The following is a 140,633-nucleotide window of genomic DNA, read 5'->3' as shown; positions in this document are numbered from 1 at the left end:
AATGGCGACTGTAACTAAAAAAAGGAAAGTTGACAGCGAGGGTCGCCACTTCCAGGACAAGTGGAAATTGGAGTATTTTCTCACTGAAATACGAAACAACTGTGTCTGCCTAATTTGCCAAGAGACTGTGGCTGTTTTCAAGGAATTCAATATCAAGAGGCACTACCAGACAAAACATGCTAACTACAACAAGCTAACTGGGAATGAACATGGCGAAAAATTGAAGGAACTGGAAGCTGCTTTAACGGCACAGCAGCGCTTTTTCACAAGAGCCCGTGAGTCAAATGAAAATGCCACAAAGGCGAGCTACGAGAAGGCAGTGCTGATTGCCAAGCACTGCAAACCTTTTACTGAGGGTGAATTTATTAAAGACTGCATGATGAAAATGGTGGAGAAAAATTGTCCTGAGAAGAAGCAAGAGTTTGCCAATGTTTGCCTGGCTCGTAACACTTCGGTACGGAGAATTGTAGATGTTTCATCTGATATTAAGAGACAGTTAGAGGCAAAAGGAGTGGAGTTTGACTTTTTTTCGTTAGCCTGCGACGAAAGCACGGATGCATCTGACACCGCTCAGTTATTGATTTTTTTGAGAGGAGTGGACAATGACATGAACATGAATGAAGAGCTACTTGACCTCCAGAGCCTTAAGGACCAAACAAGAGGAACAGATTTATTTGTTTCTGTTGTTCTGCTGTAGATGACATGAAACTACCGTGGAATAAAGTCACTGGGATTATTATGGATGGCGCACCTGCCATGGTTGGCGAGCGAAGTGGATTATCAACCCTAGTCTGTAACAAAGTCAGTGAAGAAGGAGGCAAAGCTATAAAACTCCACTGTATTATTCACCAACAAGTTCTCTGTGCAAACATCTGAAATATGATCATGTTATGAAACCGGTGATGAAGGCTATTAATTATATTCACTCCAAAGCCCTGTGCCACCACCAGTTTCAACAATTTCTACTCAACATCCAGGCTGAATACAGAGATGTTGTGTATCACAACGAGGTAAGATGGCTCAGTCGGGGGTCTGCACTGCAGCGCTTCTACTCTCTTAGGGAGGAAATCGGACAATTCTTAGCAAAAAAGGGACAGCCGATGCCAGAGCTATCTGATCCTGTTTGGCTGGCTGATTTTGGATTTTTAGTTGACATAGCACGACATCTGAACATGCTGAACACGAGCCTTCAGGGGCAAAATGCAGTGGTAAGCCAACTGTATTCACTTATCAAAGCTTTTGGGACCCAGCTGCTACTTTTCCAAAGGCACCTGTCACAAACGCAGCCCAGTACCACACATTCCCATCGCTGCAGGAAATAATGACCAGTTTTCCACAGAACAATATGAGTGCGCAAATAAGGAGGTATGAAGCAGGCATCTCATCTCTGGCTGAGGAGTTTCAACAGCGCTTTCAGGAGTTTGCAGCTATTGAAAAGGAGATCACGCTTTTTTCATCTCCTTTCTCTGTGGACCCTGATGACGCTCCAGACCACCTGCAGCTGGAGCTCATTGAGCTGCAGTGTGACGCCAAGTGTCGCAGTCGGCACCAAGAGCTCCCTCTTGTCAACTTTTACCACCAGCTGGATAAAGACAGGTTCCAAGAGATTCGAACATTTGCTAAGAAAATGCTGAACTTGTTTGGTTCGACATACTTGTGCGAGAAGACATTCTCAGTTATGAACATTAACAAGAACCGCATGAGGACGAGACTAAGTGACTTTCACCTGCGTGACTTCTTGCGCATCAAAACCACTGTTTTTGAGCCAGACCTGGCCTATATAATGCAGTCAAGATCTCAGTATCACCCTTCACATTAGTGCAGTTGAGTTATTTGTTTAGTCTTTCATAAAATAGTTCATTTGCATTTAATGTTAATGGTTCAAAGAATGTCAGGCTGAATGGTTGGCCCCCACACATTTTCACCTCAACAAATCTGGCCCTCCTTGCAAAAACTTTGGACACCCCTGCATTAAAACAACCTAAGCACCTGCATTATTCCCAGTAAGACTCCTTGGGATCACCCCCAGGATCAAAGGCAGCAGCCACTGTGGACAAAAGCCCAGAGCCAGAGACACAGTGCCCATCTGGCAGCTGGTCAGATAACCTTGAGTGCTACCTGGGAGGAAGAAACAACAGGGTCAGGACCTAAAGACTAGCCAAGAGGGAGTGGGCTGTCGTCATTCCCTATAAAGGCTTTCAGTTGGAGCAACATCTTTCTCATCGTGCTCTATCAGGCAGCTCCCCTGGCCTTCTTTGTCCTTGATGCACAGGACTCTTCCTGATGAAGCTGACAACTGACTTTCATAGCAGGGATGGCAAGAATAAGACAAGCAGCTAACAACCTCCATAAATAATACCATACACAAGCATGATTAAAATAATGATTCTAAAATCACAAATACATAATGTCATAAATACCTTATAATATTCTGCACATTTTAAGCTATATGAATTTAAAAATTCTTCTATTTAAACTCTTTTCATTGTGTTCCTAGATTTTTTTATCAACCTTTATAAATTTTGAACAGCACAGTTGATGCATCTGACTTCTCCTTTATTATACTGGTAGTGGACACTTGGAAAAGTCAGTACTGCTACATACTCAGTCCACATAAGAAGAGCTGTACTCTTCTTTAGATTTCCACTAAGTAGCGCTAAGAACAAGTCCCTTTCAGAAGTGGCCCCACTTTGTTTAATTCTCTTCCAAGATAAGTTGGTCAGGCCTTAACCACCAACGTGACCAACCAAATCATGGCTGCTCCAGAATGGTTTTAGGTTATTGCCATGCCCTTTCCCAGAGGAGATGGGTCCTGTAGCTGCTGCGACGCCCAGCTGCTCCATCAAGCATCATTTGAAGCCTGCATAGTTCCTGCCTCATGGTTCCCTTTGGTCGGCACAGGGACTCTGTAACTCCGTGCCAAGAGCTTTTCACGTACTGCACATAGCTGCTCTTTTCTTGCCATCAGCATAGAGGAGGCTAGCAGCCAATTTTTGCAGACCCCTTTCAGCCCACCCAGCCTTCCTAGCTGTGAAATACTGAACAAGGGTGCATAGGAAAGATATCCCACATAATTCTCTGTAAAAGGGGAAAAGGACAAGAATATTTATCCTCTTCCTTCAGAGCATTTGTAGAGAGGAAAGAGCAGGAAGGTCACATAGTCTGGGCCTAAACCCTTCAAGGTAGCCAAGGGGCAAGATTAGTTAACTTCGCCATCTTCTCTAGGCCTTGGTAGCCTCCATGCTTTTCTATCTGCTGTGGGATTGTGCTGATCCTTTTTGGATGAGCCAGCTCTCCTCTCTATCATACCCCTTCAGTAGCAGGTTTTAGCGGCAAACAACTCTCTTTCTTTCCTGCCATTCTCATCTCTTAGGCAGGTGGTTTCTTTCTTTGACAGCTTTCTTCTCTCCTGCAGGCTACCCATGTGTCTTCTATTTCTTCTCTCTGTTGTATTCCAGGTACTTCTCCTTTGTCCTTACCAGTAGCTAAGCCAAAATGGCTTTAGAAGGCAGGGATCACTTGGTCTTCTAGCTGGACAGTGGGGAGGATGCTGGGAGCAACAAAATACATGAATTGCAAAATGCACTGTTGCCTAAAGAGCACATAGCTCCTGAGTCACAGTGGGGCACTTTGACGGATTCCCCCAAACCAATTGATACTCCTCTATGGGATGTGAATGGTGGCAATTGAGTTGCATCTGGATTGGAATTCGGTTTAGTGTGCTATTAGTATATAGTATCATGCTTTTAAGTAAATTGTAGCAAGTATCCCCTTTTTAAAAAAAATCTTAATGGTAAAGAAATATTTTTTCTCAATATATTTTCCTAGTTTAAAAAAAGTATGAGTAAATCTGTTTCATTTCTGTGTAAGAAAAATGAAAGTGCAAATCTGCACATTTTCAAAGGGAGTATTGCGACCTTTTTTTTTTTTTTTTTTTTACACAAAGCTAGAAATGATTAAATCGGGCCAGAAATCCCATCTAATTGCACAATAAGCCAAGATTGGGCAAGGGAAGTCCTTGTGCAGATTACGTAGTTGCTCGCTATAGATAACAGAACTGATAGCAGACATTGTAATAGGCGGTGGTTTTTATCAGCTATCATATTCCTAGCTATATTTAGTATTAAAAGATGTGTACTATTTAAGATGTGTACTAATTTGATAACCCCAAGCACAGAGTATTCAGAGGATTAAAATGCATTAGCATTCTGCGAAGTATACCTTTGTACTATGTGGAGTAGAGGGACAGAAAGAGATTAGAAAACTGTCAGTCTCCATTGTCAAGCATAATTTTCTTTAAGTCTATTTTTGCAGTATTTATTGAGGAAGAGTTTGGCATTTTTTGTGTGCTGAGATTTTAAATTACAAATGCACCTACACAGAATAACAGTGAGGTCGGAGACACCCTCATATGTCATGACAGATAAGGTAGAAATTTTGTCACTGTTGGCAGGATGGGCTGAGGTAATTGAGGGTACAATCCAATAAACTAACAGACTCCCGTACAAGGAAAGCCAACTTCTAACTTTACTCCTGTATGCAAAGACAAATACCAACTCCCACTTCTTTTCTGGACGTGGAAAGGCAAATATATTGCCATCTGGTACATGTGTCAGAAAAGGCAGAGTAGATGTCAGGATGTGATGTAATTCGGTTACTGTGTTACAGTGCTAGGTTGGCTCAGTGGACTTGCTGTCACAGCTGCATCAGTGTGCATCGTGCTCACTCGACGCCATACTTTTCAGCATGTAAAATATTTTACCATTCTTGCCTGACCTGAGATTTAAGGTGAAAGATTTGATTTACCATTCTTACCTGCCCCGAATGTAAGACTAGCACAGTGGATCAGACCAAAGTCTGTCTAGTCCAGCATTCTGTTCACACCAGTGGCCAACCCACAGGACACCCACAATGGGGACATGGGTGCAACAGCACTCACTCACCCATGTTCCTCAGCAACTCTGATAATGGGGGAAGGATGTCATTAGAACCAGTAGTCATTCCTAGCCTTCTCCTCCACAAACTTGTTGACTCTTCCTTTAATGCCATTGAAAGTAATGGCCATTGCTACCTCTTGTAAAAGTAAATTCCGTAGTTTAACCATATGCTACATAAAACAGTGATCCTTTTTATTCGTTCCAGACCTCCTCCTGATCAGCTTTACGAGTTGAACGTGTAGGAGACTGAGTAACAGAAAGTGCCACAGCTTGAACACTTTCTGGAGTTCGAGCGCTTCGAGGTCTTCCAGGTGGCTCTCTTTTAAGTGCTGAACCTGTGGCTCTGAAACTTGCAACCCACAGCAGCATTGTTTTTCTATCCGGAACAGCACTCCGACCTAACATGTAATGAGTTCGAAAAGTTCTCTGTGTTGCAATTACAGATTCACCATTCTTCAAAAACGTTTCTACAGCAAAAGCACGCTGTGCACCAGTCCAAACCATAATTGCTAGATGTGGGCATATGAAAAAAAAGGGAAGTCATTAGCAAATGAAGACATCATTGGCACTTGCATAAGTTCATTAGCAACACATAGGTGAAAGTTTAAAATGTGGGAGGTATTTCTGCCGCACCCTGTATGATAACCCTGGGTTCTGGTGTTATGAGAGAGAGCGCATGAGAATGAAATTTCCCTGTTCACTTTCACCACTTCAGTAACATGTAGCTTGTTCTCAAACAAACGTTGGCCTACTTACCACTCCATAGTGATTTGCTGCTGGATTTGGTGACAAACTGATGTAGGAAGGCTCCAGTGGCAGTAAGAGTGTGGCCCCCAGTGGAGTTTGGGACGGGCAAAACTTTCCCTGGACCCCAAACCTTACCTACTCCTACTCTGAAAGGTGCCTTAGAAGTACTATAAATAAATAATCTAATTATGTAGCATGCCAATTACATATTCTGTATGCTTGCCCTCTGTCCAAAGCAAACTATAATCTTTCTTGCCCTTCAGTTTCCTGCATATTTCTCTGCTGCTCATTTATGCATATAGTCCATATGCCTTATGCCGAAGCCTGTGCACTTCATTGCAAGTAGGTCCATTTGTGGAGAGGTGCTCATGTTGACCTAGCCACTGTAAGCACTAAATGCATGTGTTTGCTTTCAGAACAAGCAACCCTGCAAGGCTAACATGGTTCAATGTATTTTACTATGATCTGTCTGCCAGAACTTCAAGTGGTTTCCATCTGTCCACACACAAACCTCCTGCTGTTGCTGCATATACCATTGGCCATCTTAACCTGCAATCCAGGCCCAAGGTCCATCACTTCCTACCTGCATCACCTGCCTTTTGGTGAATGAAGCACCCAGTTCCCTGGGCATGCTTTCTGTTCCTCCTCCCTCTTTCTCCCATGCCCCTCACCCAAAGCTGCAAAGCTGTCTTATAATGCAGGAGGTTTCCCATAAAAATCACCTCTTCCCACTGAAATTCTTCTCCATGTTAAAGCATCTTCACCCACATCCCTTTCAATCCTGCTACCCTTCCATAACAGAAGATCTGTCAAGACTTGGCTCTGTGCAGGAACCATGAACACATCAGTTATGTTTTTTCTTTATGTATCTATTCTCACAGAGAGCATTGTGTGGACATATTTTGCCCCCTGTCTCCCTGACCATGCCTGTAGCCTGCGTTTCCATTTCCTGCTCCACTACCTGGCAAAGCATCTTTCCCTGACCCTCCACTTTAATAACCAAGCATGGAAGTTTGTCTTTTTGTCAGCCCACCCAACACCTCCTTCTCTACACCCTTTGCTATCCCTTGACGTCATTCCCCCCATTCTCCACGAGTCACAATCCTACATGCAATTTCCTCTTATTCATCCCCTTCATGTAGGGCTGGGTGTCCTCCTATCCCTTTGGGTGCTCATGGAGGTCAGTCCTCCTTCCCCCGTCATTGCTAGAAAATACATCATATCTTCCCCAACACCGTCATGTTTGAGCCCCTGCACAGTTTTCTTCCACACTGCTGTGGGAACAGTTCTCACAATCCCCACTGAAATGCACTGCCTGCAGTCTTTATTCTAACATGGACAAACCTTCCAAAGCTCAGACCAAATCCATCCCACAAGAAGGACTAAAGCACTTCTTTACTCCAGCAGCATAAGAAAGGTTATTATTTTCTTTTAAAGATGTCTGTATATAGAAACCACTGCTTATTAACTCAAACTATCTGTTAAAATCTGCTAGTGTACAAGTGGTGCTGCCCCAAAGCTATGCCCATAATCTACTTGTCCCACTCATTATAGCATTCTCACTCATGCTCTCATGTATCTAAGTATCCAGATACTTTGAAAAGAAAAGAAAAGGCATGTCAACTCAGACCGGAATCTGAAAACTGCAGCAATCAGAGAGTGACACAGAGGCCAGCCAACTCCAGGGCCACTCTTTTGAAAAGCACTGCACTCTTCTCTGAAGCTAGTAAACAAGAGATGGGTATCTGCATGACGACAGAGAAGAATGAGGGAATGGAAACAGAGAGCAGCCTGTAGGAGCAAGGCAGGCAGGCTCCGACAGTGGCTGTCTTCCCCCAGGACTCTGGTGTACTCTAAAGTACAATGCTAGATTCCAGTTGCGAGAAACCATCATGGTAAGCAGAAACCATGGAACAAACCATTGTTTGTTTTCGTGGTTTCTAAAGACCAAACGTTCCATGCTGAAATATCACAACTGAGTCTGAATATCACAACAGACTCACAATGATAAAAAGAAAAAAAAATATCTGTGGCTTCTCAAATTGTGCAAATCTAGTTGATGGGAGCAAGATCCAGCTTGACATTCCCAGTGGGGATGTGTGAGGAACCTGACTGGTTGTGGGAATCCATCAGATCCCTGCCTGGGGCTCAGACTGCTTTGCGCTGACCCAGAGTTCAAGTTCCTGGCAAGCACAGGCATAGTTTGCTGGGCGCCCAACACGTGCTGTGCAAGCGGTGCCCTCTCTGGCAACAGGAACAGCCACTGTGTGAGCGCAAGAGGTTAGGCAGGAGAGCAGCTTCCCATATCAGCATCTCTCTCCAGTGCCAGGAAAAGCTGCTGTGCAAGCACTGAAGAAAGGACTGCCAGTGCCCCTCTTCCATACTAGCTGCTGCAGCTGTCCCAAAAGAAAGTTGCCGGTTGTGCAACTGGGGTTCCACAAGCATTCATGGACTTAATCTCAGCTCAGGTAATTTTGAAAGACTGGACCAATCACAGCAAGAAGCCTGAAAATGCTTGGAGGGATGGATTCCAAGAGGGTTCATCCCAAACTTAATTGCTAGGAATGCAAAGTGCATTACACAGGTATAAACAACCTCTAGTAACATTTGCTGATGCAACAGATTACCAGCAAATCTATACTAATGGTAGTGTTATATTGGGTACTGCCCTAAGCAAGACTAAGTTTGCAAAGGACAATTACAGTGTATGACGAAACATGGCAATCAAGACTGCCCGAAGTTAATAGCTAAGAGAATCAGTTTCACTATACCAAAACTGGAAGTGGAGCCATAAGTGGGGCTACCAGACAAGATGGAAGTGAAAGGACAGAGGTGTTCCACCACATTGAAGTGATGGCATTGCATGTGGCCCATCGTGCCTCCGTGGTGAGCAGACCTCCTGAGCTTTGTGCCCATGCTTTCACTGGGTGCTGCTGCTCACGGGGCGAAAGGACCTTCATGTCCTAGTCTGCATGTTGACTAATTGCCCAACATTCTAAAAAATTGAGCAGCACCAAATGGGCTTTAATTCCCTTTTTATTGTTGTTCAGCATTTGAAGGTTCCTCAGCTTATACAGAACAACTCCTTTTTTTCAAGTAGTTCATAGCAGAATACAACACCAATATATTTCATTCCTCATTCTTCTAACTTCTTTCCAGAACTACACATAGAAAAGTTAGTTTGTCCTACTTTTGATATCTAAACAGAGCCTTTTGTGTTTAAAATGGAAGTCAGTAATGTCAAGCTAATCAGTCCTTAGCAAAGAAATTTAATTCAATTAATTTTAAAAATAAACTTTATTCTTAGTACCAGGAATTCAGATCAAAAGTTCATCGTACAACAACAAACAGTGTTAACTGCTCGGTTATAAAGAATGCTGAGAAATAACCTGATAGCTGCAATAGAATTCTGCTTAAGAGTGTTATCTCTAGCAGGTGTTAACAACAGATCAGCTAAAAAACTAAGATTTGAAAATCTATTAAAAACCTTTAAGCCTTGTGAGTTTGGGAATGTGGCTCACTGATTTAGAAAAAACAAAGAAATTCTCTCTATAGATTCTGGGTTGTCTCCCAATTGTTTCCATTCACTAGTGGAAAGAATTCTCCCTCCCTCTCTGGAGAATTGGGAGGCGCATAGAAGCCTGAAGAGCCCTGCAGAGCAAATCTGAGGAGTCGCAAGGGGAGGAGAGGCAGAGAAAGGCCCCGCATGAGCGGAAGGCTCCTCACATGACATGGAGCGTGACCTTTTGTTGCTTTCTAAAGCAACTAGGCAAGCACAATTTTAATAACGTGTAATTACATCTTCTGTATGGAAATGGCATATTTAGTATTTAAAAAATTAAGGCCTATAAAAAGTTAGATTTTATTTCTCCAGTTTTCCAAAACTGAGCTTCTGTGCTTAATTCCTTTTTTCATTTCCTATTATCATTTCTATTCATAGATCAAGGGAACAACCTATTGGAGAGGAAAGGAACTTAATGTTATGGTTCTTAACATATTATGTTTAAATCTGTGCAGAGAACACTATAAAATGATAGAGAGGTTTCCATTTTCACTGACGGAAAGGGCTCACTGTGTAATGACAGTTGCCAGCCACATGGAATGCTTTTAATGCAGCGCTCACCCAGTGGCCCTCAGTTTCAGGGCCGTTTCACATGCTACCCAGTCACGATGGGGCAGGTTCCAATGGCTGCAGCCCCCATGGTACTTGCAGCAGGAAGAGAAATGTGAACAGAACTTTTGCCCATGGCCCCGTTGCACTTTTAGCCACTAGGAAACAGGAGAATTAGTGGCCATTCCAGTTGCCCAGGGCCTGTGATGGAGATGAAAGGGGAACTTGGCTAGTATTGCTCACCTGTCAGTTTCAGCCCCTCAGAACCACTATCATAACCACCAGGAAGCGCTTTTCAAAAGTGCCTCCTTTTGGAAGACCCTCGCCAGCACATGATGCAATCCTATGCATATTTTATATCTAAACATGCCTAAGATTGTACCTTAAAATGATACATAGAGCTATCTTGAGCACTGGCAGAAGGCCATGGTAGCCTATTTACAGCAGAAACCTTTTATTTGCATTATTTATTGTAGGCTTATTTGAAACTGAAAGGAATGTCCTAAATACATAAATAAAAATTACTACAGTGAAATGTGTTGTGCATGCTTTAATTTCTCAGAGGTTCCATGCATGTTTTTGAAGAACAGTCCCAAGGCAAATCTAAGCTACTAAAGAACTTGTATGTGAAGGTATGACCCAGTTCTTTCAAAGAAATGATGCTTTCATCATTTCATCAAAGGAATCAATGGCTATAGTAATATAATGTGCTTCACTTTATATTGTTCCTATGTCTAATTAGGACAATTGGGAGGAATAACTCTCTTGCAGGTTCCACATTCTCTGGCCTGGCTCCTGCTGTGTGTGCAGCAGTGCTTAGGGCTGCTTTCTTGAGTCAGCACGGCGGGGGGGGGGGTCAATCTTTGAACACTCAGGTGAGTGCAAGGAGTGGCTTACTGCTGCTCAGGAGCAGAAGATCGTATCCCTGACTGGCAGAATCCAGCATCCAGTCACTCGGTTCATCCGGGGCACTGCATTTTGAATTGCTTAACTAAAGTAGCGCTATGGCATTCACTCCCGCCCTGTTCAGAAAAAGATACTATCCCAGAACATTACTTTGGCAACAGGTGCAATCCTTGTGAAAACAAAGCTGTTAAGATGTAAATTAAACTTTGAAGTTCTGGAGGGAAAGAGGTGAGAAAGCGGTTGCAACTCAGAAGCGGAAAGTAAAAGGGTGGCGATACTGCTGAAGAAAGCCATATATTTTTATGGCCAGAGGACAGCGGGACAGAATGGTACGTTCCCTGATAAGGGCTACGAGAACGGCAAAGGCCGGCGGGGCGGGCGCGGGATGCCCGCCCGACGGCACCACGGTCCAGGCGCCCCGGCGCAGAAAGCGCGGCGGCTGCGCGGCTCGGCCGGAGCGGGTCGTTCGCCCCCGGAGCCGCCCCACTCCAGCCCATCCTCGCGAGCGGGGGGGAGGGAGGCGGGGGGGGGCCGGCCAGCCTCCCAGCAGGTGGCTCTGACCGGGCGGCCCGAGGCAGGGCGGCGCCAGCGCGGCCCCTCCTCCTCCTCCTCCTCGGCTGGCCGTCGGCGCGGGGCTATAAAGCGGGTCGGGGGCGGCTCGCTGCCCGAAAGTGCGCCGCAGGTGCCGCCGCCGCCGCCGCCTCCTCCTCCTCCTCCTCCGAGCAGCAAACTTCCCCGCACGTGCGCGCGGGCGGCGCCGGCATCATGCAGTCCTGCGCCCAGTGGTGGGGGCGGCTCGTCAGCCGGGGGGCCGGTCTGCACGGGGCCCCCGGCGGCGCCCTGCGGGGCAAGAAGCCGGCAGGCCGGCCGGCGCGCCGCGAGCAGCAGAGACCGGCCGGCGCGAGGCAGAGCAGCGGGAGCGCCGTCGCCGCAGGGAGCGCCGCCGCCGAGCGCACCTCGAGGCACATCGAGCGCCTCCTGCCCAGGCACGACGACTTCTCCGAGCGGCACATCGGCCCCGGGGACAAAGAGAAGCGCGAGATGCTGCAGACCGTGGGTCTGTCGGTGAGGCAACTCTGCGGGACCCCTCCCCCCCTCCCCCTTTGCCAGCTACCACTGCTCTCGGCTCCCCTTCCCCCTTGAAGACGCCAATCTGACACCCACCCGCCCCTGCATACGCCCGCTTTGTTTCCTCTTTGCCCCCATCTTCCCACCAATATCTTCTTGCCTCCGCGTGTCACGTCATTTGGCCTCATTTCACTTCAGGGTAATGAGCTTTTCTTTTAATTTTCTTGCATTCTTTAAAGTGGGGGAGGAGAGATCGAAATCGAGTTGCACGAAATCCTCTCGGTTTCCAAGGTCTTTAACAAAGATTCCTCAAAGCCGAGATTCCATGAGTTTTCCCCTCCAGTGCCTCCTCTTTGGTCCCTTTGTTTGAATATGTGCCCGTAGTGCAGTTTCTTAGGTGTAGAACTTTAAACCTGCAGCTGATTCATGTGATGCGTTGATATATCCCTTGTTTTTATAGAGCATTGATGAGTTGATCGATAAAACAATTCCTGCTAATATTCGCCTGCAACGGCCTCTGAAGATGGATGACCATATTTGTAAGTGTTCCTTTCACCCTAGATACAGCTGAGAGCCTGATGGGAAGCCACCGCCTCCGCGGCTTTTCTTTGCTGCTGTTCTGTTGACTCAGCATAGCCGTTTAGGGGTTGTATTTTCTCATCAGTAGTCAGTTAAGTAGAGCGAAATTGCCCGAACGGTTAAGCTCGCCCTTTAATTCACACACACGCTGTTAAAGAGTGGTGTAGCGTTTGAATAAACGTGCAACTGCAACCATGTTAATTTTTAATCCAGTCCCGATGTTAATATCTTATAATCTTGTATAAGATGTTATAATATCTTATTCTTCTAAATGTAGCATCACATATTGTGTGTATGCATGACATTGTTTTATGGTTTGTAAAATGGTAGCTGTTAGAGGTAGAAATCTTTTAAATAAGGAACATGAAAACTTTTAAAATTGCATTCTAACAGCTGCCATAGTCTTCCAGTGAGTTTTAAGTTAAACTAAATGCAAAACTACTGTGATGCTAAACAGTTGCTGCTCCATGATGCCACTAAAGCATCTTGGTACAAAGTTTGTTACACTCTTCTGCAGGCTAAAAGTGATTACTTTTTGTGCCATGATGAAGCAACTGCACAGCTTTACAGTTCTTACATTAATGAAATTCACACAAGTTTTGTCAGTGAGAATGTGATTCTTTTCTTGTGACATTCTGCATTTTACATGGTGCACAGAAAATGCTAGCTGATATATTGTGCAAAGAGAACATATTTCAATTCCTTGATTTAATTACTTTACAATGCCAATTAAATGCTTGATGTGATAATGCTGTGTCAGTAGCTATGCAAATACAAAGAATATTTTAATTATCAAATTGCTTCTGTCTGTGCAATTTCAATCTCAAAACTTTTAAAGGGTTGATTATAAGCAAGCAAAGTTTATTGTACCTTAGCAATTTGCCATCAGCTGAATATAATGGTTTGTATTAAACATATTTATATCTTAAATGGGCCTTAGCCTTATCTCTAGCCTTATAAAGAGCTCCATAGGACTCGGCATAAAAGTGCTTATCTAAACAAAATACTTGTTCTTGCCAGTGTCAGACTGTTTAACAAGGCTTGCTTGAACAGTTGCACTCACAGAATCCTGTAGTTTCTGGATTTCCTGGAGACTACTTCACCATTAATTTGTGGCAACACTTCAACAAATATAACAAATTATTTTGAATTGTCTTCCACTTTTGATGGGCTTTCCAGCAAATTGCAATTTGAGTGCATACTTTAGACCCAGCAGCCTTTGAAAGGTTCCTGGCCAGTTCAATCTGGTTAGTCTGTGATGACATCACAGAATAGAAGCAGTAGCAGCTGGGATGAAACAGCCATGAGAAAGGGAGCCTTGAAAAGGGAGATTCTAGTTAGAGATAAACTTTCCATTAAATGCTCTTATCTTGTCATTTTTTTATATCCATCTGTGGTTTTACTGAATTCCCTCCTCTCCTTTTTCTGTACCTTAAGGAACATTATCTGTTTCATTTTGTAACTGCAGAACTGTCTACAAATAAATCAGTCTCTAACTGAAAGAATATTTGTAACTTGTAATCTTCTAAAATAAGTAAATCTGAAGATTATTATTGAGGATGTATGACTAAAATCTGTTTAAGGAGATTTCACTGACACATGCTCAGCTTAAAGCACAGTCCTATGCATGTTTATACAAAAAGTCTGAAGTTCCAGCATTCTTCAGCCAGAGCTTTTTTCTGTTCAGACATACATGGGAGTGCACACTTAATTTATTCATGTAGTATCTGGGGCTTACCTAAGTATACTGGTGATTTGAGCAACTAAAGCAGTGGTTTCCTCCTGCTACTCCATGATTTTTGGATGTAATTTCCTAGCACAATATGTAAAGGAATATGTGTCAGATGAGAAATAGCATATCTATTTTGCTGTCAGTCCCTTTAAAAAGAAGCAAACTCCTTTCCCAGTTACACTTATATTTTAATAAATAGGCACCATTCAGCTAAAAGCAAAGGATCTAAACACAGGCTTCTGAAAAAGAATGTAAACATGAAACTACATAAAAGTGTCATCTGGTGCTTTTCCCTGGCTTGTGTGTGCTGGTTGTGGAGCACCTCATTTTCATAATTGCCCATACCAAGCACGGGTTGTTGTATTGCCCAAGCCAAACAAGGGCAGGCAGTGGGAGTGGCTTGCAAACCACTCTGGGACCCTAGAACAAGCCATGGGCTACAGGGTGATTTGGAAGCTATGCCCATCATCAGTTTCAGCAACATGACAGCCTGCATCCAGCATGAGTAAATTTATCAATGCGGTGGTTTGCAACCACATACACACAGTATGGCTTCTTTTCCTTTCCTGATTGTGCAAACTTGCCCATTGATAAAATATGGTTTCCTTCCTACCCTCCGCTAAGGTTTCCATTTTACTAGTAAGCACCGTTTGGGCAGTTGTGTGGGTATTGACGACTTCTACTGAGTTATCTTTGTGACATTCCTGATGATCAGACCCGCTCAGCTTTTCTTTTATTTTTAATGTTCAAGCTGTTCACAGCATGCAATTAAAAAAAACAAAACCTGAGCTCTACTTCCCCACCCCCAACAAGCATCTCTTCTCCCCACTCACTTCAGCCAGGGTTTCTTACTTGTCTTATCTATTTGCTTAGATCATCCTGCCCAAGCTAGTGCTTCCAGATGTTCTTCATTTCAATTCTTTGCAGTCCTGTAAGGCATGGAATCAGGATTTTGGGAAGTCCAAAGCATTTGGAGGGCATCAGCTTGAGGGATATTGCAGGATAATTCTGTAAAGTCAAAAATGCCAATGAGAGTTGATTAAACTGCATCTTAGTTTTTACAAGATCGCTGTAGTGAAAATCCTGTAGCAAAAGCTAACCAGTTAAATGAGTAATACTAAACTTTTCACAGTTCAGTGTCTTCTGTGGGATAGATAATGAATCTAATGTTGAGGTAACATATTATGGAACACCACACCTTTTGTGCTTGTGTGCTTCCCGGCTGACTCTGGAAGTACACGAGTTCCATCTGGGTCCACTGGTCACTAATATGAATTAGTAACAACCTGTAACAAACTCATCTACTCAGTGAACCTGTTGATGACATTGTGGAAACAGTTTGGAGCATTTCTGTTTTTGCATATAGCTAGCCTCTTTTGGTAATCTAAGGGTTTAGGTCATAAACGGCTGTTACAGAACATTAAACATCTCTAGTAAAACATCTTCTAAGGTTGATGAAATCTTGGTGCTTTGGATCTCAAGTCTGTAACCTGGATTTTTCTTGTAGTTCAAAAGTCTGAGGAGGAATACAAGATTATGCAACCTGGTAACCCATTCTAATTTGGTGCATGTTGATGCATTTACCATGTCAACATGTTTATGAATTAGTAAGTTCCTCTACTGGGTCCTGTTACTGAACACTTTGTACTTGCGGGTACTGTTGGACCTATCTGTTGAAAGATAACATAGAAGTGATTTTTGTAGGGACAATTACATGCTGATATTAAAGAGAATGGATGCAGTCAATGCGCATGTAAAACTCCACCTGTGCATCCAGCACGGCCCTTTAAAGGAAACTAGGATACCACGAGTCAGCAGCCTGGCAAAGAAAACTGGATCACCATCTTGCTTCCCACCCTGGACAGCCGATTGCAGTGCTCTTTAATGTGCACAACTTGTGGGAATTGTACATGCAGCACTTGCTTTCTTTTGTGATTTCTTTCCCTGTCTAAGTAAGTGCATTGGAAACATACTTTTGCAAATGATGAGCTCTCACTGAACCTGTTTGCCTATATGTGTCTCAGACCTGAAGCAGAATGCATATGGTTAATGTTAAATGCATTTGTTGTTTTTGGAAGCAATAGATATGCCACCTTCCTGAGTTTCCACGGGTCACAGTGTGTTTCAGATATCTCCAGCTGCAGCTAGGGCACAGCTGTTGTGGACTCAGTGCCCGTCAGGGTCACTGGAAATGGGAGGAGGTGGAAGCTGCATCTACTCTTCACCAGACCCTGAAGCAGCCTCCACTCACAAGCCCATTGCATGCGTATGCATATGCCCAAGTCCCCCACTGATATTTGTGGCCCCAAATGTTGTGCACTTCCTGACATAAAGGGAGAAATTCCCAGTCCATGTCATGAAGTGATGTGGCATGCTGCCAAAACTTGGGTTCCAGCTTTGTCTTAGCTTTTGGTTAATTGCCATTTTACTCTCTTTTAATTTTTTTTTAATAAAAGGTGAGAAGCTACATCTGTGATATATGGAAACTGAATTCTCAAAAACTGTAGGGCCCAGGTAGAAATGGGCAGTCTTCCAAGGGAAAAGTAACACTTGCTTCAGTAGGTCCATAAATGTTAACATGGAACTTCATGGACAATGCTCTCCTCCCACCCTCAGTTCCGAGATAACAGAACGATCAATGAACTTTATTCTTGGAACATTAAGATCATTGCCTCTGATCATGTTACGCAATACTCTTAGCTAGGAGAAATAAACAAGGTCAGCAGCAGGCATTTGTTCAGCAAAAAGAATTGCCAGCTAAAGTTCCTGAGGATTACTCAACTATTTCCAGTGTAGTGGGTTTGGAGTAATGCATTTCATCTCAGCTGCTGCCCTAGAAAACTGGAAGCAGGAGGCTGAGTAGGATGGCTCGTTTCCAAGTGTTTCTTAATGGGTGTTTGCTGTCCTCTCGTATTTCCAGCTCCCCCTCCATGGAGTACATTGCTTTATAGCTTTCTCCATTGCACAGTGAGGAAGGGACAGCCTCAAATACACCCAGGAGATTATAATCAAAGGCCAATGTCTGCTCTAGAATGCAAAGATAAATATTGTATTTTAAATGTGCTCATTGTGTTTTGTACCTTGGTCTAAGCTATTTGTCAGCTTGGGGAAAGTACTACTATAAAATATTGAGTTGTTTAATAGACATTTAAAGTGAAATATACAATTCAAATATTGCTGCTGTATTGTATGGATGCTTCCTAATGAGATTTTTATTGTGCATATCCTACCTAACTCATAAAATTTCATTCAGGCAACATCATCTTCTACTAGTAACCCTCCCATATTTCCTCACCACTACTTTTTTTCTTATGGAGGAAAAAAGCCCATTAAGGAGGGAAAAAGTGACTGACTAAACAATACCTTTTGAACTTTTGGAAGTACCATAAGCTCCAAATTGGTCATTTGCTGTTGAAAATGAGAGAAGCCAAATACAAGAAGCCAAAAGGAAGAAACTGGAAAAGTTAAGTTCTTAACTGAGGTAGCAGTCACTTATTAGAGGTGTGAAAGATGGCTTGATCATGATCTTAGGGGCACAAGTGATTGGAACTGGGCAAAGAAAGAGTTGTGTTAGAGCAGTATCACCAATCTGACAGTGGTACAGTGTGATATGCAGGAGTCTCATATTAGGCAAGTGCTTAGGAAGAGAATCCCAGAGTACGATGTGTCAAAACACTTAACAATCATGTTTGCAGTATAAACTGAATGACCTCTGCTTAATGTAGTAGGAATACTGCATACTGAATATATTAATGGGTCCATCTCTTCCTTGACATTGTTCCAATACTGGAATGTGTCTTGTGCTGACATGAAAATATTCAAGGCTGTCCCATTCCCTTGAGATACAGACCTGTGGAGTCTGGCATCTGTTGTTGTTTTACATCTTTCCCCGGTTCACTGTTTTCTTTCTTCAGAAGTTTTTATGGAAAACATTCTGTAAGTTTGTGCTCTAGCTGTGTTTTCTATTGATATAAAAAATGTTTTTGCTGTTTGACCAGCATTTGAAAGCTAAATGATATAACTTAATGACAGAAGGCATGCTTGAGTGAACATTAGAATGCAAATCTTTTGTTTCTAAGTCAGATTTGTATGAATAAAAACCCATTTCTAGAAAAAATTGAAATTCAGTTGAGGCAATGAAAACACAGTGTTTGTAAGCCTGATTCCATGTTGAGTCTATTTTTAATGAAAGCATTGTCTAAAAATGAAAAGTCTTGGAGACTGAAATGTCTGATATGGATTCTTTTGACAGAAGGTGTGATTACATTGAACTTAATAGAAGGTTACATTATTTCCTGATTCATTTGGGACAAGGTGGGGGTTCCTTCATGAAGAGATCAAATGTTTCATTTTAAATACTCTGTTTGCACTTTGATCACAAAGATCCTTGGCTGTTCTGCATGGTTTTACATACTGTTTTATTTTTTAGAACTTCCTCTAGGCATAAAGTAATATGCATCTAAGAAAGAGACCTATAATGACCAAGTGCAGCAAAATAAATGGTAGCACGATGAGCTGAATGAATTACCTCATGTAACTCAGTACTTGCCCTTTCCCCTTGCAAGTTCATGCAACTGGTTTCTAGCCACACAGGACTGATTTTACTCCTCCAAAATGCCTGTGTGAATCAGACCTGTGCATTCTGTGATTTCAGGCCCCCAAGCGGGGCCTTCTCCAGAAAATGTTGCAATATGAAGATGGCCTGTTCAGTTTTCCAAGCCAGCCATAGCATGCAACCCGAGAGCCAGCAGGGTGTAGTGCTGAGTGTTGGACTGGGGACCTGGGAGGTCTGGGTTCTGGCCCCCACTTGGCTCACTGGGTGACTTTGGGCCAGGCACTCACGCTCAGTCTGACTTACTTCACAGCAGTGTTGTGAGAATTAAATGGAATGGAGGAAGGCTGGCTATGGAAGCCACCTTACATAGGTGTTCTTTGCGAGACCAAAAAATGTGGTGCAATGCCCATTGTTGTCAGGGAGTGAGCATGCAGAACAGTTCTTTTGTGGTCGTGACTGGCTTCTGTGTTTCCCAAAGCCATCTGGTTGGCCCCTGGAGAAACAGGATGCTGGTTTGATCTGGCTGAGATCTTTTGACATGCTTGTAGCCACTGGGCCTGCTCAGTCCTCATTAGCCTGTATCTGGACTGTGCCCTCTGCTAGGATGTCAGGGGCGGGGGGGACAGTGGGGTTTTCTTAGGCCTGCTGATATCTCCTGCTTGTGTGTGAGTGGCACAAGGGGTATACTGTACTGGACATTAGAAATTAATAGAATTAATAAGATTCATTGTGGATTGTATATAAGCATTTATAGGATATTCTCTTCTAGCAGAAGCAACGGGATCATTTTTTTTCCGGCAGTACTTGCGTTATTACTCTTTTGCAAGCAGTAGTATTATACTCCATTTTCCTAGGAGAAACACAGAGCTTTTCTTACAATGTTTATCATGTGAGACTATATAAGGAAAGTAGTTATGAGAGAGGAGCAGCTTTTGGATATTCACACCCACTCATCGGAGTCAAAATATTTGCAAGCCACAAGTTGCCCACTCCTAGATTTAAAGAAAGACATTTGGCACATGTAAAAATGCCAAAAGGGCAGCTCCTTTACAAGTTCCAAATGTTTAAAAGCCGCTAAATAGACATGCTATTTTACCTTGTCTATCTTCACTTCAGCAAAGAAAATTAACTGTGAAAGTGACCAGTTGGATATTTCCTGTTGACCTCTGGGGTCACAGCCCACCTCTCACCATATGTCCTGTACATATAAATCAGAAACTCTCAGACAAAGTGGGTTGTTGTCCATGAAAGCTTGTGCTAGAATACAGCTGTCAGTGTAACATTCAGCGTGCATCCTACATAGTACAAACCTATTAAAATTAACTGGACTTCAGTTAGTCATTGCAAATTTAAGTACCCTTTCTTTCAATAGGCTACTCTAGGACTTAAGTGGGATTTAATGCTTAGCCTTTCAAGTGCCACAGGATTCTTTGTTGTTTCAATTGGATATATAAATTGTGAGTATTCTTTTTACCATAATTCAGCTTTATCAGTTTCAGTTCTGTGGATTTCAACACAGAACATAGGTAGGGCAAGCAGACAGATAACAGAGCAGAAAAGGAGGTGGGGAGAAGGTTAAATAGTATAGCAGACCTCAGCTAGTATTATGCCTTTAGTATAGCACATATAATTGCATCTTTGAAACCTTTTAATTGCATATTTGAAATCTTTTAATTGCATGTTTCAAATCTTGTTCGGTTCTTGCATATTTTGATTCTTATTTGTTTTCCCCCTTTTATTGTTCACTGTTCAGATATGCTGTTGGCTATAGAGTAATAAAGCTTGCAAATAAATAATTATGGGGCAACAGGCACAAGATTGTTGACATTATTAAGTCCTTTTATAACTTTATTTTCAACTAGGTGAAAATGAAATTCTTGAAACTTTGCACAACATTGCCAGCAAGAACAAGATCTGGAGGTCCTATATCGGCATGGGTTATTACAACTGTTCAGTCCCTCAGACCATTTTGAGGAATTTGCTGGAGAATGCAGGATGGTAATGTATCATGTTCTATCACTAAACATACAGAGCGTATATTTCATGTTATTAATGTGTTTGAATACATAGCCACAGCCACACTGTTGTGGTATTCCACAATGATACAAGATGTCAGTTGAAGAAACTACTGTCAAAATATTGATCAAAATTGAGTTTTTTCAATGTGACAGAAATGTTTCTTCTACATAACTATGGTTGTAGGACTGCATTGTTTGGTGGATGTCAACTTACTACTGGTGGCAAGAGGAAACAGAATTGTCTGCAAACATGACTTGGCTTGTTCAAAGTTTTGTTAACTTTGTGTTTGTGTGACATCTGTCCTACTGCTTGCAATGCATACATGTGAATGTATACACTTCAACTTAGTGTGAAATTGGGAATGCCTCTTACTATACGCAGGTGGAAAATTGATAGCACAACTGTCTGGAAGGTAAGAAAGCCTGGTGCTACCTCTGGCAGCAGCAGCCTCCCTGTGAAGCAGGCCATTGCCAGTAACAAAAATACAGGTCACATTCCCACCTGGTGCAAGGCTTAAGGAACATACATGAAGCTCCTTTAATGGCTCACAAGGGTGATCTGCACAGGCCAGCAGGGCCTCCCTACCCCCGTCCTCTCCTGACAGAGCTCCTCTATGCTTGCAGTTCTCCCGCCAAAAGAAGGAACACTGGTAGCTACTGTATGTTTGGAGGAAGGGAATTATTATTGTGAAATGCCAACAGGAATGGACAGATGTTAGGCTTGTGAGTTCCACAAATGATCCATCTGGGCTATCAGAAATATTTGTGGAAGTTATATATGTTTTTAAAATTTAAAAATTACCTGCATATGCATATGCATTACAGCAGAAGTTTTAAGCTGTACAGGTGCAGGAATGGTGGGCACTGTGCAGAGTGGTGCCTGCTGGCAGAGTCCAAACAGGTACACCCCCTCCCCTGGCAAAGCCCCACAGAGATAGAGGTAAGTTTCTGTTTCCCTTGGGTTAAAAACTGACAGCTGTCAAAAGGTGAGCTCTCCAATGTAACCAAAGGTGTGAGGATTGTAGTGTGTGAAAATGGTGGCATGTACTTTACCCCCTTTATGACAAGATCCTGCCAGGGGTGGGGGATGGATTCATGTGTCCCAAGGGTGCCCTTACATTTGCACTTGTTTCTGAGATACTACTACTTTGGGGATACATAGAAATAGAAGTCATCCTGAAGGTAAAGCTCCATTTTTCAAGTGGTATTTAGAAGGGTTAAATAGCAAAAATTGGCAAGAACATCTATCTGTATACTTTTCTGCCATTTAAAAAAAAAACTTTTCCTTGAAAAGTATGGAGCTTGAAATAGGGATTATGAAAGTCAGCTTGATGCCGGGCTTTCGTGGTGAAAGCTGAAAGCCATGGTGTGCCCAAAACAGTTTATACTCATGATGGGGAAAGGGAAGGCAACTTGGTCCTCATGTGGCATTCTCCTGGGATCCCCTAAAAATACCAAAGGAGTGAGCCTGACTGTCTTTCTGATGCAGCATGGGTTTTCAAGTGGCAACCCAAGTCTCCCATGGCTTATTGCCATGGTGCATTTGCCTGACTTGTGAACACGGCCATACTCTAGTGCTAAGTCTTGGACAGGATGGGTGAGAGAAGCAAGATGGAGAACTCCCATGGTCTGGAGGGAGTCAGTCCCTGAACAGTTGAAAATCAGAAACTGGTGGCAATCTCCTGAGAATCACCCAGAGATTGACGGGTACATCCCTGTCCGTTCTGCACCACCTTCTGATGTTTCCCAGATGCAACATTCGATTTGGTGCATGAGCTTTGTAAAGAAATTGATAAAAGTTACTATTCTAAAACAAATTTACTTGCCTGTCTACACTAATGCTGAAACATAGGGTCATCCAAGGAAAGTTTTGTGAAATTCCCCAGTCTTGTTTTCGGGAAGCACTTCTTACGAGGCCATGCATGCAGCCTATCTAGACAGTATACGAGAATGAGGGTGGTGGGGGTGCAAAGATAAAGGGGTGGGGAGCTCCCAGTAAATTAAGAAAACAAGCTCCAAGCCTGAGTCATTTACTTCTATGAGTTTTAGATGATTAGTTCATTTATTACATTTATAGTTTTGCATACAACTAAAGGTGATGGTGGTGAGGCATACAACATACTTTGATCATAAATGATGTCCTAACAGGAAAAATACCATACTATTTTGCACTTTTTACTCAGATTTGTTCAGAAGTGGTCTTTTTGCTGCTTCTGCCCAAAATATGTTACTTTTTATGAATCTAAATATTAAAAATGCATCTAGAAGATTTGGCCAAATTAATTGGGATACTTTTAGTTAGGAGAATTCTAAGGGATTAATAAATTGAATGCTGCAGCTCTGATGAACAGAGTTTATGCTGTTAAGGCTGTAAACTGACATATAGCCCAAATATAGCCTATGTCTGGGCCTGTAGATTACCAAAACTAAGTTCTATTATTAAGCTTTAGGTACGGTGTATGTAACAGCATTGAGCAAGTAGTGGCACATGTCTACTCAGATATAAGTGTCATTGAGTTCAGTGGAAAAAAACCTGCCACATAAGTGTGGATAAGATTACAGTCTACGCTTGTTACGAATATGCACTTTCACAATATCAGGCAGACTTCTTAATTGACAAGGCAATTTTTCTAAGTTCTGCAGTCATCTTACTATGCCTCACAGCTTCACAAACTATATATTGCAATCCAGAAGTCATTCAATAAACTGCTAGTTTCTACAGTTAATGTAAAAGAATAAAATATATCTTCTGAAAGCTTCTGAAATATTTCACAGCTTAAGTGTTTGAAAGAAGTGTAGAAAAGAACGTTTCCTCTAAATCTGTATATTCCAGTATTTGGTAGATATAAGAAATATATATAAGTGTTTCAGATTTGGCTGCAGAAAGATCAAGGGGTTTGTTTTACATGTTAATGTTTTGAAAAGTTATAAAAGCCTTACAGGAAAGAGCCTGTGAAGCAAGCAGTGTTCAAGCAAACCCTTAAATTATTCTAGCAAGAATGCAACACAGTTGGGGATCTTGGAAAAATAGATATCCTCTTTCTGGGCCTTTTGCACAGTCAGACACTCAAGATTGAGGAATGTATTTGTAAGTAATAATTAGCTGCGCTTAAGGGCAAATCTACATTAGCTATTTAATACAGTTAGATCTCAATTGCTCTCGACCTGCCCAGTCTACAGTTGTGGAATGCGGACATCCATTATTTGACAAGCAGTGTTCACATTTCTACCCAGGAGGAATTGGCAAAGTGTAGTGCTCTTTCAGATTCGGAGTGAAGACGAACAAAGTTCATGGGTTCAAATCCCGCTTTTTGGAAAACCATCTGCCACTGTGGCCATCAGAATCAAGGGAGTGTAAGGAAAATTTTGCTGGCCCCACTCAGCCGCTGCACTTTCTTGACCTGCACACAGAGAAAGTTAGCAGGACATGAGCAACTGGTAGTTGTTGCTCTTGCGATAGGAAAATTAGGGTAGAGGCTCCTTCATGGTAAGGAGCTTGCTGCCCAGGCCAGAAATGCCATCACTTGGTCATGTGTTCCTATTTTCTGCCCTTGTGCTTGGTGCATGGGATAAAATGCTGTAACCATTTTCCGTGAGTTTCTCAGGTTGGGTTCTTCGCTTGCTTGTGCTTTTTAAGAATTTGATTTGAGTAAAAGTATGATGTATATGGTTATTGTGAAAGATGAAGATGTACAATACTTGCCATAACAAACTTAGGAAAGGAAAAGACAATTTCCCTCAGAGTCATTTTGAATTAGGGTGGCCAACCATCCATCCTGAAAGAAAAGAGGACACCGATTTGCACATCTTTGCCATATGCTGATTTATATGCATATATGCACATTTAGAAATAATAACTGGTTGTTTAAATCAGGGGTATGGCACTTCTCTTAGCCTGAGGGAAAATTTAAGAAAGGCTCTTGGCCAGAGGGGGCAAAGCGAGTGGGACCAGAGACAAAACAGGCAAGGCTACAATGCCAAAAACATCAGCATATTTTAGGTTAAAACTCTTCTTGTAGGTAACTAAGGCTTCAGAGATGCAGGTCAAGCTTTTTAGAACAGAAGAAAACTGCACAAAGGCTACAAAAACACCAAATGTCTGGTGGGTGAGGGAAAGCAGATGAAACCAAGTGCAGGAATTGTGGCCTTCTGGGGAACCCCGGACTGAGACCTCCAGGTGGCCAGATCAGGCCCCAGGCCTGCGGTTCTTCACCCCTGATATAAACAGGGCTGCTTCAAGGCCCCTCTTTTACTACTTACTTACTTAAGACTTTTCTATACCATCATTTATTCTAGAGAATTTCATGGTGATTTACAACAATTAAATTAGCCAAACAGTTAAAAACAACAAAACACTTAAAATCTCCAAACTGCCAGTATTTGATATTAAAATAGTTAAAAATTCAATCTAACAACTAAAAACTGTGTAAATAAAGAGGCTTTGGCCTTGTGCCAGAATGAATAAAGCAACAAGGGTTTCCTTTTGAGGGCTTGTTATTTTTTCGTTGGATGGGCAGGAGAGGCCTTGAAATAGAGGACTGCCCTTTGTAAAGTAGGCTATACAGCCAGCCTAACCTGAATGTGTGAAAGCAGAGGCTGTGTCAGAGTTTGCAATGGTGGTTCAAAGCGGGAGACCCACACTGCTCCAGAACAGCCCTTTTTGTTTTGCCACATGTATGGCTGCGAACCCTTTTGTTTGCCTCTGAAATTTCCATGAAACCAAGAAGGAATATGTATGTCATGCAGCACACTTAAATTTTAGCCACTGCCCTGTGAAATTCTCATAAAATCAGGCTGTGCAAAGCTGGCTTATGGAAACAGAGTGGTTACAATGGAGCTTGCAGAAGGTTTGGGGCCACAGATTCTATTGCATTCTAGGTACATTTGCATGATTCTTTTCATAATGGCTGTCACAGAACAGCAGGAGGGTATAAAGTCACCTCCCATTTCCTTTTATGCCTTGCTTTCCTTTTATGCCTTAATTTTTTAAGGGACCTAGAAAATGGTAATGTATAGCCTTTTGGGTAGTATTGCACTGAGATCTAGGTGTCAAAATAAACAAGAATACCTTGTCAAATACACAGATTCTGGTTTTAAGCAACTGATTTTTCTGAAGGAGCAGAATTTGCCTTTGTGCTACCTTCCAAATTTTTCCTGCTGCACTGCAAAAACGGTTTGTAAAATGGTAGAGTTTTGTTCATTATTCCAGAGTTTTTGTTCCTTCCTTGTTTTTATTTGCCCCATGTACCAAGAATAGAATGGGATTTAAAAAAATGAATTGGCTGAATTGCATACTGTCAGCTATTAGTCAAAATACTGTTTGCCTCTGAGGCAGCCCAGATTTTTAAATTTTTTTTCTGCCTATGCTTCCTGACTGTCTTCACGCTATCTGTCTACTGTGGGGTTGCCCTAGAAACCAAGCTAATTAATTCAAGTAACGTGACATGAACACAAATGAATGGACAAGAACAGCAAGTATGTTTGGCTTCTTGAGTGAGTTGACAATAAGTCTAGACTTAACCCTAGAAATCTGCTTTGCTTTGGTAATCACTGCCGGCATTGATATTCACCTATTCATTTTATTTATGCAGCAGCAACATTATTCCAAAATATTTGTCATCTCTGTAGCTTGCAGCTGTGCCAGTGTTAGGACCGTAGTTCTTTCTGCATTATCTGAACAGGTAAAAGCTTTATGCCTGAACTACATTTCTTTTAACAGGGTTACTCAGTATACTCCATACCAGCCAGAAGTGTCGCAAGGCAGGCTGGAGAGTTTGTTAAATTATCAGACCATGGTGTGCGACATCACAGGAATGGATGTGGCCAACGCCTCTTTACTGGATGAAGGAACTGCTGCAGCAGAAGCCATGCAGTTGTGTCACAGGTAACAGACACAAATGCAGGTCCTTTTGGTCCTCCATTTCTTTATAAAGTGCCTCAAGTTTTAGGGGCTAAACAGTAAATATATTCAGAGGAATGGGCACTATTCCACCGCATGCATTCTAAAATAAAACGGAGTTCATCTAGAAGGGGGAAAGGATGCAAACAAGGAAAGGAAGGTATATTGGAGACGGATAAACGATAGCCAAGTGAATGTAGCATGGGGCATGGTGGATCAGGTCAAGGGTTCATCCTGTTTCTTCAGTGACCACCAGCATGACTGGGAAGTATACAAGCAGGACATGAGGGCAGTGCCTTGCTGTCCTGTTCCCAGCAAATGGTATTAAGAGGCATGGAAAGTCCTGCTCCGCTTGGTGAACATGACAAATAGTCACTGAGAGCTCTTCTACATGAATGTGCTGAGTTGTCCTTTGAGAACTTTGGTTCTTGCCTCTTTTCTGATACGAAGTCTGATAGATTGTGTACTTGAACTTTGCTTGTTTCCACACTGGATGGGTATTTTCCACTAACCTTCCTGGGAATGGGAATCTTACTCAGAGAATGGGGGATGTCCAAGCTTTTCAAAAGCAAGAATCATTTTTACTTGCATAGGACAATGTAGGCAATAGAAACTCAGCACAATGTGGTTAAAATGATATGAAATGTATTTGAAATAGCATTTCATGTTGTTTTTCTCCCTCTAACAGGCATAATAAACGGAGAAAGTTTTATGTAGACGTCAGATGCCATCCTCAGACGGTTGCGGTGGTGCAGACTAGAGCAAAGTAATGTTTATTTCAGATTTTCTTTAAAGAGCAATATAGGCAAAAATTCCCAAAACTGTTCTTGGCAAGAGGTCACCTATTAATTAGTTTGCATGAATATTAATTATGGCTCTTATTCACTTGTTAATTTTTCATCAAAATATGATGGACGGACGGACTGACATGTGTGACTAGATAGCATTGCATTCAGGCAAAACCCTGCTCTTAGAGAGATACAGCTATGATTAGAATATTTTTAACAAAACAAAAATAAATCAGTACTGTTTAATATCTTTCAAACATCTCAGCTTTCATGTTCATAATTTATTAAGACAGTAAGGGTTTTTCTTTAACATTGCAGCTACTGATGAGAGCTGAAGGTGAATGTTTAGCTCTAGGTATTCTTTGATAATAATGAAATTTTGCGAGAGATGTGGACAATAGCATTGATCTTGTCCCTTGTTTCAGACTGTCTTTATAGATATTTATATGTCTATACTTTTGGGAAAGATGTTTTTACAGGATAGGAATAGTTTACTTAATCACCGAATGTAATACTTACTTTCCAGTTACACTGGCATCTCTGTTGAGTTGAAGCTGCCTCATGAGATGGACTTCAGTGGTAAAAATGTCAGTGGAGTATTGTTCCAATACCCAGATACGGAAGGAAGCATAGAAGACTTCACTGGATTGGTTGAGCGAGCCCATCAGAATGGGGTAAAACAAGACAAGAATGCTGTTTCCCACACAGAACCCCTGACCCATTTGTACCAGAGCTCTGTGTATATTTTTTCAACAGGAGCAAACTGGTTGACTCTGTTCAAATAAATAGAAGATCTAAATGTAAGGCAGCTTCCTAATGCTGTCTGTGTGCCTGAGAGCAACATCATGGAATGCTTTATAATAAATGACCTATAGAGAACAAATCATTTACTTGCCCTTGCATTCACCAAACTCAACATTAGAGCACTGATGTTTTCTCTCGTCTTTTTCTCTGAGAATCACCAGTGTGACTTTTGTAAAACTGTAGGTAATTGTAACCCATCGTGTTGAGGCTCATTCACCTGTGGAGATTGGGGCTTGCAAAAAGGAAAAACTGACAAGGGTCTCTTCCCTCATTTCAGACCCTTGTCTGCTGTGCTACAGACCTGCTGGCTCTGTGCATCTTGAGACCTCCAGGAGAGTTCGGTGTCGACATTGCTCTGGGGAGCTCCCAGAGGTTCGGTGTGCCTCTTTGTTACGGGGGGCCACATGCCGCCTTTTTTGCTGTCAGGGAGAATCTGGTGCGAATGATGCCCGGAAGGATGGTGGGAGTCACACGGTAAGCTCACCGTCAGTTGAAAACTGGAATTGGAACCCTGCTCATCTTCATATTCTAGGGAATGGGTGATCTAGTAGAATTGCCTATTGAGCTTACTTCACCCCCAGTTAGTGCAGAGCCCAGGAAAGCTCCCAAACGGGAGTTCAGAGGGATTCTGACTTAATTTAAAACCTGTTACTGCTCGCCTGTGGCAGCTGTCCCACAATCCATTTCTAAACTCCTATTGGCAGTGGCAACATTGTGTCCCCATCACATTACTCTTTTGAATGCAGAGGTGACCAAAAAAAAAATTGGTTGCTGCACTTCATTTCAGATGGTACTGAAAGAAATGCAAATGTGCTTGGGATTTTTTTCTCCCGGTTTTTATTTTGCTCCAGCTTATTATTCTCACTTAACCTTTTAGCCCCAAATTAGTACTGGTTACTTTTTGTTGACAAAAGCTGAAAGTCTCTTTTGGCTTAGATTAATAAGAGGAAATCCTTTCTTTCATGGCTGAAGGGATGCTAATGGAAAAGAAGTCTATCGCCTCGCCTTACAAACGAGAGAACAGCATATCAGGAGGGATAAAGCTACAAGCAACATCTGCACTGCCCAGGTAAACTTTTTATTCATCGTTAACTGGGAGGATAATTTTGAAAAGGGGATAAAGTTTACTATGGTAGCTGACAGTCATAAAAAGTGATAAGTGATAAGCCTATGGCTAATTGCACAGCATATAAAGCAAATAAATAGCTATGGAAAGCTTTGGTAAGAAATGCCTTTTTCCTGCTATCTAAACAAGAGCCATTTCAGTAGGTAAATCCTTTCTGTGAGTTCAGTTTGGGGTATGTATGTATTTATTTCCTGCCCAAAAGCTGGAACATTCTGAGGAGTTTACAGCAATTCCTAAAACAGGACTATAATACAATAAGACACTGTATATTTTTTTCCAAAATACAAAATTTAAAAGCCGTTTAAAAACAAAATATTTAAATTGGACGTGTTTGCATCATCTGCACCACACTGGGTTGAACAGCCCAGGTTCAGGGCTGCTCCTGGGTCATGTGTCCATGCCAGAGGTTGGACTGAACCCATGTTGCAGGAAGGAGCCCACAGAGCTCTTGTCCGGAATGCCCACGTGATCAGGCCTCACTGTGGAGCTGATGAGGAGGAGAGTGCCGGCGCAACGCCTCCGGGTTCTAGCAACTCCATGGTGCTTATTGCTGGAGCGGCAAGGTCACTGTGTTGTCAGGCTCCCCTTGACTCACCCTTGTAGCTGGCCCTCTTGGATGGGTTTTGGTTGCTGCCTGAGCGCATGAAGGTGTGTGGGGCACTGGACCACTGGCTAGGAGGTGCCAGAGGCAGAGCAGAAAAGGGGAGCTCCAGTGTGTGCTGCTCTGAGATTGGCTTCCTCACATAATGATTCAGAACAGTTGTGTACAGAGGGTACCATATTGGTACCACCAGTGGAGTTTACGCCACGAACATGGTATGGCGTGTCTGGTCCCATAAGCAAACAGCCAGAGGACGTGCACTGCCGGCATCCCTGTGGGCAGCGCCATGGATTCCATTCCGTGCTCCATTCATAAACTCCCCTGAGACTGTTACACAACTATTTTGAATGTGGAGTTAATAAAATATTTGGACATTTCTGTTGGTAACAGTGATAGTCTTTTAAATTTGAACTCATGAGCTCTGCCTGGTTACTGTTTAATTACAGCCTTTAGCTGCGTGAGTTATTTAGAACTCTCCTAAAAATATAATTCTCAAAGTCTGCCTCCCATCTTGCTAAATAAGTTTCTGCTAACATGCTAGCAAGTGTGTTTAATTCTGTTCCCAATTTTTTGCCTTGTAGGCTCTTCTAGCTAACATGGCTGCCATGTTTGCGGTCTATCATGGTGCCAATGGATTAAAGCACATTGCCAGGAGGGTACATAATGCCACTCTCATCTTAGCTGAAGGTGAGTGACTAGTTAATTGCTGAAAAAGAAAGACTGGGTTCACACAACATGATAACCTACACTCAAGGCTGAAAACTGAGTATAGGTTGTTGCTGGTTATTGTGTTGTCTGAACCCAGCCACAAAAACAAAACATGGTTTGTTAACCATGAACAACTTATGATTCAAACACCAACCACCACCATAGGTTCTCCTTATGGGTTGTTCATGGTTAACAAACCATAATTTGTTAGCATGTCTAAGTTCAGAAAGCACAACAATCCCCAACTGAGCAACAAGAAATGGTTCAGTAACAATCCACACTGAGCCCATGCTCAGACTTGGGTGTTGGTTATCATGCTGTGTGAACCCACTCAGCAATTCTTCTTTTAAAAAACTGAATCTTCTCTGCCAAATCTGAAGCTCATGCTTGGATGGCAATACATTTGGGAACTTTGCACCAGAGGAGCTATTGTACCTCTTGGAGAATGTAGGAAAATTGGCAACCATGCTTCTTTCCCTGGAAGTGATTTGTAAGACTGATTTGGCCACTGGTTTTCTTCTCATCATGTTACTGTGGCTATCCCTAGACAAATTTATGACTGTTGTAACAGCAGTTATCCCAGGGCAGTTGCTGAGAAAGCTATAGAAAGCAAAAGAGAGCCACGTGGAGAACCTTGTGGAAATGTGAGCAGCCAGTGGAACAGAGTTCACGTGTCGTTTCTGCTAGGTCTGAAGAGAGCTGGTCATAAACTCCAACATGACCTATTTTTTGATACCTTGAAAATCCAGTGTGGGTGTGATGTCCAAGAAGTCTTGCAGAGGGCTGCTCAAAGGCAGATAAACCTGCGAATTTACAGTGATGGCACAGTAAGTGATGGCTAAGTATCCTGCAGAGCATGCTGACTGCTTTTGTCCAGGCTTCATTGTCAGGCACCATTATTAAGATGATGATGAAGATTGGGGATATACAAGGAAAAGTGAAATGTCTAACCTATTCGAGAAGCTCAGATATTACTTTATGTAGCACACTCCTAAAAGTCTCTTGAGTGTTTGTCTTGATGACGAGCAAACCAGCAATTTTCTCAGCAACTTTCCACATACTCTGAGTCACCGGTGTCTCTCACCCTAGTCTCTTTCTAGTACTTCCAGAATTTCCTCTAAAACAGCTACAGAGAAATCTTTAAGGTAGCTGATTGCTTTATTAATTTCCTTATACGCTGTTCTTCCTCAAAGTAGTTCAAACGCTTTACTGTGTATTAGATTCCAGATCTCCCATCCAGACAGCTTAGAGCACCAAACTGCTTAGCTCTAGCAGTGAAACTGCTTTGTGTGTTTTCAGATGCCTACCTGGGGCCAGGTGCTTCTTGTTATAAGCTAGTTATAGGGAAAGTCTCCTGCATGGAACATGTTTCACACACGATCCATAAGTAAAATTCTCAAAACTGTAGGATATAGGAGGCAAATCAGGGCCATTCTACCAATCTTACTAAAAACAATTTTTTCCTTTTCCCCTCCTCATCCCTTTTTCCTTGTGTGTCATGTCTTCTTAGATTGTAAGCCTACAAGTAGGGACTCTCTCTTCATGATTGACTGTAGGCTTCTCTGAGCTTTTTGGGAAAAGCTGAGAAGTGGCATAAATTATCATAATCAACAACAGTACTACTATTCCCAGTAGTGGGAATACATTAAATAAACGTAAAGAAAAATACACAGTTTTTTTGCATGGCTGAACATGGTGTTTCTGTGCTTCCTCTCTCTCTCTCTCTCGACTGTCAATAGCTTGGAGTATCTCTTGATGAAACTGTAACTGAGAAAGACCTAGATGACCTCTTATGGATCTTTGGTTGTGAATCTTCAGCAGTAAGTAATCATAACTCACAGTGCTTCATGTCTGTAAGGTGAACATTTCTCTGCCACTGTTATTTAGCTAGGATGCATGCAGAGTACGGTACAACATATCACAGGTGTCTGCCTGTAATTTCCCAGGGGTTCAGCAGAGCCCTTTTCTTCACCAGTAAGCATGTGCAGCCACAGGGCCCATGCCACAGTACTCCCAGCCAACTCTCCCTTTCTCCTTGATACAGATTGCCTTGTATTGTTGTATTATATTGTATTTGCACTTATCCTTTCTATGATAATTCAGTTGTTTTACTGGGCTGTGGTTTTCTATTGTTCATTATTTTCAACTGTTTCAGATAATTGTATGGTTTGGTTGTTCTTTATAAGTTACCTTCAGTTTTTTCCTACACAGACATTCAAGGAGTATATTTTTATAATTCTCATCTTCAAACTCAAGGTGGCTTACGAAATGAAAATATAAATTAGCAAAACTTGAAAATAAATAATTGTAAAAGCCAGCATTGTAAGATCTTCTCAAAAAAAATTGAAAACAGCAGAACTAGAAGTAAATCCATATTGAAGGCTTTGCTAAAAATTCTTAACAATATCAAAGAGGCTTCAGGGCCTGCTTAAAAGCAGGCAAACAGGGAACCCTAATTGACCCAGCCCTATCTTGGGAAGCTGTAGTTACCACTGTGGAAAAGTCCCTCTTTCTTGTCCCATCTTGCCTCACTGCAATTTGTAAAAGGACAATAGGGAGGGAGGGCCTCCGACTGCATTCAAAGCTCAAGCAGAATCATATGGGAAGACACTGAGAGCAGCACTGCCGTTTGGGGCATGAAGTGGAAGACTGGCACCTTGAATGAAGCCCACAAACAAACTGGAAGCCAGGGAGTTGGCACCAAAGTGGTCTAATTGATCTGTCCCACTTGCTTCACGCAAGTCTCACTGCTAGCTGAGCCAACTGGCATTTCTGGGCTGTGCTCAGGGTCAGCCTCCCCTGGAGCACATTGAAGCAATTCAGCCTACAGGTGGGAGAGGCATGAAGGACAGAGTCTCAGCCTAGTTTCTCCTGGAAATGATGTAGCTGGTGGTCCAAGCAGAGTTGGTTCAAGGCCACACCTGTGGTTATGCAGAATAAGTAGGACTAGATTCAGGAGCACCCCCAACTGCAAAGCCGTCGCCTAAGATAGAATAGATCCAGAGCACAGAATGACTTGGACCAAGTGAAGGAGGGTTGAAGATGACGGCTTTTTTTGGTTAGTTCAGGCTGGGACAAACCAGATTATTGGTATTCCTTGCCCTTTTGTAGCACAGAGTTTTAAGCAAAACTTTTTTCAGACTTGCTTTGTTGTAGTTCTCCACCTAGACCCACCCCACCTTTTAGGATAACCCCCTTGCAAGGCAGCCTCCAAAATTCGAATACAACAAAAACCTCATATAATCAGTAAAAGCAAATATCACCACAGCATAATGAAAAAAACTTTTAAAAATCTGCTCCATCAGACCAAGTTTCATAATGGTATCAGTTCCTTGCATAGTATTGCCATTAGGGCAGAAAAACCTAGCTGAGAACAGATCACAGGTAAGAACAGAAGGTATTAACTAAGGGGCAGTTGGCTGATGGAAGCAAAGGACAGGCCTCCATCAGACTCCAGCTGCACTGAACTCACCCCTCGTTCCAGCCACTTGCTAGATACTTTAAGACCCATTCCCGGAGAGCAACTGTAATATACTATGTAATTTTAATCCATTAATTCAAAGCTCTTAAATGGGCAGCTGACTTGATGATCAATACTCCAGTTTCCCTCCTCACTAAAAAGATTAGAGTATTACTTGAGGAGGATTAGGGATTGCCTTCAGGCATGTATTTTGTAATGGCTCCAGATCCTTAATTGAACTTGAACAGCAAAGTTCTGATTTCGCAAGATATGGAAGGAAAGCTTAGCATTCAGCAACATGAATGCTGCTTTAGTAAAGTAACTTGTTCTGCTTCCCCAACACATTAAAACTACCTGCATTGACTTTTTCACCTTTTTGCATAATAAATGTGCCTTATATGCCTTAAAAGACCAGAAGTTTATGTACCACTGCTATTTCTAATTTACACACCATGTATTTTCTTCAGACCAAGATAACTCTCTTGAAATATATATTTGCAGATAAAATGCTCATTTTCTTTCTTTTGTGAGTGATTTATCCCAGTTTACTTCTCCTGTGTCCAGTGGTTTATTGAAAGATAAATACCACCAAAATAGAAGTGCTCCACAGGGGCAAAATTCTTCCATTACTAGTTGGAATTAACTCTTTCTGAGACAGAAAAGAATCATGCCTAAGAGTTGGCCTGGCTTGTGTTTGACAGGAACTGGTTGCAGAGGGCATGGGTGAAGAAACAAGAGGCATTTTTGCTACTGCATTTAAGAGAACTTCAAAATTTCTAACACATCAAGTATTCAACAGGTTTGTGAAACTCAGTGTATCTTTCTGTCTTTTTGATATTTATTTCTTTGATGTTGCTGACAAGGCAGTAGATGGGATTACTAATTGGTGAATGTATGTAATGTTTAAATATGAAAGTTTCATCCCTTTGCAACTTTTAACAGATTAATGCTATTTTCCTTTCGCTACTGATTGCACAACAGGGACAAATACATTTCACCTTAGTCTGACCTTAGGAAAAGTCCAGAGGTTTGAGATTATTATTGTCTTAAAAGAGACCTTTTAGGACATGTGTATTGTCTGGTTTGTATGGTTAACTGGCTTGGTAACATAAGCTTTTGTGTCTCCAGTTATCACTCTGAAACGAATATTGTCCGGTATATGAAAAGATTAGAAAACAAAGATATTTCCCTCGTTCACAGCATGATTCCTTTGGTAAGAATTCATTTTGAAAGGAAAAAATAGTAGTTGCTTGTTTCCTTGGAATAAATCAACTGACTATATTTTCACCTTCTCAGGGATCCTGCACAATGAAGCTGAATAGTTCATCGGAACTTGCAGTAAGCTTTTTTGACAAATTCATTACCTTACCATTACATGCAGAACTAATTCCACCAAAAATGTCTTAATCTTCTTTCTTGTGTGTCTGTGTGTTTCCTTGTCCTGTAGCCAATTACGTGGAAGGAATTTGCCAACATCCACCCTTTTGTGCCTCTGGATCAAGCTCAGGGGTACCAGCGGCTTTTCAAGGAGCTTGAGAAGGATCTGTGTGAGATCACAGGCTATGACAAAATTTCATTTCAACCAAACAGGTAGGAGCAGTCTCAATGGGGTCATGGGTGTCTATTCCCTGGAGAGGCTGTAGAATCCCTTACGCTGGTTTTCTGAGGGCAGCATCATGCAACTGTTTTCCTCCCCAGATATTCCTTCAAATTGCTCAAAGATGAGCATAGTGTATAGTGGATCCCATGTGACAAATACCTATTTTTTTTCATATGTGCTAATAACTAAATGTATTTGCAACATATGATAGCATACATGCTGTTTGCATGCTTTTTCATCCATGCAAGGGATAACAGAGGAGGAAAATGGCTATGCTGAAGCATCTTAAACCTGCAGTGTGGATTTGTTTTATGGTTTAAGTATGAAAAGTTTGGGCTTAGGTAGTAGACATGGCTATGGGACCTTTCCCTTGCATGAACCAAGCTTCCGATTGCAGTGATTCCTCTGGGTGTGTGTGCTTTGTGGAATTGCTGTGAAATGGGGACAGTAGCTATGAGAGAGATGTTAGTATCCTAATCTAACACCTCACAATCCATGCAACATAAATTAAAATGAGACGAAGTCCCTCATCACATTTCACATTTACGTTCTCAGCCTGTGTGTTTCAACAGTGTGCAGAGTCCAAATATATACACATAGCTAACATTTGTCCTCTAAAGACCATGCAGAGTGCTTAATTAATTGAGTAGTTTTTAAAGTGTGGATGTCAAATTTGAGGTCCTCTGAAGCATGTGCGTGATTGTCTTGCAGTGGAGCTCAAGGCGAATACGCAGGACTGGCTGCAGTCAAGGCTTATTTAAATGCAAAAGGAGAATGCCAGCGAACTGTAAGTAGATGGTGCAGTTGCTCTCACTCCTGAACCATCATTCCTGCAGGCCACTGTCTGAATAGGGGGTGGGGCATGCCTTTCTGTGCATGCAGAATGCCTGCCTGGTGGGGGCCAAGCACCGCTCTTAATCCTCAGGGCCAGCTAAAAGGTGGGCTTCTGCCAACAGCACCCCATATAGCAACACGCTGTGCATCTAAGCAGAACCAGCTGTATGGAGAGCAGCAGCTCACCCCTTTTTTTGTTCCTCGGTAAATTTAAGTCAACCAAAATGCCTACACAGAAACTCGCTCTTGTATCTGGAGAACAGCAGTGCACACATTCTGAGGTTCAGTGCAGAAATCCAGGAACTAACCATTATCAGCATTAATTAAAGCAGATTTGGGATTAGAAGACCTGCCAAAGGCTGGCCCTGGTACAGTGATGTTCGTAAACCCCACTGGGGCAGTCAGAAAGCTTTTGAGTTGGGATTAGAGCCACATCGTGCATTGAAATTCATGGCTAGGTCACTTTGCAACACACAGAGGTGTCAGCTTCCAAATGCATGACTAGGGTATCATTTAAATATTCGTCCTTGTGCTTTTCCTCACATAGTCAAGTGAATTTGATTTTATAAAAAGCAGATTATCAGTCCTGTTTGCATTTAGATTTACAGTGGCTTAATATCAACATTTGCTTTTTCTGTCAATGAGATAGAGTGGGTAATATCTTCTTGGATTAATTATCTCAGAGTACACATATTTTTTGATATACTGACTCCTCAAAGAAGAAATATCTGTAATAAACGTATTTTTGTTACAATCTTTTTCTTGCAACAAATTTTTGTGGTCATTCTGTAAGATAATGAAACAACTTGGCAAGTCCTCTGCCATTAAGCATTGTAGATATAAAAGTGAGTATCAGTGGTTGAGCAAGACATCAAACAATTTTTTAAAATAATATTTTGCCATATGGCAGACCAGTCCACATTCCAGAATGAGCAGGATTCTTAGTGAAGTGCCTGATTTTGCCTAATCTTGGAAGCTAAGCAGGGTTGGGCCTGACTGAAACCTGGAAAGTGACTTAAAATATTGCAAACTGCCCAGAGAGTTTCAACTACAGGTGGTACAGAAATGTGAAGTAGTAGTAGTAATAGTAGTATCTTTACAAAATGTCTCATACTGCCCGGCAATAATGTGATGATTTTCAGCAGTTCCAGAGAAGGTCTGAGAGCTAGGAATACAACTAAAATAACATTTTTAATAGGTCTGTTCTAATGCCATTAGAACAGAACAGAATAAACATTATTTCCCAAATTAGAAGCACTTATACATAACTTTTTTATTTTTTTTAAATGTGAAATATTTTTATCCTGTCCTATACAAATTGTCCCAGGATGGCTTACAATATGAATAAGCAATAAATACGCAAACTTTAAACATCTCTGCATGCTTCCTCAGTACCGCCACACAAAAAGGTAACAAAGACACAAACAAAACTCATAGAAAAATTATCTAAAACCATTCATTTATTTTTCAAATGGCTTTCTCTGAGCAAGAACCTCAAAAAAGAAGTTTATCTGGGAGCAGAGTTTGGCTTTCACAATTTTGTATAACATGAGAATGCAGGGGTGACTGAAGGTAGAAATCTGTTTAAAGTAAGAGTTACACTTTAGCTAAGCAGCTCGGCTGCGATATTCAGCTGTGCCATTACATTAGTGCAGATGGCATGATGCTAGCAGAAACTAGGTTCGCATCTATGAACAAGAAAAGTTACTTTTGCAGAGGCATGGTTGTGCAAGCCATTGTGCAAAGCTCTTCTGCAACTGCTTGCACAAGCCTAATCGGCAAGTGCTTGCACAGTGGAAAGATCCGGTAGAGTCTGCGGAATGACGCCATCGGCTACTGGCCCCTAGCCCCAGAAGGGGCAAGAACCGGACTAGTCCATAACACAGTAGGCTCAGGCGTTTTATTTAAATCAATGTATTGCAACAGCTGCAGGGCTTACCTCGGTTAGGCGTTGAACGACGACTGTCTTTAGTTGGCTTGTGCTGGAACATTTCCCCTATGAGGAGGGATTGCAACCACTGGGAGTGTTCAGCTTAGGAAAAAAAAGGCACGGATGGTGAGACATGACAGTCGTGTGCACAAATGGAGAAAATGGGAAAAGAGTGATTTCCTCCCATCTTCTATAACATTTGAACCCAGGGACAACCCATGAAGCTGGTTGGGGGGAAGTTCAGGACGGGCAAGCAGGAGTACATCTTTACACAACATAGAGCTGAACTTTGAAATTTCCTGCTACAGGAAATAGTGATGTCTACCAGTCTGGATCGCTTTAAAAAGGGACTGGACAGATTCATGGAAAAAGAGGCTCTCCGTGGCTACTAGCCTTGCTGGCCATGTGCTACCACTCAGGGGTGGCTTGCCTGCGTACACCAGTTGCTGAGGAGCTTGGGCAGGTGAAGGTCTTGCGCCCATCCTGCTTGAGGGATCCTGTGGGCAGCTGGTCTGCCACTGTGTACACGGAGTGCTGGACTAGATGGCACAGCCGGTCCGGCACACCTTGTCTTATGTTTTTGTTACCATTTGGATTTGTTTCCCCCTTAAGGTTTGTCTCATCCCTAAGTCTGCACATGGTACCAACCCGGCAAGTGCTCAGATGGCAGGACTGAAGATTCAGCCAGTGGAAGTGGATAAAAACGGAAGCATTGATATTGCTCATCTTAAGGCAATGGTGAGGCTTGTTGCTCTTCCTCTGGGGTCAGACTAGATGGCCCGGGAGACCCATGTGACCCCTTCTGTTTCTGCGTTTCTAAAACGTTTGGATATGATATTGTCCCTCAGTTGTCACTTGCCTCATGATTCATTGAGCAGATCCACATTCAACCACAGGTGCCTGGCCAGGCGAAAGTAGACTTCTTGCCCGCTCCCTGCCACGTCAGCTGTCCAAGCCCTGCAAATGCCGCACAACAGAGGTGCAAGGCAGTCTGCTGGATGAGATAGGCTGTGGCCGATGTAGGTAGAAGGGGGGACTGGTAGAAGGCAGCAGCACCTTCTACAAGATGAAAATTACTCTTGGCAGAAGACTGCATTTTGTCTCTTAAAATGCATTTTGATTCTAAGCAGTTTAACTTTCTTGACTTCTTTATGTGTCCTTGCCCATTTTGAGAATCCATTTGTGTCCGCCTTTCATGTTTAACCGCCATTTCCCCCTTTTACTAACATAACATTTGAGCAATAATAAAGAAAACACTTTGAAAGAGCAAATGGGAAAGAACTGCAGCCTACTGAGTATTTGCTGCAGCAAGCAAACAGGGTGCTGCATTTCTCTGAACCAGCGCATTGTGCCCATTGCTCAGATGTGTGGGGAAGGCAACATCTGGAGCTTCCTGGCCTTTCTCATTTTTCTCTCCTCCTCCTCACCCATGCAGGTGGATAAGCACAAGGAAAAGCTAGCAGCTATCATGATCACATACCCATCCACTAACGGCGTTTTTGAAGAGGACATCAGTGATGTGTGTGACTTGATTCACAAACATGGAGGCCAGGTGTACCTAGATGGAGCAAATATGAACGCCCAGGTAGGAAATCACCCAGGGCTGCTCTTACTTTAGCTTCTTACTCCACTACAAATCTTGTCCTAAATAGTGGAAAGCTTTGCTGTTGATTTCTGAACATTTCACAAAATATAAAATTTGGTTGAAATTTTTTCATTTTCATATATTCATCTAGAATATATAATATGTGTTTGAGTCTGCAATTCACATTTGTGATTAGCTTAAGCTAAAACAATAGCTATTTAAGGGTGAGTGATGTCCATCGTGTGGTTCAGACTTTTAAGAAAGAGTAACAGTGGAAGCAAACTATGCTAAAATCCTTAGCTGACTTGATCAGTTGTGTTTCTAGCTTGGGGTCAGCTAATAGTCAGTGTCTCTCTAGACCAGGGATGGAGCGTCTGTTTCTGACAAAGGGCCAGCGGCCCATAGGCAGAGCCCACTGCTTTGTGTGCCATTCCATCCTTTCCCCTTTCTCTTGCAACTGTGCAAGGCAGAACTGGGAGGGGTTTCCCAGAGAAGCCACCCTGTCAGCAAGGGTGGGTCCGCCGTGCCGGGAGAGCCCAGAGTGGTGTGAGGGCGGCCGGCTGCTTCAGACAACCATTTCTCAACACAGCCCTGAGCCATTACTGCCTGTGTTTGACAGTTCACGATGTCCTTTCTCCAACAGGTTGGCCTGTGCCGCCCCGGAGACTATGGCTCAGATGTTTCCCATTTAAATCTTCACAAAACCTTCTGCATTCCTCATGGTGGAGGAGGACCTGGAATGGGACCAATTGGAGTGTCAGTATTAGCATCTTGTAATAAGTACAGCTCCTTTATATGTGTCTTTATTTTAAGGCTGCCACTGTAAGCAGGTTCACCAAGGAGTCAGCCCACATTTTCTCATTTCATGATTTTAATTATTGTGAACTGCCCAGAGAGTTGTGACTGTCAGACAGTATAGAAAGGAGTAAGTAACTTAGCACAATGAGACTTCTGAGTAACCATGCATAGGATTGTCGTGTAAGTGATCCAGCGTTATGGAACGGGATTAAGGCTGGGATGGAGTGGGCATTCCTGCTCCTTGGAAAATCTCCCATTAAGCTAGTTCAGTTCTGTCTCTCCCTGTCTGGCACCCTCCAGCTGGCAGCATGGTCATTAGTCAGGAATGCTCGGTCTTGTCCTCTAAAATAGTGGGAGGGCAGCAGCTTGGGCCAGGATGGCCTACTGGCAGTTTCCTAAAAGGCACCTGTATATGGAATTGTGGTCCACTCATGTTTATACTCCTCTTTATGTATAAACAGAATGCATCTTTCTCAGCCTATCACTTGTATTGGTCTTCTGCCAATCCTGTATTGGCAGGATAATTTCTTTTCCTGTCTTATGGATAGAAAGTGGGAAGCCAGATGCTGTTTGAGAGGATAAGTGCTTCAGTAAGGACTCTCTTGTCACTTTAAATGAACCTTTGTTCTGTTTTGGGGATGCTGTTGAATGGAAGATGCTTAAGTATAACTTGGTCTTTGTGTACTGGAGTATTGTGAGACTGAGAAGATTGTGAGACAAATATCTCAGAAGACCTCAGGGGTTTGAGGGTGATGGATGCGAATTCGGGAGGAGAGAGTTTTTAAAAATCGTTTGTTCCTTTTTAGGAAGAAGCATTTGGCCCCCTTCCTGCCTAACCATCCTGTCATTGCTCTGCAGCAGGATGAGGGCTCCAACCCATTAGGTACCATCAGTGCTGCCCCTTGGGGATCCAGTGCCATTTTGCCTATTTCCTGGGCTTACATCAAGGTATTTCATCTCTGCGATTTCTCCATCCCATTTTTCCTAATATACTGTAATAGTCCTGAGGCTGTTTCTGGTCTGAAAAACAAGGATGTGGGGATAGGGCAGATGCGAGTTGTAGGCCAACATGTCTGGAGAACCACCGGTTGCCCAGCCTGCTTGTATGATTAATATAAAGGCAAAGTTTCTCTTTATGGGTTTTCCAGAAGCCTGTGAAAGGCACGATCTTCCTTGAACGGAATTCTCCTGTGCGTACTGCTGCTCGCACAATGTTGGAAGCGATAAATGGATTTGTAGCACAACTTATTGTTTTCAGCCTTAAGATGAAGAGGTTTTGTGAATGAAATCTTGGGAGAATGCAGATATTCTCAGAACTGATTTACTACAGAGCTTATTACATTACATTACTAATGGAAAGTTACAACCAGCAGAATGGGACTTCAGTACTGTCTCTCTCTCCCCCCCCCCCCCGGTATTCTTCCACTGGTAGAGCAAAAATCCTGCAGCCAAGCCTTTCTCTCTCTCTACTATTCCCCTTGCAAAGAGCAGAGAGAACATTGCAGGTTTCCAGTATAATTTTCAATGATGCCCCTCCTTTAAAAGTGACCTTGACAGACATGAGGGACATTGGCAGTATTCTTCACCTCATCTTTTCACTATTATTGTTTGCTGTCTCTGCAGATGATGGGAGGAAAAGGCCTTAAGCATGCCTCTGAAATGGCAATATTAAATGCTAACTACATGGCAAAGAGGTTAGAGAAGCACTACAAAATCCTCTTTAGAGGAGCCAGAGGCAAGTATTCTCACCAAAATTACCTTCTGTGCCTTTGGGGTACATCGTAATGCACCAAGACCGAGGGAAGCCATTAACAGAGCATTGCTAACAGCATTGTGGGAGTAACTTTTCCCTTTGGGAAAATTCATCCACACAACTAAAATAAACCCGCCTAGCTTCTTGAATAGTTCTTTCCTGGTCCAGTATGCAGACTAACCCATGGGGAGCTACAGTGGTGCACTCTCCTCCCCTGCTTGAAAGTCAGTAATGTTGTCCTTCCGTGCCCCTTGAGGTCTGGGGACTCTGTCCAGCAGCAGCCCCATCAAGCTGCATGTGCTGCAGGAAGGAGGCTGCTGAGCTTCTGGCTTGTCCTTTGCAGGGATGCTGGACTGGCTCAGCTGGAGCCACGGTGGGGAGCTTGGAAGCTTTCCCTGCTGTTTTCTACTCAGTACGGTGAAACTTAATGGTTGAACCCAGATAAGCGGTGGGCAGTTGTCACGAAAAAATCAAACATGGTTTGAGCCTAACTTGATCCATAAACTCAAGTTAAGAGCAACCAGTTTAAGCTTCAGACAGAACCAGGCCTGACTGAAGCCTGAAGTGAGAATGTCTCTTCCTCCAACAAGCCTGAAGGAGATCAGAGAAGACTGGGAGGTGCACTGCCACACTGCTTGCTGTTCCACTTGAACGGGATCCCCTCAGCCCTCCTAGCCCACCTGCCTCCTGTTCCCTGCTACCCAGCAGAAAGCACGATCAGGACGAATGCCAGCCCAGTGGCAACCTAAATCGCACAGTTGAAAGGCATCTGTGGATGAACTTATCCGCCTAAGAGGATATTCTCAAAAGCTGTAGGAACAGCTGTGAGCATATCAGTTTTTCAGTGAAATCTGCGTGTCCCCCCCACCATGCCCTACAAATTATTCAAGCAGTTTTAATACTGTATGTGCATGTGGGCACACAGATATTTCTGTTTAAAGCAGGCATGCTGCACAGTTTTGCTAGACAAGCTAGGGAAAATAAAATGCTCTGGAGCCACACACAGAAGCCTGTTTAATCAAGTGTCTCAGAACAGAAGCAAATATACTGAGCACTTCACAAGGACCAGCTGAAGGTAAGGTGCAGACCAAAGGCCACCGTGTTAGAAATATCTGCTAAAAATAAAGCTAGCTTGAGCATGTATTTCATTCTTCCAGAGAGAGAAAACAGTATTTCTGTTTCTATACAGGGTACATAGCTCATGAATTCATTTTGGATACGCGGCCTTTCAAGAAAACGGCAAATATTGAAGCTGTGGATGTTGCAAAGCGGCTTCAGGATTATGGTGAGACCTCAGAGAGACCGGATGCTGTCCCCACCCCGGGACAACACACATGTGCCACTTTATTGCCGCCTTTTAGAAGCGCCCTGGCTGCTGGTGTGCTTGCTGCTGGCTGCTCAGGTCAGTGACGGGTGTTTGTGCTTGGTAGGTTTCCATGCTCCAACGATGTCCTGGCCAGTGGCAGGGACACTGATGATTGAACCGACCGAGTCTGAAGACAAGGCAGAACTGGACAGATTCTGTGATGCAATGATCAACATTCGACAAGAGATTGCTGATATCGAGGAAGGGAGAATGGATGCTAGAATCAACCCATTAAAGGTAAGCTGAGAGCAGATCGGCAAGTCACTTTCAAAGGCGTTGTCAAAGCAGCCGCTCCCTCTCTCTCGGGTGTCTCCAAACCAGCATTGAAGTAAATGGTCCCCTGTGGAAGAAGGGGATGACGGGGGAAGCTGCCAGCTGTACGATGGACCCCCTCTTGGTGCAGTTCAGCACAGAGAAAGGCGGAAGACCCTCGTATGACCTCTCTTGCTCTCCACTGGGCCATTTCCCCTTGTATGCCACACGCTCGAGCAGGGCTCTTCAGCCTTTGGGGCCCGTAGGCATGCTGGGAGGCCGAGTGTCACAGGCGTGCACAGAGTGGCCGCTGTGGTGGTGAGATTTGTTTGAAAAGACATGCGCCCATTTCCCAGGTGAACAGGTGAAGCTGCATTTCAAGGAACCTGCCCAGGAACTTGCCCAAAGGCAAGGCAGAAGTGGGAGTCCAAAACAGAAGGGCACTCTTGCAGCCCCCCTTATTTACTCCAACTCCAGTTTCCCAGAAGGCAGCCCAATGAAGCTCAGGGACAAGGACATTTTGCCAAGGAAATGGCTCCTGGGCAGAGGCCAAATGCCCCATCACATGTTTGCCCCAGATAGCCTCACAACAGGTCCACCTTGCAGAAGGCAAACACAACATCAGCTCACCCCAAAAGACCCCACTACACATACACACCGAGGACACCTCCTACCATCCCCCAGTTGTCTGGTACTTGGCAGATTCAAGGTTACTTTGTGAAGATGCTCAGGCAGAGCTTGAGAAGCGGCCTGCCCCAGAAAAGGAGGTGGCCTCCAGAACTGGCAGGGTGGGAGCAGCTCCTTGACCTGGTCAGGAGGCGACAGGCAAAGCAAGCAAGCCGACCCACTGCGAAGTGTCTGGCGTTCCCACCTTCTCTCCTCAGGCAGCAGGAGCCCCTGGGTAGGGGAGTAGGAAGCTTTTCTGAAAGGGAGAGGAGGGGATGTTTCCAACTCGATTCACTCTTCACATGGGCAGATGCTCCTCCCATGTCTTGAGGAGAATGCTCCATGGATGGACACTGTGCTGTATGCAGCCAAGCTCTAAGGAAAAGGTTGAATTTCTGAGTTCTCATCTATGTCTGCTGGAGAGGAAAAGGGGGAGGGAGAGACCTGCTCACATTAGAGGCACCTGGCTTCACTTTATTTTGAAAGGCTTCAATAAGAAGATTTCTTAGACAGTCTGGCGCCCAGCTGGAGGAAGTGTGTCAGCTCAGATTTCACTGGGATCAGTGGAACTGCGGCTGCCAGAAGCGCCCGGACCAGTGGCTTCCAGCAGGGCACGGCCCTTCTCTCCGCTGAGGCCATCGTCTGAGCAGCTGAGCAATGTTTGCTGTTTCAGCAATTGATGTATTTGGAATGGCTTTGAGAAAACAAGTGGAGTGATTTCCTGGGTCCTGATCCATTTGTGTCTTTCTTGACTTAGATGTCACCACACACCCTGACCTGCATTTCAGCTCCAAACTGGGATCGACCATACTCCAGAGAAGTTGCGGTATTTCCAATAGTAAGTAATGAATTAATATCAGAACTTTTTGTTAACTAGTGTTTGAGTAACCATGTTGTATTGAGAGAGAGATTGATGGGAGAGAGATGGTGGATATCCCAGACTGCTTCCTCTAAGAGGGAGTTAAAGACATGTCTCTTCCAACAGGCCTTTCTCAATGAGTTTCCAGACTAGTTTTATTAATATGACTGTTTTTAGTTGAAATTTTAACTTTTGTTGATTTTAATATCTGATAAACTGCCCAGAGCCTATGACAATGAGGTGGTATATAAAAATCTAAATAAATAAATGTTAACTAAGAAACGCTTCTGCTGGGAAGTGTTTTATTAGGAACATTCTGGCCAACCTTTCTCCTTTCTTATTATATTAAATCTATGTTAGATCTGCCAGAGGGTGAGTATATTTCTCATTATGGGTACGTTTGAAGGCCAGACTTGACGGGCAGCCCCTGGTGGCAAGAGGAGGCCTCTGCCCAAAGCCAGGACCCGCTGCTCAGGAGAGGTCCCTTCAAGACTGCAGCGAGGGACTTCTTCCCTCCAATTCTCACTGCCTCCAGCAATTGCAGGAAGATGCCTCGGTCTGCTCCGAGGCCTTGAGCGAAGCTGCACGTTCAGTGCAAAGACACATTACCCATCCTGTTTAGGTTGGCTCTGGATGACCCTCAGCTGAAGGGTGTCTGGGGGGCTTGAAAATGGGGACCCCCCCCCAGCAAGTGTTTGATGGGAACTGAATGTTTTATAATACAGAATATGAAAACTGGTGCTTCCTATGTGCGTGTACTTATGGGTAACTTCTCATTGGGCCAATTAGCATGATGAGCGATGGGCCTTTGAGGGTTATTTAAACTGTGGTATCTGACTTCCACAGTGACTGCTGGGACACAGCTTGCGACCTCTACAGTGAACACCAGTACCAGATCCTAAACACAGTACTTGCGTATCTTCACCTGCATCCAATTTGGTCATAGTTAGATTAGAGGCACTGAAATCTATAGGGTTTAACTTAGTAATGATTAACATAAGGCTCCCTTAATTTCCGTGGTCTAATACTAAGTTTGACCAGATGTGGATCAAACCCACCCACATTTAGAAGTGCCAAGGTCTGAGGAACTGGAAGATGAATTCTGTTCACGCATCAGGGCTTCCGGCTTATTTCTGAAAGAGTCGGCCTGTCACCAGTGCCACTGAAAAGCTGCTTTTGAAATGAGGAGAATTGAAGGCAATTTGTTACTGCATTGCTGCCAGCCAGCCATTCAAGGAAAGCAAAGACACTTGCCATGAGTTCCTTTAACGAATTTCATCTAGTTAAGAAAAAGTCTGGTTTTGATTTCTTTTCCAAAGTACCCCAGCTCTTGTATGTGTGGAATGAAACGGCCTGGTGCCTATTTCTCACCTCACAGCATACTTTCTAATGCACCCTATCTTTGTGTTACATACTGAGTATTTTCCCTACACATTTCTCCCTTTTGTTCTCTAGTCTTTTGTCAAACCTGAAAATAAATTCTGGCCGACCATTGCCAGAATTGACGACATCTACGGAGATCAGCACCTGGTTTGTACCTGCCCACCCATGGAAGTCTACGAGTCGCCTTTTGCTGAACAGAAGAGGGCTTCATCTTAGGACCAGCCTCTCCACAAATTATCTGCTTCTTTTGGGATGCCTGGGCTCCATCTCCCCAGCTATATTTAACTTCATGAAAATGGATGGGCATTTTTGGCCCAGGGAGCAAACTTTATATACAGTGTATATTTTTTGTAATCTTCACAATTAAATTCCTGTACAGCTACATGTAAATATACTTGCATTAGGTGGAAACAAACTGACAGTGCGGTGCCTCCATTTCCACTGCAGTCCATGCCGGAGGCCTTGATTTTGCACTCTTTTCTATCCTGAACCAAGGCTGCTTTTCTGTGATTATGGCTTGAGAGCGCCATCTGATCTGGCTGCCCATAATGCGCCCAACTCAGAGGACTCTGGGCATCCGGAGGAAGGGTGGGCAGAAGGACAGAAGCAAAACCGGCAGTGGGCTGATTTTGGCAGGCTTTTGCCCCTCTTTGCAAAGAGAGGCTGAGGCACTGCCTCACTCCCTCCACCCCTACCAGAGTACAGCTGGCGAGGAAAGAAGAGCACCAGCTGCAGGCAGAGGAAGGGTGCGCCGGAGTCCAGTGCCCAGCTCTGGCCCTGGCACACGCTCCCGAGGCTGGAGTGGGAGCTGTGGCCTGTGGCGGTGCTGCTGGTAGAACGGCCCCTGCAAAGATGCCGTTGCATGAAGTAAGCTATGCTCCTCGATGTGCTCTATGCTGCAGAGCGGCCTCCATGCACAGTCTTACTCCTGCTGAGGCTCAGGCTGCTGGGAGACTAAGCGTAGTTACGATTCACTTTGTATAAACTGGAGAGGCCACAATCAGCATAGCTGGGTAAGTTAAGTGAAATAAAGTCAAGCCGCTTCAGTATGCACCTCATCCCATATTGGATTGTGGCAGTAGACTTAACGTTTAGATTAATTCCGCTTATGTGTATTACCACAACTGCTAATCATATTATTAAGTATTTTCCCTTTTTTAAACTCCTAATGTTAGTATTCTAATAAAAAACTAGTAGACTTGGAAGGTTTTGAAGTATGATTTCAAACACTCAGGATTGTTGAGTGTGTGATATGTAGACTTGTACTTAAATTATTTGTAGAGGGTTGTGTCCTTTTCACTTTAGTTCTGAGTCTCTGGGAAGTCATTCCTAACACTCAGGAAAGGCCTGGGATGTGGGGCTGCTGGAGGTGAAGGTAAGGCATAATTTGTATGCCCCACCCCACATCTCAGCCATTTATGTGGGTCAGTGGTCAGTGTTCTGAATTTGTCTCAAATGAAGCTGCTTTCAGCTTAAATGCTCATCTCATATCAACTTGCTGCTCTTCTAGTGTTAACTCATTTGGCTGAAAACAAAAGCAATGGTAGGATCTTGCTCTGAAAACCTGCCAGATCATCAGAAGCCTGATTTATTTCTTTTAAAGCCACTACAGGAATCTTCATCCTGTAGGAAACGCCTCTAAAGTCTCATTACAGTGGCTTCTGTTGCCCATAAATGAAAGCACCCCATGGTAATATTCACCTACCAGTTGCATATGGGTCATATTCCCATTATGTGAAATAAGCACATGAAAAACAAGCAGAATTGTAGGCGTGGCAACTTCAGGGGGCTTGTAATCTGGAGATGAGCATTTGGCTCTCCCCCAGTGTACAACTCTGAATTAATTTAGGACACTATCCCATGGGGCTTCCTGCAGGCCTCTGGCCCAGAAGGCTATGGGCATTCAACCCAGCAGGGAGACACAGGCCGCCTAGTGCTCCCCTCACCCTCCAGCACAGTTCCAGGGCCCATTTCTGGCTATCTAAATTAGCCTTCCCCAACCTGGTGGCCTTCAGGGGCATTTGGACTGCAACTGCCAGAATCCCCATCTAGCAGGGCCATTGACGGAATTCTGGATGTTGCAGTCCAAACAGACCTGGAAGGCACAGGGTTGAGGAAGGCTGATCTGTTTCTCTCCTGCTCACAAGGCAGAAGGACCAAGGAGCTGCTTGGAGTTGTTAAGTGGCAGCACTTCATGCTTCTTCCCTGCCTCCCAGAATTACCCTCGCCAAGTACCTGTTCTGAAGATGGTCTTCCATCTCTGTACAAAGAACCACACTGGCTGCAAGACAGGAAGGAGTGCCCTCTGCCGACTTGGTACCCTTTATGGCATCAGAGGGCTTTTCCGCGGTTGCTGCAGGGACTTGAACTTTCCTTATGAGGAGCCAGCCAGGATTGTGTCCTTAATGCATTTGGGACCTAGTCCCCATGCCAATTTTGGAAGCACTCAGTATCCAAAAGGTTAACTGTACTTGAAACGCAGAAACAGTCTTTCTTTTTGTGTTGCTAATGATCAGCAAGGATCCTGTTTTCTCTGGCAGATTTAATTTAGATTGATGAAATGGGCACTTTGAATAAAAGAACAGCAAAAGATCAGCGCAAGCTACTTTGGGGGCAATTCTGTGGCCACCCAACACTGCCTGGGGTGGTATAAGGGTTATTCAGAGGCCCAGCTTGGAAGTCCTCATGGCCACGGCAGAAAGCATTGTGTCCACTCGATGAGGATGCAGCTGGGCATTGCAGAGGAGAGAGGAGACGTACCAGCAGGGGAGGGACAGAGCCTGCTCTGATGGCTTCCGCCGTTTACTCTCAGTGACTCCTTTCCCCTCCGTCCCTGGTGCTTCATTTAGAAGGCTGAGAACAGCCATCTAGAAAAAATGCGCAGCACAATGACCACAGCAGCAGAGCGCTTCATTGGTGTGTCTTGGTCTGGGCACAGCATGCCCATCAGCTTCCCGTTTGGAAACTTACGGGCATCTGCAAGAGCAGGCATTGGACTGTGCTCTTCCAGTACTAAGGCCATTCCTGATACTTAGTGATGAGTTGCCTCCACTTGTTATGGTTTAATTATCCTTTTTTCATGAAAGAAAGTGTTTCCTGCATTTGACAATTGTGTATAATAAACTATTAGAAATGGTAAACCAAATACAACAGTCTAGGCCTGCTCCAGTTATGTGGCATAGCTGTGGTATAGCTCCCTCAATGTGTTAGAATGAGTGGAGAATTGCTGCCAAATTTGGCTACAGAATGGCTTGGAAAATAAATCACTCATGGGAACTATTGACAGCATATATAGTGCAATTTGCAAGGGTAATTAATGCAAGTGCAACAAACAATCCGAATTTATTATTTGAAATATAAAGGATGGCAAGACATCCTTTACAGCACACATCAGAAAACAAATCACTTTTTAAAGCTGCCATCTTACAATAAACCAAGATACGTCAGCATTTACCAAAATGGAATTACACACTAAAGACACCGATGGCTGCCATGAGAACTGTTGTGTAGCTGCTGCACAAAAGGAACGGGTTGTTTTATCAAAGTTGTGCCTTACAGAAATAGGAACTATGTCTGACTGCCCAGCTCTGTACTCTGGGCCAACCAGCAGTTAAATATGATGCAAACAATGCTTCAGTCCTACAACATACAGAAGGAAGCTCACAGATGAGTGCTATCTCTTCTCCCTACATCCTCCCACATAACTTACTTGGAGGGCAGAGGGACCCTCCTGGACAGCATGAGAACAGACACTGGCAAAGTTGGCCAACATCAAGCAGGATTGATGTGAGCAAAGCCACCATGAAAGGTCCTTACCTCTGATTTTTTATTCCCCCTAACCCCAGTACAGAAGGGTCTCTCCACTGGAGGGAGAAGGGATGTTGAGTTTTTTCTTGCTGCGGTACAAATACTGCTCCAAATGAAACTGTGATCGCAATCCTATACCCATTTTCTTGGAAATAAGGTCCAATGAATTAAATGGTGCTTATTTCTGAATAGACAGCATCTACTACAATGGAAAATGGCCTCCCTCCTTGTATTTGACTCTAGCTTTTAGTTGTACGGTGGAGGCTGCTTTGGCACAAGATTGCCCAAACACAGTAACTTTTCAACATTTTGAACAGGTAATGACTCTTCTCTGTTTCCAAGAGGATGAAATGGGGCTGCATCACTAGACTCTTAAACATTTGAAAATACCACACACAAAGCTTTCCAAATCAGAGGATACTAAACATTTTACATGCCAATAACAGTAATACAATCAGTCCCCTGGCGAAATGAAGTGATGGCACGTTGGGTTGGTGTGTACATAGCCCTCAACCATACTTTAGTGTTATGTCCATGGTCTAGTGACTCGTGTATTTCCTCACCCCCTGCCCTTCTCTGTGGCAACTATGAAGTCAGGAGCTTCCACCATTTGCAACTAACTACAGCTACTATATGCCCAAACCAAAAACCTGCAACAGTTTGAGCATGCTTTAACCAGAGTAAGGCTGGATCATTAACTACAGTTTGAAATGGGTATGTTTCCCTACATCTGGGGTGGGCAACTCCACCCTCCCAGGTCATTGCCATCTTCCTACTTGCATAACCAATGCTCAGGGGTAAGTGGAATTGTACCCCATCTGTAGTTCCCCCTGACAACACTTTGTCCATTTTGTCCGTAACAAGCAGCTATGGTTAGCAAGGCAGAAATGAAAACTTCCAGCCTCACTCTTCCATCACAGAAGCAGTCCGGCAGAAAGACAGTATGACCTCAAGGGTCCACCCTGTTCATGCACATAAAGCAATTTATGGCTCAGCATTGGATGAACTGCAGCCACAACGTCCAAATCACTGCTGTGATCACCAGCTCTCTAGGTAACCATGAGGCAGGCAGTGGGCCTGTTCAGACATTACAGGAATAAGCCTACTTGAGCCTCAGACCCACGTACTCCCCTAGCCCCTTAATCAGTGCACCCTAGAGGATTCAAAGTTTTGACTTTCAATTTTTAACTAATTTAACTAATAAAAGATTCCTATTATGTTTTACTTAACTTGAATTAAAGTGTGAGTAGTTAAGAAAGAGCAAGGATCAAACTGTGGTCATGATCCTGGCTTGTTCACAAACTATATTAACCTAGAGACCATTTCAATTTTTTATCATCTTCTCTGCTGGTGCAGAGGGACTGAAAGCCCAAGCAGGTTTATTCACATAATGCTAAATTACGGTTTAACTTTCCATCTGGACTAGTCTAGCAGCTCAAAATCTGAGTCTCTAGTACATAATATAGGGATAATATTGGCCTGTCTTGCACCTTTACAGGAACAGCTAAGAAATATGCTTTGTACATATTTAAGCAGCATTATGTTATTTGCTGTCGGATCAGTATGTTTCTTGCTGAACTGCAATCTAAAGCAGATAAGAAAATGCAAATCTTTGAAACTAAGGTCTTTTAAAATACCATTTTTATAACATGGGCTTTCCAAGGTAAATGCCCCAAAGACTAACATAACATCCAGAATAATTTGTCCTGCTTATCAAAAATGGAATATTCCTGTCAAATATAAAAGCCCTTCTTTAGGCAATGCTTACAATGTTATGGCTGTAAAATATAAACAATTAACACTTTATGAATCATAAAATATTTAATAAGGTATATTCAGGGAAGGGGGATATACTGTATATAAAATTTCAGATCACAATATGAAGCGAGTCGAGCCCTCTCCAAGCTAGCACTGTTCTCAATGCTGTAGAAGATGTATTGCCACTGATACAAGACCTACTAAAAGCAAACAGTTTTACCTAATACAAAAGTGGCCTGTTTCATATGAAATAGTTTTTACACAACTAGAGTGTCTTAAATACCCTCTTTAAGTGCAAAAAACACAAATCACTTTACATTAACAGCGACAATGCATTCATATTGTTCTCAGTCATTAGTAGTCAACTTGCATAAGATACGAGAGCACAAGGACGCTCACAAAAATAGACTAAAAGCTTGTTCTTGCAAAAGAAGAAAGAAATACAGCATAATGGGAGGAAACACAAAAAAGGATGATGCACACCACAGAATTTGATGTTCGGTAATAAAAACTGGCTTAAGTGCTGTTTCCTTGGTGTAAAATCAAACCGCATGGCCCAGGCAAAACTAAGGTTCAGGAGGCAGCGTGTAGCTACACCTTATCTGACGTGCTCTTAAAATTCCCCACAATTGTTTTCCTCCATCTGAGGTAGTTACAAAAACAAACCGAAGCATTCGCTGCTACTCTGGCCCGAGCCAAGGCTTCTGTTTTGTTGTGCGCAAACTAGGTGTCATCTGTCCAAAACTACCGTCAGTGCTGAAAGACAGCTGAGAATTCAAAGTTGGTACTACACAAAAGACTGCTAAATGGGAACAAAAGATTGCGTTAACTGTTGCACAATGGGGCAGTAAAGTGAATTCCCTTAAGCCAGCTGGTCCGCCGTTGAGTTTTCCTAGTTCCTTGCTTTTTTAAAGTCTGTAAGTCCTTCGGAGAATGGCGTTGGGAACTGAACGCGTATCATCGTCCTTTGCTGTAACCAGGGAAGAACTGGTCAAGTAGTGTCTGCAGCACCTTGTTGGGAACCATGGTGTAACCCTTTCCAAGGTCATGCCGGCAAGCGGGGCAGGTGAAGACTTCAGCTCTGAAAGAGCGCTGTAAACAGCTCTAGAACAATAACGGGCAGAAGTGGGCATGACAGAACTTAAAACCTAGTTCACCAACACATTATACCTCAGTTAGGGAAGTAATAACCCTAGTTTCTTCAGAAAGCCATTTTGTGATTTTAAAAACTGGCAAGACTAATTAGCATACATCAACAGGACACTTGTATTTCAATTATAGTATGACAGACATTTTGCATAATTCATATTTTTCTGTATAAAGGTAGCCCAACATTTTTCTAAGTCTCTTCTGTCACATATTATATTACACTTGAATAGTTCAATTATACTGGATATCTACTGCATCAGTAACACAAGTATGCACTGAGACCTAGTCCAGATGCACCTGATCATAATGCAAATTTCACTGTTTTAATCAAAAGAAAACCAATAACCTATTATTTAAATACAGCCTCAATATTACAGTAGGGCAGGATACTTTCAGGCTGAAAATTGCATCTACTCACTGCCTCACAAAGGGACACATTTGGGTTCAAAAGAAGTTTAGATGCTTTCTTTACACGTCCTTCCACAGCATCAGGATCAAGATCACTCCTACTTACTTTACAGACATTGTGGAGGCACTCTGTGGTCACCGGTTGGTAAACCAGCTCCTGGCAGCAGACACACATAAAGGATTGTTCCAGTTTCTTTAAAAAATTCTAGAACAGGAAAATTGAAAAACACCTCAGATGATGAAACCTTTAACCTTTTTATTAAGAGACCTTTTTTAAAAAATCAAAGCGTGCCCACTTCCTTCTACAGACCTTGTAAAACATTTTATGGAGGATTAGGCTATCTCAGCAATGCCTCTTACTGAATATGTTACCTATTAACTCCTTTCATTCATTGTAAGAAAGGGTAAAAATGCAAAATGTAAGTAAAAACATACTGGTCCTTCTTTAAGAGAAACTAGAACTTCATCCCAGAGTTTCTGGTTCGGGGAGTCTTCTTGAATCAGCCACTGTTGTTGCTGAGTTAGCTGGAAAGATTCTCCTTTCCCTCCATCTCCCATCCTCATGGCTTTGGCTGTGTTTGCAGGTTCCACTATACCTTCTGAAAAATATTATCACCAATCCATTATTATAATCTTGCAATTCCTAAAACTCCCACAAGGGAAGGAATGTTCACCAAAGAGATGTTAAGAATTCATCCCATTAGGTTTTATTCTTGAGAATAATACAATAATATAATGACCGTGATGACAACTAAACTAATGAAGTTTTAGGTCATTTAATATTCTGTTTTCTGCCAGGTGGTGGGAACAAGATTGCAGTAGACTAGCTAAGGGTTTGACCATGTATAAGGAGCTTCTTATGTTCCTCCTTATCTTCCTTTCTATAAGGAAGAGCATCATTACTCTTCCTTGAGATCTGCGGGAGAGGCCCTTCTCCGGGAACCCTCCGTAAAAGAAATTAGGAGGGTAGGTACTCGGAGGAGGGCCTTCTCTGCGGTGGTGCCCCACCTATGGAATGTGCTCCCCAGAGAGGTCCGCCTGGCGCCGTCGTTATTTGTTTTTCGGCGCCAGGCGAAGACCTTTTTATTTAAGCGTCATTTTAATTGTTAATATTATTTGCTTATTTTATCTGGCCAGGGCGACTTATTTTATATTGTTATTTCTTGTATTTTATGTTGTGAGCTGCCCCGAGGCTTCGGCGAATGGGGCGGCATAGAAATGTTTTTAATTAATCAATTAATTAATTAAATACTGAGGGCTTGTGCCTGGTCCTGGGCAATCCGGACCAAGCAGAATTTGGCTGGTGTACGAAACACTCACTTGCCCAACAAATCCCCTCACTTGAGTTGACACCAGTTGCCTCAGGTGTGGTGTTGTGAGCATTTTGAGAATGATGCCGGGATTTCACTCTGACTTACTTGCTATGGTCAGATCACATCCTGGTATGGTTTGGGTTTCCTGTGACTCTTCTTCTCTGGGGGTGAGGAACCAATCGGAATAATCAGCCCTGGTGGCTAATACATGGGTATGGACTTCTAAAAGCTCGTGCAGCGTTTCTGCCAAGCATGGCTGGCTCTCCTCCTGACACCCTGGTCACTCTTTGAGATCCTGAGATGACCCGAGTGGCTGCCTTCTCTGTGCTCATTCAGCTCCTTGGTTCACTGACTAGCTGTGAGCAAAGAAGCAGATGGGCAGACAGAATGCTGGCAGAGAAAGACTTCCAAGTGAATCCAGGAGAGGGCAAGTGAGAGCAAATACGAAAAGGTAAACTCCTCGTAGCTGTGAAGAAAGAAATTTGCACAGGGCCCAGGAAAACCACGCTTGGGCACTGGCCTTAGACCTTTTAGCTCTGACCACGGACAGACCCCAGCAAGTGACCCCAGCAGCCATACCATAATCAAGTGGCCTTTTCTGATTTCCATTGCTCTGTTCTGTTGGCTCCTGTCTCACAGGTTGCTTTTTTACTTTATCCTTCTTTTCTTTACTAGCCATGGCTTCCAAATAGCCTTCTGGGTACTACAACAGAAAAGCCGTGCATGTGAGAAGTGTATTAACCAATATTCGTATACAAGTAAGCATGTTTTAAAATCAAACTAATCTATATATATATATAACCCACACATGAACACGGAACTTACTTCTAAAACAATGTATTAGGAAAACTGAGGATGTGATCTTTTACATGGGAGAGGGCTGTGGCCATGGAAGGGCTGCCTAAAGAGCAAGCATTCACCCAACTGGCCCACAGAACACCATCCTTGCCTGGAGACACAAGCTGAACCTTGCTCCTGTGTTTCTATCTTACAACAGGGAACAGACTGGCAGACCAGTGGGCAGTAGTCGACCCATTAACTTCTGAAACTGATCAGGGGGTCTGAGGGCTGTTTTAAGCAACCTGTCTAGGAACCCAAATGCTCAATGAAACAAGCATTCAACTGCTAAACAAGCACTTGATCACAAACAGTATGAAATAAGGTGTGCATCCATGCTGAGCTTCTAAGAAAAGCATAATTCTTCTTGTTTTACCTAATCATCTAACATCTTCAAAGCTGAACCCAAAGAACCTTACTACAAGACATTTTCAACTGAGCAGTGAGGTTTATCATACACTTTAGAAGGTTATATTTCAGTAAAACTTGCTAAAACTGGGGCAGTGAAGTTCTAACCTGTAAACTCAAGCCCAATTTCTTTGACCGTTCAATTCCTTCTGAAGTCCAAGGTGCAGGCTCAGCATCATCTCTTCTCAGAAGATAGCGCCAAACTAAAAATCCACACTTTCCAATTTCTGGCCAGTATTTCACCACCTAAATTACAAAAGTTCCCATTATTTATGTGTAATTTGTCACAGTCTGAAGGTTTGTTGAATTCTTTATATTTATTTCTAATATATATTTATTTCTAGCCCACTTTTAGCTAATCAAAGTTCATAGGAAACTTTGTTAAAAGCTTTACTGAGGTTAAAATATATTAAGTCAAAAGCATTCCCACAGTCCACAATGGAGGTCGCCTGACCAAAAAATGAGATGAGATTCATCTGGCAAGACTAGTTCTTGATTGATAAATCTGTGCTAGCTTTTAGTAATTATTCCATTGCCTTCCAGGTGCTTAAAGACTGACTTTTCTAATTTCGGCTGTAGAATTTTCCCAGGGACTGGTGTCAGCTAACTGGTCTGTAGTTCTCAGGATCACCCTTCTTGAAGATGGGGACAACATAGGCTCTCCTCCAGTCATCCAGCACTTTACCCATCCTCCATGATTTCTCAAAGATAATAAATAGTGGTTCTGATATTGCCTCTGCCAGTGCCTTTATTACTTTAGGATGGAGCTCATCAGGCCCTGGAGATCTGAACTCAAAGAAATTAGGTGTTCCTTGACTGTTTATTAATCTCAAACTTCAATCCTGACCCTTTGGTTTGTAGTTTATTTCTAGACCTGCTTTTGGAAAAATACTGAGCCAAAGTAGAAATTGAACACTTTGGCTTTTTCTTTGTCATCTGTCACCAATTTGCCCTTCTCATTAAGTAGCTGAACTACCATTTCCTTTCTTGGTCATTTACAGTGAACATCCTTGGGAAAAAAAACTTGCTGTTTCATTCTCAGCTTTAGCCTTCCTGATGTCACTCCTGCAGATCTGTGCCACCTGTGTGTATTCTTCTTTTGCCACCTGTGCCTTCCATTTCCTATACATGTCCTTTTTCGTTTTTAGCTCAATTTGGAAGTTTTTTGTGGAGCCACATTGGTTTCTTCCATCTTGGTTTTTTTTGTTTTTGTTGGAATTGTCTTTTAAAATCTCCTTTAAAAAAATTCCCACCCATCTTGGACACCCCTTTGTAGGGTCACTTGCCTAGGTTGTGTGAACAAAAAGCTGCTTTTGCAGTGGGGCTTTGTGGCCTCCTCCTCCCCACTGTGAACTTAACTCTGCCCGAAATGCCACTCCAAGTTCCAGAGGGTCTTGCAGTGTTGGGACACGGGGCAGTGCAATGGAAGCGTGGGCCCACCAAGCACGGTCCACAGGCACCTTTCTGCGAGCAGAGCTCTGCTCACAGGAGCTGCGGTGATGCTGTGCGACCTTCAACCATCCTCCCCTCCCCTGCCCCACAAGCCAGAAGGCCCCTCGAACCCTCGGGAGAGGCTTTGCAGGAAACTGCCCTGGAAAGGAGGTGCTGTGCCACAAGTGGCCTTCCACTCACACTGCTACTGACCCAGTGCCATTCCCAGCAGAACAAGACATGCGTTGCTATTAGCATTTTAAGTGCGAGTGGTGCAACGCAGAAGAACAAGCACCTTGTAAATGCCATCGTATCTGTTGCCTTCTTCAGGGGCGTATTTGCTGATTCTTCGACCCTTGGAGCTGCGAACCACTCGAACTGGCTTTCCGGCTCTCCAGTTTTTAGATTCAGCTCCATTTTTATCATCCAGCGGGGCATCACAATTTAGAGCCAGTGCCCTGAAAAATATTTTTTAGAAGTCTTAATAGGATGGAATGTTTCCTAAAGCTTTAACAGCACATCCTTCCAGCTCAGAAAGAAAAGAACCTCTGCCTGAATGAGGTGTGAAAAACATCCCACAGGAAGCATTGGTCACATGCCCCATGCTACAACTTGTGTCTGGCCCACAGCTACACAGAATGAAGGAAGAAAGGGCTTCGTTATGTCCTACAAGGATAAAGTGTGTTGTATATTTTCAATTAACACTAAATCATTTGCAATCCCAACTATCCCATCAGATTCTCTTCTATGAAATGACACAGTATTGTTTTTTTTAAAGAATCGATCCATTTCCAATATTGTATATCTACTGTGCAATTTGATTTACCATGAAATGGGTATAAAGAAAGCTGAAACACCTTGTCTTCCTAGTAAAATGTATCTGTTAGGCTATTTCATCTCTCCCAGAGAAAATTTTCCAATAAACAATTAGCACCTGGCAATATTCAGTTGATAATGACTGGAAGTTAAGTTTAAAGATTAATTTCTCTTGGTCCATTATAACAATGATATCTGTTACAGTGGTAACAGTGTTATTTGTTTTTACATGTCATCAAGTTGTCTCCAACTTATGGCAATCCTATGAATGAAACCCTCCAAAATGTACTATCCATGGCTCAGCTCTTCTGAATTCAAGGTTGTGGCTTCTTTATGGAGTCAAGCCATCCCATACATGGTTTTCCTTTTCCGCCTTCAGTTTTCCCTTGTATGACTGTCTTCTTCAGGGAGTCTTGATTTTTCATGATTTGTCATTTTTGCTGTTGGTAAAGCCCTGTCTTGATTTGATCTAAGACACACTTGTTCATCCTTCTGTTGGTCCAAAGTCTTTAGAAAGTTCTCCTCAAGAACCACGTTTCAAATGCATCAATGTTTTTCCTGTTGGCTTTCTTCACTGTTCAGCTCTCACACCCATATGCTATTTGGGAACACAATCATGTGGATGATCGTGGCTTCAGTCTCCAGTGAAACATCCCTACACTTGAGGATCTTTTTTAGTTCCTTCATTGCTGCCCTTCCAAGTCTCAGCATTCTTCTAATTTCTAGGCTACTGTCTCCATCTGAATTGATGACTGAGCCAAGGTATGCAAAATCTTCCAACATTTCAGTTTCTTCTGTAATCATGATTTTTGCTTTCTTAATATTCAGCTGCAGCCCTGCTTTTGAATTTTCTTCTTTCACTATCATCAGGAGTCATTTCAATTCATTAGTAGTACAGTATCATTGGAATATTCATCTATTGTTGTAAACCACTCAGAGAACTTCAGCTGTGGGGCAGTATAGAAATGAAGTATTAGTAATATTTTAAATTATTGCTGTATCTTCTGCCAATTTTCACTTGTTTCACTGATTGTAACACAGCTTTCCTTATATGTTCTGTGCACAGAACAGATAGGGAGATAGAATACACCTTTGCTGGACACCTTTGCCTATGGGAGACCATTCTGTTTATTCTGTCCTAACAGTTGTTCACGATACAGGTTACGTGTCAGAACAATCAAGTACTGAGGCACCCCCATTTCTTTTAGGACCATCTATAGCTTTTCAGGATGCACACACAGTCTTTGCTGTAATTGATAAAGCAAAGGCTATCTTCTTCTGAAAATCTTTGGTGTGCTTCAGTAGCCACTATATATTTGCAATATGATCTATAGTGCCTTTTCCTTTCTGGAACCCAGCTTGAATGTCAGGTATTTCTCACTTCATGTAGTGCAATATTCCTTGTTGCAATACTTCGAGCACCACTTCGTTTAAAGGTGAAATTAGCACAATGGTCCTATGTGTGCTACACTCTTTTGCGTCTCCTTTCTTGGGGGTAAGAAAGTATATTGAACATTTCCACTCTGTGGGACATTGTTCTGTTTTTCTTATTTGGTGGCATATTCTTGTAAGGATGTAAACCTATTTATTCTTTGCAGCTTGGAATAGTTCTACAGCTACCCTATCTACTCTGGGTGCTTTGCTTCTTCCAAGTACTTTTAGAACAGTTTTCATTTTGCTTTCTAATACTGCAGGCTCTTCTTCAGAGGGTTCCTCTTCAAAGAAGTCTGTCATCCTTTCATCTGTTCTGTATAGTTCTCCTGTATATGCTTTCCACCTTCTCTTTATTTTTTCTGGGTCAAATAGTGTGACCCCGCCCCCCATTTTGTCTTCTAGCATTCCCTATCTAGTACTGAATTTCCCTTTGAATTCCTGGATCCTGTAGAAGAGGTCTTTTGTTCTTTTCTTGTCCTGTTCTAGTTCTTTGCACTGGTCACTAATAGTTCTTTTGATGTCTTTGTGGTAATCACTGAAAAGTTGTATTCAGGATCTGACTCCATGTCTGTCACCTTTTTGCTTGTCACCTGTTCTTAGCAAGTGTGTCTCTTCTGTCATCCATCTATTCGCTACAGGAATTGTCCTTTGGCATTGTTCCCTAATGTCTCTGGCTTCAGTCCACAGTTCCCCTGACTCATGGTCAGTTAAACTAAATAATGCAAATTTGTTCTAGATAGACTTTAAATTCCTCAAGAATGTTACTTAAGTTGTATTTTGGCAATATGTGTTATTGATCAAGTTTGGCTTGGCATTTTGATTTTGGTATCTAAATTTTATGGTCACTGTGGCAATCTATTCCTGGTATTGTAGAATACAGCATTTCCATCTTCTGCTTTCAATTGCATAGTTTGATTTCTGTAGGGACCATCTCATGATGTCCATGCATACAGTAGTCTGGTTGGTTGCTTGAAGTATGTATTTGCAAGACACAATCCTATGAGTCATCCACTTGTTTCATTTCTTACCCCCATGCAAAATTTTCCTACAGCAGCTGATTCTGCTTTATTTCCTATTTTTACTTGCCAGTCATCCAGGATTTTCAGCATGTATTGTTTTGGTATGATACAATTTTTTTTCTTGAACACCTGTGTAAATGTTTTCAATTTCTTCTTCAGAATCTGTTTTTAGAGCCCAGTTGTTACCATTTGTACCATCAGAGTAAAAAGAAAACAGAAAAGCAGGTCAGTGGCCTTAGAAATTCACAATCTACATTTTATATAAACTTTTTCAAGGCATTCCCTATCTAGTTTCAAATTAAATCCTTATAAAGATTACAAGAATGATGTATCTAAATTGTAGTTTATAATTAAAAATAATGAATGGATAAAATCCTGACTCTGCTAAAAGTTTTCTCCTTTAAATAAAAGGAAATGGCAAATATCTTCAACATCTACCTGTTCATGTGTGTTAGCGTTTGATCAAACGAATGTTCTCCAATCCTTTTATTGCCGGAAAGATCTCTTCCACCACTCCCAGTGTAAGTAAATTCATCACCTCGATCCTATATGAGAAGATTAATTATTCTTTAAAATGAAAAAATACATGTTCAAATTCAGGATTGAAAACACTGAAATATTTTGTTAGAAAATTAACTGTGTCCTTTTAAATAACGGCTTTAAATGCCAACACTTGGTCTGCTGATGCCACAGTTATTTTGGTGTGTGTGTCTATCACACACACAAATGCACACATACATATATACACATATTACAACACATACAAATATTGGCTTCTATAAGGAATGTTTAAAAAAACAGACTATTTACAGAGTAATCCTAAATGGAGCCAAGGAGGAGAGGCATGGTGGATTTCACCACCAGGATTTTCAGCCCAGTGGATTCCTACATTCATAATTTCCCTTCTCCAAGGACAGCAACAGGTGGCAGGAAGAGCTACCCCACCCTCACAGCTGGGGCAGCTGATCACTCCATATCAGGAGCCCTACTAGGTCCACAATCTGGTGGACCCAACAGCAGCTTTCCACCCAGATTCAGCATGGGCCTTTCCCAAAGCAGAACACTTCTGTCCAGGGGTTTTCCTTTCCACAAGCAGAGTGGCACCAATCAGACATCAACATCAAGGGGCTAGGATGATGCCCCTAGTCCTTATACATCCGGAATTAAGATTAAGCAGGTATGCTGACAAGGAGGTGGCTCCCACATTAGCTTTGTCCCAACTTTTTATTTAGCAGGTGTTTCAATATCCCAAAAATATTCAGTTATGATACATGCATGCTTTATAGAGAGAGAGAGAGAGCGCGCGCATTTTTATGCCGCCCCCATTGCAGAAAGCCTAGGGGCGGCTTACAAAGAGGATAAACAAACATAGGATAGACATTAAAAATTCGGAGCATCTCAGCAATAGTTTAAAACCAATAAATAAAAACAATTAACAATTAAAGTATCGTTTAAATAAAAAGGTCTTGGCCTGGCGCCAAAAAACAAATAACAATGGTGCCAGGTGGACCTCTCTGGGGAGCGCATTCCATAGGTGGGGTGCCACCACAGAGAAGGTCCTCCTCCGTGTACTCACCCTAATATCCTTCACAGAGGGCTCCCGGAGAAGGGCCTCCTCCGGGTACTCACCCTCCTAATATCCTTCACAGAGGGCTCCCGGAGAAGGGCCTCCTCCGCCGATCTAATATGGTTTAGCCCATTCAACATTGTAATCTTAACACCACCTCTTCTCCAAAATATCAAGAAAAGAATCAGCATCTGTTGAGAGCTTACTTAGTTTCAATTCCCCCACTCAACTACTTCTTCAGTAATCCCATAGTTTGTCACTATTCCCGAGACATTTTAATCCCAACATCTAGGACATGGGTTACAAATCTTTTTTAGCCAGAATGCCACCTTTTCTCAAGGGTAACAGGCCAGGTGCTACATGCCAGCAAGGGGTGGAGCGACTGACCCTCTGTCTTCCATATACATACTCATACACATATGGCATTTCCTTTCGTACAGGAAAAAAGACTTAAAAATGGCCCCCATGGGCTCCAATAACAGGTTTCTTAAAAGTTTAATTGCTGCGCATGGAGTAATTTTTAGGGGTCACAGCATACCTATAGGAGTTAACTCTTCCCTCTCTGAAAAGCTCCCCAGCTCTGCCAAACTACAATTAGGCTTTAATCATGTGCCACGAGCACCAATGGGTTCTATTAAAAAACTTAACAGTGGGGTAGCGTGGGGTTAACAAGGCTGACTAGAGGTCCATTATAGCAATGAAAGTCAACACTACTACGACTGCAGCCTTCTCCCAAAATATGAAAGCAGCACTATTCAGTTGCACACATGTGGTATCAACTGTTCAGGGGGAAAATAGTACATTAGGAGCCATCTCACATAGTTCTGGAAACAACAGAAGATAGTGTGGCAACAAAATATGTAATATTGCTTTTACCACATTATGATAACAGTGCACGACACAAAGGAAATGGCACAAACTTACTACAACAAAATTGAGAGCACACTATTAAACACCACAAAACTGTTGGTAACAGCAGGCCAAATGGACTGGGGGAAGAGGTATAATGAGTTACTTATGCTTTTTTGTTTCTTGAATTTTTCAAAATGAGACCACAGGAAACAGAGTACAAATAAAAAGATGTATTAAACAAATGTTTAAGAATACCGTTTCAAATGTTACAGTAATCAGCAAATTAGTATAAAAGTTTGTCAACCGATTGACTTGCCTTGCAAACTAAAACGTGATAATGTACCAAGCCTATATGAATGATTCGCAGCTGTTTATGAAAGCATAAAGTGCTATTATTATGTCATGATATAAATTGATTTTATAGCCACATTATAAATATTCCTTTTATTTCTTTCCACTAAGGCTTAATGAAGACGCACTGAAACTAAAACAGTTCTCTAAACATTGACAAATTACCTAAGCTAAGAAATAAAGAAAATTCTAGAAGAGCAGCATTTAATGTTTTCCGTACTCCTAAAATACCATGAGGTCACATAACACAACCCACTGTGAGTTGCCAACCACAGCAAGATGCCATGTTGTCCAAATTCAGACTGCTTCCCATGGGGTGATTTATTTTTCAGCAACAAGTCACCCTTTGGGCAAGCGGCTTCTCTCCCAGCAAGCACACTTGGTTCCCGGAGGCTGCCTAGCAGCAGCTTGTAGTATGGGAGCCCTTCCTCCTTCCTTGGCACTTCCTCTCACACCTTTGCAAAGTACTTTTTCTTGCTCATGTGAGCCTGCAGTGTGCAATTTGCATAGTAACCCTGAAGGAGCTTGTTATTGTGTCAGCTTCAGCTGTGTGTTCAAGTTGTCCTTCCTCTAACCCCTTCTACAATGTTTGCCCAAAGAGTTTTCCCAATACAAAATCTTCCATTTTATTGAAAAAAGGCAATTTGTACAGTCATTTAACACTGTTTAGTGCAGTTCCCTTAACATGATGTTGCATGTAAAAGGAGTCACATCTGCGCAACAGATGGAGATCAACCAGCCTGTTTGGTAAAATGTTCCCCAAGAGCTGTTGCAGGTACTTTTGCAGCCTTCATCTCATGATTTATCTGGGGCTCTGGCTGAGTCAGAAGGGGAGAAACACTATGTGAGCATTTGGCACATTTCTGGAGTGAGGCTGAACTAGGCACCTTCAAAGATCTCTGGATAAGCCATGAAACCCAGGACAATCTGAGCAGCAACAGGCATGACGGATCACCTGTTCCCCAGATTTTCCATGCAGAGGTTACTAAGGGATGACTCTCACACTCCTGCACAGCTGCACGGCCTGAACAATCATAAGCAAATCACGATTCCCCACGAGTGCCACACCAGGCTATGAGTATCCCTGGAAGGGTGCGATGCCTCTGTATACGACTACCAGTGGGATTCCTTTACATCACTCACTTTAGGGCTGATGAAGGCCTGCCACTCTCCAACCCGTGATTCACCCTCTCCAACTCCAGGCCTATCAAAATGGGCTGAGCTCTCTACCACAAGCCATCATGTCTAGTATGCTAAGACATGGCCTTCCAGCTACTATTTCAAGACCCTCCTCTGTTTTGAGCCAACAGCAGGTCCCTCAAGTCCATTTCGGCTACCCCAGAAACAAGGCTCCCCACCTTCTGATATAAGTTTGTCAGTGATATAGTCCTGCAATACAAGCATCCCAGAAAGAAGCATCTTTCTGCTACAGGAAAAGAAAGCCATGACTGATCCAACATTAACCAAGAAATGCTCCCACTGTCACTGAGGAGTTGAGCGCTGCTGTTCAGGAAGCAGTCTGGAATATTTTCAATGGAAACACAGTTGGAGATGGACTTCCCCAGGAAAGGAATGGAGGTCTGCTTCCAAGACGTCTAACACTGGTAGTGCCTCAGCGCCTGCCTGCAGAGGTGGACAGTAATGCACAGCACACAGGGTTGTAGATCTAAACATGCTTATGATGCACCCCCTGGTTAATAAAGGAGGCCTTCTAGTATAGAACCACCAGTAACTGAGCTTGAGGTCCTCCATGAACCATCCCAGGTGAGGGCAGAAGCAGAGTCACCACTCCTTGCCATCAACTCGGTGCCTCTCTTCACAGAGCTCAGTAATCCCTTTTTTGCTGGCTCTCCAAGAGAGCAAGGTGTGTGTGGGGGGGGGGGGGCAGGGGAGGCGAGGCTGAACCCATGGATGCATCTAGAGAAGTACAGCTGAAGCAGCTACCACTACACCTGCAGCTGGTATCCAAAAGTTCAGGGGTAGAATCAGCAGAGGAGAAGCTCGCACTAACCAGCACTCAATAGGCAGTGTTTCCAAAACAAGTGTAAACCATTTGGGCAACTGGCAAAGGACTTCGTGAATGCCACTGAAACAAAAGTGGAGCACACATGTAACCTGCTCAATGCAATGAATGAAAGGGAGAGAGAGGAAGGGCCAGTGTGCGCCTGCTTTCTCTCTGGTCAACTCAAACCACCAGTTACAGCATCCACAAGCTGAGTGAGTTGGTGTGGGCAGGCACAGCTGCCTCAGACCTCATCTTGCAGCAAGCCACAAGAGGGCAGAAGGCCACTGACAGGCAAATGGATGTGCTTCAAGACAAGACAACAACGTCCCAAGAAGCAATGCAAGGCCACCATGAGCAACCACCATGCATGCCGCACCCCACTGTGCTTCCATAGCAGTTTCTTCCCCTGCTAAATCCTTCTGGTCCTCCCCTGTAGGGCACTGCACCACATCCACTGGTCTCCCCTAAAGCAGTTCCATACCAAGTGGCAGAGATCAAGCAAGCAAGAGCAACCCCCATGAACCCTAGAAAGATGAAGGGCCTCAGAGATATCTGCATAGCAGGCATCACTGACCATGATCTTTGATGGAGGCTCACATGGAATGGGAGGATCGGAATGCAGAACCCAGGGTGCTCAGAAACTCTCTTGGCTCACAGAACACAAGTACTTGATCTTCTTTCCCCAGCTGCTTAGCACTTCATTTCTTCCTTATCTCTTGGTGTATTAACACAGAAAAACATGCTTCTCAGCCCAGCCAGTATCTTTTTAATGTTACTTTACTCTCCTTCCTTTAACATCCTTGCTAATCTTCCTTACTAGCTCTAAGCTTCCTTGCATTACAAACCTTGTTCACTGTCTTCAGAGGCAATGCAAACTTCTCTACAGGTACATTTTACAGAATGAATGGCTGCCTTGGTCAAGTATCAACCAAGTCCTGCTTGCTACAACTGACAGAGACTGAAGCACATGGCTTCCAGCACAAGGATTCCCCGCTACTTGCAATGCTAATGGTGATGTCCCTCCCCCCTCCTTTGTGCCTTCTAATATACGATCAGCAAAATAGTAGAAGTGATTTCCTGTACCTCTTCATCTGTTCCCTTCTTTTTCCACTCCTTTCTTCGCATCAGATCCATTGCTATAAATGGTTCCTTTCATCTTGTACTGTACTTGGATGGGGTGGAAGAAGCAGCAATTATTCCTGCAGCAAGTGGCATAGCAGGAAAAGCCTTTACTGACCAGTGATGGCCACAAAGCATTTGAGCGCTGTCACGCAATGGCTGCCCTTGTCCACTTGCAGGGTACAGATGGAAGGGGTGTGCAGAGCAGATCTACCTGAGTCTTTCCCAGGCTGTGGGAAGGTTCTTCTGGCTGTAGCGGTTGCAAATCTCAGCCACCCCAGAAGGAGACCATAGGTCCCTGCTGGATTCTGTGCAACTCAGTGCAAACAGATGTGTCATCTGCTGGTGGACATTGCTGTGCATTGAAGCTGTCCAGACATAAATTCTGGACATGGATACATAGCGCTATGCCAGATTTCAGGGCTGTTTCACATGTGATGGGCCACTTTTGATATCATAGCCTCACAGATCAGGCATACAACCCAATGTTCAGACACTTTATTGGGGAAATTCATATCAATAAAAGAAAGGTTTAGGCCTATATGTACTTGCACTCCTTGATACCCAGCCACCCCCTTCGCTACCCTGTTTGCCCTGCCTTGTTACCTCACTGTGATGCCCGCTGATGTGTCTGTCTCGTGAGAGGGCTGAGCCTCTCCACAATGCCAGCCCGGGCTTGTGAGACCTTGCTGAGGTGTCTGCCTTGTGAAGCTGTCTTGAAAGATGGCTGCCTGGAGTAGGCCTCATGAGGCACGGCTGCCGTGGCAGAGGGGCCAGGTCACCTTGTGAAACAGGCACTTCAGCAACACCTGGGTGACAAGGCGGCATGGGAGCAGGACTGGGATTGAGGTGAGGCGGCAGCCAGGCACCGGGGAGTGAAACCAGGAGGGAAGACAGGAACCACAAAGGCAGCCAAGCATGCCCTGCTGCCAGCAATTCAGCAGTCGCTAGGCAGAACAGGGCAGCAGTAAATGGAGACTGGAACAGCCACGGTTGCTTTTGCCACCAAACTTGCAATCAGAAACAGGGAAGCTACCCATAACAAGCAAGCAGTGGTGCAGCACGAAATCTTGGGACCGCTGGTTCTCTGTGGGGATTCACCACAACCAAACAGACCACACTTCACTATGCTTTCCTCATTCACACATAACGACAAGCCATTCCTGCCATGGCTTGTCGTTATGTGTGAACACAGGCAATGCCTAAGAGTGTTTTCCAAAGGAAAAACGGTTTTAGTTGTTCTTTCACTGCAGTTGTCCTGAGGGAAAATCAGGTTAACAGTTATATGGAGGGCATAGTAGGAAGAGTGGAACGGGGAGGCTTTGGCAGGGAAAGTACACAGCAGGTAGTGAAATGGGGCAGGAAGGTGTGGGGTGCTCAGTGGCTGGAGGAGACTTGAAATGAGCTAAATGAAATTTTCTAACCAAAGCTGCAATAGTAGAAAGGATAGTGAGCAAAGGGACCTTCACTGAGCACTGCTTCTCCCAGAGACACTTTAGAAAGAGAAGTGGGATGGAGAGACCAGCCGAATGAAACAAGCAACCCAGGCAGGTGGAGAAAGCAGCATGCTAATAAAAAGCACAGAAGGGCATGGAAAGGTTCACAGGTGTTCTTAGAAAAAAGAAAATCAGCAGGTGTGGGTGGCCAATGGGCAATCCTTCCAAAGGAGGCCAGCAAATACTGAGCATACAAGAGGCTTGTTGTAAAAAGGCCACTGACAAAGTGAGGGAGTCAAGGATGCAGATCCTGCTCCAAAGACATCTGCAAAACCTGACACAGCTGGCGGGAAGACTGTGGGGGAAGAAGGGGAAGAACAACCCGTGGGGAGCCCAAACCACACAGCGTTGCTTATGCGCAGGCGGGCTTGTGTGTGCTGTGAAACCCCCACCCACTGAGAAGATATTTAGTTGACAGTAATGAGAACAAAAATAAATTTTAAATTAAGAAGACATATGATTAAATATTTAAGACCAATAAATCTATAACATATTACAAAATTAGCCCATTAACCTTCCTATTAAAAGGTAACAACTATAAATTACCAAGATCCCTATGTTAGACAATTTCAATTTGTGAATGCAAAAAGTTACAGATGTTAAAGCAAAATGGGTCCAGAACAGAAACAATGCTAGTCATGCAAGGATGGGGAATAGGAGGATGAATTAATGGGTCAGCACCTCCTCTTTCATACGCAAATTGGCCTTGGTTTGGGATTATAGGTAATTGCTTGGTTAACCAAGCCTTGTGATCTATAAATAAAAGCTTTAGAACTGAGTGGGTTGGGATAATTTGTAAGAAAAAGAAGAGGAGCAGTCTGACAGCTGCTTTCCACTCCTTTCAAATCTAGCACTATGCCTGTCCCAGCTCCAGGTGACAGAATGCTTGAAATCCTCATGAGCAACTCATTTTACAGTTAATCAACCTGGGATTTCTATAATCTTTTCCTGAGGCAACTCTGAGATTTTCTGTTCAACTAATTTAGATAGGCCACTTGTAAGAGACTGGAGGAAATGCTGTAACCAGATATGCATGCTTAGCCTTGCCAGAGAAGCTTCTGCATTGTAAGTAGTTTCAAACTTGACATGGGTTAAACATTGGGTTGTTTCTCCCTCAACAACTCAAGAGTGCTGATTTCAAGCGACTCAGCGCACAACCTGGACTGTTTACCGAAGCAGAAAGAAAGCCAAGGTGGGTGTGCAGTCAGGACATAGTCACTCACTGGCACTCATTCCTGCACAGCCCCAACCACCCAGTTTAAAAAGCATACTGGTGGCTGTTAGGTGTGAACTAGGTCTATATGGAAGTAAAGATGTTGGTGGTGGCTGAGAGTTTTTATAAGAAAATTTTATAGCAAGGAAACATTTAAGTGCACAAAAGTTTGATTTGCTTCTTTGGAATAACCTTTCACTAAGGAGCTGCCACTATGTAAATACTTTGCTTGCTAACCTCACATGAATGTCACTATCACCCGTCCCCAAGAACCCCCCAAAACACCACACACGCTAGATTCAAATGCCACTCTTTGTATTGGGCCATGGCTGTGCATCTTGATATTTTCAGTTCTTTCTAGCAGTATAGTAATATTTCAGCACCACAAGCTTTCCGATGGAATTTCTCCAACCAAAAGTCACCCATACCTTTAGAGAAAAACTCCCACAGTGGCAGCAGCTGAGTAAGTGTTGTTGGCAAAGAATATACAATATTCTGATGCTACTGGAATTGCTTAGTTCATTTTCTTTACTAATGGTTCTTAACAACAACTCTTAACACTTTGCTTACTGCTTTATCGTTCACCTGAAGCATGCTTCAGAATTCCTCCTGATGGTACAGAGCTGGAGAAAAGGGTGTAAACATTACTCTGATTGTCGAAAACAGCTTATGCCTAAACAAACCATGACCAGTTTCATGAAAGGGAAAAGAAACAAAGACAGATTCATCACATTGCAGAACAGCTTGCTGCTCTATTTATGAGTTGTAAATGTTTCCCAACACCTGCTTCTAGGTGCTACACCAGAAGAGCAGCCTGAGGTCCTGCCACAAATGGCAATGCTTATAGAAATAAGCTGCATATTCCATGATGTCATTTCTCAGTCTCTTAATCTGCATCCAAACTGAGACCCTATTTTTACTGATATGGTAAATCTGTTTCTGGTCTCGACCTCTATAGAGTACTGGAGGAATTTACAAGTGAATGTATGAAATCTTCTCCATACAGAAATCTCCACACATTAAAAAAAAAAAAGGATAGCAGGGAGTCTTCTCCAATTTGTTAGTTTTCTATTCACAAGGATTTCTTTCTTTCTTTATTGTACAGAAGAACGTTTGCTTATGCGATCCCCATGCTGGAGTAATACACCCAGATGTAGGCTGCCATGTTAGTGACCCTTTGCCTAATGTGAAAGGCACCCTGTATATTCTGAAGGCATATGATCCAGCCACTTTGCTAAAACTATCTAGGTTTGGTTCATCTGCCCAGGAACACAATGTACAAGACTTTCAGTTCCATCTTTGAAGGAAGGCAGGGTATAAGAATAATAAATGAATTTAATTATATTGGAAAGACAGGAGTATTGTAATACTGAACATGTATTAAGATGATAGTAAGTTGGACTAAAAGCAAAATAATATATTGAAAGTTGTACTCTGTGTCCCTTCCCCTAAAAGAAGGCTCTACGATCCAGTGGAAGCTTCCACAAGCAAAAAGAGGGGTGGAAGGAGAATTTATTTATTTATTTTGCTGATTCCTCCTTCCTTCACCAAATCTGCCTCAAAGGGAACAGTGCTAGGGGTGATAGACAGTGGGAAACTGCAAAATTAACCTATCTATCCACCTCACTTCCTGCTCATGGAAATTCCTGTTAGATCAAAGCCTTCCATCTACAGAAGGGACAACATTTGATACACTTTCCATATGCAAACTCTTTTCTAAGTGCATGTGACATGTACACTGTCACCAACATGATGTGCATGGGAATTGTGGGCCGGTATTAAAAATAATTCTACACCATGGTCAACCCTATTGTGAAGGCACTACAGAGTAGTTTTGCATTTCTGGCCTGAGGCACTGTGGGAAGAAACATGAATTGGATAAGCACATGCAGTTCTGATCTTCACACGTACAGATTTGTGAAGACACTACTTCCCAGAAGACTCTGACAACTTACTATGCAAAGAAACTCCAATTTCTGAAGATGCACAAAAAATACTATTAGCTTTAATGAGTATGTCTGATGCAAGTATGGGCCCCTCAGAAATTTGCAAGGCAGATAGTGTGATGAATTGTGGAGGTATAGGATGGGCGAAAAAGAACTAAGGTTGAGCTGTTTCTGCCACAATTCCCAAGTACCAATGCCTGCTTTGAGCCCCCACACCCAACACTAGGGGGAAGGATGTGGGCATCCCTCAGCCTCCCTTCACCCCACAACAACAGTTAGGGAAACAGCTTGTTCTTAGATACAGCACACCAACTGGCACACTGCCTCTGAGTCCAGTTCTTCCTCTCCTCGGACATCACCACAGTGCCTGTGAAGGGGAAAGTACAGTTTAATCTCCATTCACTCAAGGCAACTCTTCAGAGGAAGGGAATTGCAGCTCCTTGTGCTGACTGAACCACGTCAGTCAATGCAACTAAACCACCATCTTGCTCAGGGCTAGGGTCTGCACACTCCAACTACCAGGAGTATCCCCAAGTGAGAGGGAAGTATTCCTGTGGCTCTCATGGACAGTCAGTCTTAAGGTGGGGTGGGAAGAGTTATTTTGAGCCCGCCTCCCCATCTTTCCCTGCAAGTGTAGGAATCTCTATTCTTCTCTCCTCTCCCAGCATGAGACCCTACTGATATAGAGATAAATCAGTAATACACACATTTTAAAACATTTCTATCAATGGTATTAGTAATAATTTAAGTTATACTAATGTAAATTATTGGGTAACATGGATTATAGTAATTAAATCAATTCACAACACTCATAAAATGGTTAGGATATGAAACTTACTACTTCATCTTCAAATCCCCCAGCCAACACGAGGGAGTAGGCGCCATCATTACTACGTCCATGAATTCCACCGACATGAGGTCTATGGACACCTGCTTCACTCACCTTCAAAATAAAACAAAGTTATTTAAAACAAGTTTTTAAATGCACCTACCAGTACAAATCTGCATTCTCATAATACATTGCAAGCTGCTTTTGGAACCTGTCAGCTTCAAAAGTATTTTGTAACACAGAACAGGTCTTCAGTTCAAGAAATGTACATTCAAACCTGAGTGCACAGAACAAGTTATTGGCATATGTTACCAACCACCCAGTCAAGAAGAGGACCAAGATGCAATCTTTGAAAAACAACTTGCCAGTGTTTGCAAGAAGAATGATGTAGTCGTCACAGGGGACTTCAATTTCCCTGATACATGCTGGGAGACAATTTCTGTCAACCGTGGGCCCTTCAAGAGATTCCTGACATGCATCACCAGCAACTTCCTCCAGCAGAAGATAGAAGAAACAGGAGGATCAGCTATCCTTAATTTAATACTAACAGGGATGACCCGGTGGACAAAATAGCAGCCACGGGAACTCTGGGGGAAAGTGACCATGCAATACTTGGATTCTCAGTTATAAAGGAGACAGAGGTTAACTGCAGCTAAAATTGTACCCTGGATTTCAAGAAAGCCAACTTGAACGAACTCAGAAAAATGGTAAGTGAGGTGCCATGGCAACTCACTCTTAAAGGATAAGGAGTCCAAGAGGGATGGGAAATCTTGAAAAAGAAGCTTCTCCAAGCACAACTATGAACAATTCCATCAAGAAACAAGTGTAGAAGGCAACAGAAGAAGCCCACATGGTTCCACAAAAAGTTAACCTAAACCTGAAAGAAAAAAAGAACATGTACAGGAGATGGAAGCAGGGTCAGTCCACAAAGGAAGAATATAAACAAATAACAAAGAATTGCAGGGACAACATCATGAAGGTTAAAGCAGGAAATGAACTAAGAACAGCAAGGGATACTATGAACAACAAGAAGGACCTTTTCAGATACATCCAAACCAAAAGACACGTGAAAGAGAAATGTGACCAGCCATTTAAAGTGTGATAACAGACAACAAGGAAAAGGCGAAGGTGCAAAATTCCTGCTTCGCCTCAGTCTTCTCCCACAAGAAAATCTACAACAAAGAGGAAGTACAAGCTGAAAGTGAGAGATGGCAGTCCAAGATTGACAGACAAAAAGTCAAGGAATTCCTGGATGGAATAAACATGTTCAAATCTCCAGGGCCCAATGAACTCCAGCCCAGAGTCACAAAAGAGCTAGTGGAGGAGCTAGTGGAATAAATCTTGGAAGTGCAAGACCAACTGGGGAAGGGCTAACCTTGTCCCCATCTTGAAAAAGAGAAAGGAGATGAATCTGGAAACTACAGTCTAGTTAGTCCAACATCAATCCCTGAAAAAATTCTGGAGCAAATTATTTTAAAAATCAGTCAGCAAGCATCTTGAAGAAAATGCAGTGATTAATAAAAGTTAACATGGATTTATCAAAAATAAATCCTGTCAGACTAATTTAATCTCATTTCTTGACTGAGTAACCTCCCAAATGGAAAAAGGGAACACTGTGGACATAATCTACCTTGACTTTAGGAAAGCTTTGGACATAGTGCCTCATGATAACTTGATAAGCAAATTAGCAAAAAGTGGACTAGATGAAAAAACCATTAGGTGAATCCAAAATCGACTGCTAAATCAGAAACAAAGTGGCATCAATGGCATCCTTTCAAACTGGAGGGAGGTAACTAGTTGGGTGTTGCAGGGTTCAGTTGTAGGCCCAGTCCTCTTCAACATTTTTATCAAGGATTTAGATGAGAAAGTACAAGGAAGGATAATCAAATTTGCAGACAATACAAAATTGGGTAGAATAGCAAACACCCTAACACATGGGTCCTCAAACTACGGCCCAGGGGCTGGATCCGGCCCACCATGTCCATTTGGATCTGCCATGTGTGCCTGCCGCCGCCCACCTCGCCCCACGCGCAGATAGGCAGCAGTTTGCTCGCTTGGAGAAAACGATCTCCAAACGAGCAAGCTGCTGCCTTGTGGGCCCGCCTCGTGGCGTGTGCCTGCCCCTGCCTCCCCTCACCACGTGTGCGTGCCCGCCTGCACCTCGCTTCCCCTCTCTGCCCGTGTCTCGCCTCGTCCCTCCTTGCCACTTGCACCACCCCCCTCCGCTGGCACCATCTTTCTGGCCCACACCCAGCACCGGCACCTTTCAACTGGCCCCCTGGTGAAAAAAGTTTGAGGACCCCTGCCCTAGAAGATAGCCTAAGGATCCACGGCAATCTTGAAAAACGTGAATGCGGGGCTGAATGTAACAGAATGCTATTCAATAGGGACAAGTGTCAAGTTCTTCACCTAGGAAAAAGAAACCAAGCACATTGATACAAGATGGGGAATACGTGGCTCAACAGAATTGAAAAAGACCTTGGAGTTGTTGTGAACAAAAGGCTAAATATGAGGCTACAACGCGATGCAGTCGCCAAAAGTGCAAATGCTATTTGGCAATGCATTAACAGAAGTATTACTTCAAATCATGAGAAGTAGAAGTTCCCCTGTACTCCTCACTAGTCAGACCTCATCTGGAATATTGTGTCCAGTTCTAAGCACCAAGATTTAAGAAAGAGACAGAAAAATTAGAAAGGGTCCAGAGGAGGGCAACAAAAGTGATCCAGGGTTTGGAAACACTGCCCTGTGAGGAGAGACTGAGAGAACAGGGCACGTTCAGCCTTGAGAAGAGAAGACTGAGGAGGGACATGATATCCCTCTGTAAGTACCTCAAAAGTATTACAAAGAGGAAGGTCAAGATCTCTTCTCGCTGATACCAGAGTGTAGGACATGGAATAATCAATCCAAGTTGCGACAACCCAGATTCAGACAAGATATAAGGAGAAGTTTCCTCACTGTCAGAGCAATACAACAGTGGAACCAGTTGCCTGGAGAGGTGTGGGTTCTCCCACACTAGAGACATTCAAGGCAAAACTGGACAGTCATCTTAGTAGGATGGTTTAATTTGTTGTCATGTAACAGCAGGAAGTTGGACCCAATGCCCTTCATGGCCCCTTCCAACTGAACTACTCTTATGATTCTTTGAAGTGCAGGCTCTCCAGTGTGGTGCTATAGGCCCCAGTGTGTTTGCAGACAGTTCTCTTAAAAGCTGCCAGACTTCCCATCTCTCTTATCTTTCAATTTTTTTTCTTTGCTAATTAAAAGATCAACAACAAAAAATAACTAAGAGGTTAGCTGCAAAGTGAAGTGTTGCCCCCTCCCAGTGCCATTTTTTTGGCTTTAAGAGTAACTTTGTGCTCAGACCCCACTTCTGCCAGTTTGCTGTCTGAGCAACAATCATTTTATGACTGGCACTGTTCACTGAATCAGCTGTGAGAGTACCTACGACAGTCTCCACATTTTAAATATGCCCACCATCCTTAAAGGTTCTAGGAACCCCAAACTATTGATTTATTTAAGACATTTGTATGCCATCCTTTGTGACAGCCTCAAACTAAGACATATAATATCTGGATCCTGGTCTTTACTCGAGAATGAAAGGTGCAGTAAGCTTTTTTCTAAAAATCAGCTCAGGATCAAGAGTGCAGAGTTCTATTAATATGAGGATGGGCTTGCTAACAGACAAATGAGACCCAGTACATGAAAAAACAGAAAGAAAGAAATTGGCTCCAATACAGTACAGCCACTTGCCCACCGTTTGTTCAAATTTTTGGATCATGGCTTATATTATTACAAAATCTGACTGTTTCTGCACAGAAAATGAACTGGAATGGCTTTTGTGATATGCCACAAAATAATATGAGAAGGAAAAAGAAAAAAAAGTTTGGACTATGAACCAGGACTGGGTAACTTGTGGCCTCCAAACATTTTGGCCTACAATTCCCATTATCTCTCATCACTGGCTATGCAGGCTGATTTGAGTTGGAGGCCAAAACCTCTGCAAAGGTACAAGATACCTATCACCACTATATGCCATCAAAATTCTATGTATGTCATACCTGCACTCTGAATTTCCAAGATGCTCCAACAGGAACTCCAGGTATAGGTCCATAGTGGTTAGAAGGAACAATAGTGCACTCCTTAGTACGACCAACACAAGCCATGCCCTACAGAAACAGTGCAGACAAGTGATCAATTGAAAAGGTTATAAAACTTTATACAGTGCAGCATCTCTACAGTACTTCTTTCAACCCCATCACACACCACTCCGAGCATGAGCTCTTGTTGGAGAAAAATGTCACTGCTCTACAAATAGTGGCTTTCACTCACTCTGAAAATGGCTACTTAGAATGTACACAATGAGAGAACTTCACAGTAATACGTATATTACATATAAATAATAGGATGAAAAACACAGTGAATATTTCACATTGCAACTCAATGTACTTGTTTATTTTAAATATTTAGACAGATTTATTTGGATTACTTATAGCATGACTTTCAGAGGAGGTATTTCCCAGCCAGAACAGGATGGATAAAATCTCATAGGACACATGTACCTCCCACCAACAAAACTTATGACTTATGTGGATTACAGTTCATTTTATTAGCTCACTTGCAGCCTCTTACTGAATCATGCCACAGATGTCACTCAAACCTTCAAATGCTTTGCATTAGATGGTGTGTTTATGTGCTGCAATAGGTGTCTTCTTAAAAGAGGATTCACACCTATTCAAGTGAAGGGAGAATGTCTTTTCTGAGAATGTGTCTGCCATCTACAGTTTCTATAGAGTAACCGTATTTTTTTAAAGTATGCTTCCTGATGTATCAAGAAGGACTTTTTATCAGATTAAATTATTTTAAATCCTGTTCAACTAAGATTAAAAGAGACACAATCATGGCGGAGAATAAAGCAGTGAAAATAGAGGCAAGTGCTTGAGGACTCAGAAACAGATGTTTAGAAAAAATATAAGGTGAAATCAGGAACATTGAGAAGACAGTTGTCCTGGTCAAAGAAGGGAACTGGAAAAGAGAAGCTGCTGTCTCCAGGAAAAAGACCAAGATTCTTGGGCAAGCGATTCCTGCCTTGCCCCAAGCAGTAAGGACAAATAGTCCATCTTGACCTGGATGTTTTCTTGCACCAGGGAATTTTTCTGTATTTTTTTTCTCGCTTCTGAAATGATTTTAGTGGTATGAATACCTGTGCAGATTTCATCAATTAATCAAATAGACAAACTCAAGAAACTGATGAATAACATGTATGTAATTAGATCAGAGCACTCTCAAGGCACATATTCTGTGTTTTTTGTGCACATGCACATGCATAATATTCTAGTATGCAAGTCTAAACTGAACACAAGGAAATACCTGTTTCTAAATGTTTTTTTTACCTTGCCCCAATCTCGCTGGCTGTCTGTGCAAGCAGATGGCATCTTTGCTTTCTTTTTACTCTGCTTGAGCTTTTCCCCTGCTTTCACAACTTCATTAGAATCATTTTTACAAGAAGGACAGTACCTAAAAAGATTGGTATTTTTTTACAAATAATTACTACTGCATGAAAAATAAGCCAGAATAGAGCTGATGAATCGGTATGTATCGGCACTACAGCCCCGTTGCATTTTATTGCCTGATTTCTCCCTCACTGGTAAAGCTCACCTAACCAAACAGTTCACTGTAGTTGTTTAAGGCACAGTGAGCCATGGCGTATGCCAGCAGGCATTCTGCCTATTTGCCCCTGAATAGGTGTGGTGATCATGGCCAAGCTCAAGGGTTAAACACAACTCTTGTATAACTCTGCAATAGAGCACTCAGCAAGCATAGAAACAAGCTCCTCCTTTCTATGCTGAAGCTGGGAAGGGTAGGAGGCATGTCACATCGCCTTTGCACCTAAGCACAGGACAGGTTTACCCATCCAACAATGGGCTGGATTCATCCACCAAATGGACAGGTAGAATCTACTTGCAAGAGAGGGTACATCCCATTCTACCCACCAGCTTCCAGAGCAACCGAAAAGCACTCCCTTGAGCACAAGGTGTTACTGCCCTACTTTCTGCAGTCCTTATCTTTCCCTTTCCCTGTGACTCAGTCCATTCCATTCAGCAAGGTCCCCCCAACACCTGAAGGAACCTTTCTGTGGAACTCTGGAGTAGAATGGAACAGAAGAGTCTGAGCTTATCATTCTCTACAGGTAAAAAGGTGGATTGCAAGTGCTGCTTTAGTAGACACATCTACACCCCTTTGAAAATATTAAAGGATAAAACATAAAAGACATTGGACTGGCTGTTTCAAATGAAATGCTGGTATGTTTACTGGCATGTAGGTTTACTTAAAGGTAGTTGTGACTGTTATCAAATAGCTGAAGTTCTTTAGGTGGTAGGCAATTAGGCCAGCCAGCTGTTTCAAGAAGAATGGTGTGCTTACCTGTGATTAAATATACTTAGGTATAGCTAGTGATTAGACAGCCATTTCTAAACAGGCCAATGTTTCTCATGATGTAGACATAGAGAATCAACTTATACTCAGTTGAATCTGCGTAACTAAGGCTACAATCCTGTGCGCACTTACTTGGGAGTAACACCAATGGAATGCTGCTGGATTAAGTTCTCAGTAAACACACTGAAGATTTCACTATAAACTGAGCAACACATAGGTCCCTGAGATACATACTATTAAGCTTGGACTGCTGAGAGCAGTGCTTTTTACAGATGGTTCTAACACAGTCTTTCTAACACAGAGAGATTATTCACTTCTCAATTTCTTGCATGGCAAAGGCAGAAAATATAATACTTTGTTTACTGTGTCATACATTCATCAACTTGCAAGAATTCCTATGGTTCACAACTGCTAACATGGATTACAATCCTCATCTCATTTATAAGCATACTTTAAAAATGTGTGGGAGGAAATCTAACCTCTTTCCAATCTTTAAACACTAACAGGGTACTTAGGAGTGATTATTTGTATTAAATGACCTTAAGCTGTAGGGGAATACATCTGAGAATAAAATATTAACCATCTCAGAATTGCTTCAAAGAATATAAAAAAAAATTCTGATAGTCCATCTGTTCCTTTGATGCAAAGTCCATTTATCTGAAATAAACTTAGACTATATATCATTCATGTTAAGGATCAATTAGAATGGTTATATTTCTATAAAACTGAAATTCTCAATAATTCTCCCTACAATCTTACAAGGAAAGAATTATATCTTGCATTATTTACCAGTCTTCATCTTCTGGTATCTTGCTTAAAGGTGGATTCAGGCAGTATATGTGGTAGGCCATATTACACTCATCACAGAGAAGCTGCATATGGGCATCCTGTTTTCCCCCACACAAATAACAAGAACAAAATCGACATTCTTTATCTGGGTCAGCTCTGCAATGCTTGCATTCAGGACCACTCTTTCCTAAAAAGACAAAGAAGAAAAACATATATTCTCTATTACAAAGCAACTCAGATTTTAATCCATGTAAAGGTGAGATAATAAAACAAACCTACTATTAAGCCATACTTTACAAAATATTTATTCTGAAATATTATGAATTACAACAAGAGACTGATAGCCTGGAGAAAAATAAACAATCAAATGTTGAATACTTTTCTTGACTTTCCCCATGACAATTTTGTAGCTGTTCTTTGAAAAATTTGGAAAACTAAACAATTCAGAATAATGAAATATTTTTCTTTTAGAATGATGAACACCATGTTTAACACAAAGTGTTCATATATTTCTCCTCAGCTACTAATCTTCCAAATCAATTTCTTTAAAACATGGAACAAATGTAAAATTTCTGCAAATTTTGAAGCCATGGGGGATATCTTATACATAGCTGTCCCAGTATTTATTTCTTATTTTTTTATTAAAATTATCTATCTGATGGGTATTTTACTGACAGGCATGTGAAGTTCCAAGTCAGGTTTAGCTTCCCAACACAGAGTCACCAAAGCATAATACATGAAATAAATGTTTTTTTACAGTTTGGGATTTGTTCAACACTGTCCTGTGTTTCTGGACTTGTTCTAACTTGAAGGCTGTTGAGAGTCAGTGATTGAAGTCTTAAAACTTGCATGTGAGAGAAACACTGTTCATTATCCTACCACCATGTATAACATCATGAACATTGGGCTGGTAGTCTCACCCCTGTTCCTTTAAAATAAAACAATCTGAAGACTGTATCCATGGAACTGACTGCCAGTTTTTAATAAAGTTTGCTCCCAGGACCTCACTGTTAGGTAATGCTGTCTCAGACATAAAATCTTTTAACCCAGGGATCCTCAAACTTCGGCCAGATACGGCCCACCAAAGTCATTTACCTAGCCCGCCTCAGAGCTTTTGGACTTGTTCGGAGAAAACAATCTCTGAACAAGTCCAAAAGCTCTGAGCCAGCACAGGCATACTCTGAAACTCAGTTTTGGAGACTAGCAGAGCCAGCGCATGCACCAAATTGTAACAACTCTCTTCAACTGTGCATGTGCCAGCTCTTGCCCCTATTGCACTCATGCATTGGCTCTGAATACATAGCGGGAATACAGATCGGGAATACAGAAGAGAGGAGGGTGGTGGGAAGAGAAAGAGACAAAGACACTAAAAAAAGATAGAAAGCAAAAAATATATAATCAAATGTTAAATGTAATAAGGTTAATCCGTTTGGTTTTTTTTAACCACAAAAATATGATCCACATCCCCAGACTGCGGGCCAAGCCACAGCTGCCTTGCTAAGCCCGGGAGCAGATGGGCCGAGGCGGAGCGGGAACAGGGCCGTGGCTCCCGCGCCTCTGCCACGGCCTTCTCAGGGCAAGCCACTGCCACAACTGAGTGGCCACCACACTTCTTCCCCCTGCGGCAGGGAGAGGCAGGAGGTGCTCCACTCAGCCAGCTGCAGCCCCGTCCCTGGTTTCCCTTCGCCTTGGCCCGCAGAAAGCAGTCGTTACCTCCCTCCTTGCAACGCTCTCCTGACCGGCCTCTCCAGCCTCCCGCTCCTGCTCCCCCTCCCTGAGCCGGGTGAGCGCCTGTGAGGGGACCTTCTTCTGGCTTGAAAGCGGGGCGGCAGCGAGGAGTGGGGAAGGCCTCAACCAAGGTGAGCACACCCTCATGGCTCCCCCTCATGTCATGCTCTCCCTTTCGACGGGCAGCGTGGCATCATCTTGGGCTTCTGCTGCAGCCCGAGCGAACAGAGCAACATTTTTTAATTAAAAAGAAATATAACACAGGTTTTTAAAAAAGAGAAACTTACTGAATATTCACTAAGCCCTGCAACCCAAGTCCATCTTTACAAACTATATGCAGAGACATAATTTGTAGAGATAGACTTGGGTTGCAGGACCTAGTGGATATTCAGTGAGTTTCTCTTTTTTTAAGCTATTTTATATATATTTTTAATAAATCATAATTTTAGCAGATTCAGAAGTTGCTCTCCTCCACCTCTCCTGCTCATGTTTGCTCATGAAAAATAAATTGTAAAGCAAATTTTGATGTAGGATGCCACACGTCATGTATTTCTATGGGTGTGCACTGATGTGAGTGCAGATTTATTAGTATCATTTGGTTGCTATAGGAGATGGTGGTTAAAACAGGTGGTGTTGAGGCAACAGATCGCTTCATCACAACCTGTCCACTGCTTTCCAAAAGCGATCTCCTGTGGATCACACTACCACATATGTAAATGAGCTCTGTGCGCATGATGAACTCATGATAGTTCTTTGCAGAAATGGTCCTAATTGTATCATTTTTATACTCATTGTGTTGCTGTGGATGCTGGGGTGTCACCATCTCATTAGCCAAAAGCAGGCCCATACTTCCCACTGAAATACTAATAAGTTTATGTTGATTAAAATTGTTCTTCATTTTAAATATTGTATTGCTTTTTCCTATTTTTTGCACTACAAATAAGATATGTGCAGCGTGCATAGGAATTTGTTCATATTTTTTTCAAACTATAGTCCAGCCCCCCAAAAGTTTGAGGGACAGTGAACTGGCCCCCATTTAAAAAGTTTGAGGACCCCTGTTTAAACCACTCCCACCAAAATAAACCCTCTCTACCTCAAAACAAAATAAAACTCATATATTCCTATGACATTGGGTGATTGTGAAAGAACCTTTCAGAATGAACAAAAATAGGATACTTATTAGGAGGAAATTAATTAAAGAGGAATAAAATATCACTCTTCAAATAATTGGCTGGTATTTTTAAAAATTTCTTAAAATATGGTGGTTAGCATTCCTATATTGCTTCCATACAGTCTGAAGTGCCTGATCCTGGTTGAAATCTGGATAGGTGACTTAATGTTGTGAACTGCCCAAATAGTTTCAGTTATGGGCAATATAAAAATGCAGTAAATAACCATGAGGATGAGGATGAGGATAATGGTGGTATGAGATCTTCCCCAGCTAAATATATTCTCAACACCTTTTCCTTCACTCTAGATTTTGTTAAAGCATTATTCCATAAACAGGAATGGGTTTAAGGAAGTTCCTTGAACTTATAAATAGGAACAAATTCTGCACCAATCTTCTCCTGCTTTGAGGTATTCCTGCTTCTTCAGGTTTCTACAATTTCAGATTTTTCTGAAATCACAGAATTTCCTTCTGGTCAGGCATAAAATACAAACCTAAAACACATTATGTCTAACATGGTATTCTTATAAAATTTTCATGTTTGGTACATTAACTTTAAAAGCATAATTTGTTCAAATATTACAAATTTACTGACATTACTTTCAAATGTTTTTAATTTTAATGGTAATTTTCTACACAAATCAACTTCTGTATACATGCTATTTTCTCAAAGTAACAAAGAGTGCAGTCCAATGAGAGTAAGCCTTCAAACTTGGAGCCTAACATCCAACAGTGTTTTGAAGAAGGAGGTACTGAGGTTGAAGGAGCTTCAGGATATGTTAGCCATTCCAGTCTCCCTCCCTCCCCACTACCCTCAAATCACATCAAGAGTACTTTCTCTGCCCATGCCTGCCTGGCTACAGAACCACCAATATTGCTTGGTGATGACAGTGGTAAGAAGTCTACCTGCAGTGTCCCTCAGTGAGAGAAAATGCAGAGGAGTACCCAATGTGCAAGAGGTGGCATCTCCCTGCAGCTGGGTGGGCTACTGCTGTCATGCAACTTCTGGTACTCCCCACTGGGCTGGTATGGAAAGGGACGCGAAAGCCACCTCCTTGACCATGGTCTGGATTTTGTGGATAGCATTCAGCCTCTCGTCCGTCCAGGCACTGAAGAGGTCCTCCCCAACAAAGGGCATATCTTTGATTCTACAGCAAGCCTCCTGAGAGAAGCTTGCTGCCCAGAGTCAGGCATGGTGCTGGATTGCCTCAGTGCTGAGGGCCTGAATTCAGCCCTGTGCTGACTTGATGCTGACTCAGCCAGGGATGCTGCAGAAGGAACAGTAGATCCCACTCCTGGACCTAGTACAGGTCTCCAAGCAATGGGATGATGGCTGCAGCTGGACTGGTGCCTTCCACAAAGGAACACGATGGTGACCAGCACCATGCCCTCCATCTGGATGTCACCATAAACTGGATCCACTGTTGATTCAGTGAGTTGTTGTGTCTCCAGTCTGAGCAATGCCACCACCAACTGGAGAACTTTTCCAGGTCTGCAGAGGGAAAATTGCAGGAGCGCCTCCTAGATATACCAAGGTGAGGAAGGGCTCCTACTGGAATGAGTTTCGCTAGGAACATCTTCCTGACCACAGACCCCACACAGGCTTAGGTCCTATATGTGACACACAGAAACCACGAAGAACTACAGTGCTTCTTATATTCATTCAATTAAAGAATGATTATCCCATTCTTCAGCCAAAAAAGACTCCCAGAACAGTTGAGAGAACAATCAGAGCAAGGCACCACCTGCCTTGCATGATTCTAAAATAAATATACTACCCTTAAACCCCATCAGCTGCACAGTATATTTAATATTACTGAAAAAAAATTATTAATTCCTTAATTTGTCAAAGGTTTTTTTTTAACAAATTTCATTTACAAGAATGTAAAACTCTCTATATAATGTGAAAAGCTGCATACAAATGCAGAGTACCTACTTTTGAACTCTCCATCTGCAAATGTCAATGGATATGCTCCTGGCTTTTCAATCTTGTATATTTCTTCTATAAATAGGAGTCTGCAATCATTTATAACATCTTCTGGACCTCTGAAAATTAAAGCATAACATGTACAAGCTCAGTTTCTCTCAATCCAATTGCAATGTTGACCAACGGAACCTAAGTTTTTAATCTGGTAAATGCATTATATGCAACAACAAGTATGTATTCAGAACTAAACAATGAGCACATCATAGACTGCAATTCTGAAACTAGGTACAGTAGGACCCCCATATCCATGTGGAATAGGTTCAAAGCCACCAAGCAGGTGCCTGAAACTGTGGATAGTAGTGAACACTATATACAGTTGAATCTCGACTTTCACAGGCCTAACTTTTGCAGATTTGATTGTTCATGAGTTTGTCACGGATAATTAGATAAGATTTTTAAAAAAGTTAAAATCCTATTTAAATCCTAGTTTTGCAGCCTACTGTGATGTAGGAAAGAGGGAGGGGCAGTGAAAGGAGACCTGTGTGGGTATCACTGTCTCTCTTCACAGACAGTTGCGTGGGGAACACTTCTCTATCCAGTCAGCTCCAAGCCAGCCAGGAATGGTGTGCCACCCCCCAGGAAGGGCAGGGGAGGTGCCAGACTCAGGACTGGGCACGCCACTGTGCGCAAGGCTCACAATGCAATGCATGACAAGCTCCACTGGAGCAGGCCTCACTCCAGCACGTTGGCTGTTTTCAGACCATGGTTAAGTGAAACCACAGTAAATGAAAAGGATATGGAGATTTTACTGTATTATTATTTAATACTAAGTCAGAAATGTAACTATTACGCAAACTGTTATTCCAGAATAAAATAAATCATAAATTCATCAGTAAACACCACTTATATGTGCAATCACATTTAAAAAAAAATCTTATTTAAAAAGTCTATACTTCTTTTCTAACCACTTTGCTCAAGGAAACTTTCCCAAAGCCGGTACTATCAAGATGCCTTGGCCTTCAACTCCCAACAGCATGATTAATGGCTAGGAATGCTAGGAGTTGCAGTTCAAAACATCTGAAGGCACCAAGTTGGGATGACTGGCACAAGGTTATCAGCCACAAAATTAACGATATAAAATTAATTAAAACAACAAAGAAAAGCATTAGGACAAAAATGTAAGGAGTCTGTTTCAACAGATCCAAAAGAGGTCAAACATCCTAAGTACAAACTAAAATCCCAATGATACTGTATAAATTTTAACATATAACCAAACAGAACATTGTACATAAAAATAAACAAAACTAAAGTAAAGCACTTTATCATCCCCTGTAAAAGCAAGTTCAGGTGAGCCAAATCGGAGCCATTGAAAATCAAGAGGGGAATCTTCTTCAGCCCATTAGTCAAATTCTACTTTGCAAGAGGTCTCGAAGGCCAAAGGTAAAGTGAGCAGGGTGAAGCTGTGATTTTTACGAATTAAGCTTATTCGAAGGTAAGCAAGACAAGCTTCTGCACAACTACCCAGAAGCAAACAAGACTGAATTACTCAGCAGCATGTTTGAATCCTGACTTCAAGTCTAGGCTGATAAGATGTGAGCTAGCAAAGGCTGATCAAGAAAGGGATCAAGGGAACAATGCAATTAAAATATGAACCTGCTATCCAGCTGCTGTGAAAAAGGTAAACTCCATGCTAGGTATAATTAGGAAAGGAAAGGAAAGGTTTTTATAAAATTCTATTTGGTGCAACAACACTTAGAATATCATGGACAGTTCTGATTGCTACAACTGAAAAAGGACATGGAAAGAATGCAGAAAAGCCAACTAAAATGACAAAGGGACTGGAGCAACTCCTTTATGAGGAGTGGTTACAACACCTGGGTTTATATAGCTTTGAGGGGGGAAAAGGTAAGTGAAAGACATAACAGAGGTGTTTAAAATTGTGCATGGTGAGCAGAAAGTGGAAAGGGAGATATTTTTCTCCTCCCCCCATGATACCAGGGTCATTCCATGAGGCTGACTAGAGGGAGATTCTGGACAGATAAAAGGAAGAACATCTTCACACACTACACAGTTAATCTATGGAATTCACTGCCACAGAAAGCAGTGACGGCAACCAATTTTCAGTTTTAAAAAGAGAATGGACAAATTCAAATTCATAGTATCAATGGCTACAAGCCTTGTTGGCTATGTGCTACTCTTATTGGATGCAGTATACATATGTACACTGCTTGCTGAAGACATGGCCAGGTGGAACTCTTGTATCCATCCTGCTTAAGGAATCCAGCATACAGCTGGTTTGCTACCCTCTGAATGGAGTGCTAGATTGGATGGACCATTGGTCTGATCCAGCACAGCTTTTTTTCATGTGCTTATACTCAGTTCAAAGTTTTGCACACCAACCACTAAAATCTACCCTGTAAATGTTTAATGGCCATTTTATGTTGCCTTGAGCAGTGGAGCAAGCATGCACTGTCTGCAAGAATGTAACATGTTCTGGGGGTTCCATACAAAGGAACATATGCATAAGGATCTAATTTATGCAGCTGTTTCTCCTCAAAACTTGGCTATCTTGTGCTATTCAGGTCCCGGTTTTTTGCATGAAGTCCCCTCATCTGAAGCTATTCAATGGACATATTGTATTTCTCCACCATGCGGGCTGTAGTATCAACCTAGCAAGTGACTGAACCAAGCTTCAATTTTTTGACAGCAGCAAATCAGACAACCAACTATTTAAGGAGTATTCTCTATTGTAAGAAATCTAATGACACGATTGAGACTAAATATTTTTGATGAGTTAAAAGGTTAATCTGAATCTTTTCATATCTTCTCCTTCTTACTTAGAGCACCCTGAAAAACTTCCCCCAATAGTATGGGATATTGTGAGTGGTAATTCACAGAAATGGTATCATAACCACTCTGTATGAACATTGTTATCAGTATAGACAAGCAAACCCATTGTGTTTTCTTCAAAAAGCCTTTATTTTTCCTTACAGCTACAATAAACAGAAAGATGACCACACTGGGTATGCAAAAGTTACTAAAATTATGTATCATGGTTTACAAATGCCTAAAGCCTAGTTGACTTCACGGACACCTTCAGAGACAGAAAAAATTCCACTAAAGAATGCTGAAATAAGTTGTGAAGACCAACCTCTTCTCTATAATATTCAAAGAGATGCTTGTCAAATCAGTTGATAGGAGTTAAGGAGACAGTTTAAGATAATGTCATTGCTTTTCTGGGGTATTAGTTTTGGTAGATGTGCTCATCAATCTCACTCCTCCTTCTGGTTTTTTGCCAGGTTTCTTGATCTGCAGCTCACCCATATTCATCTAAGTTTCCTCTGACACCACAGTGAGAATGGGAAAACTGCCAAAATATTCATACCACAGGATTATGAGCACTGCTAAAATGAGCAGAGTAGGGAGTGGAAAGGAAGGAAAAGCAAGGAAGTGATCACTTGCTTCAGCTTTCTGGAATTTAGTCTTCTTGCTCAGACAATGAACCTTTCAAGCTTTAAGGAGGAAAGGAAGAGGGACACATGCTACTGTCTAATAGACTACCTATTCTAAACAACGCCTAATGTTCACCCAAGTTTTCTGTGATTGGCTAATTTCTCTTTTTCGGGCTGGAACCATGTGAAGCTCAATCTGGAATCCTAAGCCTTTTTCACACAAAATAAGAAGAAAATGGCTTCCATGAGAGGTGGGGTTAAAAGAGTGAAAAATACAAAACGTAACCTGTAGCTAATCAACACTGAAGAATGGAACAGAACTATACAACAATCCTATTTTTTACATATCAGCAACAGATGCCCTTCTCCGGGAACCCTCTGTGAATGATATTAGGAGGGTGAGTACCTGGAGGAGGGCTTTCTCTGCAGTGGCGCCCCACCTATGGAATGTGCTCCCCAGAGAGGTCCGCCTGGCGCCGTCATTATTTGTTTTTTGGCGCCAGGCTAAGACCTTTTTATTTAAAACTTATTTTAATTGTTAATTTATTATGTAGGTTTTTTAACAAAAAAACATTTTTTTAAGCCGAGAAGCACCGGGTTTTAATATTTTTATTGTATAATTTTTATATGCGTTCGTTTGTTTTTGTTGTGAGCCGCCCCGAGGCTTTGTTGCGATGGGGGCAGCATAGAAATGTTTTAAATAAATAAATAAAATAAATATATTTTCCCCTCATTTCGTAACATTTTCATTTTTAAAAACAAATGTAAGAGTAAACCTAATTTCTCCACAAAGAGAAAGAGAAGAAGCTTAAATTACTGCATCATAAGGGTAGTGCCACTAAATAAAACCAATCAAGACAACAATAGCCTGCAGTCCTATACTTGCCTGGACATATGCCCCACTGAACTCAATAAATCTTACTTCTGAGCAGACTTGTATAGAACTGTGCACTAAGTATTCTAAACAGAAGTTAGAAAGACTATTTTGACTCTCAGATAGCCAAAAGAATTACAGCTTTAAACTTCTGGCAGGAGATCCGTATTTAGACTAAATCTTCCTACAAGCAGCTAATTAATTTGGCAGTTACCATAGCTACTGTCAAAGATCCTCCTCAAGGTCAACATGGAAACCACAATGCTGAAGAATTAAGGACAAAAGTTTGAAAGACAGGAAATGCAGGATTAGTCCCCTATATAATGTTGACACAATTATGACAGTTAAGTATAAATAGTGTAGCTTAATAGTAAAAGGCAACACAATTTTAAGTGGGGGGGTATATTACCACCCCAAAATAATATGGGCAGGTGTTGGTAATTCAGCAAAATGACTGGAGGAGGACCATCTAATATTTTATACTTATTTTATCTGTATTTGCTAAATAATTACTACATTTCTCTATGTTTAATTAACCAAACATAACATGAAAAGATGATTCTCAGTTGTGAAGTTTCCTTAAACTTTCCTTACACACTAATACTTTACACAACTGTTCTTACTGACAACTTTAAGACAAAGCAATTACTATTTCTGACAGGTCATTATTTCAAACAAATTCACTAAATTTTAAAAATTCACAAAATTTAACAGTACAAAATCTGAATTCATTTATTTATTGGATTTATATGCCACTATAATAGCCCGCATCTGGACTCTCTTTGTGGCTCACAAAATAAATGATGGAGTATTTTTTCCTCTGGATGAGGTAGATGGATGGAATTAGAACCACAGTTCAGTATGTAAGTGCCACAAATTTCTTCACTCTTGGTGAATATATTAACATTTTGGGTCCACTGCATGTTATGGTTATTTGGTTTGTTCCAAACTTAGTTACCATGGTTACATGAAAACTATCTGGTTTAATTATGACATGCTGAGAAAAAGGAAGCAAGACTAAAAGGAGCATGTGTATCCCCATTAATTAAGCAGAGATATGATGATGCAAACTGGCTTTGTGAACTGTGGTATCTTTTAGCAAGGCAGTTACAAGTCCTCTTCCCTGTCCTGATGCTCTGATGCCCTGTTCTTGCACTCCTCCTTGGAGTTGCTCCTCTTCACCATTGTAACTTGTTTATCTACTTCTCGCTTGGGCCCAAACTTTGATGAAAGTGAAAAGGAGGAGCAATAGATACAATTGCCTACTTGCTCACTGTTCTGCCTATAAAGCAGAAATAAAAATGGTAGCAATGATGAGAGATGATAAACAAGATTGGCTAGTGACTGTGGAAATCTGAAGGCAAACCACATCGGGAAGAAGGCCCATTAAAGGTGTCTTACACAAGGGACCTCCGGAATCTGGAGAAGACCCTGTCTGACAGTTTCTATCTTGGCACGGAACTTCACACTTGCAATCTGATCTGCCAATCAATAAAATAAAATACAAATGACATCTCACTTTTGAAATTAATATTATAATGCCAGAAGTCCAAAGAATTTAGAAATGGAAAAAAAAGGTTTTGCAATCTGCTGAGATATTACAGCTGAAAATTGAATTCCTGGTTGCTTCTCTTTGTTGATGGATTGCAAAATCAATCATTAAAATCTTACCCAAGCATAATTTTGACATAAACTTCTTTGTTAGTCCTTGAAATTTCCCTCAAATTGGTAATCTCTGCATCAAACCAGAATCCTCTCTCCTCTGGACTCTCTACATTGTAGTTAACCATCACCACATCACCAACACGTAATTCATTCCATTTCAAAATAGTTCTTGCTCGTGGTCGTAGATTACGGACAGTCATTTCTACGATGCCACTCTCTGGGTATCTTGAAGAAACAAGCAAAACAAGTATTATGAGAACATGCAGCTTACTACAAAATGTAGTAGCAAATACTTTTACAACTTTCTTAAGCATATATGACTAATCTTTAAAATCACTATTTCTGATTGAGTATATCAAGCTTTTGTGAAATCCTGAGCTAATAATTTTGAAAATTACTAAAACTATCATGTAAGCTAGTTTATTCAGAAATTAGCAGTGCTAATTTCAACAGGATTTCCTCCCTAGTAAATATATTTAGGTTTGCAACCTGCGTAGCCAACAGCATTTCTCAGAAATCAATATGTTTCAAGGGCAAGTTGCAACATGGCATGGAGAGGACTATTGTCACGCAATCTCTTTGTGCCTGAATCCATTAAAAAGGTCTCTGAACAATGGTCATGCACAGATTAATCACTGAATATGCCTACAGTGTTTACTTATAATAGTGATTCAAGCCATTTGTCTCATCTGTGAGTTTTGGAATTTCTTGGTATGTCCCCAAACACCAGAAAGATAATTCTGATTAACTACCTTATTTCAAAATATAATCTCTCCAGTCCCAAATGTATTTACCTGTAACAAGCCCTAACAATTTCAATCAAACCTCAGTCTAAAGCTCTTACAATAATGGCCTCATAACCTCAATTCCCCATCTAAACCTAAATCTTAATGATACTGCAATTCAAAGGAGTAATACCAGTGGAAGCCCTCAAAACAATAAATTATAATTAAGATTATTAAGAACAGCAACAACATTTATGCAGTAGCTAGATCCAGAAACACACCAAGCTGAATCCAGATTCTATTCTGCACAAGCAAGAGGCAGAAGCAGAAAGTAATTTTTTTCTGATTGTACAATGTCATTCCACTAATACTGGAATACTGATCCAGATACTACATTCTGCAAGTGCCACATTTGCACCACTGCTACAATTCTTCTGCAGTCCTCCTGGACCCAACTGTTTAAAGTACACCCCAATCCTTGCATATGTCCAATAAGATCTGTTAGGTTTGAAACACTGAAGATATCACAGCTACCATTAAAATCTTCCCATACTTTGAAAAGCAGCTTGAAGGTAGAATGGAAGACTGCTGTTCCAAGTGACACAAGTCCCAAGTTCCCTTAGGTACTCAAATCTGGTTGTGTCGTTCTTCAAATTGTGCCCATAATTTTAATTTCAATTCACCTCTGGTTATGAAGAGTCATTTTGAAAATCCAGCTCCACATCAATAAAGACAAACAAATGAAAGGTGTGCTGATTAGTTACTGTGCAAATAGTTACATGGGCAAGGTACCGAAGTGGGACCAAGGGACCAAGGTGCAAAAAACAGAAATTTGTGAGTTAATCACACCAGAAATTTCAACAATACATGCCTGATATATTTGCAGCCTTTAAATATTTAACCTCGATTGATATGAAATCCAAACCCTGACCCTTTAAGTTAACTGTGCATTAAGCCTTCCTCATTTAACCTAAATACTAATGGAAGGTTAACTGTCAGTTGTTTAACTCACAATTAACATATAGCTCTCAGGGTTTGGCCATCATGTAGCAAACCCTGATCAAGGCTAAATATTAAAATAACTATAAAATAGCTATGACAAGTGCATGGAAATCATGGATTAATCAGCCCAAGTTTCACCAACTTTACATGAAAACTAGGTCACAGAATCTCTCTCCTTCCCACTGCATGCTGCAACTCCTATGGTTATTCCTTAGCAACCAATGGGTTGTCATGCAACTTTGGTCAAAATCTAAGACCAAAGAACTAGATCCAAAGTATGAAATTTCACCACTGAAGTTGACAGCTCTTATGAATTTAGCAGAGGCAAATTTCTTATGAGTGTCAGAAGGGAGTCCTGCATCTCAGTTATGGTTTTATATGGCACTGTTAATCATGGTCATCACAAAGATCAAGCGATATCAAAGTGAAAGAGGCTACTACAGCAGGGGAAAAGTATTTCACTTTTTTCTGCACCACAAGCAGAGAAAGGTACAGGACTTTATTTCCACAGCCATAAACTAAGGGACAATTGTTATTTATAAAGTAATTTACAGGACTAAGTCCATTTGGAAAACCACAGTATATTTGTAGAATATAGCAGCACCAACAGTAAACAATATTAATTTATAGAGGAAGAAACATCTGATACACAAAATGACAAAGATCTAGTTTGGAGTATACTATGCCACCACATGGACAGGCAGGAGGGTTCAAGAACATTACTATCTCATTTCTGAAGCAAGAGAACCTCTCTAAGGGGACGTAAAGTATTCACAGCTAAATTTCAATAAAGCCTAGATCATTCAGTCAGTTCCGTTTTTGCCTGGGATATCAAATGCTATGTTCAGGCCTATGGCCATTGGATTTTGCAAAATAATATGCTATTCATCCTTTCCACACAGTTTGGTAGCCCTGGGGACAAGATAAAGGCACTAAAAGGGTGAGGAGAAAAATATACTATCTCATTCACCACCACAAATTGGGGTAAAAGTTTTCACTAGAATCAAAGTATAGACCATTTGTATGGGGGGGGGGGGGCTGCCACAAGCAGTTCCTCTGAAACAAAAAGATGTTAAAATGACTACTAGTTAATGAGGTTAAGAACTTTATGGGAGAGAAAAAAACATATCTGAAGGCTCAAAAGTGGGAGAGCTGAGAAACATCTAGATAAAACGGCGCTAAGCACTATATGGCAAGTTGAAAGACTTCAACTTCACAGATGACATTTTAAATACAGGAGTGTCAGAAGAGAACACATATCCCATTGTGTTAAAGCTGTGCAAGTGGCTGTTTTACACATCAGCAGCCCTGGTTCAATGTCATTCTCAGCAAGCTACAAAGGAGATGCTTGTGCGGTGCTGATAGGCAAACTGCAGGCAACATGTTTGCTTACTCCCACTCATACAACAGCAGCCATGTCAGAAGAGCTGGCCTACTGTATAATGGATGGGCAATTTTCACACATAATAACAGCGGATTCTTTGTCCAGCTAGTACAAGTTCAACCTGTTCTGGGTGGGAATGCACTCCCCTTAAGGTTCATAGCCTGGAAATCCTCCAGTAGCCATATTTATCACTGGAGGCTCAGTGCCACAAAGTGCCTTCTACCAGCTTCAGCTGGTGGTCCAGTTACAACCCTATCTGGACAAGAGCCTGGTTTCAGAAAAACTGCACTCCAGCAATTTCTAAATTAGTTAACTACAATGAACTCTACATGGAGTGCCCTTGAATCTGTTCAAAACACGCAGCTTCTCCAACATGAGACAACCAAACTAATAACCTTGACCACCAGGTCTGAACACATATTACCAATCCTGATTCACTTGCACTGGCTGCCAATACAGTGCTGTTTTTACATAGCTTGAATCCATGATATCTGTTGGGAGTATTTCTTCCAATCTGTCTTTTCAGATACTACACTCAACCTCTTGGGCCTTCCTCCAGCTGCCGTTCTGAGAGAGGATCAGTTGGATACATCAAGGACAAGGCCCTTCTCAGTGGTTGCCCCAATTGTTGATTGATCTCCCAACTGATATGTATCTGGTGCCAACAACGTCATTTTAAAGACAAACCTTTGTGCTACAGTATATATAAAGATATATAGGGTTTGATGGGATGCCCATGTTGGGTGTTTTTAACAGGTCCATTCAATATTGAACTTGTTTTTCTAAAATGTTTTTACATTTCTTACACTGTTTTAAATTCTGTGCGGTAGACCAATTTGATGGCTGTTTTACTGTATGATGTCTATGCTTTAGACACTGCTGTATACAGTCCAGAAAGCTTCTTGTGGGCATTATACAAATGAATGAAACTAGAAGAACAAATGCTTTTTTGTCTACTCCAGGTCAGGAAAAATGGCACAAGAGGCTGTAAACATTAAGTTATAAGAAAATGTATTAGAGAGAAAAGAGATGGTCCAAATCTTATGGGAAGTATCCAACAGCATCATTCAACTAATGCAAATCACTTTGCGCAAGCAAAAACTAAAACTATGTGTTAAGGGAAGAACCCAAAGTTAGATGTGTACAAGCATTCTATGCAAGATATATAGGTGCCTACGAAATGGAAAGATTTGGCAAACCTCTGCTAGTGTTATTTGGCTGTGGTATGACAGTGCTGAGTTGCTGTCCAATGCTTCTAGTCATTCAAACCAGTTCAAAAAGCAAAGCCCTCCTTTCTCTGTAAACTTACTGTGTAACAACCTTGGTTTTGGCAAACCAGTTTGCTATAAGAGGTAAATTAATGTACTACAGTTTACATGATCCCTCCAAACCAGGATCATAAGAAGCTGACATTGCTGGCCTATATGCACCTACCTGGAAATATGATCAATTGAACTCAGTGAGACTTACTTCTGAGTGAACATGTACAGGACTGTAAAATGAAGCTTCAAGGATGGATCAACAAAAGGTTTACATGTGATTTGAAGGTAAGTATATTTAGTAATACGAATCAAGTAAAAGGGCACAAAATTATTATTACACTTATTTCATTCTATTTACAAATGTGGAGACTGTCTGGGGGGAAACATGCTGGAAATACTGTAGAAATGTACTGATAAGCCAGCAGAAAGAAAGACACAGAAAATTATATAGCAACAGACATGACAAGTTTAAGAAGATGGAAGTCATGGGGAAGGACACGGAATTGTGTAGAACATAAAAGTTCGAATGTTTCCAGCTACATCCTTTTTGGTTTCTAAGAGGAAAAATAATCTAGTATTATCAATCATCTATTGTTCAGTTCCCTGTATTTCTAAAGACAAGAACTGGTTTCTTTGTTCTCCAAGAAACTCAGATCCTGAAAATCTGGACTTCACTAGCACATTTTGATTACAAAGCTAGAATGAAAACTTCGTTACACACCTGCAATTAAGATGTGCATAACCTCTATCTATAAACACATACTTTAATAAATTAACTATATCTCTAAGTAACAGCAATGCAGCTTCCATAAAGCAGCAGAACATTAAATAATGTAAAATCAGACAAAGAAAAAAGGGAGGTTCTCATTTATTTTCAAAGACACAAAGACAAACCAATTTAGCTAAAAGTGAAAGCCCAAAAGCAAGCAAGCCCATTATTCTCTAATTCAGTATATTGAACTTAGTATGATCATTACAATCCTGGAATAATAGTAAACAATGTGCTTATCAGTTATATTCATACCATACTTCCACACACCAGCTCTACTAGTTAAGCTAAGGAACAGATGTTAAAAATGCAAATGTCCCATTTATTTTAATAGGCTGTGGTTGCAGCTTGAAACATTTCAAACAAGTTGATCAACAGCTTTTACGAAAAGATATTACAAGAATCAAGATTGTTTTAATATAAAGAAGTACCTAATAAAGGATTAAGTCTTAATCTATTCAATTTAAAGAACAAGTCTTGAAAAACTCAATATACTGTACAATAGATGCTTGACTCTGTGAAAGCTTAACCCTACCAAGCCTGCTTCTAATTTTAAATATTAATGCTAACATAGCAGAACTCTCACGTGATCTTCCATCTCTATGGAAACCTTTCTTAGCAATTGGTTGCCCATGAAGAAAGACTCCTACTTTTCCTTGACCACAGGCTGTATTTGTACATTCCTAGAATATGATTCAGACAAAACTGTTAACCCTACATGAGCATATAACAAAGTATCCTGAGTCTAAGGCTTTAAAAATACCTTTTTATCCTTTCTCCATTCACTTGTAATTAGAGCTTAAAAGATAAACACATTAAATCCACTCTACAGATCTGCAACATAAACAGTACCCATTTCAGATTTTTATTTTTGTTCCAGCAATCCAGACAGATCATTTAAATAAGTCCTTAACAGTAAACACAGTCAACCATAGTCTAGTCATAATCTAGAGAGAGATGTATATGCTTGGAAACAGGCATGCATATCCAAGCTATGATTCCAGATCGAGTGCTAAACAAAGCATGTGCAAAATCACATTTTGGAGAAATCCCACATCTATACAAGGTATATAAAAGCCCCATCATAAAGATGGATGATGCTGTCAGTTCTAACAATGAAGATAATCTGTCAGGACTGGGGCAAACTAATTCAAAGCAACCCCTCCCCAAACAGTTGATCAGCAGTGTCAAACTGAAAGCACCAACCATAAGATCATAAGAAAAATGTTTGTGTGTGGATTTTCATGGAGCCCACTGTGGCATGTGAGAATTTTTTTCTCCTAAAGTCAATTCTAAAATCCTACTAGATCACAAAAAAGGATACTACTACATTTATTTCAAATTGTCATTTAAATTGTCATGTCAAATTGTATAACTTGGCTACACAATAACCTTTTTAGAACCAGAAATTGCATTATGGATTCTTTGAATAAAATTCTACACATCTTTACATGAATGGCTCCATGACATAATGGCACTTGCATACACACAAGTAACATTTCCCCCTTTGGTTAGCAATATGACTACAGCATAACTGTGGTGTCTGGTCAATACTCTTATTAAGCAATCCACAATAGAAGATAGTAATCCCTCTACATGGAGGCTAAGCTACAATCATCATGCACAGAGTATAGTCTTAGCATGGCAGAAAGGAAAATGTCAGTGCTAAAAGAAAATCAGTTCTTTCAAACTGGGAAACTGTCCTATACTATGGGTGAATAGATATGCAAAAGTAGACATTTTTAGGGAAAGAGTATCTGCAAAAGTGACCATACACTATATCCCGAGTCTTAATGATGAAATTAACACCCAACGGTCAAAGATCTGATAAAGCATTCTATTGTTTTATGACATGATAAAGTAGTGCATGTAAGAGCCCTACTGAGACCTGATCAACTGTTCCTTTAATTTCTTCTGCATCAACTTTTCCCTAAAAAAGCAAGTAAGGTAAGTAATACAGACAAGCTTGTGCTGATGTTAGGATGATGACCAAAAGGTTCACAAGTCGGCGTAATGAAGAGAAAGAGAAGTCAGAGGCTTTGTTATGATGATCCCAGTTGTCTTCAGTCTAGCCAAGAATTTTGGCTTAGGCTATAACATTGCTAATTCTGGTACAGTGCATATATGCAGGAGTTCTTGGGTATGTATGGTCCACTGGGAGATCTGTAAGAGGATTTTGCTGGGGAAAGCAATACCACAGACAGTATTTAGACAAATGAGCAGACTGAGATGTCACCATGAGACAAAGCAGTAATTTTGGTCATCTTTGGTCTTTCTAAATCTCAACCTTTCTAAATTTGGTCTTTCAATTTGAACAGAAAGCAGCCTTCACTATATCAAAGGGCAAGCATTCTCCACTGATCCTGCTCTTTGGACACAATGAATGAAACCAGGCATATCAATGAAGACCAATGAAACTCATCATGCCTTTTTAAGCCAAAATCTGCATTAGGGTATGCAATTTATTTGTTGCTCAGCTAAATGAAGGGCTTCAGCCTGAAAACATGAGCCAGATGTTTCTTGTCACCAGGAAGGCAATGAAGATAAATTAGGAGGTTAACCCATAGAAAATACTGATACCTAGGCATGTAAACTTTAAAGACACAAATTCATAAAAATGGGACAAATGGGGAACAAACATTTCAATCCATAATATATAGTTTCCTTTCCTATCAGTTAGATAATGTGTTCAACCTAACATCCCTTCCCTTTGTATGTAAGGGTCCAATTTTCCTAACATAATACTGTTTTCTATGAGCTGTGAAATAAATGATAGTTTTTCTATGCATGCTTTGTCATTAAAAGGCTGGTAACAATTTGGAAACAGAAACACACAGACAGGAACTGATCACTGTACTTCAGGTTCCAGATAGTGGGCCACTTTGTGCCATGTCACAAATCTTCACAGAGAGGTAGTATTGAGATCCTCTAAACCAGGGATGTGCATCCTGAAGTTGAAACATCTTATTAACCCATTGCGATGTCTCTTGGAAGTGCTGCTCACAATGCCAAACATGCCTCATAAGATGTCCCCAAAGTACCTTTTGACTGAGCGAACTTGGCAGCAGAAATCTGGTCTGCCAAGGATGCAGTAAGTCCTTTTTTCTCAGTCACAGCCATGTTAGTGCTCTGTCACTATGCCCACACCAGGTATGTTCCAATAGACCCAACTTCTGCCTTTGGCAAGGAAAATTAGACACTGTCTCTATAGTTGCTCATGGAACCTGCCTGAAGGGATTCCAAGCAGGCAGCTCAATAGCTATGCATCAGCCAGTACAGTCACTTTCACTACATCCCAAGCTTATGACAGTATGCACTATCAGAGTCCCTATGCTAGTGGTCCAGCAGTACTTTCAATCATCTGTGTCTATTCCTGGCTGTACCACAGGGTCAACAGAAAACTGGTCCTAACCCATCCTCAAACACCAATCCAAATTCTGGTAATCTGAGCACAATCAAGGCTAGAACCAGTACTGAAGCTAATGAAGATGCAATTGATACAGACTGCTAGAAACAGATGCTTTGATCCATAACTATCAGAATGTCAGGTGATGACAGCAGCTCAGTATGGTGCTGATTTCTTTTGCCAGTCCCGGAAGATGAGCAGTTGAAAAGGTTCTTTGATTCATGTTTTGAAGTCCCTGGATGCCAACTTTTGAAGATCACTTTATGTGATCCTTTCAAAACATGGCACAAACTACAGGTGGAAGCTGAAGCCAAAATAAATCTGGAATTGTATTCCTTGGTCCTGCTGCTGAGCAAGGAACCTATGCTGAACATGAGTTTCCTGGTACTTCCCACCACAAAAGGCTGCCAGCACTTTTTCCCATAAGAATGCCTGAAGTCTCAAGGAACTCATGTGATACACTTGCCTAGTACAACTACAAGTAATGTAGATGCAGATCTATTTAAGTGTACCTCACAGAGGCATTTACATGTACCACACATTTCCCCCCAGCTGTGGTATTTTAAAAAGGCATATGCTGTGCTATGGGCACAAGCAAAAACCCAGTGCAACAGAACTTAGAGCAATGCCTACTAAGCACTAAAGCTAAGAAAAAAATGGAAGCAAATATGCACTGAAAAACAAAATTTTAAATACATTATGGATGAGAGCTATATTCCTGGACTTGCTATTAACATGGCAGTCAGAAGAAAATTGAGCAGGAAGGTACTCACACCATACATCAAGGCATGCACAGATGGGAAAAAAATATTTCAAGGACCTCTGACCTAGAGCTCTAGAACAATGCTATCTAAACACAGATATAGAATTCCTAAGAAAATTATGTAATAGACTCTTAAACACAGAAATGGCAAGAAAGGAGTAAGTAGGGGACCATATAATTAAAAAAAATACTGTAACACTACAGAAAGAATTGGGGAAAATGAGAACAACTGATTATTTCTCAGTATATACAAGAAGTCATCAGCTCCTTCTACTCATGAAGGTTACAGAGAGCAGGGACTTTCACCAATTTTTGTCAATTCTTTCTTTCTCCAGTAACCTCCTATACTACCTTCCATGTTGCTCCAGAGGATCTCACAAGCATAGAAGGTGGCACTAGGTGCTGCAAAAGGAAAGAGGAATTGATAAAAATTGTTGCCTCCTTCCTTCAGCAGGAACAGCCTTTGAGCAGAATTCTACTCATGGAAACTCTAGGTCCAAACTATTAGCACAAGGGTGAGGAACTGTCAGCTTTCCACATGTTGGTCTACTGTAACTCCCATCATCCCCAAGCACTGATAGTGCTGGCTGAGACAGATGAAAACTTGAATGCAACAACATCTGGAGGGTCACAGGTTCCCCACTTTTTCATTAGCATTTGAACCAGTTTTAGGTTTTTATTCCTACGGGCCTAAAAATGTAATAGCTGAATCAAATATTTTATGGAATCACAACTGGAATACAAATTTTTAAACATAATTAAGGAATCTGCTGTAGTGTGGTATATACTATTGTAGGAGAGTAAAATAGCTCCTTAGGCATGTCCCAGTGGATAATGTACTGATGGAAATCCCCCCCCCCGACTTTACTTTTACCTGCAGACTCTCATGCAATGTTATTCTTTCATCAATCATTCTCCCTATCCCTCACAAATAGTTTTTCAAACTCTTTTGAGATTCAAAACTGGATTGCTATATGACTTGGTGGTTTCAGAAAACATATCCAAAACCATTTTGGGTAGACAAGACTAGTTAAATGGTTCTTTGGATCCTGGTAAAAACAACCAATCAGTAATAACACATGAATACTGGACATAAAAGAACAATTCAGACCTAAACAAGTCTATGCAGTCTTTTCCTACAGTCCTACAGTCTTCATGTCTGCAAACCCCAGAACTAAAGACAGTACGTAAATCGATGTCCAAAAAGTATCACCTTTGCTTGAGAAATGGTTCTGAACATTTTCAGAGCAATCCTTACCATATATACTCAAAAGCAGATACCAACAGGACTTACCACTAAGCAAGCATACTTAGAATGACACACTTTAGTATTCAAGTGAATATACTTGTATAGAGTTCTTTAGCATCCTTCCCTATAAAAATATAATTCTGTAACACAAATTACATTTGGACTAGGAGATCAAGGATTTTGAAATATATTCCTAGGTTGTATAAAAGTTTTATTTAGTTAGAAACCAAAGTTTTAAAAATTGATATAGACTAATTAGTATGCATGTTGGTCAGGAAGCATGTGAATTTCAAGCTTAATTCAGGATTTGTCGATTTGGGCTGGTTTTTGTTTTTGCAGTTATTGAATCAATCCACCTGATTTCAGCTGGACACGTTCTTCTCTTACTTTCCCCGCCTAAATTGAATAAATGTTAGAACTTACACTTAGCTTTGGAATTCACAGCAATCACAACAGATCAGACCACACGACAAATGAAGAAAAAAAAGTAAAACACAGAGAGAGCCATCCTGTGTAGCTGCCCATACTCAAACAAATTAGTTTATAAGCCTAAAGTAGAAGAGAGAAGGACTATGGAAACCTTTGGTCCTCCCAAACATTTAGGTGGCCAATTTCATCCATCTAAATGTTTGTCTCCCACTTGCAAAAGAAAAGGCTGAGCACCACCAAAATTCTTCAGAAGGTATGGGTGCCTTACTCCCTTTTATACCCCCTGGAAATGCCCCCATACCAGCTCACACAGAGAAAACCATGCTGGCTGCAAGAGCTAGCATTCAATGTCAGGAGAACATTCAATTTTTCCCTTATAATGAAGTCCTGTGGTTACTTAATCTGAAGAAAGACTCACTGTATTCAATGTGGCTTACTCCTAAGTGTGCACTGGATTACAAGCTTAAAATATGAACAAAGCATAATTTTACAAGATACATTTATCAGAGCTTTGTATTTATTATCTGAAAAGATCTGACAAGAACAGATGTTGAAGAAGTAGTTTCTTAACCAGGATACCGAAGTAGCATCTGAATGTGCCCTTTCATTGCACAACTGGCCTTCTTAGATGCTACTTCATTAACTCCATGTCTGGCTGGGGGATGCTGGGAGTTGTAGAATGTTTTTGTTTCCAAACAAATTTAGGACTGTGCTCCCCCCACCATAAAAATGAACTAGACTCAAGTTCACAGCATAACTTGCAACTTAGCAAAGTACTAAGTTTCTCTAAGAACAACCCTAAACTGATTATTTACCAAATTGAAAGATGTTGGTATGTCAAATAGTTTTTAAAAATCACACTTTGATGTTTATACCTGATAGTATAAATATGGAAAAATGTGATTTCACAGGGTAGCCTAAATAATTTAGCAGTTAAACTACAAAAAACTGCTAGTGGTTTCATACTTTAAAGGCTACATTCCAAATCATTCAAGGGCACAATCATATGCATATTTAGACAGAAAGGAAATCATGTAATTCCTAGTGCTCCCTGGCCAACATGGCTATCTAATAATGTTGGGAATTGCAGTATTTTTTTTCTGTCCAAACATGAACAGAATTGTACCCTAAGTAGATTTATAATTGTTATAACTGCATTGTACTTTCAGAAGAATATCGAACAGCCACATATTGATTTTAAATATTATTTCCTCCCACTTGACACCACAGTCATGACATCAATTAACAGAGTTTGATTTCAAAATGATTGAGGAAATTACAACTATCATACAATAATATAAATGCATCCAAGGCATTTCAGCCCTCCAGGTGAATGATATCTGCCCTGTTCTGGATGGGATGTACTACCCCTAAAGGACTGGGTGCGCAGTTTGGGAGTGCTCCTCAATCCAGAGCTGTCCCTGGAATTTCAGGTGGCAGTGGTGGCAAGGTGGCTGGTCTACCAACTCTGCCCTCACCTGGTTGAGCACTGCCTTGCAACAGTGACCCATGCTATGATAACTTCACTACTGACTTACTTGTAACGCACTCTGCGTGGGGCTGCCCTTGAAGACGGTCTGGATACTTCAGTTGGTTCACAATACAGCTGCCAGGATATCAATGGGGACCAGCAGGTATCCACATATCACTTACACTGGCTACCAATTGAAGTCCAGGCCCAATTTCAGGTGCTGGTGATGACCTATAAAGCCCTAAATGGCTGGGGTCCTGGATACCTGAAGGAGCGCCTTCTTCCTCATGTGCCCTCCCACCCCTTGAAATCTGAGGCAGGTTTTTCTTCGGGAGCCCTCCTTAAGAGATTAAAAGGGTGGCTACCTGAAGCACGGCCTTCTCTGTGGTGGTGTCCCAACTGTGGAACATGCACCCCAGAGAGGTTCACCTGGTGCGAACACTTCTTTCCTTTCAGGGTCAGGTGCAACCCTTTTTATTTTCCCACTATTTTAATTGCTAACTGTCTTCATCTGTGTTTTTTATATTTACTGGATGCTGTGCTACTTTTATTTTTTATCTTATTTTATTGCTGTTATTGTGAACCATGCCGAGACATCAGTGATGGGACAGTATACACTGCAATCTTGCACTAGGCAGAATTAAATCTTCCTCTACCAAGGTATCAATTTAAAACAAACATCTCCAATTTACCAAGCAGGAACCACCAAGGTACATGTACACAAAGACTGGGTCCAGTCAAGCTGCAGTGGCTGTGGCCACCAAGTTGTACATCCAATCCTGGTTGGGGGATTCTGTGCTGTGCAAATCTGATGAATGTGGATTATGCAAAGCTTACATGACCCTCAAATAAACCTAAAACAAACTACAGATTGTTTAAACTTTATGTAACTTATGTTCATTGGGTTTCGACAACATGAACATGCCAAGTGAGTGCTACATATTCAGAATGGTAGCTGAAGGTAGCCTGGCTGCACCATGGCAGGTGGGTGATCCTGCCATGTGAACAGAACCACAGACCTGTGGATACTGTTTTCAGTGGTTATCGTACCATCTCCCCCTAGGTGTTGCTCACTATAAGATTAGTTAAATTCTGTATTACCTAGAATATTAACCTGTTTGAACTCAAGCCTTCTACATTCAAAAAAGTTACAGTGAACTCATCTGTTTCTCAAACATATCGGCTACAACAAAAATAGTACTGCCAGTCTTCTTTATGGTCTCACATCCTGTGAAAAGCTGAGTTTCTGAAAGGAAAGAACTTAAGTAAATATTTCATCTGAAATCCCAGAAGAGATTGTGTCACTCCTAGGAAATGCATTAGATCAAAGAAAAATGTTTTATGACTTTTTAAATGCTGTTTCCTTTAGACTTGAAATGTGAACTTGTTTTCTTAAGGATTCCAATTACTTGTGAAAATGCTTAGCTGGTACCAACCATATAACTCACATGGTGTCCTCATAATAATATCAGCAGCACTTACTCATCATACTTGATATGATAAATAATATCTTCATCAGTGTCCATATAATCTGAGTAAGATGTGGAAGGTGCATTGTCCAAATTATTTGTATTTTCTCTAGAGTGATCTTGGCTTATGTTCCCATTAGTCCTTTTGTAATTACTGCCACTCTTTCCTTGAGCTTTTCCGTTTTTATGTCCTTTTGTTGCACGTGTCACATTTTCTATATGAGCTTCAAACCAGGATCCAATAGTGACATCTCGGGCATCCACCAATTCATTTATCTAAAAATAAATTCAACATTTAGTGATTGTTAAGCTGAAAAAATTAACAACTAACTTAACAATGAGGACATTCTGACCCTTTGTACAATGCAACTGTGTCATATTAAACTTAACTTAGGTTCTACCTTCATATTCTTATCCTTAAAAGTAAACACAATACCATTCATAATCACCAAACTTCCTAATAACATTTCAATCTATCCTGATTTTACTAGCCTATTCACTACTTTCTTCATAATTATATTTTCCCTACATACTTTCTCCTCCACAGTTCACTTAAAGCCTGTTCTTTCCCCTTGAATTTATAAATCGTTTTCCAAGTCAAACATTTTGCATGGCTAGTGGAAACTGACATTCCTTTTTGCATATAATCTCTCTAAGAAAACAGTGCATTATCTAATCCTTGCAAGATAATCACTTTTTACACAATAAATGTAGTTTTTCATTTGTTGCATTCAATCCAGATGTCTTCCCCTCAGGAACACATATCCTCCAAATACTCATTTTTGCCACCTGTTTTTATTCCTCCTAGCATTCCTACTACCAACAGTTTGGAATCTGGTTGCAGAAAAAAGATCACAATGGATTAATTGGGCAGGGGCCATATCATCACTCGTGATGCATATAACAATGTCCTCCCTCCATGGTTATGCTATTCTGAGATTTTAAACAAAAAATTGAATTATCTGTATAAAAGAACTCGCCCCAATGGCCTTCTAGGCCCCTCCCAACTATTTGCTTCGCTTTGCTTCGCTTAAAAACACCCTTCTTTGGTAGCCGAGTGCTTCCCAAAAGCATACACTTCCTACTTAATAAAAACGAAGATGCTTTTTTAAGTTATGGGGGGACATATCTATACTTATTCTAATGAAGTTAATGGTCACAATCTTCTAGGTACACATTTATTTATCATGGATAACATCCAATGCTGTGCAAGAAGACTTCCATTCACACAAGACTTACCTTTCCCTTCCTCCCCATTGGCACCCCTCCACCAAATCTGTTCCAGAAGTTACCCACCTCACATGCTAGGGCAGATTTGGCCAATGCAGAGGGACCACAGGGAGGAAAGTGAATCTGCCCACCAGCACTATCTGGCAGATAACACAGTTAAATTCTACCCTATATTTATAAAACATTAACAATATTATTCTCTGGGAGGCTCACAGTAAGAGAGAGAGAGAGGATCGAGATCGTATGTGTGTGTATGAAAATATTTTGGAATACAACAATGCTAGGGTATAACAACATTTGGAACATAGCAATTTGGAACACAAAAATGCAGCAGTATAAATTTCCAGAGAATTAAAGTAGATAATTAACAAATATAAAGCCCTTAAATTTGCTTATATATTAAACTGTATGTTTACTCATAAAAATGTGTCTATTCCCCACAGTTAAGTAATTTAATAACAGAACATAAAATGGAATACTCTTTTTATGAATCTTAGCATCTCCTAGGTCAAATACTTTATTAAAACTGACATTAAATTGTCAGCCTATTCAGTAATATATTTAATACAGATCACCTCATATTCTTCTACAGTACTATCCACTGTGACTGCCTCTAACCCTCTGAACTTGGAGGATTTGAGGCATCTTGTCAAATGCGGAAGGAGCATGGAGGTGATTATCATTTCTACACTTTTCCCATCTCATAAACCAGTTTTCTGCCAAGTGTTGTACTCTCTAGCTTGCCATGAGGCTGAGGCCCTGCCCAGCTACAGCATCGCCCTGGCAGAACTTCATTTGTCGTTCCCCACCATCCTGCAGAACGCCTAGCCAACGGGCAGAGGAAAAGTACTCCAAGGTTGGAGTTCCAAACCTTGGAACCCATTGCTAAACTGGGAGAGCTGGAACTTCAACCCTCTCTAGCAGCCAATAGACTGCACCCTTAGCTGTCTAATGTATACCAATTCAATAGATATTTCAAGACAGATCATCCCAATTTTAAATTAATTACATGAAACAAAAACTTGCATACTTAATGTAAGGAAATTTACTCATTAAGACTTACAATATTATTGAAAATATGTGGCTTGTTTAATAATGGCTGAATATAAACACAGATACAACTTTGAAATATGAACCAAGATACAAATGTCCCTGTAAACATCTATTCGTGCTAATAAACATGTATACATTCATTCACTCTGTACTTTGAATAACGAAACATAGAGGTATAACATGGTAGATTCATATGAAGTATACACCACAAAAGAGGAACGTAAACTCTCATATTAACCTATGCTGGCATATTACAATCAACCATAATTCTGCATTTGTGCGAGGCATGATTCACCTGCTAACACTGAAGAAGACATTTTAAAATATATTCTTTAAAAATTCATGTTGCAGAAGGAGAGTCAACTGGCCTATTGAATAGTACTTTTCACATAAGCATGAATGCAGATAGTATTATCCTGTAGACAAATGCAAAAACTGAAGATATGTCCCTATCTAAAATTATAAGATGAATACACTTTAAATAAAGGTTTACAGAAACAGTCTTTAAAAATAAATTTTATATTTAAAAATCAAGAAAAGGCAGGAGTAGCACACTGGGGCTCATACACGAACACATGTACCATTTATCCAATACAACTCCCATGTATTATCATTATTATTATTATTATTATTATTATTATTATTATTATTATTATTATTTTGATTGCAATAAGGACAAATACATGTGTGAATGACTGGCCAGGAAGTTGCGGGACATCTGTCTAAGCATGAGAGAGGACTGCACCCTAGGTCCCTCAGAAACTTGTAATAGTCACTTGTATAGTCACCTTGTGATATGAAAGAATCTCTTGGGATTTAGATGTGTGCATGAAATTGATCCACCACCACACAGAAAACCACTGTTATATTGATGAGACCTTTGTTTCATTACCCATGGGGAACACTGGAAATTATGGTAATTTTTAACACGGATGTCTTTCTAATGCAGGAGTAGGCCACCTGGTGTCCCCCAGATGTTTTGGACTACAACATTTGTAAGTCGCAGCTAGCATAGCCAATGGTCAAGAACTGTGGGAGTCACAGCACAAAACATCTGGCAGGCAGCAGCTTACCTGATGTATGCTTTCACCCAGAAAAATGCTTAAGCAAAATGTTTTGACTACAATACCCACAATGCCAGGCCAGCATGATCAGTAGCCAGAGATTACAGAAGTTACATTCTGTAACATCTGGACAGCATCAGGTTGTCTAATCCTGGCCTATGCCACTGCAGTTTGCTTTCACTCAGGAGACTGGAGAGGCAAAATGTCAATGGAAGAAGTGTGAAGAAAAAATTTCACACATTAACAAAGAGACGTGTATTGCCAAAAAGAAGGGTGTTGCTAGTCCAGGGTACTGTGGGTTACTGAGTCAAGGGGACAGTCAGAACACAAAGGGATGAAGAATGAATTCATAAAATGATTTCAACGACTGCATGCAGTTAAACTCTTTTTTATAATTTACAATTATGTGTGTTCCTGTACCAGCCGTAACAGCACCAGCTCCCCCATTTCCATTTTGTGCACTCCTTTCTAATTTGTCCCTCAAACCATGTTTATGGATATTTCAGTGTCCTTTCTCCTACTCCCACTGAAGTAGAGAAGAGGAATGGGCAGAAGAACAGGCCAGATGAGATGGATCTGGCCTACAGGACACCCACTAGATCACAATAAATTAGATTTAAAAACTCAAAGAATTAAATTTTACTATTTTTACATAAGTAGACTGAGAGTTATGACCTTAGGTAAGTTATTACTAAACTCATGAGCTCTCATAATAGGCTTCTAAGAACTGAACCATTAACAATGCCTGAATTCCAGCTGCAGCAGTATGTAGTTCAGTATCAGCAAATTTCTATGGTAACTGAATATTAAATGAGGCATGAGAAAAGCTTTCTACATTTTCAGCCAAATCAAACTAACACACAGGCTCACTTGAAACACAGTCTGCAAAATCATTTAAGAAATCTGGATCTCCACAACTCTGGAAATGAATGAAAATATATCAAAATATTATAAAAATAATTTACAACCATATAGAAGAAAACATACGATACAGAAAAGCTTGTGTTGTATTTCACTTATTCCAGTCTATGGCACTAATAACATAAATTCTAAGTAAATTATTTTTCAGGTACGGTAAGCATTTAAAGACATACAGACTGGGCTTACATGATCAGGGAAGGAAAGAAGCCATGGCAGCTTCTTTTCCCCAGCCCATGCATGCCAGCTCTGTGCCATCTCATTTCCATAATTGTGTGTGCTGAATGTGGGTTTCCATATAATCTAAACCCAACGAAAGCAAACAGTGGAGGCAGGTTCTAAGCCACCCTGGAATGCCTCACTTGGTTCAGATGACATGGCAGCTTGAGCACAGTGCAGGTAATTATGGAAATGGCAAGGTGGATGACCAGCACACTACCCTGGGTTCTTTTACCTTCCTGATTGTGCAAATCAGGCCATTATGACCTCAATGAAGGCCATTTAGTATTAAAACATAAAATATTGACAATGAAGAATATCTGATTCTAGATCAAGCATATAGTGTCCAGTTACTAGTCATCCTTTCAAAGTCATTATTACAAATACAATTCTACCCTCCCTACCAATAAAGTTCTCAAAGTGGTCACAGCAAGGGCACAATTCTGTGCATGTTTAGGCAGGAGAAAAAACTATTTCCAGCAATCCCCAACAAGTCATATGCTATCTAAACACAGAGAAGATTGCACCATCAACCAGCTGAAATATTAAAAATTGTTAGGATTTAATAGGAGCATCAAGTTTAGAAAAATGTAAAAGGTCACATGAACATTTTTCTAGTACTAGATAAATGCTGACTATATTAGACATAATGAGCCCCTCAATATTGTGCACTCTTGTAATTAAAGTTTGGCATGTTAAACCTCATAGCTACATGTATACCTTACAACAGACTGTATCTTTTACCCTTCTAAAATGAGGCAGTGTAGCCTGACCCTTAAAGAAAATGCACACGCTAATGTCTCATTGCTGCTTTTCTGGAATCTCATGCTATAGTCTTACTACTTCTATCAAAATGATTCCTGGGAATGAGGAAAGAAACATAGATAAGTATGCTATAACCAGTTTTCTTATCCATGGCAAATATTTGAGAAGCATTAATTCTGATTCAAGAACTGCCTTCAACAAACTCTTTCGATATCACAGAACTCTGTCAGTACTGTTATCCATGCAATTGTCTCAACTATCTTGGACTAAATATCGTCAATGTCATTTTGCTTTTGTGCTGTTCTTTGACCACCGTTTATGATGTATGTGATGTTTTCAGTAATTGGTGTATACTACTTTCTAAATGGTCAGAGATTTCTTCTAGTAAATATTTCATCTATATCTTCTGCAAATGTCTTAGCTGATCTTACTTCAAAGGATTTAGAATTTATATTCATACTTTTTGATTCAGCTAGTACTATCTCCACACATTCACCTATATTCATTGTATGCTTTCATTTGAACTGATATTTTCCTCTTAATGTGCCTTGTTGTCATGGTTATTCACACACTAAAGCTAGCTTGCATTGTCCTTTTTTATAGTGAAAGACCAAAATAACAATTCTCATCTTGAATTAGAAATTAACCTAGTCATTGTCTTATTTATTCTGAATTACTTTTAGGCTGACTTTAAGGATAGCAATGTACAAAATAAAAACAATTCAAAAATGATAAATTCTGCTAAAAGTGCATTTTCACAATAATCAGTATTGTACAAAACCACTTGCTTAACACAACAAACATTCAATTTTATAATGACATGGCTAAACAATGGGTGAAAGCCAATGCCCTCCCTAAGCATGAATTGTACATGCAGCCTACCTGACCAGTGATGTTGTAAGCAAATTAAACCAAAGTAAGCTCTAAGTTATCAAGTATACTACTTAAACAATATTCTGAAAACACCTCCCAGACACGAGTTAGGCATAACTGCAGTTAGGGCCATGTTCATACACCAAACCACAACCTGTTTTAACCATGGTTTGCTGAGCCAACTAAGATTGGTCTCAGAGATGAGCAAAAGTCCTGCAGTTTGCTTTACCCAATCAGGGCTTGTTCCCCCCACCCCCCTCAAAAATCTGACAGACATTCTAAATGCCTTCATGGCACACCTATACTGGGCATGATCACACCATGCCTCCACAAGCCAAACAAACTTCTTCCCCATCTCTCATTCCCAGACAGATCCCATGGAGGCTTGATTCCCATATTTTTAACTTTTCCTACCATCTCAAAGCAAGAAAGGTTTTTTTTTCTTTCTGCAGGTTACCTTCCTGCAACTCAAAAAGAAGTCCATAAACATAATGTAAAATTATCTTTGCCATTTAATTAGTCAACAAGGCACTGAATACCACATCATGACTGAGACACCACCTCAGAGCTTGAGAACTGCAAGAGAATTTTAAATTTGAAACAGAACCTGTTTTAATTGCCTGTAGGTGTTAACAATTAAGGTAGCCTACTGGAGTACATTGTACTTTTTGTACTTGTAGCAAAGATCCTTTAAATTTTTTTTCTCTTTATAAAGCTGCTGTGAAGCTAGGTGGACTGGCTTGAGAGGGCTTGTCAGGGAACTTCGACAGGAAAAGGAACCCTGATACCATAACAGGATGAGGAAAAACAGAACATTTTGAAAAGAACTAGCAAGAGAGGCTTAGCTAGGCAAATGGGTTGATTTTCTAGTCCCTCTTGCTTTCCTCATCTGTAGCTGATGAAACAAATCAGGATGAAGGCAAAATCAGTTGGGGCATAAGGACTAGTTATTGCATGCCAAGGTTTCAAATCATACTTTGCTACTGTATTTAGTTGCCCTGGGAAAGGTTCACGTATACTAACAAGCTACTATTCAGTTAAACAAATTAGGACTTTAAATTATGTGCAAATGCAGTCAGCATTACTATCACTATAAATGGTAACTATAATTAGGATGAGAGGGGAAAACTGCAGACTCAAAGAAGGTGATAGTGGTGGCAGGAGGAATGAGGACCTATTGCATAACCAAGGTTAGGCAACTGATAACACTATGCCTATATCACTTTTTGTATGATATTAAGAGATCAGGGAAATAAGATCAGAGTTGTTCTTAGTTTCCACTCACAGAAGGTTCCCATGCTTAGTTTCCACTCACAGAAGGTTCTCATGCCTGATTCTTGGTGATCCATCCTTCTCACTCAGCTCCTCATATCACAGGCCACCCCATTCAAGAACACTCAACCCTCAGGGGAGATTGTAAGGAAGCCTGCTGGAGGGAGCAGCGAGTAAGAAAGTCACCTGCTACCCATGCTTCTTTGAATGTAAGCTACCAGATTTAGATATTTAAGATTTTCATAAAAATTAACCTCACAATAATCATAGGAATATAATTTACATAACCTATTATACTAAACAAGCAGATACAATTAACTATTACAAAAAAAATACAAATACCTTGTACTGCCCAATGCCAGGATCAATAAGAAACGAGCGGGCTGATGTAGATGGTAGATTAGATGATCCACTGTTTGCTCCTTGTTTGACTTTGTTCTTACAATTGGCAACTGTGCTGGGACTGGGCTTTCCATCTTTATTAGTCAATGGAGTAGTAGGTGCATCAGACTCTGAGCGTATCAAAAGCTGAACTATATCATTCAGTCCAACATTATAATCAAATAACGTATGTCCATCTTCAAGCTATCCAAAACAGAATCCAACAAAAAAGCAATCAGCAAAAGGTATCTGAAAATCCCATATCTTAAAAACATAAAGAACTATACCAAGGCATTGTTAAAATATTTTCAGACAAATTAAATTATTGTAAAAAATGCATCAATACAAACTGATACTAATGCTAAGTTACAATACAAACTACAATTCTCATTTGGCATTTTAAAAAGACTTTAAACTCATATATAAAAGGGGAAAGTTATTCTGAACAAAAAGCTATACTATGTCAACAAATGAAAAAACATAAATGGTTATAGTTCTTCTATGGTCAAATGACTCACCAATGATTGTGATGCAAGTGTCTGATCAGTTTTTATCATTCTAGTATTTTCTATTAGAATTCCATACAAGCATTTAAATTTTAAAATCTAAAGTAGCAGCATTTTTCAGTGATAAACATGACAACCTGTATACAGTTTCCCTTCCATTTACAGATGGGACACTGATTCACTGAAGGCCCCCAAAGGCATTAGAGTGAATAAGTTGCCACAATTTCTCCATTCTACTACAGAGCCCTGTGCCACCTATCACACTGTTCCAGAGGATCTCCTAAACCCCTAGAGTATTTTCAGGGGATTTAGGAGAAAGAACAAATTGACAGAAATTGCCTCCCACTCCTTCCTCCAACAAAAGCATCTAGTGAGCTCAATTCCACTCATAGAAACTCTGGATACATGTGACAGGTTAGTCTTTGGGGATTCAAGCTTTGTGTTGCCTTTGAATTTTGTATCACTTTTAAACTTTGGGTTTATATTTCTGCATATATATATACACACTAATTTAACTATAGCTTATTTTTATTTCTTGATATCCACAGTGTTTTGTTTGGGAGGGTTTATGTTTTGTAGAACCCTTACAATTGTACCATAGTCTAGTAAAACACAAAAGCTAGAATATGACACTGTGTTGATACTGTGCTTTTCCCATACAAAGATATCACCCAGGACTCAAACCAGCCCATGTTTGTTAGGCCTTTATTTTTCTTCTCTGATCAACTCTACTATGTAACATCAGAACTTGAGTAAGCCTTGATTCAACCCATTTTAACAGGCTTTTAAAAATATAAACATTTAATCATGTGAATTGGTTCTCAGCCAGCAAACACATAAAAGCCTGTATTTGAAACATATTTCTACCTTCTCACCAACTTCATTACCCTCCCTAGTAGTAAAGCCATAGATCCTAACAAGAATCACTGAAAATCAAGCCATGAGCTGTGTTCCTTTTCTGTAAATGAAGACTGGCAACACAAAAAATGAGAGTAACAAACTCTACTGGTGTATCTATAACAAAGGTTTTCATGGACAATGTCCACATCATCAGATACTTTCAACAAAGTCCCTCATCATGATTCCTAAACAAATTTGGCAAAGATGTCAAATTATGGGTAATTGCTAAAGAACAGAAAGTAAAGAATCAAAATAAACAGTTAATTCTCACAAAGTAAGGATGTGAAGTAATGGAGGCTCTGCATTGGGACAAGTGCTTTTAAATTTGTGCAAAAACAATCTGGAATTAGGGGGGAATAGTGAGATGCCTATGTTTGAAGGTAACACCAAATTATTTAGAGCTGTAAAAACAAAAGGTGATTCATAAATGCTTCAAAAGTTCTCCTCAAAACGGAAGTATGGCCATTTAAATGGGAAATGCAGTTCAATTTAACCAAATGTGGTACAATACTCATTGGGGCAAGAAAATCTCAACTTCATGTACACACAGATGCAATCAGTGAAATATATGTTGATAGGATATACTGATGGGCAGTGATTGACTAAGAAATATCTTGGGGTTGTGGTAGATATTATAACTATTTATTTCATTTCTATATCACCTCATAGCCGAAGCTCTCATTTTCATAGTTAATCAAAATATCTACCAGAATAAGAATAGTATGGAAAAGGTAAACTCCATGTTGAGCAAAATTTGAAAATGAACTGTAAATATCATACTAATGTCATACTTCCCCTGTACAAATTTATGATATAACCACATTTGGAATGCTGTGTACAGTTCTATTTAGCACACCTTTAAAAAGGATGTTGTTGCATGAGAAAAGGCACAGAAAAGAGCAACCAAAAAATTCAAGGTGCTAAAGAAACTTATTACCAAAAATTATTATGTCTGGGACTACTTAGCTTAAAGAAAAAGCAAGTGAGAGAAAATATGACAGGTACAGACAATTACACATGGTGTGGATAAAATGGATATAGGTAAACATTTCTCCCTCTCTTTCATACTATGCTGCTAGAACCCAGGATCATTCCATGAAGCAGCTCGATATAAAATTTAGAACAGATAAAGGGAAATATTTCTTCACATATGGCATAAATTATGTAATTCACTACAGCATGCAAAGAAAATCACTAACATGAACCTTTTTAGGGGATTATACAAGGAAATTACCAGTGTTGGGGACTCAAGTCAAGTGACTAGCTCCTACGCCCAATTCAAGTCAAGTCAGCAACTTGACCTGGAATTGACTCCAAAGCATGAGCAAGTGACTTGACTTGAGATTTCTGCTCTTTTTACCACTGAATCACTTCAGGGCTTACTGCCTGCATCCAATATGTTGCAAGATATCCTGGGATGAACTTGGCTGAAGACACCTGCAGTCTGATTAGCATGGTTCCTATGTCCTTATAGACATTTGTTACTAAGAGTTCTTTTATTCACAAAAGTCTATGCAATAATAGATTTGTTAGACTTTACAGTGCCACAAGACTTTGTTGCACTATTGTTTACAGTGCAACAGACAAACACAGAAATTCATCAACTATGTAATACTGACAAATAATGAACACCTTTACTTCATGTATAGTGTGCATACAGCCATGTACTCAGGCACTAATATGCTGTATGAAAATGGTGCTCTGCAGGTCACAAAAGTCTCAACTGAACAATACCAATTAGTACCAACAAATGATGTCTTTCTATTAAAATGTCTAAACAACAGAAGTTTGTCTTAGCTGTACCTAACATAATAAATTACGTTGTCAGAAACTGCTTTGTTACTGCAGGTGTGCAAATTTCCCCTCACCTGGCAAGAAAGAGGCTGCAGAAGACACAGGATACCTTTCTGGTCTCCTTCCAAAGATGATTTCCTAATCTCAGTGAGGCAGCTGGTGTGGTTCTTTGCACACCTGTTGCAAATGGGGTGGTGCAGGGGGAAATGGGACACAGATTCCCAGCTTCCAGGTCAGACCTATTTTGTCTTCAGATCCAGAAATTCAAAGCATCCTTTACCCTCCACCTCAAGATGTCTAAAGGACATCCCACTGATCTGAAAAGATTTAGGCAAACATCCATCTCTAAAATGCCAGGAAAAAACAGTATAGCTTTCTTTCTAGAAAGTTTCCAAGTAATAATTTTGTTTTTTCTCCTTACCTAGCTGTTTGGAAACCAGCTTATTTTAGCAAGGATGAGATGGAAAGAGCCAAAATAGCTACTGTGCTGGATAGGTGCATTCCTTTAAATCTTTCCTCAAGATATCTGTGTACTTCTGAATAAAGTCTCATGATGTTTTGCAAGGATCCACAGCAATCAAAAAACACCACTGTACCCCAAAAGCATGTCAATACTAACAATCCTCATGCATATTCCTTTTCAACATTAAGAAACCTGAACAGACTAAAAACTGTACAATATAGCAGCCTAGGGAAGTTTTGTTATATTAAAACAATTAGTTTGCTTTAGAATTAAAGCTACAATATGATTATATGTACTGTGCCCTTCATGGATAGAACTAGCATTAGTTTTTACTACAGTTCCATATAGGGCTGGGAACCATTTCGGAATATATTCCTCTAGCACCTTCAGACTTCCTCTCCTTTTTGCCCAGTCCTGAAAAGCAAGGCTAGCCAAGAGGAAGCCCACAATCACTCAGAGACCCCATCAGGAGTGGCAGCAGGATGCAGAAGAGCAGGAGTGCCAGAGGGCACAGCAGCCACCATTTTCAACAACTGTTTTTTTTCTCCCATTTTCTGCTGGAGGTGGCAGCAGTACTCATGCCGGGAAAGTGGACATTGCAAGTGAACATACCAGCCACCATTCCCAGTGAGCAAGCTTCTTTCCCTGCTCACTGTTGCTGGCAGCAGCAACACATGGGGAAAGGTGTGCTGTTTGCACAGTGAGTAGGACTAGATTTATTTATTTATTTATTTAGGAGACTTCTATGCTGCCCCATTCGTCGAAGCCTCGGGGCAGCTCACAAACATAAACAAACTTCCATAGAATAATATAAATTAACAGTATAAATTAAGTCACCCTGGCCAAAAAATAAAATGAATAAATACTATTAACAATTAAAATGACATTTGAATAAAAAGGTCTTTGCCTGGCGCCGAACAACAAATAACGACGGCGCCAGGCGGACCTCTCTGGGGAGCGCATTCCATAGATTGGGCGCCACCGCAGAGAAAGCCCTCCTCCAAGTACTCACCCTCCTAATTTCCTTCACGGAGGGCCTCTCCCGCAGATCTCAAGGGGCGGGCGGGCATATATGGACGTAAGCGCTCCTTCAGGTAACCAGGACCCAAGCCGTTTAGGGCTTTATAGGTCATCACCAACACCTTGAATTGCACCCAGACTTCAATGGGAAGCCAGTGAAGCTGACGGAGGACTGGAGTCATGTGAACATAACGCCAAGTCCCCATCAGCAGCCCAGCAGCTCTATTTTGAACCTACTGAAGTATCCGGACCGTCTTCAAGGGTAGCCCCACGTAGAGCACGTTACAGAAGTCAAGTCGGGAAGTCACCAACGCGTGTGTCACTGTCGCCAGGCAGTCGTACTCCAGGTAGGGGCGCAGCTGATGGATCAGCCGAAGCTGAAAGAAAGCGCTCCTCGCCACCGCTGTCACCTGAGCTTCCAGTGAAAACTCTGGGTCCCTAAGAGGGAGTGCAACCCCATTCAGGACTAGGTTCAATTCACCCTCCCTGAAGCCCGATCCGCCAACCAACAGGACCTCCATCTTGTCTGGATTGAGCTTCAGTTTATTGGTCCTCATCCAGCCCATTACCTTGTACAGGCACCGGTTCAGCACAGCCACTGCCTCACCTGGATTGGTGGAAAACGAGAGGTAGAGCTGGGTATCATCAGCGTACTGATGATTCCGCAGCCCACACCTCCTGATGACCTCTCCCAGCAGTTTCATGTAGACGTTAAACAGCAAAGGGGACAAAATGGACCCCTGTGGTACTCCATGGCATAGCTGCCATGGTGCAGAGCCATAGTCCCCCAGCACCACCTTCTGGAATCGGCCATTGAGATAGGAGCGGAACCACTGCAAAGCAGTGCCTCCGACCACCAATCCCGCTAGCCTATCCAGAAGGATACCATGGTCGATGGTATCGAAAGCTGCTGAGAGGTCCAGAAGAACCAACAGGGACGCATTCCCCCTGTCCTTCTCCCTGTACAGGTCATCGTACAGGGCGACCAAGGCAGATTCAGTACTGTACCCGGGTCTGAAGCCGGACTGAAATGAGTCCAGATAATCAGTTTCATCCAAGAGAGCTTGGAGTTGTCCCGCCACCACCCGCTCCAACACCTTGCCCAGAAACGGGATGTTGGCCACTGGTCTATAATTAGTGGCCATCTCTGGATCCAGTGACACCTTCTTCAGGACTGGTTGGACTACCGCCTCCTTTAAAGGGGCAGGCACCTGACCCTCCCTTAGAGAAGCGTTAACCACTTCCAAGATCCAGATCCCAATCCCATGCTTGGAGTTGTTTATTAACCAAGATGGGCAAGGGTCCAATAGGCAAGTGCTGGGACGTACTCGTCCAAGCACCTTGTCCACATCATCAGGCCTCAATAACTGAAATTCATCCATTCATTTTGGACCAGACGGCGACATTGATATCTCCCCAGAAGCCTCTGAATCACTAGTAGAATCTAGCTCGTGACGAATCTGAGCGATTTTCTCCCTGAAATGCTTGGCAAAGTCATCACAGCAGGCCTTCGAGGGTGGAACCAGATCTTTCTTAGGGCCAGGGTGGACCAAGCCTTGTACCACTCGAAAAAGCTCCGCTGGATGGCATTTTGAGGAGGCAATGGAAACGGAAAAGAATTTCTTTTTTGCCGTCCTCACCACCACAGCATAGGCCCGATAATGGGCTCTTAAGTGTGTTCGGTCAGATTCATCCCGTGATCTCCTCCACCTACACTCTAGCCATCTCCCAGCCTGCTTCATCGCCTGCAATTCAGGTGTATACCAAGGGGAAGAGTGGGCTCTGCCTGACGGGAGAGGACGCTTAGGAGTGATCGTATCAGCAGCCCTAGTCATCTCCCCGTTCCAGAGCCTCGACAGGAGCACCAGTCTTGTCAGCCGGAAACTCCCCCAGGGCCTTCAGGAATCCGTCTGGATCCATCCGGCTCTGTGGGCAGACCCACACAATCGGGTCTGCACCCTTACAGAGGGAGACACTGCTCTCGAGCACAAACCTCATGAGGAAGATTCTTAGCAAGCACTCCACAAATGCTAGGCATGCTAACCAATAACTCAGACCCTGCAAAATTGGCTACACTCTAGGGAACTTAATCCAGGGAACCCAAGGAATTCCCACCCACAAAGCAGAAATGCAGGCACACTTGGGATGGGGAAGAGAGAGACCCTGCCTCAAAACCCCAGCAGGCCAATCAGGAAAAGGCTGCTAAGGTACACAAAAAGCAATAGTAAGGAAGGGCATTTCACCCACAGGGCCTGCCAGAACACATGACAAGAGCAGGAAGATGGAACAGGAAGTAAAGAAGCAACAGTGCCACAGAAGCCACACAGCAATCTGACCAGGAAATTTGGGCAAAAATCTGTGCACTGTGCAAACTGCACAAGGCTGTTTGCCATGATGTGTGAACCCAGTCCATGATCACAAGGGATGTGCATCCAATTCATTCAAACTATTTCTAATACAGCCACCTGCCATCCGAAGTGACCTAAATCTACGTTGGACCCTACATGAGGTTTTCTTTCTGAATATACCTACCACCCTCCACAGTTCGTTCATACTTTCTTTTTTAGGCCAACTCACAACATCTACCCAGTGTTTGACTCTGATACACCATGCAACACCAGGATCCAATTTATGCATTCTATGTTAGAAACGAAACGAAACGAAACAAAAATAAAAGGAAACCTTGGCCAATGGATTAGCCTCATGAGGGAGCAATTATCTCAGACTATCCAAAATATACTTCTCTTACATCAGCCTTGTCCCATGCAGTGTCTTCTGGATGTTTTGGACAACAATTCCCATTAACCCATCTGCACAGCACTAATCAGGGATGATAGGAGTTAAAGTCCAAAAGATCTAGTGAGAACTGTGTCCCAGAGAGCTGTGTTTATATATTCGTCCACATTCCAACCAGGGACTAAACACACAAATATGCAATATTCAAGATGCTAGTATCAAAAGTTTCTTTAATGGCTTCAGGTCAGGTTACCAAAAAGAATGCCTTCACTGATATAATCCTGTGAATACAATAAGATGTACCTCAGAGGTACTTCTCAAATGCAGTGAGATTCATGTGCACTAGAAGAATGGCCTTCTTGACAGTGGTCCATAGTTCCGAGAACTCTCAACAAAATGCTATTGTCACTGTAGCTTATGTCAGCAGAGCAGCTTCACAAGTAATTCTGGACAACTGACATTATCACCTTTAAACTGTACCTTTTTATCTCACTTTTTTATACATTGCTTTGGGAAAAGGTAACCCTGAAAAGAACCTCAAAAATACTTGCTCACACTCATCTGTTGTTACCCCAAGTGCTTCTATTCTTGTCATTTCTTTCATTCAACAAGTTTCAAGTTCAGATGATAAGCTCTTTGGAGCTGGGAACTTTGCTATTCTCTAAAGCTCCATGTTAAGCATTTCTTTAGCTATTTGCAGGGCTGCTTCTGTAATTAAGCACTGTGCTACAGTATAGCCAGATGACCCAGGTGTTACCTTATCCATATATTAACTTATGTAGAGGATTCAGAGTACTTGAACCCTTTCTCAAGTGATTTTACATGAAAAGATTGTTTTCCTTCTCTGAAATAGCATGTGGACCCTTAAGAAATGAGGACTTTTCTCACCCATCTAGTATAATGACAATGTGGAAAAATACCTACAGTTTCATTCCTCAACTGTATGATAAAAGAAGCAAATACTCTATTACTCATCAATGTCATGGTATGATTTACATAAAGGAAAACTCAAGAATTATCCTCTGTACCAGACAAAGTTCAGGAATGTCAAGAACCATGTGAATGGAGGATATGTTTCATCCAAATAGCAGGGGAGGGTGGGAGGATGATAATTCATAATGACTCCCTTTCCATGAAGCAACCCAACCTTCCCTAATAATAGAGAAGGAGCTAGCGTGCACAAAGAGAAAAACATGCAGGCTCACAGCAGTGGGAGCACAGGCACAATTTTTCCTATCACAATTGAAAAGAAACAGTTTAGAAGGGGAGTGGAGTGACTGACTTGGAGATTATAGTAGACACTCACCAGATCCTAAGTGTTTTGTGGATGCAAAACACTGGGAAAGCCATGTTCCTATTCCCCAACAAAACAACAAGAACAGGTTTCTGTTCCCCTTACTTTTAGCCAATAGACACAGGGCAAGAAAAAGGATTTCAGGTTATTTGAGAAAGACTCACCTTTCTATCAGGCAAACCCAAACAACTTGTAATGAAGCATGGAACAGTCACACCACACCTGTACATATGTATATACAACCAGATGGGGTGAAGTTATTCTTTCACTACTCAGAGTGCTCTCTTGGAGTATATCCCGGGCAGAGGAATAAAAACTCTCCCTTACTTTGAAAATTCCCCCTCAACACCTCCCCTTAAACCATAAACATTAATATAAGCCTATCTGCATTAGTCATTCACAGGGATTTTACTACCATTTTACATGAAGAAGTTTAAATCCAATTGTGGAAGTGCACCTGCTAGGAAACGTGACACACAAGGTGGCTTACAGTCATATTCACAACTTGACTGAAACAATAATAAAACAAATGAATTAATCACAATTAAAAACACAAGGGGATAAAAATAGCATCCAACCCAACAGAACCACTTACTACCAAAGACATGCATGAATAAAAAGGTCTTTGCCTACTGGCAGGAGGACAATGAACAGGAAACAAACCTAACCACCTTCAGCAGTGGGTTCCCAGTCTGGGAGAAGTCACTGAGAAGGCCCTCTCTCACATCACCACCAAATGCCCCTCTGAAAGCAGCAGTATCAAAAGAAGGACCTTCACCAAAGATCTTAAGATTTGAGCTACTTGGTGCTATTCTCAGTTTGATTAGGCAGATTTCATGCAAGAGCTTCTAGGAACAAACAATACGTGTGTTCAGCAGTTGCTCTTAGCTTATGAGTACAAAACTGCAAAGGCATTTTGCACAGCAGCAATGCTATGACCCTAGAACATATGTCACAGTGTATTATATTCCACAAGTGTTATGTTATGCACAGTGGCTTAAAGGTCTCAGGTGCACTGAATGAGCATGCCCATGAGCCATAAAAAGACTTGCATGATGGTGTTTCAAATGCAGGACAGAAAAGATGCTTGAGTGACCTCAGTCATACAAAATTTCCATACTTGCCCAAATATCAGTAGCATTTTCATCAACAACTGTGATTCTTCTGGTTAAGAATTCCTACAATTCATATTTACAGCTATGTTTGGAGCCTTCTGCTGCAGCTTCGGTACAACTCTTTGCTCCCCTGGCTCCATCATCAGTGTTTATGATTCATTAAAAGACTGGCCAAAATTTTGCAGGGCAGAGACAGATTTAGATTCTACTTTGTTATTTATTAGATGTATATACTGCTTACCATTTTTAAAATAGTTTATGTAACTTCTGATCCACCAAATCCTAGTGGCTTATATATGCATGAAACCAGAAGAGCTAGCCCCCCAGAACCAGAAAATGGTGGCCAAAATGGCACAATGACTGAGCCACGTGACAGAGATATAATCCACTGAAGTAGGAATTGGGAAGGGGCACAAATCATCCTGCCCCATGCAGCCCATTGTGTACCCATAACATCCGTTCCAGAGAATTGAGCAACTCCCCAGAGCAGAATTTGGGGGGGATGGAAGCTGCAGGGTGAAAGAAAGGGAGAAAGCCTCATTGAGTGGACGGACTTCTACTCAGACATTGGATTAGATTTTGTGTCTTACGATAACCAGCTTGCATGAACATCTATGAACTTTTAAACAGTAGGAAACAGCTTCTTGGTGCCATTTGGGAAAGTACCTTAGTTAAGGGGGGACGCTGAGTGAGTGAGAGAGAGAGACTGATTCTAATGCTCGATAATGGCCCATATCCAAGGAAAGGAAGCACGATTTTCTGCGCGGGGCTGTGCGAAAAGCACTCTCTTCTGCCATTCTGCTACTGATGGGCCACACAAGGAAGACGGGAAGAAAGAAGCGAAAGCAGCGAGAGAGAGACCGACAAAGGGGAAAGGAAGAACTTTCCTTGACCAGCTGCCACTTCCCTGGGCAGGCGAGCTGGAGGGAGCGGGGCGAGTACCAAAAGTTTCTGGAGACCGTTGAACCACCGGAAACAGCGCGAGGCACCAGAGGCGCAGTCCGCGCAACCTGCCTCATCGCTCCCCTTCCGCCGCCCCGCGCCCCCCAAGCGCAGCCATTCCCCGGCCAGCAAGCCGCGGGAGAGGCCGACGCGCCCGGCAGCGCGAGCCGCGGCGATGGAAACGGGGTGGGGGTGGAGGGCGGCATGCAACGGCCGCCGCTGCCTCCCCTCCCCCCTCCCTCAGCACAAAGGCATCCTCGGGCTGCTTTCCCCACGGTGAGGAAGGACAGCAACCAATGCTTACGAAGAGGGGAAGGAGCATCGCAACCACAAGCGCAACTTAAGCACGAGCAACGCGGCCCGAGAGCCTGCGCAGGGGGGAGTGTCACGGTCGCCTCACCTGCTTGCCCCGGTAGAAGAGGCGCTGCCGGTCGGGGCTCACGCGGAAGCTCTCCTGGATCTTCTCGCGCAGACTCTCGATCTTGGTGAGGCGACTGAGGTCGTCGATGGTCTGGGTCTGAGCACCGTCGATCGTACGGACCTGGATCCACATGGCGCACTCCCGGGCAAGAGAATGGGAGGGAAAAGGCGATTCCCGCCTCTGGGTTTTGCGGCTCGCCAAGGCGGGGGGGGAGGGGAGGGGAGGCGCGGCGGGAGGGAAATCCCCTTCCTTACTCCCGAGGACCACCGCGAGTCTGTTCAACTGCCGGCTGGCCTTCTTCCCTGACCCGCCAGCCGCTTTGGTCCCTCCTCCCCCCGCCGCGACACGCCCGCGGCAACGGCCCGATCAAGCTCCCTTCCCTGCGGCGCCAAAGCCTGTCAGAGCTCCGCGCGGGGAGCTGCCCGGCAGCACGAAGCTAAGGGGCGCCAGCGGGAGCCATGTCCTAACCCCGAGGACTGTTTACCAGACGCCGCGGCTCTCACATGGAGGTCACGGCGCCAACGCTGCTCTCGCGAGACAAACGCCTACTAGCGCCGCCGCTGCCCTCCACGCCCCCTCCCCGCCACGACCTTAAAGAGATAGCGGCAGCCAGCGAGGCGGGGACGGGCCGCGCCAGGGCGGGCTGTGACGTGTTCGGTCCGGATTCGCGCCTCTCCAGCGCTGGGAGCCGAGGCCACGCCCAGTCCGTGCTGCCTCAAGGCGCCAGATCTGAGGCGCGTTACGGCTGGAGCTTGTGGTCGGGCGCTTCGGTGCTCCGGCGGGTCCGTGGGCTGCGGCCGGTCCCCAGCATCCTTCCAGAATCCCGAGGTTTTGCGTTGAGTTCCCGGGGTAGCGGTGGGGGAGTCGCTCCGATCCTACGCGTGTTTACTTGGGATTCCCCCGAACCGAGTTCAAACAGGACGCATTCCGTCCCAATTAAGTGTCCAGGCAATTGCGGTATTACGGGCGCTTCCGTGGGATTAATTCTCATGGAATCCAGTGGGACTGATCTCCGAAGGAAAAGTCGAAAATGGATCCTTCTGAATTCACGCTGTTGTTGTTCTTGTTTACCGAGGATATTCCCAAATCGCAATTAAAGCTGGAGCCATAGCCGTGTCCACAACCCAGACCTGATAAGCCAGCGCTGCCATGGTGCAAAAAGCATGGGCCTGGATTTTTACAGTGGATGGCACCAAAAACATCATTAACTTGCAGATCACGTCTGTGCCTACAGACTGCACCATAATAATCCAGCGCTTCACAGCACAAGATACATCTGAGGCACGGATCCTCCACTGCGACAACGCTATATGCATATCGATGGGCTGCACTATAAAAATCATGGATTTTTAATCATGGGGAAACCTCCCCCCTCCACTGCTAATTCACAGTTTGATTCCATCTCCACAGACAGCACCATAAAAATAACATTGATCCGTTCCTGGAGTTGCCATGGTGCAAAAACATGGATCCTGTGAATTTTTACATGAAGTCCCCATAAAACTGCCATCATATTGCAAAACATAATGCTTTCCACAAATTGTACCACAAAATTCTTGCATCCATCACTTCCTAGAGCCACTATAGTATGAAGCCAAAGAATGGTTCCTCTACACTTAAAAAGTCTGGTTACCACCAAATCATATATCACCTCTTTATCCACCCTATGTCCAATCAAAATTATGCACCCAGCACTTCCAGGTAGCACCATAGCACACAGCCTGAAATGCCCATATCCAGCAGAAATGCTACTGCAGGACCTAAGGCCATCTTCAAGGATTCATCTTTCAGTCTCAAGATGTGCCATCTTTTGCCATCTTTTCTGCATTCTGCACCAGACAAATGGGTCATTCTCTACAGATAATAGTAAGTCAAATTGACTGACATCAGAAATACTCAAAAACCAGGGGGAAAACTCTCCAGCCTTTCAGAACTCTCTCTGCTGATACTGTATTTCCTCTCCTGCTGTTTCTGTTTACATCATCCACAAGAGCAACCCTGTGGACCTTGGGTGAGCAACCCAAGGACCATAGGATTGCTTGGAGCACAGCCCCCCAGCTTGGAGGCAGCACTCCAATCTCAGAAGGTGGAGCTTGAGATCTGATCCCAGGTCCCTCCATCTTGCAGGGGGCACAGAGAGAACTCTTCTAGCTTCCTCTCTAAAACAGGAAAAGCAACCTCCGCAAAGGAGGAACGGGATGCTCCAGTTATCCTGAAGTCCTCAGTTTCATTTCTGTCCCCTGTGAAGCATCCATGCTACACAGGCAAAAAAGATTTCTTCCACCACTTCTCCTGTCCTGCCTACATCAGTCTGGATGGATATAGGAAATTTGTCACTTTGGAGTTGGGCAGCTTCAGAGCAACAAAGGCACAACTGATAGGACGGCACCCTTAATTGCTCTTGCTGCAACTTATTAACACACCCATCCCTCTGGAAACCTACTCGTAAAATCTGAGGCACTGCTCTGAATGACTGCTCTGAAATTTCACCATAGATTCTACAAAATCCAAGTCTGTCACCAGCTCACAAATTATATTAATGATGATAAAAAATTACAGATCTAATGCTACAAGCCATTGCCATGATGCAAAAACAGATCTGAGTCACAGGCCATCATGGATCCTCCGGATTTTTATGTGGGGCCTCTTCCAATCTACAATCAAATAATGGACCACAGCATTTATAGACTGCACCATCATCATCATCACTGCTACTATTCATTTCTGTGACCTGCCCTGTGGATGCATCTTAACTTCTTAATCAAACAGTCCTTGGACAGCATTGCTGGTGGTGTGATTGCTCTGTTCATGCATGCACTCAGTTCTGGTGACACCAATGGTGGTCTCAACCTGGGATTGACTTTTATATTCCTTCCTCCATTTGATGAAGTTGAGTTGGAAGTCACTGGTATTGTTAGAATCAACCAAATACAAACCCTGTTTCACATATCCATCCTTCAATACCATATAAGTACTGTATGCCATTGAAATAAGCAGGAGTTATTTTGTATGGTATTTTTTTAGGATTGGTGTTTAAGGCAGCCCTCCCCAATCTGGTGGCCTTCTGAGGCATTTGGACTGCATATCCCAGAATTCCCAGCCAGCAGGACCACTTACAAGGAATTCGGGGAGTTGCAGTCCAAAAGTATCTGGAAGGCTCAAGGTTGGGGAAGGCTATGTTAAGGAAAGGGTAAAGCAAGACCTTGAGCACAGGATTCATCCCTCTTCTTACTGAAGCCAGGTTTGGGATGTGTCAGCCTTCAAGACAGAGAACAATGCCTGCTAGACTCCAGAGCATCTTTCTCTTGGAGGCTGATGCAGTTAGGCTCAGTCAGGTGCCTCAGTAAGGGCATGTTGTCCCCACCAAAGGAGGTTCCTCAATTTTGAGCCACAGGATTACACTGCCCCAACAAGAAAAGATGCACATACAGAGCCTTGTATTCAACATGATGGCATTGACCATGGTTCCCCCCCGCCCCACTGCTGCACTCACAAAAGATGTATTTGTTCATTCATTTATTTATTACACTGTTGTACTAAATAGCTGAAGCTCTCTGGGTGGCTAATAACAACATAAAGCAAATGCAGAAATAGAGTTTCTGTGCATTTTAAAAGGCTATCACTGGTGAAGCACATCACAATGCAGATACTTTTTTTCTTGCTTCCAATGAAAACTCTTGAGTTCTTGAGGCAGTGGTGGCCAAAAACAAAATTGTCACCACTGCCATGATAGCATTGCTCAGCTTGCTCTCTTTTGGGAGGATCAGGGATGGGAAATAGCTTATGTAAGGTTGAAATGCTTTCTGAGCCAAATCCTTCATTAGTTTTGCTGGAACATTTTCACCAAATCCTAAATTAAGTTGAAGGTGATAAGAATCTTCCATTAGTTTCAACTGAGAATTAGTATTACATCTGTATCAAGATTTGGTAGAAAAGCTCATTTAAAATCAGTGGAGCATTTCCAAAGCATCCGACTTGACTAGGGATTTGATTTTTAAAAATCCTTCTTTGAAAGCAGTGGAGCATTTCTACTGAACCTTTATTTCTTGCAAATTTGCAGGCCGTCTCCTTTTGCTTCCACTAATTGCGCTCGCGCGCGCGCGCGCGCGCGCGCTCTCTCTCTCTCTCTCTCTCTCTCTCTCTCTCTCTCTCTCTCTCTCTCGGTGTCCTTTGCCCCAACGTTTTGCAGCTGGTTTCATTGTCGGGCATGTAACTTTTACAGAATTAATTTTCTTCTACATTTTAAAGATTTTATAATATTAACCTATTGTCTATCTTGTCATGTCACATTAATCCATAATTTAGGAGATAGAAAGGAACCACGTTTTGGCAGGACATTTTGCTCCCCCTCTGAAAAGGCTACAGCCTCATGGTTGAGGAGGGGTTCAGAAGCATTTGCTTCCATTTCTTTGCTTAGCCAAAGTTTGTCATGTCATTCAGACTAACAAACTGTAGTTTGTCATTAACTGTAGTTAAACCATAGTTTGTCATCTGACAAACTATGGTTCCATGGAAATGAAAAGTAAGAGTGGGAACAGCAAGTATGTGAGTCCAAGACTTAACTGAAGCTCATTCACAATTCTCAAAACAATGCTTTACTGTATGTGTGAATGTGGCCATTCTTCTTATGCAGGTCCTTTTTTGATACTTTTTGTAGAAACAAAAAATTCTGAGAAAGCTAAATAATGTAACACTTAGGTATTTATGGAAAAATGTTCATTCCTAGCATATGAAAGTATATAAAAGGCGAAAAACAGGACTTAATGATATTCTAAGGATCCACATGTCATACAGTTTGTTCCTCATGTAGGCACAGACAAGGAGTTGCCCTAAAAGTTGGACCTTTTTGCACTCCATCAAACTCACACAAGACATAGTGTATAGTCTAGAGAGTGTAACACATGCCACAAAATGTTTTTCCCTGGAAGCCTCTGCTATTGCCAGGGTATTCATTCTCATTCCTTTGCTTGTGGAACTCCTGCACTTTCAGCAGCTTGAAGACAGAAGTCCAAAACCAACAAAGAAGGTGCCAGATTTGCTTATAGGGATGTACTGCTTTTGTAAAATTATTCCATTTGTGTTCACAGATTGCCTGGCATTTTTATTGCATGATCTGATCACTGACAGAATCAGATTTCCTATACAATAATTTTGTTCATTTGCTAATGCACACTTACACAAAACTCCCTGCCTCTGTAAAAAAAATGGTCTGCAGAATATGCACAAGTCAGAAAAAGCCATTCCACTAGTTGGTTTAACAGGAACCCAATCCTCTTTAAATCAGTCTTGGATTTCTCTGACATCTTTATTTTCTGCTTCCACCAGCTCTGTCCTTCATGTCTTTCATCCACCTAACCAATAAGGGTACTAAAGGTCACCCCAGATAAAAACAACACTTCCAACAGTTTTGAGGATCCTAGAGGTTGTACTGTGCCATAGCCAGGACATTACTGCTACCATGATGTCTTGTAGAAACCCTGACCTGATTCTGCTTATACACCCATTCATGAATGAATGCATGGGGGAGGGGATTGGGAGACCACCCCCTTAATTCATTCACCCAGAATCTGCATAAGTCTGAATTCCACTTGCGTAGGCTCACGCCATATGGTCTGGGATCCTGCTTTTTTGCCAGGTCCTCAAATGTGCGTATATTATTTCTGAAAAAGCACATTTGTATTTCTCATAATCCATGAAAATATGTTAGACCAAAAGCTGAGTGGGTCTAGATTAAGGAAGGCCATAACAGGCTTTCACAGAGCACAAGGAAAGGAAAAAAATGGACCGCAGGCCTGACTTGTTACCTTTCTAAGTCGACCCTCACAAATAACACAGCATCTTTGCCTGATTTTGTATTTCCCAGGGAAGCTTTTTAATATGAATATATTTATTTATACTTTTCCTAGACCTACATAATACTACCAGAATATTCTGAAATATTAATTGCCTGAACTTTATGGGGGGCACTAAAAAGGTTGCAACATTTTCCAGTTATTAGTTCATTTAGAAATTACTGATATCTGAAAAAGGAAATTTTTATGGAATTCAGTGATTTTTAAAAAGATATAAAACTCAAACAAAGCTAAATTAATTTTCCTCCACATAAAGGATTATATTAGTTGATTCTCTTTCAAGTTAAGATTTATGAATGTACATTCAATGCAATATTTTCCAACCTAGGCCTTTCTTTTGCAGTACTTGGCAGGGACATCTTGTTTCCTCATTGCCTGGGTTCAGGCCCGCTTGGATCAGGAACTTCCATTTCCTCAGAGCCGGAGCAGAACACCCGACCAAATGCCTGCAGCTCATAAGAATCTGCCATCCCTCGGGGCCTTTGGAAGCTGGCATTTCAGTTGCAGGACAAGGCCTGTTCACCCAACACTGGTAAGCAAGACGGGGACCCATGCTGCCCTCATTCTTTCCTCTACCCTTTGCAAAGTATAGAAGCTGCGTATTGGCTACCAATTCTTCCACTCACAATAGCTTGTAGCAGTCTTGCTCCCAGGAGACAGAACAAGCATAATCCACTCCATGATGCTGTGCACTAATAGCCCTCAGTTTCTGGCAAGTGTTGTGTTTGCGGGGAAGTTAGCAGACAGGACCAAGTCCTTCCATCCCTCCCTCATGACATCTGCTTCCTTCAGGATGGAAGGCTGGTGGCCTAGGTAAGCTGTCCACATGCTGAGGCTCTTCAGGCTGCCTTTGACCTTCTGCAGGTCTCTTCAGCTCTCAGGTCTGTGGGCCTAGCCCTACTGCCACTTAGCTGTGCCATCACAGTGGGCTCCATGGCCTCAGAGGCTGCTCTGATTAAGTCTTAGAATGGGATCATCAGGAAACCAGTCCAGTCATGAGAACCTCAAAGCATCAGAGTATGGCTCTCTTTGGTTCCCCAAATGATGACAGGCCAAAGGAGAAGGTGGCTCTCTTTCAGGCAAGCTACAGCTTTGAGTCAGAGCCCTGATTTACAGCGCTGAGAATCTTCTGTGGGAACTGAGGAGGGGAAGAGCTCTGCAGAGAAAGGGGCTCTGAGGAGAGTCACCAAAGTTAAGACACTCTCTGAAACATCAGAGATACTTGCTCATGTGCCTGATCCCCTATCAGGATAGATTGCCAAAGGTGGTGGGGGGGGGGGTCTCTTGCAGCCCCACTTGTCTGCCAAGCCCCTCCTCTCCCAACAGGCTGGGGAACCTTTGCTGTGAACAATGTCACTGAACTGCCCAGAACATTTTTTTCACCTGCAGTTTCCTTGAACAACTCTCTACCATTAATCACATGCTTTTGTCTTGGGTTACCCAGAATGCTTTCTTGTGTGGACTTAGCCTGACTCTTGGATCCCTGCCTGCCCTGAAACATTTAACTTGAGATCTTGATTGTTGAACATAGCTTTTGACTGTGTGTAAATTTGAGCATTGGAACTTCCTCTGGAAAAAAGCCTTAATTGCCTAAAAGACCTCCCGGCCTGGACTTAGCATAAATCTTGCCCCTCTGTCAGTCTAAATCCTGTACCATATGATCTAGCATCTATACTATCTTACTGAACTATGACTGTGAACTCTGAATTCTTGTCTGCTTTAAATCTTGCATCGTGAGCAAGTACAAAGATTAATGAGACTTTGCTGGGAACATTTTTCCCCTTGCCTGGAATGCTTTCTTGCTTAGATTTATCATGGATGTTGGACCTTTGTCTGCTCTGAATCTTGCACCATGTAATCCATGATCTGAACTATCTTGTGGGACTTTGGATTCTGACTTGATACTGCACAAATAATAGCCTTAGAACTGTTTCTTAACCTAAGCAACACACTGATATCAAATGCCTTTACTATCTGCTTTAAGAAAAGTTGTAACCATAATGTTTTTACTGTGGGGATCTAAGAAGGTCTGTGTGACCTGATATACCACAATAAAAGACCTCACTGTTAATTTTCCGTATAAGCTTGCGGGCATGTAGCTGAAGGGCAGGTTCCAATAAGAGCAAAGTTCTCTGTATAATCCCAAGCCTTTTCTGAGGAGGTTCATCCAGGGTCTGGGATGATTCTTGACATGTTCCTACTGCTGTGGCGAAATAGAGGTGAGTGTTGGGAATGAGAGGGGCAGTTCTTGGTGCACACTGCCAGGTCGTGCCAATCTGGATTTATCACAGAAGGCAAGGGATCCTGGAAATGTGGGGCTTCAGATGTTGAGATGGGAGAAAAAGATGAGCTTATCTCAAGGCCACTGTCTCCAGGTGCTGAGACAAACTTTGCGATTAACCAAGCTCTACAGCTATTGGAGGGGGCATGTGAGAGGAGTTCTCAGAGGCAGACAAATGGTATGACTCTTGACCCCATGTTGTAGTGTTGGAAGGCAACTAGAGTGATGTTGTACAGATAGAAGGTGTGCTTGCTTGCTAAAAGACCCTCCCAGACATATTGAAAAGGAGGGTTCCCAGAAATAGCTGCTAGATTGGGTTTAATGAACTGCTTTGTACATGCTCAGAGATTCGTTCTGTGTTGATTGGGTTTATTAGATATATTTTGGTGAATAAAGAACTTTTGCCTTGAATATTCAAAGGGAGCAGAAGCTAGCAAAGGCAGAAGAACCATAATTGTCTGATGATAGAAATGCTTTCAGATGTGACTCTGTAAAGTGTGTGTGGGAATGGATGGACAGACAGGCAAGTTCTTCCCACCTTTTCAAGTGTAGGATCCCATCCTGGGTTTGAACCTGCGATGGTCTGCAGATCATCCTCATGCAATCTGATCTGATGACAAATGCACCATTACTGTGGCCAAGCAGTTGTAGAGCTGCCCTGAGACATGTGCAGGGAAGTCCTACCTGCCTCCCACCCTCTTTTTCACCTCTGCCTTGATGGCTAGCCAACATGAAAAGGTAAGTGTAACCTTAATTCTGCCATTTTGGGGGTAGGTGGCTTGAGCCTCACCTTGTCTTTTTCCCTTTCCAACGGCCTCTCTATTGAGTTCTCAGGATTTGCTTCAGCAACAGCGCATTTAGCTGAAAGCCTGCATCGTGTTTTTCTTTTTCTGTTCCTTTCCTTGTTCCAGAAAACCAGAATGTCTTGCCAAAATGGAGCTATTTTGTATGTTGGAGGGCACAGGAGATCAGCAAATCAACATTCAGCAGCAACTAACGTGTGTGAAGAAGTAATCCCTAGACCTACATTTCAGCTCTTTGTAAAGGTTTGTGGCACAGTGCTTGAATTACTGAAATGAATCCGGAATTCTGATGCCCATAAACAAAACCACCAACACTCAATGTTATTTTCAGTTTTAAAAATGCATTTTACAGTATCTGCTTCATCCAGTTCATTCAAAATGCTTCTTTTGAGATACATGTAGATGTTTTTGAGGTATTTGCCATATAACTGGAAATGCAAAGCAAACTTCTCTGCTTGACAGTTCTTTTATCTAATGTGTGAGTGTATCAAATGCGACAAAAATCCTACAAGGAAACCATGGAAATAGAATGAAATGTAAATGCAAATTGTCACATGGCACAAACACACACATTTCTGTGTAAGGTGGGGAGCTGGACCAACTGCAGTTTCCTATTCCATGTACAGTAAATGTCTGACTACACAGATTCCATATTATTTCCTTCCTATTTAAGGTTTTTTTTTTCATTTTTGATGCCTCTGACAAAAGTAAACCCAGGTTTCTTAAAGAAGGATAGCCTGTGATAAACATAGTAATAAGTGGATGGGAGTAACAGTTTTGCTTCAGTGTTGTTCTGCTGGCAAGCTGGTCCCTTTCCCAAAGTGATATAAGATTTGGATTAACAACAGTACATTTCAAAACTTTACTGAAGCTTACTATCCCACATAGACATCACACATTGAGATGCATAATGTGTTTGTATTTAAAGACCATATATACATTAATTTCAAGCTGAAGGATAATATGATAGTAAACATAAGCATGAACTGGTCAAAGTCTGAACTGACCTTGATGGAGGTAATAGATCCCAAAGAATGTTAACTAACTGGCAATTTAGACTTTGTACCAAATATTTATTTGGGAATGCTTGCACAGAGATCTATTGAAAAGGATTAAGCTGAGCATGAGTGAGTTGATTAATGAGATCTCATGGGGCATGAATAAATGGGAATTCTTAAAGCTAAGACTATGGGGAATACATAAATGTTATATCTCAAACTGTTTGTTTAATGTGGTATGTCTTATTTTCAGAAACTTAATGTTTTTATGGGGTTCCATTCTGCCATTAACATCCTTGAAAAGGACGCAGCTTTTGATTAAAGAGGATGGATTTGACTTCCCTGATTTTTCCTTCTATAATCAGGCTTATTTGTTGCCTTTTCTGCTTAGGCTAGATTCCTTTCCCAGGTCATGTCTGAAATCTTCATGTTTGGATCCTCTTTCCAAATGGACTGCACTGGCTTCCTGCTATATCAAAATAGATAACGTGCCTCCTCCAGTTATAGCAGTTAGAGATACGTGGTACATACTTTCATGCCAACTGCAGTTTAACTTATTTTCATATGCAAAATTCACTGTATGGGAAAATCCAGACTTAAAGATCAGCAAGAAAATATTTGATGTCCCTGCATGGTCAGGCTGATTTTTATCTTGAATCAGCTTGTTGGCCTTGATGTCACGTCCTGCTTTGCCAGCTACAGCTGCACAGTACTCTATGCAATTTGAAGCACTTCTTAGAATTCAGGTTGGACCCTGCTGTTTTCACAGCCTCAAGGCCATCTATGTTATTGGAAACATTAACTGAAGTTGAACAGCTAAGAGGTGAACAGTTGAATGGCCTCGAACCTATGTGTAAAAATGTCTGTTACCAATGAATGAATATGATATGCAGCATCTTAAGCAAGAATGAATCACAGTATTACACTTGTCCAGTCAAGTGCTTTATTGCTATCTATTAATGGGTGCTAGCTTGTGCTTAATTCTGGTAAAAAATGATGTTTTGAGTCAACTGGGCACCACAACAGGTTTGTTTTGTTTGACAAGGGCTTAATTAAATTGACCAAATGTTGAGGTGCAACGCAGCTAATCCTTTTCTTATTCCTATGTTTTGCCAATGCCCTGTGGCTGCTTCCATTTGGGAGAAGGTAAGAATTTGGATAAATGGAAAGTTCTTTAATATTCAGTGATACACATTTCCTTCTTAATTACCTATGAGTCTCTGGGAATTTAATGCAAGGTCAACATAACACAAATAGATTTTTCATGCCCTTTTGAAAACTAAAAGCCTGCTACAACACTGGAAGGATAACTGACCACCTGAGATAACACAATGGGTGGATGCAACTGTTGATTTTGGATGGGTAATCTTTAGGTGTAATTTTAAAAATTGATGAATATATGGATATTCAGATTACCTTTGTTGAAGGTCATGCATAATTGTCATTAACAGCAGTGTGTGTCTTGTTACATACACATACACAGAGATATATAACACGTATGTATTTAATGTTATAGATATATTTAAATTCTGTATAAGAAAAAAATACTGACTAGGAGTGGTTTCATTTGGAAGGCTCTTATAATGCTACTAATGAGAAGGTATAAATAACAAACAAATAAATAGTGAGAAGATACTGTGAAGTTCTTCCATCTTTTCTTTCTTAGGCAGAAATTCTATGCAGTTTTAGACATAAAAGAATGCTACAACTCCTCTGGACTGATATCCTCTTTAGCATAATTATGAAAGCTCTTGGATTATGTGGCATCATCTCACAGGAGTGAGGTGCCAGTTGAATACAAGTGTAAGCCTCTAATTTGGGCTGATGTGGAACTCACTGATTTCCAACTTTCAAACTCTGTTAAGCTTTTTAATTGCTAAAAAAGGTGTGTGTATGTGTGTGCATAAAAGTTGTATTTCCTCTTGTTTATATTAATTCAGTTGACAATAGGATTTTTTCTTATGCTATAAGCCAGAGTCTTTATCACAATTGCAAATAACAATGGTTTTATTCCTCTTTCTATACAAAACAGAATTGAATCTTAACTGGTTGACCTTACTGTAGCCTTTGCTGGATAATATAATTAGTTCATTGGGCCATTGGCACTTCATGCTCACCCTCTTAATAACCAGTGGCAGGTTGTTTGTTGCTGAACAACTTGTTGTCCACCAAACAGACAATCAGCCTCACCATGGATTTTCCACCCACCTTCTTGGATTTCCTACCACAATTCTCCATCCAATAAGCCAAGGATGACTATCTGAGTGCTTGATGACTAAAGCAACTTTGTCCCCTCTCCCCTCCATGGCTGGGAGCCCTTCCTCGCGTGCTGTGGCTTGCCCCCACCCCTCCCACACAGAGATCTCCTTTCATAACCTCTGAACTGACACTCAGTGACAGCTCCTCCAAACTGCTCAAACGGTGCTTTGGAACAGCTATCACTGGTCACCACCTGCTTTTTCATATGATTTTAAGTGAAAGAAATATCTGCAGTCTTTTTATACACTTCTGTGTGCGTGTGTGTTAAAGACTTGTGGGGATCCACACTGGGCAAGGTTAACCGCACAACATCCTGGGAAGCATCTGTTTTGAAGGGCAGCAGGTACCCTCCATGGACATGGCCCCAGAGAGGCTGCAAAGAGGATTATTTTTCATTCTGCTTCCCCGATGACTGTCAAAGGACAAGCTGTCAAGGAAAAGCAAATTTGTGAGTGAGTAGCTAGTACAACACCCCCCTCATGATAAGATCCTCTCATTGTTTTGGTTGGGGCTGACTCTTCCGACAGCTCACAGGACACCTTACGAATCCAGCAAGGCTGCCCAGTTTGGCCCCCTTGCAGTGTACACATGCATGCTAGCACAAACCTGACTAAAAATTGATTTTAAAGAAGTATGAAAAACATGCATAAATTTTTTGCACTTGAAACTTCATTTTTAAAAGAGTTGGTGAAACAATGACCATCTCTTCAGTGTGACACTTTGGTGCTTTGGAGGGTCTGTCAACTTGGAGACTGCCAAAATCTATTTCTGGAAAAAAGGAGGCAAGGGGGAAATGCTGTGGTTAGTGAAAAAGGGGCTCACGATTACAGTGAGGAAGAATGAGCCAATGGTGGTCAATCCACAGAGCCACTTGGGCAGAAGTGGTACTGCTATCTCTGGTGGTTGCCTGGGCAAACTCAACAAAAGCGGGAAGGGGAATATGCTGCTCTTACCAGGTGGCTCACTGGCCACATCCTGCAAACTATAGTGTAATCAGTTGCCAGGATTCAGATGACATGACAACCCATTATGCATGAAACAACCCCGAGAACAAACCATGGGTTGTCAGAGTGGTTTGTCATTCATGAACAAGACACCTTGTGGTAGGCAGTCCAGGTTTGACCCATCATGGCTTGCTGCCCAGCTATTATGCACATGAGCTCAGTTCCAATATCTATTTTAGGTAAAAGTTTTAATTAAAACTAACATCAATTAACTCTGTCAAATGCCTTAAAATGTCTAAAAATAGAAGGACTACAGAAAACTTTACTTCCAAAATATTAAATGCTTAATGTCCTTTTCATTGCATCAGCTAATGGGCATAAACCCCATCTGATTGTCTGCTACATAGTTTGTGGTAAATCTGTTAATTTAATTATCTAAAACTAATAACACTTTTTCCATCTTGGTTTAGTCATATTGTGAGACAATATAATCCCAGGGACAGGAAATCTTTCCCTGGCTGTAATATTACTGTTAACTGTGTCTGTTTCCATGACCCTGGGACTTTCCCTGTGATACCAAAAATAGTTTTATTAAATACTATTTGAAGTTTCATAACAACTTTCACACTACTTTCTGACAAAAACACCAGCAGCCAAATAAAACAGGAATGTAAACAGAAAAAAGGAGGAAAGCGTGCCAGACAAGGGAACAATAATAAAAATGAAATTTTACATTAAGATCTCTATACATCTGGAGCAATAATATGTCCATATGTTGAAGCTTCCTCTGAGAGGCGTATGCATTAATGCTAATATGTTAATATGTACTGTGACTGATGAAGTTAACAAATATGTGTAATAAAAAAGATTGATTTGTGCAATGAATCAGTTTGCTATTGTAACATATTTACCCCTTTCAGACATAATCTACCTAAATGTATAGACCAATGTTATATCAGAATATTATCATGTAATTTCAGATGTTAGTGATCTGTACCCTGATCATCAGAAAAATGGTTTGTTTCATTAGGTTTATATCCCACCTTTTTATTTTTTTTAAGAACTCAAAGTGGCTTGCAGCATTCTCCTCCTCCTGCTCTCGGTCTTATCCCTGCAACAACAACCCTGTGAGGTAGGTAATTCACTCAGTTTGTTCTGTGGCTGAGCAGGGACCAGAATCCAGATTGCCTGAGCCCCAATCCTGCACTCTTAACCGCTACACCACACTGGCTCTCAATTTTGACCAAAACAGATAAATTAGACTGAGGTTAAAATGAAATTTGCAGAACAGTTTCAATACACACTTCCCTCAATAGAAATCCCACTAAGGGTTGTAAAAAATACTCCCTGCTAAATATGGATATGCATTTGTTTTTCCAATGCTATATACAGTACATAAGTATTCCTATTTTAAGGGAGGAGACAATATAGTATAGTGGCATACCTCGATTGTGCATTTTTTCAGAAAAGTGCCACATTTATCCCAGTACATGATTGATCACACATTTTCAGATATGCTGGTGTGTGATTTTGCACATCTATGTGTGTGTGCGTGCACAGCCCATTGTAAATGAAATAACACAGAATGACTTACAATTGTGTGGCTTTCCTTAACGACAACAGATACCTTTTCTGAGTCATTGTAATAATTTCATAAATGCATTCAACAATCATGCATAGGCATGGCTGATAGAAATAATGCTACAACACACAGTAACTCATATAACTACTTACTAATCATACACTTTCTTATAAAAAGATCAAATGGTCACCTTTTGTAGATAGATATATAGTGATCGTTTTCAGAAATGAAACCACGCCCTCTTGCACATATGCAGAGAGATACACGTGTATTTTTTTTCTTAAAAGCATCAAATTTACACCATCTCTAGACTAATACAAGATGGCGAGCTATGCCACAAGCCTGCACTATAATCCATTTTGACTGCAGTTCCTGGGATTGCAACTTTGTCCACTAGATGGTGAAAGAGAATAATAAGTAGCATATAAAGGCTTTAAAAAATCTGCCACTGTGCAATCCGTTATATTTTCCAGTAAAATGACATGTTACTGACATTGTAGTATCAAACCTGGATTGCATGCTAAAGGAGTTACAGAAGTATGTGGAAGTATGTGCATTCCCAGCCTAACAGCCTAACTCCACAAAACTTGTAGCTCTAAACTTGTAACATCAACTGGCAGTACAACTTGAAATGGAACTGCCATTTCCAACTCCCCACTTCCCCCAAGGGCAAAAATAAGGCATTAACTTGATGCCTAAAACGAACCAATGTGGAAACCAGGATCCCCACCGCAACCATCGTCTGGTGAAAAAGTCAGCGGCAATGATGAGCAGCACGCATATCATCCCCGCAGGCTCTTATCCCTGCGGTCCTACTGGAGTGAGGTCCCTTGGTAAGCGTCCACCCATGCCTAACTCTCATTCTTCAGTGATCTAGCTATTATTCCTTGTTTGAACCACACTGAATTAAAACACACACAAAAACAGTTACCAAGTGTTTACCAATGTGTTGATCATCAAATCAAAACCTAAGTCTTAACCTGTGCATACCCACCAAAGAGCAGCAGTCTCTAAGATACGTTAGCCCTAGGGCTGAAAGGCTATTGGCAAGTGATGCTCAGTCACATAATGACATTACAATATATCTTTAGCTGAGAAATTGACTTTTTAGAGATTTCATAGGATGTACAGGTAGTCCATGAACAGTAGCATATAATCTAGGACATTTTCTTATCTTACTCGCACGTGGAAGCCTTCTTCTCTTCTTGGACCTTTAATTAGTAAAAAACAGGCACAGTCATTTCCATAGCTTGTATGCATGGGGGTTTATTTATTTATTTATTAAAAGCTTTTGTATGTCGTCCTATTATACAAAAATCTCAGGATGGCTTATAATATTTAAAAGAACAATTAAAACAACAATTTAATAAATAATAGAAACAGAACAAAACAATCACAAAGCAAACAGAGCAACTACAGGTTTATAAATACTGTTTAAACGGAAAGGTTTTGGCCTGGCACCGAAAAGAGTATAAACTTGGCACCAGACGTACCTCTCTGGGAAGTACATTCCAGAGTCTGGGCACCACAGCAGAGAAGGCCCTGCTCCGAGTGGATGACCTTTTTACCTCTCTTAGAGAGGGTTCCTGGAGCAGGGCTTCTCCCACAGATCTTGAGGGGTGTAAGGGCGTATAAGGAAGGAGACATTCCTTCAGGTATCCTGGTCCCAAGCCATTTAGGGCTTTATAGGTGAGCACCTTGAATTGGGCCCGGACTTCAACCGGAAGCCAGTGGAGCTGGTAGAGGACCGGCGTTACGTGAGAGTAACGGACGGTCCCCGTCAGCAGCCTGGCAGCTGTATTGTGTACCAAGTCTCTAATTCTAAACACTCAGTTTTAAGCCCCATTAAGATCAATCAGATAGGATAGCTAGACCCACAGCCCAGATTTGCCAGGGGCTCCTGGTATGATTCTGCTCCCATATCACTGTAACATTCCTGCAGTGTCCTATTGTCACTGCGTTGTTATTTCTACATCACCCCAAAACTATCATTCTCTCAATCCCCAGCTGCCAAAGTTGACAAGAAACACCCCTTCACATCAGAGGCTTCCATGCAGGGGACACAGGCACACTGACTGGGTTTGCATGACCTGATGACCCACTCTCAAGGGTTGAGTATGGATTGTTGCTGAAACAGGGCTTATCACACTGAACCCAGCCA

The 140,633-nt window shown here is 41.8% G+C and overlaps 2 protein-coding genes across 4 annotated transcripts; one reads left to right on the top strand and one right to left on the bottom strand.

The window, feature by feature from the left end:
- The first annotated feature begins 11,411 nt into the window (after positions 1–11,411).
- Positions 11,412–48,270, top strand: GLDC (glycine decarboxylase). Its single transcript, XM_044446872.1, has 25 exons — positions 11,412–11,766; positions 12,230–12,308; positions 20,498–20,633; positions 26,373–26,537; positions 27,241–27,318; positions 27,867–28,014; positions 28,422–28,618; positions 29,117–29,213; positions 30,453–30,558; positions 31,267–31,406; positions 32,319–32,399; positions 34,741–34,838; positions 35,168–35,252; positions 35,336–35,377; positions 35,487–35,629; positions 36,351–36,426; positions 39,016–39,141; positions 39,839–39,988; positions 40,632–40,744; positions 41,593–41,734; positions 42,410–42,521; positions 43,729–43,824; positions 43,970–44,142; positions 45,581–45,661; positions 47,138–48,270. Exons 1-25 carry the CDS (start codon positions 11,467–11,469, stop codon positions 47,279–47,281), a joined length of 3,108 nt encoding a protein of 1,035 aa, XP_044302807.1. The 5' UTR covers positions 11,412–11,466; the 3' UTR covers positions 47,282–48,270.
- Positions 48,271–50,370: 2,100 nt separating this feature from the next.
- On the bottom strand, positions 50,371–124,250 carry UHRF2 (ubiquitin like with PHD and ring finger domains 2). 3 transcript variants are annotated; one of them, XM_044446874.1, is made up of 16 exons: positions 123,733–124,250; positions 112,524–112,766; positions 104,801–105,063; positions 90,865–91,083; positions 84,877–84,986; positions 80,045–80,231; positions 78,214–78,337; positions 76,882–76,989; positions 72,833–72,937; positions 61,884–61,990; positions 58,472–58,634; positions 56,854–56,991; positions 56,080–56,203; positions 54,623–54,786; positions 54,294–54,392; positions 50,371–53,734 (listed from the first exon to the last, which is right to left on the bottom strand). In XM_044446874.1, exons 1-16 carry the CDS (start codon positions 123,883–123,885, stop codon positions 53,588–53,590), a joined length of 2,454 nt encoding a protein of 817 aa, XP_044302809.1. In that variant the 5' UTR covers positions 123,886–124,250; the 3' UTR covers positions 50,371–53,587. The 3 variants fall into 3 exon arrangements, with proteins under 3 accessions (XP_044302809.1, XP_044302810.1, XP_044302811.1); XM_044446875.1 differs by lacking the exon at positions 90,865–91,083; XM_044446876.1 differs by lacking the exon at positions 112,524–112,766.
- Positions 124,251–140,633: the final 16,383 nt, after the last annotated feature.

The sequence above is a fragment of the Varanus komodoensis genome, unplaced genomic scaffold, assembly GCF_004798865.1.
Source record: "Varanus komodoensis strain SLA01 unplaced genomic scaffold, ASM479886v1 scaffold5, whole genome shotgun sequence".
NCBI lineage: Eukaryota > Metazoa > Chordata > Lepidosauria > Squamata > Varanidae > Varanus > Varanus komodoensis.
Note: the sequence above shows the minus strand (reverse complement) of the source record. Positions and strands in the feature narration are given on the sequence as shown.

Excerpts from the sequence above, each read along its gene's own strand:
- GLDC (XM_044446872.1), top strand. The coding sequence starts at position 11,467 with ATGCAGTCCTGCGCCCAGTGGTGGGGGCGGCTCGTCAGCCGGGGGGCC. Across the intron at positions 28,015-28,421 it reads AGCGAGCCCATCAGAATGGG|ACCCTTGTCTGCTGTGCTAC; the intron begins GTAAAACAAGAC and ends CCCTCATTTCAG. Across the intron at positions 36,427-39,015 it reads AAGGAGAATGCCAGCGAACT|GTTTGTCTCATCCCTAAGTC; the intron begins GTAAGTAGATGG and ends TTCCCCCTTAAG.
- UHRF2 (XM_044446874.1), bottom strand. The coding sequence starts at position 123,885 with ATGTGGATCCAGGTCCGTACGATCGACGGTGCTCAGACCCAGACCATC. Across the intron at positions 56,992-58,471 it reads GATACGATGGCATTTACAAG|GTGGTGAAATACTGGCCAGA; the intron begins GTGCTTGTTCTT and ends TTTGTAATTTAG. Across the intron at positions 54,393-54,622 it reads TTTCTCTTAAAGAAGGACCA|AATTTTTTAAAGAAACTGGA; the intron begins GTATGTTTTTAC and ends TTCCTGTTCTAG.